Raw genomic sequence first — 140,357 nt, 5'->3', positions numbered from 1 at the left:
TTTTTATAAGTAAGCTGTCAGTAAAAGCCCTTTTACTTTCGCGTGCTACCAAACATTTGAAAGATGATAAACACTATAGTCTCTATTTAAAGCAAAATTAGGCTCTCAAACTTGCCTTGGAAATCATATTACTGTTTCTTAAATCTCAAAGTTTCCTTAAACCTCGCCCAACGGCAAATTGTTTTCTCCATCCCGCAGATGATTACCTGTGAATTTTTTTCGCAACAATAAAATAAAGGCAGTTTTTCGATAAACGTGGTTATCCTGTTTCTGTCGTTCAAGTGGGCCACCACCGTGCCCAACAAATTGATCGACAGTCAGCACTACAAACGGCTGAGAAGGAAAACACTGACCGCATTCCATTTACTCTTACAACTTACTCTTACACCCTCACAACCACGCAGTTAAATCTATCATTCTTAAAATTTTTAAATTACTCCAAAACGATTCAGAGACTGGCACTATCTTTCCGCAACCCCCACTTATTTAATTCAAACGTAACAAAAACATAGGCAACTTTTTAGTCAGGAGTTCATTTCAAACCAATGACCAATCTGGAACTTTTAAATGTGCTCGCTCACGATGCAAAACTTGTCCTATCATTCATAACGTAGAGAAAATATCGGGACCCAAGAGATCCATTAAGATCATTGATCACTTTACGTGTACTTCCGCCAATGTTATTTACTGTACAACTTGCACTTATTGCAATAAGTTATACATCGGCGAAACAGGAAGACGACTAGGTGACCGATTCCGAGAACACCTTCGCGACGTGGAAAGAAATGACAAGGACGCATCCAAACCAGTCGCTAGACACTTTAATCTTCCTAATCATTCTAAACAGCATATCGCAGTTTGCGGCCTTTCCTTACATCTAGGCAGTTCGGAAAGCCGTAAAACACTAGAACAAAAATTTATCTTCCAAATCGGCACCCTTAAACCCCACGGAATCAACGAGCGCTTTTCATTCAACTAATTTATTCCTGTTTTCTCGTCACCATATTCCCACCAATGGCGTAGCTCCACTTTCTGCATATAAACCCAAACACAACCCACAATTCCTCCAATCGCTCTGACGAAGGGCTAACGCTCGAAACGTCAGCTTTTTTACCCTTTACGGTGGCTAATTTAAGTTTTCAACTCAGTTGTTAATACTAAATTACCTGCATCACTTATTCTCCCACCTTTCAACTAAAAATTTGTTTCTTCCGGTTTTATGTCTAATTCCTGGAACAAGTTCGTGCTAGATGAAAATTAAACGAAGTGGCTGTCTAGTATATGATAATCATTTACTTTAAATTTTGCATCTCAACTTTAACAGTCTCATTTCAGAACCAATCAATTTTCTCATACGCTTGCTGAGAAAGGCTATAGAGACAGATTACCATAGATATCTGGGACTTTCTGCCCGAGAACTTGCTGAAGGACTGACGCAAATTGCAATCAACGATAACAACAAGAAAACGGTAACTGTTAGCAGTTGATCATTTATTTCTTTGATATCGTAATTTTTTGGAATTTTCGTCATCAAAATGAGTCGTACATCTTTGACTAGAGGAATTTTCAGAGTTCAGCCTCTCTGTGGCTTCTTAGTGGTAATATTTTCGATTTTTCCTTTGTGACTACTTCAACGTTGGTTTTACCACGCTCAATCGAAAAGAGCTTATGAGTAGTTTAAAGGAGTGAGAAATTTTAAGGCAATTCACGTGTGTCATTGAAATGGCCTTGAACTCCTCTTGGTCGCTTTACAAGCAAAAACTCCTTAACCCTTTAACCCCTCACTATGATTTTTCCGATTAAGATCATGAGAATAAAGGAAATGATCACCAACCTAAAAGCTTTGATTGTTAAACAAATTCTCCTTGCCAGCACCAAAGGGAATGTATAGACAACAGTATGAAGAATATGAATACTGATTTTGCCCGATGTTAGGGTGTAAAGGGTTGAAAAAAAAAAATTAATAAAACAATTAAATACCTCAGAGACCAATTGCATTTTCCATCCCCTCGGGAAGAGGAGTAGGCTTTTTCCTGAGTCCTAATTGGCTTCTTTTACACGACTCTCTACGACGTTAAATCGAAATGGGAAAGGATAAATCAAATTCTGGAAATCTGGAAATCATTACTAGGTTTTCTTTGATCAGATCTTGAGGTTTTAACTTGGCCGAGTTTGACCAGTTCATTTCCCTAAGAATCTTTTAACTTGGCCTTGTACGTGACTGAGATGAGCTGGTGTATATGAAAACTTTAGACATTCTATGAATTTCAGCTTGTTCAAACTTTTAAGTATTGAATATGATAAATATCACTTTATTGTTAGATTGTTAGATCTGGAGCCATTCCAATTCTAGTCAAGATGCTTGAAAACGCCAAAGATGACGAGGAGAGAGTGAATGCCTGTAACACTTTGTGGACATTGGCGTTCGACGAGGAAAACAAGAAAGAAATCAAAAAGGACGCGCATGCCTCAGCAGAATTACAGAAACTTCTGACATCGACTAACAATGAAGTGAAAAAAGCTGCTGCTGGCGCATTGTGGGAAATCGAAGGAAAAGAAAAACATGCAGAGGATAAACAACAGTCAGTTAAAGAGTCAGGTGAGTATGCGCAGCTTGGGATGACAATTCGACTACAATGATGGTGTTCATAGACTCAGAAATAACCTTGTATAACGAAATTTCTCCCTAACAAAACTAGCTTGCGAGTAGGTCCTCATTATCAGCACTGATGGACGCGCCGCGCCGGCGAGGAGATTTGAGGTTAGCCAGAAGTCTGGCTCTAATATAAAGAGGCGCTTGACCCCTTGCAGACCCACACTCTCGCCGGCTGCGTTGCTCACATTTTATTACGGGTGAAAAAACATTTATGCTGAAGTTCTAATAATGAAGCCTGCTCGCAGGTTATAATTAAACGAAATTTCCCCCTGATTATGTGTGAAATGCTTATGTAATAGAAATAACTGTAGGATCGAAGAGGTGAAATCAGAACACAATTAAGGTATTATATAATTCATTACTGTTGTTATTCTTTAATGTGCACTCTAGACGCCAAGCACGTAATGATCAGTTACCAATGGGATGTACAAAAGCTCGTGATTCAGATCAAAAACAAACTTCAGGCGGACGGCTTCAAGGTTTGGATGGACATCGATGAAATGGGTGGCTCCACTCTGGAAAGTATGGCCAAGGCTGTGGAAAATGCAAGTGTGATATTGGTCTGTGTGTCTCAAAAATACAAGGAGAGTCCTAACTGTCGATCAGGTAATGATGAAAACTGCTTCGCAACGTTCGCAGGATCTTTTTAGATAGCATTATTGATAATAGAAATCTTAGCATTTTTCCGGCTTTTTAGAATTGTGGTTAGCCTGTACTTGCAAAACAATTCCTACAACGATTACGATATTATCGGGCACAAATCCTGCGTGCATTTCTCGAAGGTGATTAAGAAAGGATATTCGGAGGTCGAGTAGCCAATCAGAGTACGTCTTCAACGCTTTCCACCACAGCCTCAACTCTTTGTTAGAAACGAAAATAGCCCAGACCCACCAGGCTTCATGGCAATGTTATATTTTCTCAAAAACGCATAAATTAGACCAGAGGGACTACTCAGAGAGGCAAAGGAAGCTAATGGAAGGAACTCGGTATCACATTTATAAGTTTGAGCTGATTTCAATATTCGAAGCTGAATGCGAGTCTTCAAAAAAATTCGTAGAGGATTTTTTAGATAGTCCAAACGATGAAAGCAAGTTGGGGAATGCGAGGTGGATACACTACTCCCCTTGAATACTCCTTGTTAAGCTGTGATTGTTCGAAACAAGTTTAAAAGACTGATATTAGGGCATTGAAAAAATCTGGAGTTCAAATGATAGAAGGAAGGGTGCAATGCAGCATAGAAAATCCTGTTTCCATGCTAACAATATAAGACCTGACGTCTCGTTAAAAAAGACTTACCCAGCCCTAGTTTGTAGTCTCACCCCTTTGTCTTCCTCCATTGGTTCCAACTTGACCAATCCTTTGGAGGTATTTGAACACGTTGAATACATTCTCTAGAGATAACTAGACAATAATTATACTGGAGTTTTTGACGAAGTTGTATTTCGTTTAATAATGTATGTAGAGGCAGAATACACATATCAGCTTCACAAAGACATCATCCCTTTGATGATGGATGGTAAATACAGACCTGATGGTTGGCTCGGCTTCATTGTGGGATCCAAATTCTGGATTGACTTCAGCGAAAAACATAAACTAGACTCTAATGTGAGCAAACTTGTGAAAGAATTGGGGACCAGGGGAAAAATTGAACTTCAAGAAAATAATGTGAAAGGTATGATTAAACCAAAACTGCTTTACTTGGTCGTTTGAGTTATTATCGTAACCAGGGCTGACTGTCTACCATCTTCACTCGATTCGAAGGCTGAGGAGAGCAAATATGTCTCTAATGTCCAGAAGGCGAATCGCTATACGAAACCTTTTCTCCGTAACTGCCAAAAATCAGTTACAACTAGTAGCACTCCTGATGAAAGGGAACCAGCGACTGGTTTTGCAGTTATTCCTTGCATTCAGGGTGTTACGGAACCCATCCAGATAATTTTGAATAGCCACAACGTTAAAGTTACTCAAAAACCTTTTCAGACTTTGGGGCACATTTTTGCCAAACCTAACGAAATAACAACGAACCGTCGCCATTTATTCTATTCCCTACAATGACTGCGATAACGAGTATATCGGACGGACCAAACGTCAGTTCGGTACACGTTTGAAAGAGCATCAAAAAGCGGTTTTCTTTTGCAAACAAGAAAATTCAGCTTTATTCGAGCACACATGCTTAACTAACCAAACAATTGGGTGGGACAAGTCTAAAATTATTGCCACTAATCGGCGTTACCACCACAGCGCCTTTGTTTAGAGGCCTGGAATATGAAGGCACTAGACAAGAGTGTCGAAACGTTGGGTCTATGAATTATAACTTCACGGTTACATTCATTAAATTTTCAGATCAGAGTAGCATCAGACTATGTCTGAAGGAACTACTTTTTATGATTACTCGTTATAGTTGGTAATTATCCGTCAGATGCCCAGACAATTCCAACTCCTAGAGACGATGATTGATTTACTCTCTTTTCTGTTTTATTTATTTATTTATTTTTTTTTATGTAGCCACAGTTCTGGATGTTGTTGACGCCTCGCCACAGTCTACTATCAGATCGTGGACGTGTAGTGATGTGAAAACCTGGCTCAAGAATGTTGGACTGAAAGACAGGTAAATAGTACAGTGTTTTTTATTCTTATCCCGGTTCCCAAAGCGTTAAGAGATGTTGAGCATTGTTACTCTTCCCTGGGAAATGAAATGGGGTGGCATACCCCCAGCTATTGCGTCAGCTTTCGACAACTTCCTTCCTGAGCTCTTTCCTCTTGGTTCTTTGGAGCTTGGAACTAGGCTGAGGTTTCGCTAATATTTGCTTTTCACTTTTGCCAATTTTTGCTACAGGTGACAAAGGGGCACTATAAAGCAAATCAACGATTTTAGCTTCTGAAAAAATTTGCTTTTTAGGTTGGATGCCAACACTTTAAAAAGGCTAAATGGTCAGATTTTGTTGCGTCTGCAAGATCTTAGAAGAGAGGTAGGTGTTGTGTGTTCCTAAGCAGGCAGAAAAGTGCATATTTTTTATAAAGGCTTCCCTTCGCGCATGACTCTCACATACATACGCTGATTTAAAATATCCTGATGAAAAATTGTGTCCATATTCTGCGACGTTCGAGCTCGTTTGAAACGATTCAGTTTCAAGGTCATGTACCTGTTGCCATTATCGCTGTTCTATCACTGTTCTAACGTTGTTTCGGATCGACCGCCATTTGTCGTCAAAAAACTAGTTTTTGAAATTTTCCATTAAAATTATGCGCAAAATGCCTTTTTTGGATGGGAATTAACATTTTTTCTGATAAATGTTGCTTTCAGATCATCATTCAGGAGATCAAAGAATTTTTTTTAATCTTACTTTATTAATTATATGCATTTTTGCCCTTAATATTGATTCTAGAACATTGATTTTCAAGACAAACTCCATTTAGTTCTTGTTCATTGCTCATGTTCAGATTTGTCTTGTTCAGTTCAAAAGCTCAATGGGTCTGACAAGTCATGTTGTTTTAATTTTAGAGTCCAGAATTCTTCTATTCATCAGTGAGGACAGATTTTAAACTGGACACTGTGTTTGATGTTCTGGAATTTGTAGACGCGTTGGATAAATTAGTGGAGTAGTTTCAGCTTGGAGAGCAAACGACACATATTGTGATGTTACGAGCAGTAACCTAGGATAAGAGCACGTTAGACTAAGATTAGGCTCTCAAGCGTTCAGCACGTGCGTCTAGCATGTGCACTGCTGGACGCAGGTTTTTACGCCTGTGACAGCATAAAAGGAACATTTTAAATTCATGATCAATTTTTTTCCATCAATTTTGTTCAATAGCAATGTAGAGTTTTTACCGATAATATATTTGTTTTTTTGGTAATGAGAGTTTTGTTTTTCTACTCTCGTTGACTGGTAAACAAAAAGTAGAAAAGCATAAATATACTCCTTTGAATCTATGTCATGTAGCACACACCGGCAGTAACAGAGCAACAACAATGACTGAAAATGATATGAACCGCAAGGGTTAGAGGTTCCTATGCCCTTCGTAAATGACACCAGTTTCAAAATTCTAACAAATTCCACTCTTCATAAATATATATCTTCACATATATTATATATTTTACATTTTTATGTTTCTGAGTGGATTAAGACTCTAAAGTGAACTTTCCTGTTGAACGTTGGATGGTGAAAAGGTCGCATTATCAAACGTTATCAAGGAGACAATTGACCCGGTCCCGGTTTATGCAGATACCTCATTTCTAGATCTTTCAAAAGGAATTACACAGAAATTGAATATCTGGAATAACGTGCGCTTAAATTGTGGGATTCTGAACGGATAAATTATCACGTTCACAAACGAATTGCTAAACTGTAAAAATTTGATAATAAATGTTGTTAATTCAATAAGGTGAAAATTTTGTGTGAGTTTCAATGCAAACAAAATATTTAGAATTTGAAAAGGAAGCCAGGTAAAAAGCGATGTTCCCGTTATGAGAGCTAGTGTCTTCGCCAATTTCACTTCTCTTTTGATATGATTCTGGTTGTGAAATGGCATTTTCTGCTTCTTCCAAATAACAAAGTTTGCTACACATATAGCTATCAGAGGGATTCCAGAAATTAAAACAATATAATATAAGGAATTCTCCCTCCCTATTATATTAAGCATCGGTAACACCACTGAAGTAGTAAATATTGCCGCTATGATCCACGGTATACTAATAGCGCAGACGTACACACGACAGTTCAAAGTTCTGTGACGAACAGGCCAACCGACGGCGAGCATTCTCTCCAAGGAAATGACTGCAAGAGTGTAGATGGACGTTGTGCCAGTAAAAACGTCAGCACCGATGGAAATAACGTACCATGTATATCCCTGTGATACAACTACTTTTATATAAAAAGGGACAGCAAAAATTCCCACCAGCAAATCGGCAACAGCTAAGCTTATGAGAAGTGAGTAAGAGCGTTTTTGGCGTCTGTGTTTGAAGAATATCCAGATGGTGAGAATATTTCCTACAATGATCAAAGTCACCAATACACCAAAACATATATCCCAGAAAGTGTTCCAAGAGTTAAAATCCATTTTGCTGGGCACCGTTTTTCTTTTGACCTGCCATGAAAACAAACGTTTACACTTAAATCTGAACTGAAGAAGCTTGTAGAAAATTTGGGGAGCAAAAATACTTTAGCAAACGAACATTTAGTATTTTTAAACGATATTCTTTTGTGTAATTTAGAATCAAGTTAGAGAAGCATTTTAGATCAGCAATAAAAGAAATCAAAAAGTCCTGAAACACGAAACGTTAAGTTGAGTCGAGTAACGGTCCCCGTAGGGCTGAAAGCGTACGGATCAGACTGCTGTGACATGTCTCCTAGCTCTGATGAAGGGGTAATGTTAGGAAAGTCAGCTTTAGAAACATGTCTCCTAGCTCTGATGAAGGGGTAATGTTAGAAAAGTCAGCTTTAGAAACATTTTACAGTGAACAATTTACATCATCAATACAGCGGTTAACTGTAAATTATCTTACTAGAACATGATAATGTTTACAGCTCAGCAAATCAAATCTTGGAGGAGGTTCGACATAGAAAAAAAATCGGAAGCCTTAGATCTTTATTTCCAGTTATACGATCGGTCATCCAAGGTTAGTGATTGGATCTTTGTTCGTTTCTAATCGTCTAGTTAAGAGTTAAGAGTTCAGACCTTTATCCTTTTTTGTAACATTTAAAACACAATGTGAAAAGAAAACCTGCATGTAATTAAATAAACTTTATGCTCGAAGAGTCTCTAGTTTTCATTTTTACATCAGAATTTTTTTCAATGTGACAGTGGTAGTTTATTATAATTTTCCATTGGGCTTTTGCTCCGGAAAGTGGAGCGCGGTTGGCGCCAAAAACTGACCTCATTTGCGCGTGCCTTAGTTTCGGCCGCTGTGTTCGACAGCCTGTCGTTGCGTACCATACTGCGAAGTTAAGTTGAGGCCAGTAGCTCATATTCGCCCAGCAAGCCATCCCTGCGCCTGGCCTGTAGAGTGCTGAATTTTCGTTCTTGTAAATATTCTTCTGAATTTTGCATTGAAGTACTGATTTGGGGCAACAAAGAATGAAATGGAACTGCCGGCACCTCCTTCTTCACTACTCGGCTCCGAGTGAGTTCAAGGGGGAAATCTCCAACTCCAAGTGCCTTCTTCACGTCATCATCCCTATATCTTCTGTCTGATCTTGAGACACTCGTCTGAACTCCACTGATGTGATCGATTGAAGTATACTTCAGCTGTTATCTGCCTTTGTAATCAAACAACACTTGCCAGCGCACTGAACTTACTCAGGTCTACATTTGGATATCGTGCTCTGAAATCATTCTAAACTTTTCTCCTTGCTTTATCTTCAATTTTACTCGCTTCATCTAATCTTGACCACGCAAACCCCAAACGGGATCGGAACTCAAAGAGTTAAACATTTCTATTGCTTTTATAATCAAAATGGTTCTTTTGACAGTTATTGCAAATTTAAATGGTTACACAGTTCACTTCAAAGAGCCGCTACGCAACGAAAAATATCAGCATATCAGACCAGTAAGCTGTTCTTTTTTCAACACTTGATATAATTTAAGTCGTCCTGGTGAAGTCTCCGTAATCAATGCGCAAGGCACTCCAACAAAAAAGAAAATTCCTGAAGGCAATTATTCACTCAAAAGCCTTGGCCAAGCTCTTTAATATACATGGAGGAGTGACTAGAGTGAAGGTTGAAATGATTACTCCGAAAAGAGTATTGGAAATCCACAATCCTCAAAATAAGCATATCCTTCTTGCCAATGACCTGGTTGATCTTCTTGGAATTAAACGACGTTGCAAATCCAAAAGGTTTAAATCAACAACCAACCACTTTCTCTGCTGTGATCTTTTGGATAAGAATGAAAAAATATTCAAAGGAAAATCTTCGAGCGTTCTTGGATGCTTCGGGCAACCCTGTGACAGGGTTAGTATTATTCTGAGGTCCCAACTCAACGAAAAATATCACCGAGGAATTACATCTAATCTATGCGAATTTTCGTGACCGAAGGGAATCAATGGCCTCCCTTTGAGGTTTGAGTTAGAGATAATTTATGGGTGCTCCCTCAATAATCCCACTCCACTCAGAGAGACCGCTGTACCGCTTGAAGACAATACAGCCGATGTTACTCCTGTCACAGCCTTTGTGTGACAAACGGATCTAATTTTCTTTTATTTGCCAAGGCCACGTTGGTAATGAGAAACTTCATTTCAACCTAAATGCATTTGGTATTATTGGATGAATAAGCAGTCTGCTTGGAACGTTTAGGCCACTTCGCGGTTCCTGGCATACCGCTAACCCGAAGAGTTTACCGCTCCACGGCCTGCCCCTTCAGGACTTGGGTCCCTTTGCGGCCCTCGGCTCAAAAAGCTTAATGCTCCGCGGCCTGCCCCTTCGAGGCTTCGCAAAATTACTTCAGTGGACATTTTTAAATCGGCTGGCTCAGCCGGCTTTTTGGGATTTACATCAACATTGAGCGTTGGGAGCAAAACTCTTGACAAAAAAATCACAAAACATGAAAAACTATTTTAATCCCTGAGACAAAGTACCTGTCAGTCAGCAGGTTGTTTTCAAAGGCGATTGCAAATAATTCTATCTCTGACGTTGAGTTCAACTCAATTTTGCGCGAGATTTAGCAGTATATTTCCTGAAAAAATGGTTGAGAAATAAAGCAAGAAGCTCATCTGAGACTGACGTTGAGGTAATAAGAGAACAGATCAGAGATGATTTCCGAAAAAAACTTGGATCACTCGTAAAGATAACGAAATAAGATTCGAGTTTGAAAAGACATGTTTTTACAAAGGATATGCAAATATAAAAAGAGAACTAAACTTGTCTGTTGCAGAAACAAATTAAAGAAAAGAAATTTGAAAAATTTCCGACCGAAATAAGAAAACAAATTTGAAAGAAACAGGTTGACGAAAATATAAATTTGAAAAATTTCTAACGCGTCAGGAGCAGTTTGAAGAACATAAATTTAAAAATTTTCTGACGCTCAGAAACAAGCTGTTTCTGATGAGGAAGATAAATTTGAAACATCAATGTTTCTGACGCTTCAGAAACGAGTTGAAGAAAATAAATTTGAAAAATTTTTAACGCGTCAAAAACAAGAAAATAAATTTAAAACAACGTTTCTGACGTCAGAAGCAGTTTGAAGAAAATAAATTTGAAAATTTTCTTTCGCTCTGAAACAAACTGCTTCTAATAAAGAAAATGAATTTGAAACATTAATGTTTCTGACGCGTCACAAACAGCTTAAAGAAACTAAATTTGAAAAAAATTCTGACGCTTCAGAAACTGTTTAATATTTCCATTTTTCTCTTAAGAACTCACGAGTGAGACATTGTGAATATTATTCACCTGCTTAAATTTATGAGTTGCCTTGAAATCAATTTTGTTTTCAAAATGTGTCGGCGTCCCCCTTTAATATCTACTTAACTATTGTAGAAAGGTTGAAATGCATAATGTTCTGGATGCGTTCTTGACTCTAGTGCAGCAGGGAATTGTTGAAATGAGCTGGTTGTAAAACGAAACTGAGAGAAGCAAATTAAAACGGGCTCAAAAAGTCGTTCGAATAGATTCACATAATCGAAACGATCTTTAAATTCTTTGTACGGGTTTTATACCTTTTTAACGTGGAAAAACAGCTACTCTAGAGAATTTAAAATCGGAAGAAAAATATGGCCTTTATATGCTGCATGCCCTGTTGCCTTTATATCTCACCTGTAAACAAGCTCTTCTTCAAGAACAGCCACTGTAAGTAGTTCTGAGGAATAGTAGTGGGACTTCACTTAAAGGGCGAATAGCTTTCTGCTATGGATAGCGGAAGTAGAAAGAAAACATCCATACTAATTGCGAGCTCATTTATATTTTGGCAGTATTCTCAAAGGTTGACAGCTCTATTTACTTTCTGTGGAAGCTGGTCAGGTACAAAAATAGTTCCAACTTCTCAATGTAGTCTGGGAGCATATGTCAAGAATCAGAGAAAAACTTTGCGAAAACCAGAAACATAAAAACAGAGACAGCGTATCTAGTTATGTTATAAGACTCTGTAACTTGAATCTATAGCCGCTACAGTACAAACAGTACGCGCAAAATCCAGCATGGTAACGAGGCTAGGCCTTAAAATAACACAGCTGTCAAACGTCAGTCGTGCGTGACGGGATCAATCCTGGCAGGCCGCACCCTAATTTCCTAGCGCAAAATTTCGAAGGACAACACAAGAAACAACCGCTGTAAAAGGAAACAAAAACATGGAAAAGGAAAACTCGAGACTTCTCGAACATGTAGCTTATTCAGGTACGGTCAACCCTGTTGACTTACCATTCTATTTTTGAGCTCACCGAAAAAGGTTATACGCTTTTAAAACACCGTGAATTATTGACCTGTGTGGTTGTTTGTAACTCGTTTGAGACCGCTTGGTTCCTAAGAGAGTGTCAACCGTGATTGCTAATCGACACACCAACACAGCGGCAGAATGGGTTCACTCGCTCGGTGGATCTGGTGCATTCATACCATTTCGTTGCTAATGAACACTACAACGTTGCACATGCGCAAACGTCTGACCGCTGTGTCGAAAACGCCAGCAAACTGTACACAGGCTTTAGGCTTGGTTGCTCAGCGAGAGCGAAGCCAAACAATATGGCGGCTACAATACGTAAATAATAATTCGTGTGAATCATCGGTGGCTAGTGTTATCAATGATAGGTAATAACCCTATTTTATTGACTTAAATTTTGCATAAATTACCAGATCCTGGTAATTTATCCATGTACAGTGCGAAAGCTCAGTGGGTCTAACAAGTCACGTTGTTTTAATTTCAGAGTCCAGAGTTCTATACACTGCCTGAGGAGTGAATTCCACGTTAAATTTCACGCGAAAAACCGATACTGAAACGTACGTGACCAATATTTGCTAAAACCATAATAAATTACTCACTGGAGTTCAGAATCAAAATCTTTTGTTTACGTTCCTAACAAATGATTATGAAGCAAAATTTAGACAAATAGCTTTCTCTAAATTAGTAAGAATTAGTCAGAATCCACTAGCCCGATCGCAAAATCCACGAGCCTCGGGCTATCGGACACGACTTTATTTGCAAGCTGCATTTGCTAGATATTGACACCCGACTTTGGAAGGGTTTCCATTTGAACGAGAAGCAAACTAATGAAAGCCATCAAATTTTTATCCCTTTAATAATATAAATATCTCCCCTATCAGTTGCTAAGAAATACTCTGGCGGGAAATTTTTTTGGCGGCAAATTGGAGAATGAAGCGCTTTCACTGGCAGCTTTTTGCGTTGTCGACGTTGTCATTTAGTGTGTCCATTGACAACTTTGGTTTCACGGTTTCAACGTCGTTTTTTCCGTTTTTTTTTTTTGTTATAAAATATGTTTCTAAATTCTAAAAAGTCTAAAATGCATGTTAACAATTCATGTTTTGTGGTGACCTGGTGAAAATTCTACAGTGTGGCAGCACTAAGAGCAAAACAGCTCTTTTTTTTTTCTGCTAGCGAAAAAATTTTTTCGGGCTGGTAAAAATGACTTTCGGGCTAGTAAATGTTAGTTACAGCTTGCCCTACGGTAAAACTGACTTTCTTTGCACCCTGAAATGGGAAACAAGATATATTTAGAATGAAAACCACTTTTATTTCAACCTCTTGAACCTCTTGGAGTAAGCAGTCCCTCACATTTTACAATCTTCAGCAAAAGAACTGAAAGTACAAAATACAGAGTTATATAAGTCCAAGATTTGATGGAAAAATTCTTTCGTTCAAAGAATATCTTGGATTTGCCTGCTACTATACAACTTGGCAAAATATGGTGCTTAGAATCAACAACTGAAATGCTCAAGCGAAAGGAAAATTTCAAGCGTTCCGGTATTGAAACAAGATCCACAAAAACCCGGTAAGTGCATTACGGTTATTCAAAACATATTATAACTAAGCTAGTAAATTTGTCAAATCAAATTCAATTCCGTGAGCGTGCTTCATATTCCATATTGTGCATACTCATGATGTCAGCAAACAAATCCCTCGAGAAAAAAATCTTTCCATCGGGTTGAAAATGTTATGAAACAATTGGTTCATAAGTCAGATGTGCGTTCATCGAGATATGAATCACTTGGGAAGTTTGCCTGGAGCAACTCATACGCATCTTTCGTGATCTCGATGCTTCTTTGGTTTTCCTCGACAAGAATTGTCGTTTGGCTTTCTTCCCTCTTCACTGACTTTTTGTTTTTTCTTCAATGCGTATTCTCGTACTTTTGAGTGTGGGGGGTTTCCTCAAATTTTCTAAAAATTTAAATTTTAATTAAAAATTTGGCACACATTCATTTTCAGCATATTTGCTTATTTTTGTAAAATACATTTTATATTCCTCATCCATTGAAGCAATGTCTATGTGCCTGAGTGGATTTAGACTCTAAAGCGAACTTTCCTGGTGAACGTTTGATTGCGAAAATGACCCGGTCCCAGCTGATAGAGATACCGCAATGCTCAATCTTCCAAAGGGAATTACACAGAAATTAAGTATCTGGAATAAAGTGCGCCTAAATTCTGGCATCCTGAACGGATAAATTATCACGTTCACAAGTGAATTGCTAAACTGTAAAAATTTGATGATAAATACAGTTAATTCAAAAAGGTGAAAATTTTGTGTGACTTTCAATTCAAACAAAATATTCATAATTTGAAAAGGAAGCCAGGTAAAAAGCGATGTTCCTGTTATGAGAACTAGTGTCTTCGCCAATTTCACTTCTCTTTTGATATGATTCTGGTCGCGAAATGGCGTTTTCTGCTTCTTCCAAATAACAAAGTTTGCTACACATATAGTTATTAGAGGGATTCCAGGAATTAAAACAAGACAATAAAAGAAATGTTCCCTCCCTATCATATTAAGTATCCGTAACACCACTAAAGTAGTAAATATTGCCGCTATGATCCACGGTATGCTAATAGCGCAGACGTAAACACGATAGTTCACAGTTCTGTGACGAAGAGGCCAACCGACGGCGTACATTCTTTCCAAGGAAATGACCGCAAGAGTGTAGATGGACGTTTTGCCAGTGAAAACGTCAACACCCATGGAAATAACGTACCATGTATATCCCTGTGATACAACTGTTTTTATATAAAAAGGGACAGCAAAAATTCCCACCAGCAAATCAGCAACTGCCAAGCTTATGAGAAGTGAGTAAGAGCGTTTTTGGCGTCTGTGTTTGAAGAATATCCAGATGATGAGAACATTTCCTACAATGATCAAAGCCCCCAATACACCAAAACATATATCCCAGAAGATGTTCCATGAGTTTAAATCCATTTTACTGGGCACTGTTTTTCTTTTGACCTGCCATGAAAACAAACCTTTGCCTGTAAACCTGAACGGTAGAAAATTTTTGGGAGCAAAAATACCTTAGTAAACGAGCATTTAGTATTTTTTTAAACCATATTCTTTTGTGTAATTTAGTAACAAGTTAGAAATACTTTTTACATCGTTAAACAAATAAATCAAACAGCGGAACGCGGTTGGCGCCGAAAACTGACCCCATTTGCACGGGCCTTAGCTTTGGCCTCTGTGTTGTTCCAAATAGCAATATGTATAACGTCTAGTTCCTTTAAGCATCACGCAAGTTTTATTATACAAATACACCAGCTTGCTTTTCTAGAACATACACATTCTGTAGCAAGAAAGTACTTTGAATTTTGATGACTCATTCTTCATCTGCTTACCTTTTGTAGAATGGTTAAAATGTAAAATCTTCTGGATGTATTCTTGACTCTGGTGCAGCAGGGAACTGTTGAACTGAGCTGACTGTAAAATAAAACTGAGAAAAGCAAATTTTCAACTAAGAAAAATTGATGTTCGCTTTGAGAAAATTCAAGGAGGACGTCAATAAGATTGATTGCTATGCTTACAGATGTGAGCAAGCTGTCACTTCTCTACAATAGCACGCTCAAATATTGATTAAATGCAGTGGTCATTACAACATCATGCTGAATACAGGCTCTTTTAACTTGTTCAGCAATGAGCTAAAGCTTGGTGTAGCTGTTTTCTGTCGGCTTATATGGTTTTTGGGCGGGTAGTTCAATCAATTGTCTGAGGCTTATCAACAGCGGCATCAGAAAAAAAAAAATTTCGGAATTTAACAATGGACGAAAATTAACGAACTGATGCTAATATCCAGCATTATGAAGACACATTTTCCCAGTGACTAATTTGAATGGTGCCATCTTTGCTTCATTTCTAGAAATAAATTAAAAGAATTTGTTTGAAAGAATGAGCTAGTCGTTCAAATAAAACGGGCTGAAAGAGTCGCCTGAATGGATCGAAATTTTTTAAAATTTTCTTTTCTCCCAAGTACGCAGAATTCTTAACTCGTACAAACAGATAATCGAAGCGTTCGAAACGATCCTTAAAACTCTTCGTACGGGTTTCATTTCTTTTTGAACGTGGAAAAAATAGCTACTCTAGACAATTCACAAGCCTTTTCAGACCAAAATTTGACGGGACAAAATCGGAAGAAAAAGATCTAGAACAAATTAACTATTCCAGTCTTCTGGCAAGGCTTATATCGCTAGAAAAGGGCATATCTGGAGTGGAAGTGGAAAAAAAAATCCATAATTAAAGTGAGCTCATTTACTTTAATTTTAAACAGTATGCTCGAAGGCTGACAGCTGGTCAGGTACAAAAATAGTCCTACCTTCTCGATGAAATCTGGGAGCATATGTCAAGAATCAGTGAAAAACTTTGCGAAAAACTAAAACCACGTATCTAGTTAAATTGAATCTATAGCCGCTACAGTATGAACAGTAAGCACAAAATCCAACCTGGTAACGAGGCTGGGCCTTAAAATGACGCAGCTATCAAACGTTTGTCGTGCGTAAGGGGATTAGTACTGGCTGGCCACATCCCAATTTCCCCGCGCAGAATTTCAAGGGATAACAAGAAACAGCCGTTCACACAATCTTTAAAAGGAAACAAAAATAGGGAAAAGGATTCTAGAGACTTTTCAAACATGTAGTTTATTCAAGCACGGGCAACGCTGTTGATTTACCATTCTGTTTTGAGCTCACCGAAAAAGGTTATACGCTTTTAAAACACCGTTAATTATTGGCTTGTGTGGTTCTTTGCAACTCGTTTGAGACCGCTTGGTTCCTAAAAGAGCGTCAACCGTGATTGCTAATCGACACACCAACACAGCAGCAAAATGGGTTCACGTGCTCGGTGGATAAGGCGCGTTCGTTCCATTTCGTTGCTAGTGATCATTACATCGTTGCACATGCGCAAACGTTTGACCGCTGTGTCCTCGCTGTCGCCGCTGTGTCGAAAACGCCAGCAAACTGTTCATAGGCTTTGGGGTTGGTTGCTCAGTGCGACCGAAGCCAAACAATATGGTGGCTACGATACCTAAATAATAATTCGCGCGAATCATCGGTGGTTAGTGTTATCAATGATAAATAATAACCCTATTTTTTATTGACCGATGGGAAGTGCAGCCTTTACAACAAAAGGAATACTTTTTAATACTATGAAAAGTATGATTTGACCAAAACTGCTTTACCAGGTCGTTTAAGTTAGGATCGTAACCACACTGTACATGTTTTCCTGTGCTCTGGTGAGTGCGGTTTTCATACCTAATTGTGGGTTTATTTACTGATCATCCGCTCTTTATCGACATTTCCCCATCTCCTGTAGTGATTTTAGTTAGTGACCTTCCTCCTCTGAGTGCTCCACTCCTAATGTGTGGTATTGCAAAAAAGGCACTCCATCTCTTCCTCAATTTACAAGGCTCCTTCTTTTACCCTATTTCATCTTCCTTGTCTCGATTGCTACTTTCATGCAAACCACAAAAGGAAAGAATGAATAAGAAAGATTACCATAAGAAGAATGTATCCAGGAACATGGAACTACTTTTTCAGACTAAATCTATGTTTTATGATTACTCGTTATCCTTGGTAATCATCCCTCAGATGTCCAGACAATTCCAACTCCTAAAGATGAAAACTGATTTACTCTATTTTTTATTTATTAATTTTTTTTTCATGTAGCCACAGTTATGGATATTGTTGACGCCTCACCGCAGTCTACCATCAGATCGTGGACGTGTAGTGATGTGAAAACCTGGCCCAAGAATGAAAGACAGGTGATTAGTACAGTATATATCATTCTTAACCCGATTCCTAAAGCATTGATGTGATGTTAAGTATTGCCACTCTCCCCTGGGAAAATGAAATGGTTTGGCAGACCACAACAGCCTGCACCCAGGTCTTACGTCCGGTTTCAACAAGCTCCTTCCCAGGCTCTCTCCTCTTGGTTCTTTGGAGCTTGGAACGAGGCTTTTTGCTATTGGTGACAAAGGGGCACTATACAGCAAAACAGTGTTTTAGCTTTTGAAACAATTTGCTTTTTAGGTTGGATTCCAACACTTTAAGGTTAAAAGGTTAAATGATCAGATTTTGTTACGTCTGCAAGATCTTAGAAGAGAGGTAGGGGTTGTGTGTTCCTAAGCAGGTAGAAGAGTGCATATTATAAATAAAGTCACCGCGAAATGACGACCCTTCTCCCCTCCCCTGACTTTCACATACATCCGCTTATTTAAAAAAATTGTGTCCCTTTTCTGCAACGCTCGAGCCCGTTTGAAACGATTTAGTTTTAACTTAAAGTACCTGGTACCATTATCCCTGTTAGATCACTGTTCTAGCGTTATTAGAGACACTAGGCAACGTTGGAACATGTTAGCCGTGTCTGTTTGGGACCGCCATTTCGTCGTCGAAATACTAGTTTTTGAAATTTTCAATTAAAATTATGTGCACTATGCCTTTTTTGGATGGGAATTAACCTTTTTTTCTAATAAATGTTGTTTTTAGGTCATTATTTTGGGGATCAAAGGATTTTATTTTATATATTTCATATATTATATTCATTGTCGCTCTAAAAGTTGTATAAATTACCTGATCCTAGAGCACTGATTTTCAACCTAAACTCCATTTAGTTCTTGTTCATTGCCCTTGTTCAGATTTGCCTTGTTCAGTGCGCAAGCTCAATGGGTCTAACAAGTCATGTTGTTTTAATTTCAGAGTCCAGAATTCTTCTATTCATCAGTGAGGACAGATTTTAAACTGGACACTGTGTTTGATCGATGTTCTGGAATTTGCAGACGCGTTGGATAAATTAGTGGAGTAGTTTCAGCCTGGGCAGCAAACGATACATATTGTGATGTAACAAGCAGAAACTTGGGATAAAAGCACGTTAGACTAGGAGCAGGCCCTCAGGCGTTCAGATTTACGATTACGTTTGACGTAGGCGTTTGACTTACGATTACGTTTGGATTACGAGCGGCCACGTTTCCAATGGCTCTGATAAACCTTCTAATTCTTCTTGTCTTTTTTGTCACAAGGCCACTGTCAAAGACTTGCCTGGACCATACTTGTCATCCTGGGAACACCTTAACAGTATTAGTGTAATCCCTTTTGGAATGTCTGATCACCTTCCTATTCTTGCTACGATAAAATATAATCGCACAAGATCTAAAAATAACAGGTTTAATACCATAAGCTACACGGACATAAAAAACCAAGACAAAGACGCGTTTGTCGAGTCCTTGAAAACGGCACCATGGGATTGCGCTTCTGTTGACGACAAAAACGAGTAAAACGCAGAAATCAACCCAAGTGGTTCAATGTCAATATTTTGAAGGAAATCAGAACAAGAGATAATTCACTAAAGAAAGCAAAAAAAAAAAGGAATTTTGAAAGAGACTGGGACATGCACAAACGAGCAAAAAACAGTGTCTCCAGTTTGATCAGGAGGACAAAGCAAGCTTATTTTAAGAATACATAAGCGAAAACAAAAACAACAATAGGAATCGAGTATTGAAAAGTTGATTGATAGCGGCTATGTCATTACAGACAAAACCAGTATGGCTAAACTGTTATATGCCTTCTTTATTGATTATTCAAAGAATTTGATTTCTATCCAAAGCACATATGTGGCTCAGCGCCCAAATGCCATGAATCAAGTTGAACATGCATTTGCGATCCCGAGCATAACTATGAAACGAGTCTCTGAACTGCTTTTATCCATTCCAAGTCACAAAGCAACGGGTGATGATGGCATCAGCGCCAAGATTTAAAAAGATTGCCGCTCCTGCCATACAACCATCTCTGACTAGACTTTTAGACTTTTAAATCTATGTATATCAAATAAGGTCTTTCCATCTGCCTGGAAAGTAGCTAAAGTAACACCTGTGTTTAAAGGAAATGGAAGCAGATCAGACCGTAACAACTACGGGCAAATCTCAGTCCTACCAGTCCTGCCTAAGCTACTTGAAAGACACATTTGCGAACATCTGTGTGACTTCTTTACATCAAACGGGATATTTTACAAACTCCAATCTGGGTTTGGAAAGTCGTTCTCCACTGAGACAGCTTTGATACGACTTATTGACGAGCTTTTACACAATCTGGACATGGACAATGTAACTGGCCTGGTGATGATTGAATACAAAAAGGCTTTCGATTTTATCGATCATGCGCTTCGTTTACAGAAGCTCCGGGCTACTGGCATCGATAATGATTATTTCATTTGTTTCACTCTTTGAAAGATATATGAGTGATCGTACGCAATATGTAAACATCGATGGGTGTCATTCAACTCTCAGAGATGCAAACCTTGGAGTGCCTCAAGGGAGTATACTAGGACCAGTTTTGTTTCTTATATTGGTAAACGATCTACCAAAGATACTGGAACATTCAGCAGCAGACATATAGACGGATGATACTACTATCAGTGTTACTGTTGATTATAGATCAGCACCCGGAGCCTTAAATCCAGTTCTTCAAGCTGATGTTGGTAAAGTTGCACAATGGACCGCAGACAATAAAATGGTACTGAACAGGTCCAAAGCTAAAACTATGTTAGTAGCTGGCAAATGTCTACATAAGAAGATGAGCAGCACCTCACTCACTGTCAATGTCAATTCAGTCGAGTGTAAACTGTTAGGTGTAATTATTGGCACTTAATGCTTAATTCTAATAAGCATATTGATAATCTATGCAAGAAGCTAACACAGCGAATTGCTGTTTTTAAGAAAAATCGGGCGTCATTTACCTTTAGATTAACGAATTCTTTATTACAATGCCATGATAAAACAAACTATAGTGTATGGCTCTAGTGTGTGGGTTTCTACATCTGTTGATAATCTTCAGGCTACAGAGGCGTACCGCACGCGTTATTCTCAATGCTGATTCTAGAGCAAATAGTGTAGATCTGTTTAGAGAACTTAATTGACTACCTTTTTTTCATGAAACTAAGATTAATCAGCGCGTTAGTTTATAAACGTTTGTCCAGATTATATGTTAGAATTACTCAAACGAAACATCGACATAGGTTCTACTGAAAGAGAGAGTAGATATGGGTCTTTGAATCTTATTTGTCCAAAGTATAAAAGGGAGTCAGAAGGTGTAAGACTTTTCAAGTATCAGCAATTAGGTTTTGGAATTCACTTCCCAAAGAAATTATGAGTAGATCTAGTTTAGAAATTTTAAAGAAGTCTTTATATAAGTATTTTTTGGAGTTCTATAAAGATGTTCCTCACTGTACTATAGCTTAGCTTATTTTAATTCTTAGATAATTCATATTTTAATTGTTTAATTATCTCGTTTTAATTACTTCATTATTTATATTTGTGTTTATTTCTAATTTTTTTTTTTGAGGGCCACGAGTTTATCAGTATTTTATACCGTCATGTGCCACCCTAGACAAATAAAGTTGAATATTATTATTATTATTATTACTATTATTATTATTATTATCAGCACCTACGTCAAGCATGCGCATTGCTGGACGCACGTTTTTACGCCCGTGACAACATAAAAGGAACATTTTGAATTCATGATCAATTCTTTTCCATCACTTCTGTTCAATAGCAACGTAGTGTTTTTACCGATGGTAGGTTTGGTTTTTGTGGTAATGAGAGTTTTGTTTTTCTACTCTCGTCGACTGGTAAACAATAAGTAGAAAAGCATAAATATACTCCTTTGAAACTGTCATGTAACACACACCGGCAGTAACAGAGCAAAAGACTGAGTGACTGAAAATTATATGGACCGCAACGGTTAGAGGTTTCTATGCTCTTCGTAAATGATACCAGTTAATAAAATCCAACAGATTCCACTCTTCATAAATATATATCCTCACATATATTTTATATTCTACATGTCTATGTTCCTGAATGGATTAAGACTCTAAAGCGAACTTTCCTGGTGAAAGTTGAATGGTGAAAATGTCGAATTTGTAAACGTTATCAAGGACACAACTGAACTGGGCTCGGCTGATGGAGATAACTCAGTGCTGGATCTTCTAAAGGGAATTACACAGAAATTAAGTATCTGGAATAAAGTGCGCCTAAATTCTGGGATTCTGAACGGATAAATTATCACGTTCACAAATGAATTACTAAACTGTAAAGTTTTGATAACAAAAAATGCGAATTCAATACGGTGAACATTTTCCAGGACTTTCAATTGAAACAAAATATTCATAATTTGAAAAGGAAGCCAGGTAAAAAGTGATGTTCCAGTTATGAGAGCTAGTGTCTTCGCCAATTTCACTTCTCTTTTGATATGATTCTGGTTGCGAAATGGCGATTTCTGTTTCTTCCAAACAACAAAGTTTGCTACACATAAAGTTATTAGAGGGATTCCAGGAATTAAAACAAGACAATAAAAGAAATGCTCCCTCCCTATCATATTAAGTATCCGTAACACCACTAAAGTAGTAAATATTGCCGCTATGATCCACGGTATGCTAATAGCGCAGACGTAAACACGATAGTTCACAGTTCTGTGACGAAGAGGCCAACCGACGGCGCACATTCTTTCCAAGGAAATGACAGCAAGAGTATAGATGGACGTTATCCCAGTGAAAACGTCAGCAACCATGGAGATAAGGAACCATGCATATCCTTGTGATACAACTGCTTTTATATAAAAAGGGACAGCGAAAATCCCAACCAACAAGTCGGCAACAGCCAAGCTTATTAGAAGAGAATAAGAGCGTTTTTGGCGTCTCTGTTTGAAGAATATCCAGATGGTGAGAACATTTCCTGCAATGATCAAAGTCACCAATACACCAAAACATATATCCCAGAATATGTTCCATGAGTTAAAATCCATTTTGCTGGGCGCTGTTTTTCTTTTGACCTGCCATGGAAACAAACCTTTGCCATTAAATCTGAACAGTAGAAAATTTTTGGGAGCAAAAATACTTTTGCAAATGAGCATTTAGTATTTTTTAAACGATACTCTTTTGTGTCATTTAGAATCAAGTTAGTAATACTTTTTACATCGTCAAACAAAGAAATCAGACAGTCCTAAAACAAGAAACAGAAAGTGTACATTATCAAAATATAATTCAGCGGTTTATTACAAATTATTTTACTGGAACATGATAATGTTTACAGCTCAGCAAATCGAATCTTGGAGGAGGTTCGACATAAAAAAAAAACAAAAAACAAAAAAAAAACATGGGAAGCCCTCTTTATTTCTATTTATACGAGTCATCGGTCAGAACTAATTTGTCTCACAAAAGTTATACAAAGACACAAACCGATAAGTCACGATGTTCAACACGACTTTGTAGGCTCTTAACTAAGTTAAGAAGCTGAAGCTGTTAACTTCAAGGCTTCCCTTGAGGTGGATCTCATTAACGTCTAGCTCCTTTAAGCATCACGCAAGTTTTATCATACAAATACACCAGCTTGCTTTTCCAGAACATACACATTCTGTAGCAAGAAAGTACTTTGAATTTGATTACTCATTATCCATTTGCTTACCTTTGGTAGAATGGGTAAAATATAAAACGTCCTGGATGTATTCTTGACTCTGGTGCAACAGGGAACTGTTGAACTGGGCTGAATGCAAAACGAAACTGAGAAAAGCAAATGATCACGATAATGTTCGCTTTAGAAAAATTAAAAGGGGATGTCAATAAGGTTGATTGCTATGCTTACAGATGTGAGCAAGCTGTCACTTCTTAACGATAGTGTGCTCAAATATTGTCTAAATGCAGTGGCTATTAAAACGTTTTGTTAAATATAGGCTCTTTTAATTTGTCCAGGAATGGTGTAGCTGTTTTCTGTTGGCTTATATGGTTTTTGGGTGGGTAGTTCAATCAATTGTCTGAAGCTTATCAACAGCGACCTCAGAAAAAATTTAACAATGGAAGAAAATTAAGAAATTGATGCTAATATCCAGCATTTTGAAGAGACATTTTCCTTGTGACTAATTTGAATGGTGCCATCTTTGCTTCATTTCTAAAAATAAAATCAAAGAATTTGCCTGAAAGAATGATCTAGTCGTTCAAATAAAACGAGCTGAAAGAGTCGTTTGAATGGATCGAAATTTGTTTAAATTTTCTTTTCTCACAAGTACGCAGAATTCTTAACTCGTACAAACAGATAATCGAAGCGTTCGAAGCGATCCTTAAAATTCTTCGTACGGGTTTCATTTCTTTTTGAACGTGAGAAAAACAGCTACTCTAGACAATTCACAAACATTTTCAGACCAAAATTTGACGAGACAAAACCGGAAGAAAAAGATCAAGAAAAACACTTTACTGTTCCAGTCTTCTTGCAGGGCTTTTTTTGTCGCTAGAATAGGGCACATCTGGAGCGGAGGTGGAAAAAAATCCATAATTAATGCGAGCTTATTTATATTTTGGCGGTATGCTCGAAGATTGACAGCTCTTTTTACTTTCTGCGAAAGCTGGTCGGATACAAAAATAGTCCCACCTTCTCGATGTAGTAAATAAATTTTTGCTAAATTTATTTTGTTTTTGCAAAAAAGTGGGGGGGGGGGGGGCCTCCCGTCCCTCCTTCTGCGCGGTCCCTGAGTCTGGGAGCATATGTCAAGAATCAGTGAAAAATTCTGCGAAAAACTAAAACCACGTATCTAGTTATGTTGAGAAGACTCTGTAGCTTGAATCTATAGCCGCTACGGTACAAACAGTAGGCATAAAATCCGACATGGTAACATGGTAACAAAGCTGGGCCTGTAAATAACACAGCGGCTAAACGTCAGTCGTGCGTGAGGGGATCAATTCTGGCTGGCCGCACCCCAATTTCTCCGCGAAAAATTTCAATGGAAGACATAAAAGCAACCACTGTCTCGCAAAAAAAGCGAAAACAGTTGAAACTTTCAGGGAATCTCTAAAAGAAAACAAACAAAACTCGAGACTTTTCGAACATGAATGTTATTCAAGTACGAGCAACCCTGTTGATTTACCATTCTGTTTTGAGCTCACCGGAAAAGGTTATACGCTTTTAAAACACCGTGAATTATTGGCTTGCGTGGTTGATTGTAACTCGTTTGAGACCGCTTGCTTCCTAAAATCGACACACCGACACAGCGGCAAAATGGATGCACTTGCTCGGTGGATAAGGCACGTTCGTTCCATTTCGTTGCTAATGATCATTACGACGTTGCACATGCGCAGACGTCTGACGCTGTGTCTACGCTGTCGCCGCTGCGTCGAAACGCCAGTAAACATATTGCAAACATATTGAAAACATATGCCACTCTGAAGAGCGTCACAATAAACTTTCTCAAGATGAAAAATCCTCCGACGGAAATGTGAAAGATGAATCTAACGCGAACACCATAGAAGGAAAACCCGTGACTGATCGTTTTCCTGCAGACAATGAAAAAATTGCCAAAGATGTTGGTGACAAAAAGGTACTTACATCTCTGCTCTGTGAAAATGATCCTGAACTTGAAACACGATTGAGTTCCACGAATAAGCATTAACAGTCCTTGAATAAAGCTTTTCACGATGGCAATCTTTGATAGAAGGGTCCCTTGAAGATGCTAAAGCTTTAACTGATGTTCTCTTAAAGTGTTGGAAAAGATATAACAAATCTGTTGAGACAGATTTTGCTTTGGCTATGGTAATAGCATAAAGTTGTTTACGATATAATTGTTGATCGTAGAAGTAATTACCCAGAGATAACAACTTGGGACAGGAATGTTCGCAAGGATACGGAGAAAGAAGAACAAGGCAATCAGGAGGAGGCAAATGACGACACTCTTGTCGGTGATGAGAACGTGGTGAATTGAGAACTATTAATAATAGCTAAGAAGTTGACAACTTAGTTCTATTAATGATTCATGTGGAGGCAGAGTACACATACCAGCTTCACAAAGACGTCATCCCTTTGATGATGAATGGTAAATACAGACCTGATGGTTAGTTCGGCTTCATTGTGGGATCCAAATTTTGGATTGACCTCAGTGAAAAACATAAACTGGACTCTAATGTGACCAAACTTGTGAAAAAACTAAATTGAATCGAACTTCAACACTGTGAAAGGTATGATTAAACCAAAACTGCTTTACCAGGTCGTTTGAGTTACCGCACTGCGCATGTTTTCTGTGCTCTAATGAGTGCGGTTTTCATACCAGACTGTGGGTTTATCTACCGATCATCCGCTCTTTATTGACATTTCCTATGTTTCTGCAGTGATTTTAGTCGGTGACCTTCCTCCTATGAGTGCTTCGCTTTTAATGTGTGGTATTGCAAAAAAGGTACTCCATCTCTTTATCTAATAATAATGAGATAGACCATGCATATTTAACCTTCCTTGTCTCAATTGCTATTTTCGTGCAAACCACGAAAGGAAAGAATGAAAATGAAGATTACAACAAGAATCCAGCAGAAAGGAACCATTTTTTAAGACTAAATCTGCGATTTTATGATTACTCGTTATCTTTGGTAATTATTCGTCAGATGCCCTGACATTTTAAACTCCTAAAGATGAAAACTGATGAACTCTCTTTTCTATCCTTTTTTATGTAGCCATAGTTATGGATGTTGTTGACGTCTCGCCGCAGTCTACCATCAGATCATTACATGTAATGATGTGAAAACCTGGCCCAAGAATGTTGAACTGAAAGACAGGTTAGTAGTAGAATATTTTTTATTGTTATTCTTATCCAGATTCCAAAGCGTAAACTGATGTTAAGTATTGCTACTCTCCCCTGGAAAAATGAAATAGAATGGCATACCACAACAGCCTGCCCCCAGGTATTACGTCAGGTTTCGACAACCTCCTTCCCAGGCTCTTTCCTCTTTCCTGGAACATTGATTTTCAACATAGACTTTATTTTGTTCTTGTTCAATGCTTTTGTTCAGATTCGTCTTGCACAATGCGCAAGCGCAATGGGTCTAACAAGTATATATAAATACAGTAAATGGTTTGAACCCGGGGGTAACATGTAATAGTGTAGTTTGATCGTCCGGGTGAGTGTAGTCCTGAGAAGGACTGTTGTCGGTAGTGGTGACTGACGTTTCGACAACCTGAGCGGAAGTCATCATCAGAGTCAAGTGAAAGGTTGTTGTCAGTCGAATGTACTTAGTCCGGTTTGTGTACACTGATTGGTCAGTTTTGCCGTGATGTTATTGGCTGTAAGACTCAAGTGGCGTAGGTCAGTCGTGATTGGTCGGTTTGGATCTGTTAGTGAAGTTAGGTCGTTCTGTTCGGTCCGTTTGTAATGTTAATGTCGTGGATGAGTCGTTTGTATGGTGCCGGTATTGGCTTACACCTGTTGAGGGGAGTCTGTTCCAAGTTAGTAAACCAGCTTTCCAGGGTCAGTCGTTGAAAGTAGTTGGTGCTGTAGGTTAGGCATTGCGCAGAGTCCCAGTCAATACTATGGTTCGTAAGTCGGTGATGTTCAGCAATGTGATTGTTGACATCGCCTTTCCTCGTCGCTCGTTTGTGTTCGGTCAGTCTAGTTGCGAGGTTTCTGCCAGTCTCACCGATGTAGGAGGCGTGGCATTCGGAGCAATTGATCTTATATACTGCTCTTTGTCTGTTCCTCGGTTCGTCTCTGTCTTTGATGTTAGTCAGTTACTGACGTGGTGTGGTAGTAGGTTTGTGAGCGACGCGGATATTGAATGTTTTTAGGATGCGTGAAATGGTCTCAGATACATTGTAGTGCCAGTTGAAGTGGAATACTTGTAAAAAGCGATTTCACATCAAATGACACTAGTTTGTAGACGTCAGGTATCTGTACAGTCTTCGTGGCGTTAATGAAGTCCTCGGTGGATTGTAGTTTTCGTCTGGATTTGTCAGTGAGCGGTTGTAGTATTGTCGTTAGGTACTCACACAAAATATATATACACTTTTTTATATATTCCACATCCATTGTAGCAGTGTCTAGAAAACAGAAACTCTCTGAATGACAGCCGTACGTGATGGTTCGATTTGCAGCTGTCTTAAGGAAAAGGAACACCAGAAAGTTAATAGGTGAAAGCGAACTTTCCTGGTGAACGTTAGATGGTGAAAATGACCCGGTGATGATGGAGATACCTCATTCCTGAATCTTCCAAAGGGAATTACACAAAAATCAAGTATCTGGAATAAAGTGTGCTTAAATTCTGGGATTCTGAACGGATTAATTATCACGTTCACAAATGAGGGTCTGAATGGGGGTACTTCGATAGCACTAAACACTTATTTTTTAACTGTATAACATTAACAGTTAATTTTCAGCCATTTGAACACCAACATTAAAAAATTCGTTGTAACATTATTTTTTTTGCCATAAACAAACAAACCACACCCTAAAAGGGGAAATATCTATGTTGGGTCTATGTTTATGGTTTCAAAGAGGTTTTTTTGGCCATTTTTCAACAATTCGGGATTATTTCAAGACTTCCGAAGAGTGAGAAAGATATCCGAAAGCTGCCGAAGATTTCCGAAAGCTGACGAAGATGTCTGAAGGCTGCCGAAGATGTCCGAACACTGCTGAAGATGTCCAAAGACCGCCGGATATGTCTACTGAGACTGCCAAAGATGTCCACAGACTTATGACCGACGATATTTGAAGACTACCGCAGATTTGGCTTGTATAAGTCATAACAATTCTATTCTTAAAGCGCTTTTACAGCGAGGATTCACCAACTGTGACAACTTAGAGAGAATATATTAGTAACAAATCAGATTACGATATTCAAATCAAACAGCCAATGGGTTAGAACATCGAAATGAACACTAAAATTAAGCAAATTTACGGACTGCCATCCGTTGTATGAATACCTCAGTATGATTGGTTGGCTTTGTGAGATGGTCCCAGTTGGTGTATCTGCACTGTAAACAAAAAGAGATAAATACGAAAGTTACAAGGAAAATGAAAGTTAACATATATGAGTGTTTAAATTTGACTGGTAATGAATGCAATAACAGAATATTCTTTTACCAATAAGATCGGCTACAGTGCTCACAATGTATAATGGTCAACAAAAATGACAGACATGTCACTCCATCCTGGCCAAAAACATTTCATCATATTCCATACCTGAATAGTCGCGATTGTCCTGACTGTCTCTAGAGATCAAGGCGGATATGAGCGCGGGTGGTGCAACCAAATCTGCTGAACGTTAACGTTATGTCTGTATCATTATCCGCATCGCTCTCCGAGTCGGTGTCGAATTCATCCTATTGCTCGGGGAGGTCTGTCACGTCACCAACTGCGACAACTCCGAGCATGCTTTCGTCAACAAAGGTGATTCTCGGTACTTCGTTTGTAGCTCGTGGAATATTTGTATCCTGGTCGACTCGTTCTTCATTGTCTGTCCCTAGATCATCTTAAACATCCTCTTGGAATGTTACTCTAGTACACGATGGCGTACTGGAATATACAGCTGGCGGCAGGGCTCCCGCTTTGTCTTTTGTTGATTCGCTTCTTACTGTCCTTGACAGGTCGATACCTGTCAACCAATTCCTTCATGGCTGCCTCAATGTTGGGGTCAACGTTATCAGCTGGAGGAGGTTTCACCAAATCTACGTCCCGTAACTCCACACTGGGTTTAGGCACTGGATAATAAGACTTCTCAAGTGTGAAGTACTTCGCACCCCACTTCGTTGTTCTCTTTAAAGATTCCTTTAAAATTGTTCCAAAGTCTTGAGCATACTGAAGAGCAGTGAAAGTCTCGTTTTTGAAGTGGGAGACTGCATGAAGGTTCTCCACCTGAGTTGTTAGCAGCGTACGCAGGTCAATGTCACCGAGATAGTCCTCGTTTACATTCTTAACGTTATCTCGTAGCTGTTCCATACCTCTTTCGAGAAGCACCAATGACTCCTGTGTTTAGCTGGAAACAGTTCCTTCAGGGCCATTTATTGTTGCCGTTTCTTTCATTTTATAGTGCTACCTTACTTCAGCGACTGTGTTTTTAATATAAGTATTTACAGATGAAACATTGCACACAGCATCTTGAAGAGATAATTGGACCGCGTCGATCATATGTGCACCAATTCCAAAACTATCATAAAGACATTCGAGGTTACGAAGAAAGGACACTTTGCCAGTAAGCCCCGAAGCTAGTTTGATTGTTTCAGCAGCTATATCGGAAACAAAAAAATTTTCTACAAGGAAAAGATTGCATGAAATTGTGTAAATGAGCAGCTTTCTTCAGTTCTATCAACGGTTCCTTCATGGCCAGTACCCAATAAGGTCTCGACTGTTGCACTAAAGGGATTGAAGGTCTTAACCTTTTGATCTTTGTAGTCGGTGAAAACAATGTTGCCCTCATAACCATACAGCCTCCTGATTTCCTTACAAGAATCTGAAGAATTCCGTAAGAGTCGCTCAATCGAGGTTACAACCATATAACCCTCCAATCATATAAACTGTAAAATTTTGATAATAGACAAAGAGGGCAACCGACGGCGAACATTCTTTCAAAGGAAATGACCGCAAGAGGGTGGATGGATATTATGCCAGTGAAAACGTCAGCACCCTTGGAAATAACGTACCATGCTTGCCTTTTGGGCAGCTTACCCTTTCGCAAGCAGAAAAAAAAGAGCTGTTTTGCTCTTTGCACTGCCACATTGTAGAGTTTTTGCTAGGTCACCGCAGCAAGTGAATGATTAACGTGCATCTTAGAATTTAGAAACAAATTTTTTAAGAAAAAAACGGCGTTGAAACTTTGAAACCAAAGTTCTCAGTGGACACACTAAACGACAACGTCGACAACGCGAAAAGCTGCCAATGAAAGCGCTTCATTCTCGAACTTGCCGCCAAAAAAATTTCCCGCCGGAATATTTCTTAGCAGCTGACAGGGTAGATATTCATATTATTAAAGGGGATAAAAATTTGATAGCTTTCATTAGTTTGCTTCTCATAAGAAATTGCTGCATTCAGAAGTTCATTTTTCAGAAGAAGGTTTGTCTGGGGGTCGGTTTTCCAAGTCAAGTTTCTTGTTCACAGGAAAGTGCCGAGTCGCGTATCAGTGTACAAATTTTGCAAACAATCAAAGTTCTCTGTGAGCAAACTCGTGAATTGACACATGATTTTTTAGACTGTGTTTAATGTTATCTGGTTTAGGGAATTTTGTGGTTGATTGTCTTTCGTTGTAAATATTAGAAAATCAAGGCAATACGGTCTTAATGAAAACATTAACGATTCCCTCTTTATCAAATGAGACAAACGGGAACGAGTTTTGAGTGATATAACTGAGTCAAGCCTGCCACCGTCATTTTGGATCTCCGCCTCTGTAGATTTAAGTCACGTGCTAGGTAACGTATAATCAATAACAAGATAGAATTTCATTTCAGGCCTATTTATCTATTTTGTGGTGTGTAACTTTCGCATTTTAGTACGTTGTATGTATGTTGAATCTTCAAATTGTCTCGAAACTGAAAAAGAAAATTGTTCTTTAAAAATTCACTGAAAATCGGTAGCTAAAATTGTTTGTTTAGGTGTTATTTGATTTTCGTGTTAACTTGTTATTTCGTCAGTCGCCGGCACATTTGTTGCTTCACACAGGAAAAACACACGCGACGAAACGTAATGATCAATTTTGTCCTCAATCTCACGCCATAACAGAAAAAGCTTTTGAACATCTGTAAACTCCGAGCGCTTCGCAGTAAGTGATATTTTCAATGAATCTTCGGATTGTTTTCAAGTTCAAGGATTGTAAATTACAATTTTATGAAAAACGAAGGTTGTTCTGTTATTTCAGTGTGAATCCTTGCATGCCTGCCAGTCGCTGGCGCCGCTTGTTGAAACTAAAACGAAAAAGAAAAACTCTTTTAAGATTATCATTGGCTTCTTTTTCACCCCACCACTATTCTTAGCAACAAAGGTCGCCATTTCGTCTGTTTATTGCTCGCCAAAAACTATAAAATGCACTCAAAAGCCTAAAATCTAAAAAAAGTTTACAGGAATCGACCAATCGAGCGAGCGAATGGCATTCCCCACATCGTATCTATATCTCGCTCTTGCGCATGCGCGCAATTCACGAGTAAAAAATTAGGTAAATTTATGGTTCACCTTGTTACAAGTAACCAAAGGTTTTAGGTTTCGAAAGAACAGAAATTTTCCTTTCATTTCTGGCAACTTTTCATCTAAAAGATTTTCGTGAAAAGTGAAAACAATACGATGTGGCCTATAAAATTTCATCAACAAACACTTATGGTATCGGTGTTTAGAATTAACCATATTGAAACATATGAGACCAATATTTGGTAAAACCATAATAAATTACTCACTGGAGTTCACGATCAAAATCTTTTGTTTACGTTCCTCGCAAATGATTATGAAGCAAAATTTAGAAAAAACATTTACCTCAAAAATTTTTTCAGTATGTGCTTTTACTGTATGCACGGGATCTCATCTCGTCTGACATGTAATGCGATACTTTGTCTTGTTTATGCAGATTTCACTTCGTGGGAGCCACTTTCGGTCCGCATGAATTGATTAGGAATATAAAACATTTGTCTTCCAGTACTTCTGTAATTTTAATTCTCCGAAAACTCTTCACCTGCCCTTCGGGTCAGTTAACCACAGAATCCACTAGCCCGATCGCAAAATCCACTAGCCCCGGGCTATCGGACACGACTTTCTTTGCACGTTGCATCAGATCGTGGACATGTAGTGATGTGAAAACCTGGCCCAAGAATGTTGGACCGAAAGACGGGTTAGTAGTAGAGTATTTTTTATTCTTATCCCGATTCCCAAAGCGTAAAGTGACGTTAAGTATTGCAACTCTACCCTGGGAAATATGAAATGGGATGGAATACCACAACAGCCTGCCCCGGTAGTACGTCAGGTTTCAACAACCTCCTTCCAAAGCTCTTTCCTCTAAATTCTTTGGAGCTTGGAATAGGCTGGGGTTTCGCTTTTATTTCTCGCTTTTGCCAAATTTTCCACTGGCGATAGAGGGACACTAGGAAGCAAATCAGCGCTTTAGCTTCTGAAATAATTTTGCTTTTTAGGTTGGATTCCAACACTTTACAAACTGTTAAATAGTCAGATTTTGTTGCGTCTGCAAGATCTTAAAAGAGAGGTAGGGGTTGTGTGTTCTTGAGCACGTGGAAGACTGCATATTTTTGATAAAGGCGCGGGCGCAAGTCATTGCAAAATAACGACCCTTCTCTCCTCACGCGTGACTTTCACATACTGATCTAAAATACCCTGATCAAAAATAGTCCCTATTCTGCAAAGCTTGAGCCTGTTTGAAACGATTTAGTTTTAATTTAAAGTACCTGGTACCATTTTCCCTGTTGTATCACTAAAGTTATATAAATTACTTGATCCTGAAACATTGATTTTCAACATAGAGTTTATTTAGTTTTTGTTGTCAGATGCGTCTCGCACAGTACGCAAGCGCAATGGGTCCAACAAGTAGAAATATTTATATATATATATATATATATATATATATATATATATATATATATTTTTTTTTTTTTTTTTTTTTTTTTTTTTTTTTTTTTTTTACATTCCACACCTATTGTAGCAAAGTCTATGTGCCTGAGCGGTTTAAGACCCTAAAGCGAACTTTCCCGGTGAACGTTTGATAGCGAAAATGTCGAATTTGTAAACGTTAACAAAGTCACAACTAACCCAGTCCTGGCTGATGGATATGTTTCAGTGTTGGTTCTTCTAAAGGGAATTACACGGAAATTAAGTATCTGGAATAAGGCGCGCTTAAATTCTGGGATTCTGAACGGATAAATTATCACGTTCACAAATGAATTGCTAAACTGTAAAAATTTGATAATAAATAGTGTTAATTGAAATAGGTGAAATTTTCCCGTGACATTCAATTCATCCAAAGTATTTAGAATTTGAAAAGGAAGCCAGGTAAAAAGCGATGTTCCCGTCAGGAGAGCTAGTGTCTTCGCCAATTTGACTTCTCTTTTGATATGATTCTGGTCGCGAAATAGCGATTTCTGCTTCTTCCAAACAACAAAGTTTGCTACACATATAGTTATCAGAGGGATTCCAGGAATTAAAACAAGACAATAAAAGAAATACTCCCTCCCTGTCATATTAAATATCTGTAACACCGCTAAAGTAGTAAATATTGCCGCTATGATCCACGGTATGCTAATAGCGCAGACGTAAACACGATAGTTCACAGTTCTGTGACGAAGAGGCCAACCGACGGCGAACATTCTTTCCAAGGAAATGACCGCAAGAGTGTAGATGGACGTTATGCCAGTGAAAACGTCAACACTGATAGAAATAATATGCCACGCAAGGCATTGTGATACAACTACTTTTATATAAAAAGGGACAGCAAAAATTCCCACCAGCAAATCAGCAACTGCCAAGCTTATGAGAAGAGGGTAAGTGCGTTTTTGGCGTCTCTGTTTGAAGAATATCCAGATGGTGAGAATATTTCCTGCAATGATCAAAGTCACCAATACACCGAAACATATACCCCAGAAGATGTTCCATGAGTTAAAATCCATTTTGCTGGGCACTGTTTTTCTTTTGACCTGCCATGAAAACAAACCTTTGCTATTAAATCTGAACGGTAAAAAATTTTTGGGAGCAAAAATACCTTGGTAAAAGAGCAATTGGTATTTTTTTAAACGATACTCTTTTATGTAATTTAGAATCAAGTTAGAAATATTTTTTACATCTTTAAAAAAAGAAATTAAACAGTCCTGAAACACGAAACGTTAAGTTGAGTCGAATGACGGTCCCAGTTGGGCTGAAAGCGTACGGATCCGGTAGAAAAAAATTTAAGTAAAAAAACCTTTCGAAATTTAACGACAGGAGAAAATTAACAAGTTGATACCAATACCAGCATTATAAAGAGGTGCCATCTTTGACCTGATTTCTAGAAATAAAGTCAAAGAATTTGCTTAAAAGAATGATGTAGTCGTTCAAATAAAACGGGCTGAAAAAGTCGTTCGAATGGATCCAGATAATCGAAGCAGTCGAAACGATCTTTAAATTCTTCGTACGGGTTTTATTTCTTTTTGAACGTGGGAAAAATAGCTACTCTAAACAATTCACAAGCATTGTCAGACCAAAATTTGACGAGACAAAATCGCAAGAAAAAGATCAAGAAGAACATTTTACTGTTCCAGTCTTCATATGCTACACATTTTGTTCTCTTTATATCTCACCTGTAAACAAGCTCTTTTTCAACAACAGCTACTGTAAGGTTGAGGAACAGCAGTGGTTCTTCAATTAAAGGGCGAATAGCTTTCTACTATGGATGATGCCCGACACTTATTTTAATGCTAAGCAGAAGAAGAAGAAGAAAAAATCCATAATTAATGCAAGCTCATTTTTATTTTGGCAGTAGGATCGAAGATTGACATCTTTATTTCCTCCCGCTTAGGCTGGTTGGATACGAAAATAGTTCCACCTTCTAGGTGTAGTCAGGGAGCATATGTCAAGCAAGAATCAGAGAAAAATTTGGCGAAAAACTGAAACCACGTATCTAGTTATGTTGAGAAGACTCTGTAGCTTGAATCTATAGCCGCTAAGGCATGAACAGAGGAAATAATATCCAACATGATAACGAGTCTGGCCTTAAAATAACACAGTGTTCAAACGTCAGCCGTGCGTGAGGGGATCAATTCTGGCCGGCTGCAACCCGGTTTCCCGCGAAGATTTTCAATGGAAAACAGAAGAAGCAACCGCTCTCTCGCAAAATAAAGTAGGCGAAAACAGTTGAAACTTTCAGAGAATCTCTTTAAAGAAAACAAATCCAGGGAAAGGAAAAGCTCCAGACTTTTTGGACATGAAGCTTGTTCAAGTACGGGTAACCCTGTTGATTTACCATTCTGTTTTGAGCTCACCGACAAAGGTTATACGCTTTTAAAACACCGTGAATTATTGGCTTGTGTGGTTGATGGTAATTCGTTTGAGACCGCTTGTTTCCGAAAAGAGCGTCAACCATGATGGCTAATCGACACACCAACATAGCGGCAAAATGAGTTCACTTGCTCGGTGGATAAGGTGCGTTCGTTCCATTTCGTTGCTAATGATCATTACAACATTGCACATGCACAAACGTCTGACCGCTATGTCTCCGCTGTCGCAGCTATGTCGATAGCGCAGCAAACTGTACATTTTAGGATTGGTTGCTCAGGGTGACTAAAGCCAAACAATATGGCGGCTACAACACGCAAACGACAATTCACGCGAGTCATCAGTGGCTAGTGTTGTCAATGATAGATAATAACCTTAGTTTTTATGACCAATGGGAAGTGAAGCCTCTAAAACAACGGGAGAGGCAATAAAAACTCAGACACTAAACAAACAGCAATTGAAAACAAACACCACTCTGAAGAGCGTCGCAATAAACTTTCCCAAGACACAAAATCCTCTGACGGTAATGCGAAAGATAACTGTAACGTGACCACCAGAGAAGGAAAACCCGTGACTGATCGTTTTTCTCGAGAAAGTGAACAGATGGCCAAAGATGTTGGTGACGAAAAGATACTAGTATCTTCGTTCTGCTATAATGATCCTCAACTTGAAACACGATCGAGTTCCGAGAACCAGCATTACCAATCCTTGAATAAAGCTTTCCACGACTGAAACCTATTTGACAGAAGCGTCACTTGAACATGCTAAAGCTTTAATTGATATGTACTGAAAATGTAGGAAAAGATCAAAAAAAACTTTTGTGACAGATTTTGCTTTGGCTGTGGGAATACATAAACTTGTTCACGATATAATTGTTGATCGTAGAAGTAATTACCCAGAGATGACAACATGGGACAGGAATTTCGTAGAAAAGGTTGTGGTTATTCATCGTGGTGAATAACAATAAAAGCTAAGTTTTTTTTTTTTCGTTTGTCTCACAATGTAGTCACGTGTGATGTAGATCGCGACGTTTCAACTGCATACTGCTAGTCTTCTTCAGGCGATGAGGTCGATCTCCATCTTGATCTTATAAAGCATGATGCTCACAGCAGAGCGCGGGCGCAAGTTCTTGCAAAATTACGACCCTTCTCTCCTCGCACGTGACTTTTACATACATCCGCTGATCTAAAATACTCTGATCAAAAATCGTGTGCCTATTATGCAAAGCTTGAGCCCGTTTGAAATGATTTAGTTTTAATTTGGAGTACCAGGTACCATTATCGCTGTTCTATCACTGTTCTAGCGTTTTTAGAGACACCAGGCAACGTTGGAACATGGTGGCCGTGTATGTTTTGGACCGTCATTTCGTCGTCGAAATAGTAGTTTTTTAAATTTTCCATTAAAATTCTTTCGGATGGGAATTATCACTTATAAGTTAAGAGCCCAGACTTTTTTGTTGTTGCTGTTGTTGTTGTAAAATTAAAACACAATGTGAAAAGAGAACCTGTAATTAAATGAACTTTGTGCTCGAAGGGTCTCTAGTTTTCATTTTTTCAATATAATTTGTTTCAGCGTGACAGTGGTAGTTTATTATAATTTTCCCTGGGGCTTTTGGCTCGGAAAGTGGAGCGGAGTTGGCGCCAGAAACTGACCCTATTTGTTTTGGTCGCTGTGTTCCCAACAGCAATTGATGTTTTTACACTTTTTCTCTAGAAAACACGAAAAGGAGTATGTTGAAGCTATTATCTTCAAGGTTTCTCTTGAAGTGGAGCTCATTAACTATTGGGGCCAAAATCACTCGTATGTGTCCAACGCACAAACGAAATTTACTAAAGTATTGAAGCGAAATTAACATTTGAGGCGGTTGAAACGTTGTACGAGGTACGGGCCAAATGGCAAATTAAAGACGATGTAAAGCGACGTAAAGTGATTGATAAAGGCAGTATAAACAGTTAGGCGGTTCAAGCAGTTAAACGGTAGATCTGAATGAATACAATTTACGGTAAAGAACTTTATGAATGACACAAACAAAGAAAAATTATGGAGTAAAAGGTAACAAAATATCGATGAAAGTAAGGTCCGTGAAAACAAAAGAACTCCTTTAATTGCTTTTCCACCTTCATCGCTGAATTTTTTTCTTCCAGGATAAGCTGCTGAATGATCTGCTTCCGGACCAACATATGAGACGTAAACGAAAACAGATCCAAGACCGTGATTATCACCTTCTTTGAATCGGAAGTCCGCGCTTGGTGAAATGTCGGGCAACTCCTTGATAGGGTTAAATATTATTCTGGAGTCCCAACTCAACGAAAAATGTCACTTAGGAATTGTATCTAATGTATGCGAATTTTCGTGACCGACGAGAATCAATGACCTTCCTTTGAGGTTTGAGCTATTATCCCAAATTCCACTCTGCGAAACCGCCTTACCGCTTGTTCATAATATAGCCGATGTTACTCCTGTCACAGTGTATGTTGTGTGCCAAACGGATCTAATTTTCTCTAATTTGCCAAGGACACGTCAGTTATGAGAAACCTCATTTCAACCTAAATTCATTTGGTATTATTGGACAAATCAATAAAAAAATTACAAAACAAGAAAAAACTATTTCAATTCCAGAGAAAAAGCATCTGTAAGTCAGCAGGTTGTTTTTAAAGGCGATTGCAAATAATTCTCTCTGACGTTGAGTTCAACTCAATTTTGCGCGAGAGCAATGATGAGCAGCATTATTTCCTGAATAAAGAAATGGAGAAATAAAGCAAGAAGCTCATCTGAGATTGACGTTGAGGTAATAAGAGAAAAGTTTAAAGACTTTTACTAAAAATAAAACTCGGATCACTCGTAAACAGAACGAAATAAGATTTGAGTTTGAAAAGACATGTTTTTACAAAGGATATGCAAATTCACCACAACTAGACTTGTTTGTCGCAGAAACAAATTAAAAAAAAAATTCCGGCTCGTCAGAAATAAGAAAATGAATTCGAAAGAAACAGGTTGACGAAAAAATAAAGTAGAAAAATCTCTGACGCTTCAGAAGCAGTTTGAAGAACGTAAATTTGAACAAATTTCTGACGCTCAGAAACAAACTGTTTCTGATAAAGAAGATAAATTCGAAACATCGATGTTTCTGAAGCGTCAGAAACAAGTTGAAGAAAATACATTTGAAAAATTTCTAACGTGTCAAAAACAAGAAAATAAATTTAAAACATGAATGTTTCTGACACCAGAAGCAGTTTGAAGAAAGTGCAGTTTGAAGAAAGTAAATTTGATAATTTTCTGAAGCGTCACAAGATGATGAAGAAAATCAACTTGGAAAATAAATATTTCTAACGCGTCAGAAACAGTTTAAAGAAAATAATTTGAAAAAAATATGACGCGTCAGAAACTGTTTGATAATATTCATACCCCTCCTCAGAACTCACGAGTAAGACATTGTGAATATTATTCACCCGTGTAAATTTATGAGTTGCCTTGAAATCAACTTTGTTTTCAAAATGTGTCAGAGTTCCCCTTTCACATCTACTTAACTTTTGTAGAAAGGTTAAAATGTATAATTTTGTGGATGTATTCTTGACTCTGGTGCAGCAGGGAACTGTTGAACTGAGCTGACTGTACAACGAAACCGAGATAAGCAAATTAAAATGGGCTGAAAAAGTCGTTCGAATGGATTCAGATAATAGAAGCATTTGAAACGGTCCTTAAATTCTTCGCACGGGTTTCATGTCTTTTTGAACGTGGAAAAAACAGCTACTCTAGACCATTCAAAAAACCTCCAAAGTTTTTTTCAGTACCTGCTTCTACGTTATGCACGGGATCTCATTATGTCTCGTCTGACATGTAATGCGACACTTCGTCTTGTTTCTGCAGATTTCACTTCGTGAGAGCTACTTTCGGTCCGCATGAATTGATTAGAAATTTAAAACATTTGTCTTACAGTACTTCTGTAATTTCAATTCTCCGAAAACTCTTCACTTGCCACGGGCAAGTTAACCACAGAATCCATTAGCCCGATCGCAAAATCTACTAGCCCCGGGCTATCGGACACGACTTTCTTTGCAAGCTGCATTTGCTAGATATTGACACCAAACTTTGGAAGGGTTTCCATTTGAATTAGAAGCAAACTAATGAAAACCATCAAATTTTTATCCCTTTAATAATATAAATATCTCCCCTGACAGTTGCTAAGAAATACTCTGGCGGCAAATTTTTTTTGGCGGCAAATTGGAGAATGAAGCGCTTTCACTGGCAGCTTTTTGCGTTGTCGACGTTGTCATTTAGTGTGTCCATTGAGAACTTTGGTTTCACGGTTTCAACGCCGTTTTTTCCGTTTTTTTTTTGTTATAAAATGTATTTCTAAATTCTAAAATGTCTAAAATGCATGTTAACCATTTATATTTTGCGGTGACCCGGTGAAAATTCTGCAGCGTGGCAGCACTAAGAGCAAAACAGCTCTTTTTTTCTGCTAGCGAAAAAATTTTTTCGGGCTGGTAAAAATGACTTTCGGGCTAGTAGATGTTAGCTACAGCTTGCCCTACGGTAAAACTGACTTTTTTTGCACCCTGAAATGGGAAACAAGATATATTTAGAATGGAAACCACTTTTATTTCAACCTCTTGAACCTCTTGGAGAAAGCAGTCCCTCCGCATTTTACAATCTTCAGCAAAAGAACTGAAAGTACAAAATACAGAGTTATTTAAGTCAAATATTTTAAGGAAAAGTTCTTTCGTTCAAAGAATATCTTGGATTAACCTGCTACCATATAACTTGGCAAACTATGGCGCCGACAATCAACGACTGAAATGCTCGAGCGAAAGGAAAATTTCAAGCGTTCCGGTATTTAAACAAGATCTACAAAAACCCAGTAAGTGCTTTACGGTTATTCAAAACATATTATAACCTAGCTAGTAAATTTGTCGAATCAAATTCAATTGCATAAGCGTGCTTCATATTCTATATTGTGCACACTCATGACGTCAGCAAACAAATCCCTCGAGAAAAAAATTTTTCCATCGGGTTGAAAATGTTATGAAACAATTGGTTCATAAGTCAGCTGTGCGTTCATCAAGATATGAAACACTTAGGAAGTTTGCCTGGAGCAACTCTTACGCATCTTTCGTGCTCTCGAAACTTCCCGCGTACCTCATATCTCGATGAACGCACGCTGACGTATGAACCAATTGTTAAATGATTAAGACTGCATTTTTTCTCAGTAAAGACTAAAGAAAAATAGCTCAAAAAAGCTCAAAAGTCACCATTTTAACTGGTTTTCCGGAATAGATGCTTTACTTTTTTCGGCATTGATACATGTTTGGTTTTCCTTCGCGATGCTTCTTTGGTTTTCCTCGATAAGAATTGTCGTTTGGCTTTCTTCCCTCTTCACTGACTTTTTTATTTTTTCTTCAATGCGTATTCTCGTACTTTTGAGAGTGGGGGGTTTCCTCAAATTTTCTAAAAATTTAATTTTTAATTAAAAATTTGGCACACATTCATTTTCAGCATATTTGCATATTTTTGTAAAATACATTTTATATTCCTTATCCATTGTAGCAATGTCTATGTGCCTGAGTGGATTTAGACTCTAAAGTGAACTTTCCTGGTGAACGTTTGATTGCGAAAATGACCCGGTCCCAGCTGATGGAGATACCGCAATGCTTAATCTTCCAAAGGGAATTACACAGAAATTAAGTATCTGGAATAGAGTGCGCTTAAATTCTGGGATCCTGAACGGAAAAATCATCACGTTCACAAATGAATTGCTAAACTGTAAAAATTTGATAATAAATACAGTCAATTCAATAAGGTGAAAATTTTGTGTGAGTTTCAATGCAAACAAAATATTTAGAATTTGAAAAGGAAGCCAGGTAAAAAGCGATGTTCCTGTTATGAGAACTAGTGTCTTCGCCAATTTCAATTCTCTTTTGATGTGATTCTGGTCGCGAAATGGCGTTTTCTGCTTCTTCCAAATAACAAAGTTTGCTACACATATAGTTATTAGAGGGATTCCAGGAATTAAAACAAGACAATAAAAGAAATGCTCCCTCCCTATCATATTAAGTATCCGTAACACCACTAAAGTAGTAAATATTGCCGCTATGATCCACGGTATGCTAATAGCGCAGACGTAAACACGATAGTTCACAGTTCTGTGACGAAGAGGCCAACCGACGGCGTACATTCTTTCCAAGGAAATGACCGCAAGAGTGTAGATGGACGTTGTGCCCGTGAAAACGTCGGCACCGATGGAAATAACGTACCATGTATATCCCTGTGACACAACTACTTTTATATAAAGAGGGACAGCAAAAATTCCCACCAGCAAATCGGCAACTGATAAGCTTATGAGAAGTGAGTAAGAGCGTTTTTGGCTTCTCTGTTTGAAGAATATCCAGATGGTGAGAATATTTCCTACAATGATCAAAGTCACCAATACACCAAAACATATACCCCAGAAGATGTTCCATGAGTTAAAATCCATTTTACTGGGCACTGTTTTTCTTTTGACCTGCCATGAAAACAAACCTTTGCCAGTAAATCTGAACGGTAGAAAATTTTTAGGAGCAAAAATACCTTAGTAAACGAGCATTTAGTATTTTTTTAAACTATATTCTTTTGTGTAATTTAGAAACAAGTTAGAAATACTTTTTACATCGTTAAACGAATAAATCAAACAGTGGAACGCGGTTGGCGCCAGAAACTGACCCCATTTGCACGGGCCTTAGTTTTGGCCTCTGTGTTGTTCCAAATAGCAATATGTATGTTTATATTTTTTTGAAACACGAAAAGGATGATATTGAAGCTGTCAACTTCAAGGCTTCTCTCGAAGTGGATCTCATTAACGTCTAGTTCCTTTAATTATCACGCAAGTTTTATTATACAAATACGCCAGCTTGCTTTTCTAGAATATACACATTCTGTAGCAAGAAAGTACTTTGGATTTTGATGACTCATTCTTAATCTGCTTACCTTTGGTAGAATGGTTAAAATGTAAAATCTTCTGGATGTATTCTTGACTCTGGTGCAGCAGGGAACTGTTAAACTGAGCTGACTGTAAAACAAAACTGAGAAAAGCAAATTGTCAATTAAGAAAAATTGACGTTCGCTTTGAGAAAATTCAAGGGGGACGTCAATAAGGTTGATTGCTATGCTTACAGATGTGAGCAAGCTGTCACTTCTCTACAATAGCATGCTCAAATATTGATTAAATGCAGTGGTCATTAAAATATCATGCTGATTACAGGCTCTTTTAATTTGTCCAGCAATGAGCTAAAGCAATGGTTTTTGGGCGGGTAGTTCAATCAATTGTTTGAGGCTTATCAACAGCGGCCTCAGAAAAAAAAAAAACTTTCGGAATTTAACAATGGAAGTAAATTAACAAAAAATTCAACGGAAGACATAAAAATCAACTGCTGTCTCGCAAAAAAAGCGAAAACAGTTGAAACTTTCAGGGAAGCTATAAAAAAATAATAAATAAAACTAGGGTAAGAGAAAACTCGAGACTTTTCGAACATGAATATTATTCAAGTACTGGCAACCCTTTTAACTTACCATTCTGTTTTGAGCTCACCGACAAAGGTTATACGCTTTTAAAACACCGTGAATTATTGGCTTGCGTGGTTGATTGTAACTCGTTTGAGACCGCTTGCTTCCTAAAAGATCTTCAACTATTGCTAATCGACACACCGACACAGCGGCAAAATGAATCAGCACTTGCTCGGTGGATAAGGCACGTTCGTTCCACTTCGTTGCTAATGATCATTACGACGTTGTACATGCGCAGACGTCTGACGCTGTGTCTACGCTGTCGCTGCTGTGTCGAAAACGCCAGCAAACTTTACACTTTAGGCTCAGGGTGACTGAAGCCAAACAATATGGCGGCTACAACACACAAATAATAATTCGCGCGAATCATCGGTGGCTAGCGTTGTCAATGATCGATGATAACTTTATTATTTAGGACCGATGGGAAGTGGAGCCTCTATAACAACAGGAAAGGTAAAAAACCCATGTAAGGTCAAACAGTAAACAAACAGTGATTGAAAACAAATCTCACTCTGAAGAGCGTCACAATAAACTTTCCCGAGATGAAAAGTCCTCCGACGGAAATGTGAAAGATGTATCTAACACGACCACCATAGAAGGAAAACCCGTGACTAATCGTTTTCCTGCAGAAAATGAAAAAATTGCTAAAGATGTTGGTGAAAAAAATATACTTATATCTCTGTTCTGCAAGAATAAGCCTCAATTGAAACACGATTGAGTTCCACAAATATGCATTACCAGTCCTTGAATAAAGCTTTTCACGATGGAAATCTTTGACAGAAGCGGCACTTGAACATGCTAAAGCTTTAACTGATATTTTCTTAAAGTGTTGGAAAAGATCTAACAAATCTGTTGAGACAGATTTTGCTTTGGCTGTGGGAATACATAAACTTGTTTACGATATAATTGTTGATCGTAGAAGTAATTACCCAGAGATAACAACTTGGGACAGGAATGTTCGCAAGGATACGGAGAAAGAAGAACAAGGCAATCAGGAGGAGGCAAATGACAACACTCTTGCCAGTGATGAGAACATGGTGAATTTAGAACTATTAATAATAGCCAAGAAGTTGACAACTTAGTTCTATTAATGATCCATTTAGAGGCAGAGTACACATATCAGCTTAAAAAAGACGTCATCCCTATGATGATGGATGGTAAATACAGACCTGATGGTTGGCTCAGCTTCATTGTGGGATCCAAATTCTGGATTGACCTCAGTGAAAAACATAAACTGGACTCTAATGTGACCAAACTTGTGAAAAAACTAAATTGAGTCTAACTTCAGTAAAGTGAAACGTATGGTTAAACCAAAATTGCTTTACCAGGTCGTTTGAGTTACCGCACTGCGCATGTTTTCCTGTGCTCTAATGAGTGCGGTCTTCATACCTGATAGTGGGTTTATCTACCGATCATCCGCTCTTTATCAACATTTCTCATGTTTCTGTAGGGATTTTAGTTGGTGACCTTCCTCCTATGAGTGCTCCGCTTCTAATGTGTGGTATTGCAAAAAAAGTTTCCAACTCTTTCTCAATTTACAGGGCTCATCTAATAACAATGAGATAGACCATGTGTATTTAACCTTCCTTGTATCGATTGCTATTTTCATACAAACCACAAAAGGAAAGAATGAAAAAGAAAGACTACAACAACAAGAATGTATCCAGCAAAGACTAAATCTGCAACTTCATGATCACTCGTTATCTTTGGTAATTATCCGTCAGATGCCCTGACATTTTAAACTCCTAAAGATGAAAATTGATTTACTTTGTTTTCTATATCTTTTTTTATGTAGCCACAGTTATGGATGTTGTTTACGCCTCGCCGCAGTCTACCATCCGATCGCGGACGTGTAGTGAAAACTTGGTCTAAGGATGTTGAACTGAATGACAGGTTAGTAGTACAATGTTTTTTGTTTCTTATCCAGATTCCCAAGGCGAAAAGTGATGTTAAGTATTGCTACTCTCCCCTGGGAAAATGAAATGGGTTGGCATACCACAACAGCCTGCCCCCAGGTATCACGTCAGGTTTCGACAAGCTCCTTCCTTTAAAAATACCTTAGTAAACGAGCATTTAGTATTTTTTTTAACGATACTCTTTCGTGAAATGTAGAATCAAGTTAGAAATACTTTTTACATCGTTAAACAAATGAATCAAACAGTCCTAAAACAAGAAACGTTTAGTTCAGTTGGGAGAGGGTCCCCGTGGGACTGAAAGTGTACGGATTAGACTGCTGTTACATGTCTCCAGCTCTGACGAAGGGCTAACTTTAGAAAATCAGATTTCGAAACTTTTTTACGATAGCCAGTTTCCATGATCAATTTAATTCAGCGGTTAATCACGGAGGGTCGTGGGTTCAAATCCCATCTGGGGCTCGGAGTTCTCCAAAAAATTTAATTTATCAACTGTAAATTATCTCACTAAAATATGTAGTTTCCTCATATTCAAAAGTTAAAACAACCAGGGGACGAGACATCTGTTAGAACCAATTTGTCTCACTAAAGTTATACAAAAACACACAAACCAATAAGTCACAATGTTCAACACGACTTCTATGCTCTTAACTAAGTTAAGAGCCTACACAATTTTTGTTTTTGATAAAATTTAAAACACAAAGTTTTCACTTTTACAGTGTAACTTGTTTCAACATGACAGCGGTAGTTTCTTATAACTTCCATTAGGCTTTTTCCCCGGAAAGTGGAACGCGGTTTGCGCCAGAAACTGACCCCATTCGCACGTGCCTTAGTTTCGACCTCTGTGTTGTTCCAAATAGCAATATATACTTTTATATTTTTTCTCTATGAAACACAAAAAGGAGTGTAATGAAGCTTTCAACTTCAAGGCTTCTCTCGAAGTGGATCTCATTAACGTCTAGTTCCTTTAAGCATCACACAAGTTTTATTATACAAATACACCAGATTGCTTTTCTAGAATATACACATTCTGTAGCAAGAAAGTACTTTGAATTTTAATGACTCATTCTTCATCTGCTTACCTTTGGTAGAATGGTTAAAATGTAAGATCTTCTGGATGAATTCTTGACTCTGGTGCAGCAGGGAACTGTTGAACTGAGCTGACTGCAAAACAAAACTGATAAAAGCAAATTGTCAGGATAAAGTTCGCTTTGAGAAAATTTAAGGGAAGCGTCAATAAAATTGATTGCTATGCTTACAGATGTGAACGAGCTGTCACTTCTTTACAATAGCGTGCTCAATTATTGACTAAAGGAAGAGTCTATTAAAACGTCATGTTAAATATAGGCCCTTTTAATTCGTCCAGCTGTTTTTGTCAGCTACTATGGTTTTTTTTTTGGGGGGGGGGGCGGGTAGAAAAAAAATTCTTGGAATCCCTCTGGTAACAATATGTGTAGCAAACGTTGTTGTCTGGAAGAAGCAGAAAACACCATTTTGCAGAATCATATCAAAAGGGAAGTGAAATCGGCGAAGACGCTAGCTCTCTTAACAGTAATATTGCTTTTTACCTGGCTTCCTTTTCAAATTCTAAATATTTTGGTTAAATTGAAAGTCACGGAAAATTTTCACCTTCTTCAATTAACAATATTCATAATAAAAATTTTACAGTGAAGCAATTCACTTGTGAACGTGATAACTTATCCGTTCAGAATCCCAGAATTTAAGCGCTTTTTATTATAGATGCATAATTTCTGTGTAATTCCCTTTGGACGATCCAGCAATGAGGTATCTCCATCAGCTGGGACCGGGTCATTTCACCATCCAACGTTCACCAGGAAAGTTTGCTTTAGAGTCTTAATCCAGTCAGGCACATAGACATTGCTTCAATGGATGAGGAATATAAAATGTATTTGAACAAATTTACTGAAAATGAATATCTGCCAAATCTTTAATTGAAATTGAAATTTTGAGAAAATTTGAGGAAACCCCTCACACTCAAAAGTACGAGAAGACCCATTGAAGAAAAAAACAAAATGGCAGAGAAGAGGTAGGGAAGCCAAACGACTGTTCTAGCCGAGGAAAACCAAACAAGCATCGCGAAAAAAAACAAACAGGCATCAATGCCGAAAAAAGTCAAGCATCTATTCCGGAAAACCAATTAAAATGGCAAGAATTTACTGAGAAAAAATCCAGTCTTAATCATTGTGTTTGGAATACAATTTTTTATAACCGTAAAGCACTTACCGGGTTTTGGAGATCTTGTTTAAATACCGGAACGCTTGAATTTTCCTTTCGCTTGAGCATTTCAGTTGTTGATTGTCGGCGCCATATTTTGCCAAGTTGTATGGTAGCAGGCAAATCCAAGATATTCATTGAATGATGGAATTTTTCCATAAAATCTTCGACTTAAATAACACGATATTTTGTACTTCAGTCGTTTTGCTGAAGATTGTAAAATGTGAGTCACTGCTTTCCCCACGCGGTTCAAGAGGTTGAAATAAAAGTGGTTTTTATTCTAAATATATCTTGTTTCCCATTTCAGGGTGCAAAGAAAGTCAGTTTTACAGCTTGCCCTTAGGTCCGTGTGTCATTCGTCCATTCAATTCTCGTTTAAAATCAAAAATTGAATATTAATGTCAATTTTTTATTTTGACTACTCAAGAAGGAGGGGGAGGGGTCCATTCGCACGGTAATTTTTTTGCTCCTAGCACGCCTTCTCCCCAGTCCCCTTCCCTAAATGCGAACTTTTTCACCCCTGCCCCCCTCCCTCCCTCCCATGCCACACCTCTCTGGAAGGGAGGAAGCGGGAAATTCGTATTTACCCCGCAGTCACTTTTCCAAACATGAACGACTTCAGTGCTGAGTACTTAAAGGATCTTGTAATAACACAAAGAAAAACACACTCCGAGGTGAGTTTATCGCTAAAAGAAAGATTTCTCGACAAGAAAGGCTTTAGTTCGGGGTCAGTTTGGAGGTTTTGTTTTAGGAATGGGATAAATTTACACAGCTTTACCGCCTGTCAAATGATGAGCTTGAGCGGTGCACGTGGGACGTCGTTGCTCGGGTAGGTATAAGTTTATTAGACTTAAGTGCTTGTTGTTCGCTATTTTCTTCTTTTTTTCTATCTTCATTTCCTTGTTTGTATAGCTGTCTATACGAGCACCCTTCAGAGTTTAAAATAATTTTTCAGCTTTTACCGTGAATTTGTAGGCTTTTGTCAAGGCTCATTTTTTCCGGCTGTCAATAATAAATGAGCAGTCAGCACATGTCTTCAACACTCAACATAATTTATTAACAGTACTGAAAGGAATTAAACATTGAATGCGTTCGTAACAGCATCAGAATCTTTATTTTGGTCAACATGTTTTATTGCGGTAGTTTCCTTTTTAACAAAGCGTATTGAACGGCTAAATCAGTTTTCGGTGGTTTTTCAAGCGGTTTCTTCCAAAATATATCTGCCACTAGTTCTTGGAACGTAGGAGGTCCCTTCACATTCTTGTGTGTTATATTTCCGCAGGAATAATCGTTGCAAGAGCGCCACCTTTTCGTCTTGCATTACCGAAAAGTGGTTGCCTTGAAGAACTTGCTTGAGAGCCAGTAAGAGAGCCACCATAAGTTAACAATTGACTTAATTGACTTGCAAAACTCCAAATGTAAATACAATGTGTATTGCCTGAAAAGCTCGAGAAAGCCTCGAAACTGTCATATCCCCCTCTGCTATTCGTAATTTAAACACTTTTCCGTCCCTGGTCAAATCAAAGGTTGTATTGCTTGCCATGATGTCAGCGAACGGACAGTCCAAAAGTGCGCGAAACTCTCACTTCCTTCGCAGACTCCAGGCGGGCCATTGGGGAGGGGGTGGTATCAGAAATCTACCCCCTCCCTCTCCCTCACCATCATTCCAGCCATGTTTTACAGTATGGCGTCTGAAAAGTCAATATGGCTACATCACCCGCTCCAATACGAAGTCTAAGATCTTTTTAACTTCTTAGCTAAAGGCTGCTCGCTGTAATGGACAGAACTGAGGAAGACGCTCCAAAACGTCGTGAAAGACCGCGAAGAGACAGTTAAACTCTCACTTCCTTCCCAGACTCCTTAAGCAAGGAAGCGGACCTGGCCATGCGGAGAGGGTGCTGAGGGCAAAAATTACCGCGCGAGTGGACCCCTCCCCCTCCCTCTTGGGAGCCTAAGCCTAGCACAGACTGCAACATTGTCGGAAAAGCAACATTGCCGCTCAGTTTCATTTTTCTCTTTATTGATGACAAGATTAAAGTAAAAATATAAGTTATGTTTCAATATTCTATCAAAAGGTAAAAAAGTCCAACATTTTCGATTTGGCACTTCCGTATTTTTTATGATAAAAACTAACAAAAATCAAAAATTGACATCAGTTTTCAATTTTTGATTTTAAATGAAAATTGAATGGACGAATGACACACGGACCACGGTATCGGTGTTTGGAGTTTACCATCTTGAAACGTACGTGACCAATATTTGGTAAAACCACAATAAATTACTCGCTGGAGTTCAGGATCAAAATATTACGTTCCTCACAAATGACTATGAAGCAAAATTTAGACAAATAGCTGTCTCTGAATCAGTAAGAATTAGTCACGGGCAGCATTTACCTCCAAAGTTTTTTCAGTATGTGCTTTTACTGTATGCACGGGATCTCAATATGTCTCGTCTGACATGTAATGCGTTATTTGTCTCGTTTTTGCAGATTTCACTTCGTGGGAGCCACTTTCGGTCCGCATGAATTGATTAGGAATTTAAAAAATTTGTCTACCAGTACTGTAATTTTAATTCTCCGAAAACTCTTCACTTGCCCTTCAGGCAAGTTAACCACAGAATCCACTAGCCCGATCGCAAAATCCACTAGCCCCGGGCTATCGGACACGACTTTCTTTGCACGCTGCATCAGATCGTGGACTTGAAGTGATGTGAAAACCTGGCGCAAGAATATTGGACTGAAAGACAGTTTAGTAGTACAGTATTTTTTATTCTTATCCCGATTCCCAAAGCGTAAAGTGATGTTAAGTATTGCAACTCTACCCAGAGAAATCTGAAATGAGATGGCATATCACAACAGCCTGCCCCTAGGTGTTACGTCAGATTTCAACAACCTCCTTCCCAGGCTCTTTTCTCTTAATTCTTCGGAGCTTGGAACAGGCTGAGTTTCCGCTTTTATTTCTCGTTTTTGCCAATTTTCCACTGGTGATAAAGGGACACTATGAAGCAAATCAGCGGTTTAGCTTTCAAAATAATTTATATTTTTGGTTGGATTCCAACACTTTAAAAATGCTAAATGGTCACATTTTGTTGCGTCTGCAAGATCTTAGAAGAGAGGTAGGGGTTGTGTGTTCCTGAGCACGTAGAAGACTGCATATTTTTAATAAAGGCGCGAGCGCAAGTCATTGCAAAATTACGACCCTTCTCTTCTCACCCGTTACTTTCACATACATCCGCTGATCTAAAATACCCTGATCAAAAATAGTCCCTATTCTGCAAAGCTTGAGCCCGTTTGAAACGATTTAGTTTTAATTTAAAGTGCCTGGTACCATCATCCCTGTTGTATCACTAAAGTTATATAAATTACCTGATCCTGAAACATTGATTTTCAACATAGAGTTTATTTAGTTTTTGTTGTTCAGATGCGTCTCGTACAGTACGCAAGCGCAATGGGTCTAACAAGTAGAAAAATATATATATATATGTATATATATATTTTTTACATTCCACACCTATTGTAGCAATGTCTATGTGCCTGAGCGGTTTAAGACCCTAAATCTAACTTTCCCGGTGAACGTTTGATAGAAAAAATGTCGAATTTGTAAACGTTGACAAAGACACAACTGACCCAGTCCTGGCTGATGGATATGTCTCAGTATTTGTTCTTCTAAAGGGAATTACACAGAAATTAAGTATCTGGAATAAGGTGCGCTTAAATTCTGGGATTCTGAAGGGATAAAGTATCATGTTCACAAATGAATTGCTAAACTGCAAAAATTTGATAATAAATAGTGTTAATGGAAATGGGTGAAAATTTTCCGTGACTTTCAATGCAAACAAAATATTTAGAATTTGAAAAGGAAGCCAGGTAAAAAGCGATATTCCTGTTAAGAGAGCTAGCGTTTTCGCCAATTTGACTTCTCTTTTGATATGATTCTGGGTGCGAAATGGCGATTTCTGCTTCTTCCAAACAACAAAGTTTGCTACACATATAGTTATCAGAGGGATTCCGGGAATTAAAACATGATAATAAAAGAAATACTCCTTCCCTATTATATTAGATATCCGTAACACCACTAAAGTAGTAAATATTGCCGCTATGATCCACGGTATGCTAATAGCGCAGACGTAAACACGATAGTTCACAGTTCTGTGACGAAGAGGCCAACCGACGGCGAACATTCTCTCCAAGGAAATGACTGCAAGAGTGTACATGGACGTTGTGCCTGTGAAAACGTCAGCACCGATGGAAATAACGGACCATGTATATCCCTGTGATACAACTACTTTTATATAAAAAGGGACAGCAAAAATTCCCACCAGCAAATCAGCAACTGCCAAGCTTATTAGAAGTGAGTAAGAGCGTTTTTGGCGTCTCTGTTTGAAGAATATCCAGATGGTGAGAATATTTCCTGCAATAATCAAAGTCACCAATACACCAAAACATATACCCCAGAAGATGTTCCATGAGTTAAAATCCATTCTGCTGGGCACTGTTTTTCTTTTGACCTGTTATGAAAACAAACCTTTGCCATTAAATCTGAACGGTAGAAAATTTGTGGGAGCAAAAATACCTTGGTAAACGAGCATTTAGTATTTTTTTAAACGACACTCTTTTCTTTCTGTAATTTAGAATCAAGTTTGAAATGCTTTTTATATCGTTAAACAGAGAAATCAAACTGTCCTAAAACAAGAAACGTTAAGTTCAGTCGGGTGACGGTCCCCGTAGGGGTGAAAGTGTTCAAATCAAACTACTGTAACATGTCTCCAGCTCTGACGAAGGGCTAACGTTAGAAAAGTCAGATTTAGAAACTTTTTACTGACGCCAGTTTCCATGATCAATTTAATTGAGCGGTTAACTGTAAATTATCTTACTAGAACATGATAATGTTTACAGCTCAGGAAATCCAATCTTAGCGGAGGTTCGACATAAAAAAAAAACAACAACAAAAAAAAACATCGGAAGCCCTCTTTATTCCTATTTATACAAATGGTTATCCATGGTAAGTGGTTGGATCGTTGTTCGTTTCCAATCGCTTTTAAGGACCCACTAACTCACTGGTGACGGTAGTTTCCTTATTTTCAAATGTTGAAACGACCAGGGGACGAGACATCTGTCAGAACCAATTTGTCTCACAAAAGTTATACAAAAACACACAAACCAGTAAGTCACAATGTTCAACACGACTTCTTCGCTCTTAACTAAGTTAAGAGCCTACACAATTTTGATTTCTGATAAAATTTAAAACACAAAGTTTTCATTTTTACAGTGTAATTTGTTTCAACATGACACCGGTAGTTTCTTATAATTTCCACTGGGCTTTTTCCCCGGAAAGTAGAACGCGGTTGGCGCCAGAAACTGACCCCATTTGCACGTGCCTTAGTTTTGACCTCTGTGTTGTTCCAAATAGCACTATATACTTTTACATTTTTTCTCTGTGAGGAAAAAAAGGAGTATAATGAAGCTGTCAACTTCAAGGCTTCTCTCGAAGTGGATCTCATTAACGTCTAATTCCTTTAAGCATCACGCAAGTTTTATTATTAATACAAATACACCAGCTTGCTTTTCTAGAACATACACAATCTGTAGCAAGAAAGTACTTTGAATTTTGATGACTCATTCTTAATCTGCTTACCTTTGGTAGAATGGTTAAAATGTAAGATCTTCTGGATGTATTCTTGACTCTGGTGCAGCAGGGAACTGTCGAACTGAGCCGACTGTAAAACGAAACTGAGAAAGGTAAACTGTGTGGATAATGTTCGCTTTGGGAAAATTCAAGGGGGCGTCAATAGAATTGATTGCTATGCTTATAGATGTGAACAAGCTGTCACTTCTTTACAATAGCGTGCTCAATTATTGACTTAATGCGGAGGCTATTAAAACGTCATGTTAAATTTAGGCTCTTTTAATTTGTCCAGCTGTTTTTTGTCAGCTACTATGGTTTTTAGAGGGGGGGGGGGGGGAGGGGAATGGGGGTAGAAAAAATTTAAAAGAAAACAAATTTTCGTCGGAATTTCACAATAGGAGAAAATTAACAAGTTGATGCCAATATCCAGTGTTATAAAGAGATGCCATCTTTGACCTGATTTCTAGAAATAAAGTCAAAGGATTTGCTTAAAAGAATGATGTAGTCGTTCAAATAAAACGGGCTGAAAAAGTCGTGCGAATGGATCCAGATAATCGAAGCATTCGAAACGATTCTTAAATTCTTCGTACGGGTTCCATTTCTTTTTGAACGTGGGAAAAACAGCTACTCTAAACAATTCACAATTTGACGAGACAAAGTCGGAAGAAAAAGATCAAGAAGAACGTTCCAGAACGTTCCAGAACTGTTCCAGTCTTCACATGCTATACGCTTTGTTGCCTCTGTACCTCACCTGTAAACAAGCTATTTTTCAACAACACCTACTGTAAAGTTGAGGAACAGCAGTGGGTCTTCAATTATAAAGGGCGAATAGCTTTCTTCTATGGATGATGCCCGACTCTTATTTTATTGCTAAGCAGAAGAAGAAAATAATTCCATAATTAATGCGAGCTCATTTTTATTTTGGCAGTACAGTCGAAGATTGACAACTTTGTTTCCTCCTGCTAAAGCTCAGTGGTCGGATACGAAAACAGTCCCACCTTCTAGATGTATCTGGGAGCATATGTCAAGCAAGAATCACAGAAAAATTTGGCAAAAAACTGAAACCACGTTTCTAGTTATGTTGAGAAGGCTCTGTAGCTTGAATCTATAGCCGCTACGGTACGAACGGAGAGCAAAAAATCCAACATGGTAACAAAGTAACGAAGCATTGAAAAAGGTTATACGCTTTTAAAACACCGTGAATTATTGGCTTGTGTGGTTGTTTGTAACTCGTTTGAGACCGCTTGGTTCCTTACAAAAGGGTACACTTGTTTCCATTTCGTTGCTTGTGATCATTACAACGTTAAACATGCGCAAACGTCTGACCTCGGTGTCTCCGCTGTTGCAGCTGTGTCGATTACAATTTAGGCTTGGTTGCTCAGGGTGACTGAAGCCAAACAATATGGCGGCTACAATACGCAAATAATAATTCGCGCGAATCATCGGTGGCTAGTGTTCTCAATGATAGATAATAACCTTATGTTTTATGACCGATGGGAAGTGGAGCCTCTAAGACAACAGGAAAGGCAATAGAAACCCATGCAAGGTCAACTGAGATTATATACCACTCTGAAGAGCGTCACAATAAACTTTCCCAAGATGCAAAATCCGCCAACGGAAATGTGAAAGATGAATGTGACGCGACCACCAGAGAAGGAAAACCCGTGACTGATCGTTTTTCTGCAGAAAATGAACAGATGACCAAAGATGATGGCGACGAAAAGATACTCATATCTTCGCTCTGCGAAAATGATCCTCAACTTGAAACACGATTGAGTTCCACGAACAGGCATTACCAGTCCTTGAATAAAGCTTTTTACGATGGAAATCTTTTGACAGAACCGTCACTTGAACATGCTAAAGCTTTAATTGGTATTTACTCAAAGTGCAGGAAAAGATCAAACAAAACTGTTGTGACAGATTTTGCTTTGGCTGTGGGAATACATAAACTTGTTTACGATATAATTGTTGATCGTAGAAGTAATTACCCAGAGATAACAACTTGGGATAGGAATGTTCGCAAGGATACGGAGAAAGAAGAACAAGGCAATCAGGAGGAGGCAAATGACGACACTCTTGTCGGTGATGAAAACAAGGTGAATTAAGAACTATTAAATAAATAATGGCTAAGAAGTTGACAACCTAGTTCAGGGAATTTATTTAATATAGTAACAATGTTATTTTAAGAAAGGGCAAAACAGTCAGGTTACTAATATGTGCTTGATCAAAGTTACCCCTTACACATGCCATAAGGGTGATCTTCCATTTGTGTAGAAGACAACAATCTAAAAACTAGAGTTGCTTAATTTATTTTCACTACTACAAGTAAGGTTTGTAAATTCTATGCTCTGAACTATAGTTTTGTATTCTCCATTTTTCACCTTTTTTATATATGACATGCTTTTTTTTATGTCTTTTGGCAAATTAAATGACTTAATTATTTAACCAAGAAATTGAAGTTATGTACAGTTTATTGGCATATTTTTATTCCTGCCTACAAATTATTCATGTTGGATTGGTCAGCTCAGTTTTGCAGGACAGACTCATACATATATGTAAATATGTTTCTCTGGTGTTATCAAATTACTTTCTAGAACCTTGACAGAACCTTGCCAGATGTTCAACCAGTTAAAGAAGGAGGGATCCAAGGGAAAACTCATGGGACAGGGAATAGTGACCCCCCAGCAAGTACCAAGGATGAGGTCAGCTTATCACCTCCTCTACTGCTATGTGATGTTTTGATCAAAATTCACTTGAGTACTGTCATTAATGACTAAAAATATCCCTGTAAGCATGGTTTGCTGTAATACAGAGGTCCAGTGTAAGTTGTAGGCTGATCTGGCTGATGTTACTCTCAATCAGGATCAGGAAGCAAATGATGTAAATGATCAGAAACCACCAGGAGGAGATGAAATCCCAAAGGCAGTTCAAGAGGGTGAAAATGAGGAGGAGAAAGCTGTGAGTACCGATAGAAAGTACAGGGAGGATTTTTAACATTATCATTTATTATTAAAATGCATGTAATAATAATTGATATGCTGATCGATATACAGCTGTTAGTAGTAGATATAGAATTCTTGTGTTGACTGTCACTGAGTAATAATTAATTCTAGAACAATTGTTTAATTATCATAGAGTATAAATTAAAATATTGAAATGTTTCAAAGAAAGATATATAATGAAAGATTTCCCTGTAGGCAGGCAATGCAGCAAAATGCAAACAAGGAAACAAAATATCACTGTCAGGACTCAGTTTTCTGGTGCAATTTTATGTCAGTAAAAATTCTCACAATGATTTAGAAGTGATCAAACTGTTTCCGTTATACATTTTTTTTAGCCTTTTTAATGTTGATAAATTCCATGGGACTTTGTGCCTTTTGGGATATGATGTGATGTGTAATTTTATGATATTCAATCTAAAATTACATTATTGTATAGTATATTGTATAATATATATTATATTATATTATATTATATTGTATAATATAGTATAAAAAATGCCTTTGGCTAAAATAACATAATACCTAACACTGAAGAAATGTGTATCTTAATTAAGTTTTTTTCCCAGTGCATCATCATATCATACTTTATCTGATTCATGAACCTAATTTTTACTCATCAATTGCAAAAATTATTAACAGTCAGAAGAGGATGAAGAAAAGGTGGCAGCACTGAGGATGTCACAGGACATTATAAACCATCTGCTAGCAGTAATAATGAACTTTACTGACCTCCATGATTCATTCTGCCTGGCATGCAGTGATCTGGGGATGGTTCAAATTCTCATTGACATGACAAAAGATCTACAAGATACAATAAGTTATCATGTAAAATATGTGGTAAGTCTCATCAACTCATGTATGTGTTTTAAATCTCTTTAAGACTTATTGTATGAGTACTTTTGTTTTTCCTTTTTTATTCCATGCAATATGAACCTTTAACACTCAAAAGTGATCAACATGTAACTTCTTCCTATATTATACATACAGTAACCAACAAGCAGGCAATTATAATACTCAAACTTATCAGATAGAAGTTGTTATCTTGATCTAACACCAATATCTTGTAACTAATTACAGCAAGAGGTGAAAATTAGCCATCAGATCTCTAGAATTGTAGGGGTTAAGGTGTTGAGCATTCCCAGAAAGTATAGACATGGCAGAGCTGTTTGTAAATGCTGGCAGCAAGGAAATCTGTAAGACAGGTATTTTTTTGAGTATGTCTGTCTGGCAAGTGAAGACATGTATGATAAATGAAAGGGGTAAGACTTGTCCTTTGCATTCACCGCACACTTATGTTGAAATCTCTCACCTGAAAAATGACAAAAAGAAAAAAATTCAAACTCCTTGTGCTTGTTAGCAGCCTGGAATACCCACCTGTTGCTTACACTTTATCAGCCAACTGTCTATTTGTTCACTTTTTGGTTTATTTGTGTGTTTGTTTATTTTATCTTGAAATCAACAGAATCCCAAAACCCAGTACTTATCTAAGTACTCATCACGAGGAAAAATGCTAAACAGGACCTTGGGAGTCCTACATAACTTGTCTAAACGTGTGCCAACCAGGATAAACTTTGCTGCTTGTCAGGCATTGGATATACTTATTCCTCTTCTCAAGGCAGAGGTGGCACTTTTTGGTGCTAAGGGCCTACTTGTATTGGCCTGTTTGATTGATGAAGATAACAATCATTTGATCATGGCTGACGAAGGTATATATATATGCGTGGGATTAAGAGTTGATTCATTTTTTGCCTTAAAATGCAGACTCTTTTTCCACATTCCTTTTCCTGTGCCGCTGACTGGGTGTCAAATGACACTTCAGTTTACGCATCCAGGTACCTCGATTATCCGGACTCGTGGGGACTGGGCTGAATTGTCCTGATAAACGAGAGTCCGGATAATCGAAAATTTTAAAATAAATCAACCAAAAATTGAACAAAATAGATATTACTTAATCAACATTACGCAAGAATTATGGAGACTCTCAAATCTTTTATGCATCATTACCAAAATTTGCCAAAGTATTTACAAAAAGCTGCACTAATGGAATAGCGTTAACATTGATTCAGTACATATGCTTTGTATGGTGGGAAAAAGTTGTTACGGATCTCGATTGTGACTAATTTATATTCATAAAAATGGGACCACAGAAACGAATCCCGTTAATTGAAAAATCCGGATAATCGAGGCCTGGATGATCGAATTTCAGCCAGGTAATAGCATATTCTATGTTGAAGAAAAAAATAGAAATCATGATCAGACTTTTTACACCACTATCCTCTGACCATTTTTTGTCTTGTGTCCACTTGGTTGATCCTGTGATGGAAAGAAAAAGCAAAGTCATTATTAAATGAAACAAGCCGTATTTTGGCCTGCAGGTGACTTTTTCTCTTTTTTGTGAAGGATTTAGACTACGAACAATCCTTCCTTTTGGGACAAGTCCTTCGCGCGAAAAATCAATGACTTATGCGACGGACTTCGCCGAAAAGCAGGGACTGCAGGTGGTCTGTAAACGAGTAGTATTAGACTAGGCCTCCTTCCCTGATATTTTAACAAGCTTGATTTGTTCTAAATTTAAGATTCAACACCATGGTATGGCAAGAACTTTTCCTTTGCTCCGAAAGGCTACGAAACAACTTCATTCACAAAACGATCATACCTTGTCTTTTCTTTCAGGACCAATCAAATTCCTTACAACTATACTGAAGAAAGCCATCGGATCAACCACTCACAGATATTTGGGACTCTCAGCATCGGAGCTAGCAGAGGGACTGGCGCAAATTGCTGTTAACGATAATAACAAGAAAACGGTATTGATTTTGACGTTCAATTGCAAAATAATCACGGGTCAGTTACCCTAGTTTTATGTAAGGGAAATTCAGCTAAATTCATAATGATCAATTTAAGGAAAGTCACGAATTGATAATTCTATAATGGAAGAAAATTCCCCCATTTTCTAATTATCGATATTGAGTGTTATAATTTTACAGTTATTAAATCAAATAGCCACATTTATGTAACGCCGTATCTAAACGACGCAGGATGTTTTGCCTTTTTTTCTACTTTTTTGTTTGGGCTCGATTGTTTTGCCAGCTTTTTGTGCAGTACATTGTAGACTCCCACGAAACATCTTTTCTATCAATCATGAAAACTCTAGACAACATATACCTCAGCAGTGGTTCCAATAACAACCGTTTAGCAGCGGTCCACCGCGGCCCATAAGACTTCTTGCTGCCTTCTATTTACTCAGTTTCGTCTTAAAGCCCCTTTTCGGGCACAGACGTCATCGGTATATACAACACCATCGGTAGCCGCTTAGGGAAAAAGTTATTTCAACTCTTGCCTCGGTATGGCTTAACTTGAAAACATTCGGGGAAAGCATGCGCACGCCTTTAAATTCGAGTTAGTGTTAATTCCTAATAAGATAAACTGTACATCTCACTTCATCCGTGCTCTAGATTGGCCAATGCGAAGCTGTTCCAATCCTGGTTAAAATGCTTCAAAATGCAAAGGGGAATGAGGAGAGACTGAATGCTTGTAATACACTTTGGACGTTAGCTTTTGACGAGGAAAATAGGCAGATGATTAGGAGTGATGATTACGCACTTTTTGAGCTGCGCAAACTTCTGACCACAAGTGAGGATAGTGAGATAAAGAGGGCTGCCGCTGGTGCATTGTGGGAATGCGAAGGCAAAGAAAAACACGCTGAAGAGAAACAGCAAACAGTCACATTGGAGAAAATATCAGGTTCGTATTCGCCCAAACAGTCAGTCTCTACTATAGCTTCACAAATGATATAAGTTTCACCAGCCTTTCTCACGCTGAAACAAAAAAGTCCTGAACCTATACCATAGCATGTGTATACCTATACTAACAGCATTTTTTTTATGTAACTGTCATTTTATGAGCGCACTTAAAGATTCTAACTTTTCTTTGTCACATTAAACTGGGTGTTGTTGTGTGGCTAAGCCAATCAATACTCTTAGGTCTACTGAAAACAATAGTCCTGCCCATTTAGGAAACCTCAGTAATATCTGAATGATAAGAGTACCTATTTGTGGTAAATTATGACTTTTTTGTAATTTCGTTTTAAATTTTCTAGAAGCGAAGCACGTGATGATCAGTTACCAATGGGATGTACAAAAACTCGTGATTCAGATCAAAAACAAACTTCAGGCGGACGGCTTCAAGGTTTGGATGGACATCGATGAAATGGGTGGTTCTACTCTGGAAAGTATGGCCAAGGCTGTGGAAAATGCAAGTGTGATATTAGTCTGTGTGTCTCAGAAATACAAGGAGAGTCCAAACTGTAGATCAGGTAATGAAATTTTGGAAGTCAACTCATGATTCTTCTTGTGAGGCTGTCATCAGAAACTATAATCTAGAATAATAACCTACTTCTTAAATTATGAAAAAGAGAATTGTCATCTCGCCCCCGGAATGCCAAAGCATCACGGTATCATGGTAAATAGATTGATGTGTTGGATCAAACTTTCCACTCAGCTGTTGTTTCTTTGCTCATTCTTTAATACGATACGTTACCTTAGTAATATTTTGATAACATATGAATATTTTATTTTGTCGAACTTATTTAGAGGCAGAATACACATATCAGCTACACAAGGATGTCATCCCTCTGATGATGGATGGTAAATACAGACCTGATGGTTGGCTCGGCTTCATTGTGGGATCCAAATTCTGGATTGACTTTAGTGAGAAACATAAACTGGACTCTAGCCTGGACACACTCATAAGGGAACTGGGGAATAGAGGAAAATTTGAGCCGCAGGAACCTATTGGTCAAGGCACAGGAATTAAACCAGGTATAGTGGTGTGGGCGTTAATCTGGAAGACAGGGACTGGAAACGAGAGGGAATAACTCCAAACTAGTGTACATGTATTGTCAAAACTGCTTTGGAAAAGCGGACTGATGAAATAGGGAAAGTATCACAAAACCAATTAGTGGTGGCTAAAAAATTAACGTTTATCAAGGAAGGGGAGGGGGGGGGAAAGGAAGGGGAGGGGGGGAAAGGAAGGGGGATGCGAGGAAAGGTGAGGGAGGCTGACAATGTAGCCGACATTTTTCTCAAATTTTAATAAATTAAATAATTTATTTTCAAGTATATCATTTTCAATATAGACCTTTTGTATCCTTTTTCCTTTGGATTGATTAGGACCCTTATTATGGTTATCTATGCTCACAAACAATCATTTGATTGCTAGTCGTAATGATTTAACTCTTATTTTATGACAGTCGCGATTGCGGATAGTGTTGATGCCTCGCCCCAGACCTCCATCAAATCGTGGACATGTGGCGATGTTAAAAAGTGGCTCAATGATGTTGGACTGGAAAACAGGTCAGCTTCTGAATTACAAAATAGTTTTTTTTTCCACTTACAGCTCTGGGGCTGATGAGTTTGTCGCCTGCTTGTTAGTGCGACTTCAAAGTAAAAAACTTTCGAGCTTCATTGAATGAATCTTGGAATGAATGGAATCCCGGCTTTTTGTATTCAAGAATTTGCACTAAGGAATTAGGACTGCATGTTTTGTCAAAGGCCAACTATGAAAAAAGCGATAAATAAAAGCAAAAATATAAAAATGAAACCACTAGCGCACTATCGACCTCCTGCCGACCGTCGAAATCCCAAATCTAATGTACTCTTGTCGATAGGCAATTTAAGTGCGTCAGCTGTTAGGGTTGTTTAGAAGTTTTCTGCTGAGTTAGAGAGAAGTGAAGCGTGCTTCTGATTAATACTTCGTTTCTGAATCTTCTTTCAATTTTAATTTCTTTCTTTCAATTAATCTCGCAGATTGGATCCAAAGGCTGTCCAGCGACTAGATGGTCAGATGTTGCTTCGTCTTCAAGGTCTCAGAAAAGAGGTGTGTCCTTTTATCTGTTCTTCTGGTCTGAATATACGCCATCTAGTGATAAGATAATGAAAGCCTCAGTAAACGAGGTAAAGAACTAATAAAACGCAACCTCTCCTGCAACTGATGAAAATAAGTTATGTCCACACAACGCACTTCTCTCTAAAGAAACTTGAGTAACCAAGGGAAAATGTACATGTATGAAGGGGATAAGTTTCTAAATAAACTGTGGTAATTTGGTATTAATTGAGTTGACAACGTAAATTGGCCACCGTAAAGAGTTGGAAGATGACGTTTCGAGCGTTAGCCCTTCGTCAGAGTGAACGGACATGTTCCTGAGTTCACTCGTGGCAAATCCACTGCGGATTTCCTTTTCGTAAGCAAACACGTCGCACTGAAAAGAGTCGCGTCCGGATTTTTTGTTGTGCCATCATACGTTTAAATTTCGTAGGATTCAGTAAAGAGCCATATCGAAAGTAATCGGGGACAGCGTTGGTTTCTGCCTCATTATGCTTCCTGATTGGTCCAGAACACTTGAACACGGGTGCAGAACACTTAACCAATCAGATGCAAAACTGAACCAACTACCCCTTGGTTACTTCTGTTCATTAGGTATACTTTCTTTCAGTTCTCTCAAGCTTTGAAGGTCATCTTCGAGCTTGATCAGCCGTTGTGATAAATCCAGTTTTAATTTACGATACTAAATCGAAAAGCGCTTCTTAAGGGAATGTCTTCCCTTGTTTGACAACAAGTTCTGATATTGTAATGCAAACTTTCTTTTTGGATTAGTTTCATTTCTTTTCTCTTGCTCTGTAGAGTACATTTTCGATTTGTATGCAGCCTACCGCAACGCAGTTGCACAAGATAGGACTCTAATTCTATTTTCTTTAGATCTCACTGCGAAGTTTTCTCTTTGTTGCAGACAAGCCCGGATTTCTTTTACGCATCAGTTAAAGCAGAGTTCAAACTGGAAAGTTTATTTGATTTGTTAAAGTTCACAGATGCACTGGAAAAACTGGATGCATAGATTTGCTGTCGACATGCTTCTGTTTACAGGAGATTTACCCATGGAGTAATGTGTCTGCGACTAATACATCATAGATCGTCATAAATACCTTTTCTGACTGATAGTTGATGTTGTGCAAGAAGTCTGAACCCTGACTATGTTTCGGTCGCACAGTTTAGCTATGGGACCTCTCCAATCGAGTGCACCGCGCCATAAATGTTGACCCGATAATTTGGGGCGGTGATTGGTCGTTAAACTCGCGGGAAAACCCTAATCAAACAATCACATAAAGTATGAAATGTTTCGTGTCTTGTCCAACCAAGCAAGCACTTATTCAAGAGAAAAATGTCACGGGTGCAGAAGTTGACTAAAGATGCGGAATTGCCAAAATATAAGTATAGTTATGATACTGAATAAATGGATAAATACAGAAAGAGAGAAAACAAAACGAGGACACTTCTTTTGTCAAAACTGACACTCAAATTTCTGCACTCCGTAAATTTGATGAATTCTGCAAACATCACGCCATGAAGCCTTTAGAAGGAAGCAACCGTAGCTCGAGTTACGCTGAGGCAAACGTGTTGTTTCTGCTATAACATTTTTGGGCAATAGGGATAAGGTTACACAATTGCAGAAGCAATTGAGAGGGTAAGTGAAAAAAGCGGCGTGTGCAGCTGTGAAGGAAACAATTGCAGAACGTCGATTTTTTTTTCTTTGCCTGACCCGTCGCCTTAGCGCACTCAGCACAAGCCAGAATTCTCTTATTTTTAATTTATTTTTTCACTGAATTTTCTGGGAAAAAGAAAAAATATATGTATTAACGTCGTTATGATAGGTGGACTAGGCTGCTTTTCAGTGATATGTATTTATTATTTACAATTGTCAATTAATTATCCCAGTGTTATTTTTTAGTCAAATTTACTATTTAAGCAACCTGTGCGTTTTTGACATACAAACAGGTTATTTTTTAAGTTACAAGTTTTGCTACAAATCTCCAAAACTAAATTGTTGAGTTTAAAAATAAGTACGTCCTTTCATACTGAGTGTACAATAGAGAGAGGCGATGTGTTTTTTCTTGATGAACCATTAGAAAAGTTATAGAAGATGCAAGAATTTTGCTCTCTGCATTTAGGGAGAAAATCTTATTCGTTTGTTTGTTTTATTTGTCCTTGAGCAGCTTTTGTCAGTCCGTGGGCATGTATTTTTTTCCATAATCTACGAGAAACCCACCCACCGGCGGTCTGCGGGGCCCAAAACCGCAGACCGCCAGCAACGCAGGCTACATTAAGACCCATTTTCTTGCCTTCCCCCTCCCCTCCCCTCCCACCATACCCTTTTCTTGATAGGTCTTTCATAGGCCTTTCCTCCCTCCCCTCCCTCTGAATCTATCAAGATGAGTGCTTGTTGCCCTCGCCTGAGCAAGTTTGTTGCTAAGATCAGGAGCCTATTACTTGGTGATGTGATAGGCTCCTGCTATGATGTGATATTGTGCTCATCTGACATTTTGTTGGTTTACTATGTAAACCTCGCGTGGTTATTGATTGATGGGGTCAGGAAGCTCTACAAAATCACACCAATATGGCTGAAGTTGGAACGGGAAACTCCGTTGACGTCAATTTTCGCGTTCAACAAACTTCATTCGATGCAAAAGGTGAAGCCGGAGCGAACATAAACACGCAAACTGCAGATGCGCACGATAATCTCGATCCGAGCTTGACATTGGCTTTGTTCAGCGAGAAACATCCAGAGATGTGTCCGATTTTCACAGTAACTACGGAAAATTTTCAGGCCTTGCAGGCAGCTCAAAATGATGGAATATTTATCTCTCCAACCACGTTAACACTTGCACAAGGCTTGCACGAAAGCTACGTCCAAATCAAGAATCCAAGCGATAGGGTGTTAATATCTGATTTTGTTACGGCTTTGGGATTTCCCGAATTTGCCTATGAAATAATTGTTCAATGCAGAATAAATTACGAAGAGCTTACCTCTTGGGACAGGGAGAGGCAAAATGTTATCACTGTGCAGGGGACAGTAAATAAGATGACAAGTGCTGACAAGCAAGTTAAGGTACGTAGTTTGCAAATACTCATAAGCCTCGTTCGTTTGATATCTGTACCTATTGCTACACACAGCTTAGTGTGATGGAAAGTATGTGTCTTGCTTACTACAGAGGTAGAACTATTTCAGGGGTCTCTTGAACAAAATTAACCAATCGAAGTATGGGAAACAAACGATGATTTGAACTAAATCAAGGAAAACATAGCTAAGAATTTAGATGAGATTTTATTCTTGCGTCTTGCAACTGGATTACAACTGATTTATATCGTCACCCTAACTGAGAAAGTTTATCAAAAGTAATTTTTATTGATTTTATATTTTTAAGGAGGCTAAAGATGATGACAACCAGAAAGAACCACTGAGCTTGTGCCAAGATATCATTACCAAGCTAGTGGGAGTGCTTTTGAATTTCTCAGACCTTCATGATCAATTCTGTGTAGCTTGCAGCAATGTTGGCATGGTCCAAATTTTTGTTGAGATGACAAAAGAACTCAAAGATGCAATTTCTCACAATGTAAAATTTGTGGTACGTAGATCCTTACTTCATACTTCATTTTCTTTGGATACCCTCTCCTCCCCCCTGCCTCTTTGTAACGAATTTGATTTTAAACCTCAAATGGCCAATTTTTAAAAAATGAAAAAAGGCCACTCTTGAACAGCTTGTCATTAAATGCTCTATGATATTTTTAAAGATTATAACTACAGCTTCACTGAAAGTTGTTTGTTTGAGGTTTAATTGAGTGTCCACACACAATCCTTCTCTAGGGACTGTTTTCCATGCCCCTAATATGAATGGAACGTTACACCAGTTCAGACTTGATCTCCACATTTACTTGGTCTCTCTCTCAGGGTTCTGATGTTTATTTACACTTTTTTCTTCATTTTCTTTGACAGTTGTGTTACTATAATTATTATTGTTATTATAATCATTAATGATTTCTTTAGTTTTTTTCTTTTTTATTATCATACTGTAAAACCCTTGAACTTGAATTTGGTTAATTCAAATACCTTGAAAACTTGAACAAGATCTGATTTCCCTTGACCCCATTTTTCCATTCATTAACTATCAGTTGACTTAAACCCCTACTGATGTTAACCATTTCTTGGGAGTTCAAGTTAGCGATGTTCTACTGTATCTAATATTCAGTGATGTTTATTGCTGTTAATGTTTTATAATCTTGAATTAACAGAATCCCCAAACACAGCATATAAAAAATTTCACAGTACGAGGCAGAATGCTTTCAAGGATCTTAGGAGTGCTTCATAACTTGTCTAAACGTGTACCTACCAGGGTGAACTTTGCTGCTTGTCAGGCATTAGATACACTCATTCCTCTTCTTAAAGCTGAAGTGTCTCTTTTTGGTGCCAAATGTCTGCTTATTTTGGCTTATTTAATTGATGAAAGTAACAATCACATGATCATGGCAGATGAAGGTAAAATTCACAGAAATATTTTGGCATCAGCTTTAATGGGAGCTGAGACTTTAAATGAATTTCACTCTTTGAAAACCAAATTTGTTGAACAGCTATAGGCAGCTAATTATTAAATTTATGCTTAAAGTGATATCATTTTGTTTTGAAAGTGATTTAAAGTGTTAAATTAAATTATTATGTAGCTTCCATTATAATTATATTTGTTAAAAGTAGATTAGTTTCAATGTTATGATTTATGATCATGGTAACACCTCAAAATCTCACTGCACTCACTTTATTATTTTATAATTTCATCTTTTGAATTTCACCTTTCAGGTCCTATCAAACTTCTTACAAACTTGCTAAAGATGTCTTTGTCGTATTCAAATCATAGATGTATAGGCTTCTCTTCATCAGAGCTTGCCGAAGGATTGACACAAATTGCAGTCAATGATAACAACAAGAAAATGGTAATAAGATGGGATTATTATCTTGTTTTGATTGTTTATTGCTCACCAAAAATGCAGACAGGGAAGGAAAGATCAACTTCATTTGCTAGCAAGTGCAATGCTAGCAATGCATACAAAACTATGACCTGACATCTTTTGGGGATGGGAGCTGTAATATGACTGCATGATTGTAAAATGATACCATTTCAGGCCAGCAGTATGTATAAGAGTCCAACTAGGGCCTAAGCACATCTGGCCTCTTGCAGATTTGTACCTGTCTTATAGGCCAGGGGTACAGTTTCCACTGTGTGAAATTCTCTGTTTGTTTTTGAGCTAGTCAGATGTTTATGAAAGGATAGGAATTTTGCAATGAAGGTGTAGAAAGTGTGTATTACCTTTAGAAGATTGAATAGAGTTAATTATGGGTCAGAGGCAGTGTAAGGTATAAAAGTGTTAATTAGCTTGGTTATAGAGCATGATCTTCATGGTCAAAGCATCCCAAAGAGGAACCTCTGGGCACCATATGTTTGTGGGGTTGAATCTCTTTATCTATTTCAGATTGCTAAATGTGGTGCCATTCAAATTCTTGTAAGGATGCTCCAAACTGCAAAAGGTAATGAGGAGAAACTCAATGCATGCAATGCGTTTTGGACCTTGGCATTTGATGAGGAAAATCAGATGGAAATTAAAGCCAATGAACAGGCCATAAGAGAACTTGAGAAACTTCTTACTGATAAGAACATTGAAATACAGCGAGCTGCTGCTGGTGCACTATGGGAATGCAACGGGAAAGAAAGATATGCGGAGGAAAAAAAGCAGAAAGTTGGATTGCAACAGATAACAGGTACATGTGCACAATGTGCATGCTAAGTATTTTGCAGGATTGCTTAGTGAAAGTTCTTTGTAAGTCAGTTTTTTTTCAGTTACTGACAGCACTACTTCACTATCAAGTTACTAAAAAATGTATAAATTGGACAAAAACTGGGACACAATAAGCTTGAAGGCGAAGCATGCCCTTGAAGGAAATTTTTTCCCTCTAGCCTCAGAGTAAGCATGTTTGCAAGTTCCAGCTGGGAAAGAGTACTGTGTAAAGTCAGTCAGCAGTTCCCAGAGCACAAATAAGAATATGGACTTGTAATCATGACAACGACAGCCCCTTGAGTAGCAGGATAGAGGGCTATAACTTGTGTCTAGCACCCAAGGTACTGGATCACATTGCCTCTCTCGCCTTCATATTGTCCATCTCCTAACTCAATTGTGCAAGGATCCATTCTTTATCTTTCAAGGGTGTTCATGATCTGCTGAAACTGATAAGCTACGGACCGCCCCCGCGAAAGTTCCGTTATATAAAAAGTAAGCAATAAAAGTAAAAAATAAACACTAGGCATACACGGTCTTCGTCTTGCGTGCGACTCACCCATTGCGCTCCTCTAGCTCTTGCCTTCCACCTTCTCCACTCGCCCGAAAAGGGCAAAAAGTATGTCACCTGTATTGTGGTCTGCCTTAGTCGTACCTGTTTCTGCATAATTTAGTCTTTATTGTATAAATTCTGCAGACGTCAAGCACGTTATGATCAGTTACCAATGGGATGTACAAGAACTCGTGGTTCAGATCAAAAACAAACTTGAAGCGGGTGGCTTCAAGGTTTGGATGGACATCGATGAGATGGGTGGCTCTACTCTAGAAAGTATGGCCAAGGCTGTGGAAAATGCAAGTGTGGTGTTGGTCTGTGTGTCTCAGAAATACAAGGAGAGTCCTAACTGTAGATCAGGTGATGAAATTTTGGAAGTAAATTTCTAACTTCGTTTAAGGATATTGACAAAAACAAGAAACCTTGGGCTTAAATGATCTGTACCTGAAAATTCGCATGGTAGCATAAATCTAGTTCCAAATATAAATCCTAAGATGTCCATCAACAAAACTGTAAAGTCCTGGAAGAAGTATTGGTAGTTAAATAGTTTTAAGTGTTGATATGACTTACAGCTCGACAGAAAAATGACTCGTAAGACTAATGTATTGGATCAAATTTTCCACTCAGCTGTTGTTTCTCTGCACATTCTTCAATACGATACGTTACCTTAATTAGATTCTGATAGCATTTGAATATTTTATTTTGTCGAACTTATTTAGAGGCAGAGTACACATATCAGCTACGCAAAGACGTCATCCCTTTGATGGTGGATGGTAAATACAGACCTGATGGTTGGCTCGGCTTCATTGTAGGATCCAAATTCTGGATTGACTTCAGTGAGAAACATAAACTGGACTCTAATGTGACCAAACTAGTGAAAGAACTTGGAACCCGTGGAAAAATTGAGGTGGTGGAATCCATTGTTCAAGGTACAGATAATCACAAACCGAGCACATATGATTCTTTTTATTCGTTTCGGCATAAAGCTCACTTTTATTCTGTCTTCTTGTTTTTTATCATTTAAAATAGATTTAACGAATCAGTAAAGTTGCAACTGATTTGTGACAAATGTCTTCGAGGAACATTAAAGTGGTAGCAATGCTATCAATCAATTATACGTAAGCAAAAATATGGTCGGAATATTTTTTGCTCTATGTGACAGATTATAGTTCTGCAGTTTGTAGGATAAGGTGATGTGTATTGTACATAGTAGGGTGGAGGGGGGAGAATGTTTGCTTTTCGAGAATAATACAATAACCGTCAAAATTTGGATTTCTGTTATCAAGGGCGCAGGTAGAATTGGTAGTAGGAGAGGGAGGAGATCCAACGCCGCCTATTTGGGGCTTGACTGTTATGTACTTATTGACTGAGCGGGAGGGCCGGATGGAAAAATATTTGGTTCGAGGTATAAGAGCCGTGTGAGTGCAGGACCGGACAGCTTTTCCTAGACCGGATCATGACAACACGTCCGGCCCCACACAATGTAGTTTCACTTTTTCTTCCCCTTTTCGCAGCCACGCCCCTGGTTTTCAAACCTGATTTAATCTTGTTTATATCTCTAAATTGATCTATTTTTACTATCTGAATTGTAGCCGCGGTTGAGGATGTTGTGGACGCCTCGCCTCATCCCTCCATCAGATCGTGGACATGTAGTGATGTGAAAACCTGGCTTAAGGCTATAGGACTAGAGAATAGGTGACTGCAGAATGACAACTGAGTAATTGAGTTTTTCATCGCAGGGGAATTCTAGTTCACTGATGGTTTTTAATCTACTTTAAATCCCAGGTTAGATTCAAAAGCCCTGCAAAGACTTGATGGTCGGAGATTACAACGCCTGCACGATCTTAGAAAGGAGGTAGTCACCCTTTTTGTCGTAATTTTATAGTAATAGGTCATTATTGGCACTAGAGTGCAGCACAGAGAAAATCTGGGATCTCCATTGAGTGTTCCACGCCCAGACCTTAAAACATTTCGCTCGATTGCTCTCATCTCTATGACCTGAATTGCAGAGGACAAGTTATTGAGCCAGATCATACATGTGTACTTCCATACATGTAAACTAATTTTTAGAGAACGTTTTGAAATCGGCTTTTTTTTAAAATGAGGAAGAAGTACAGTAGATTTGTATGAACGCATCGTATCATTTGATCAAGTAAAACATCAAATCACGCAAATCGTGAGGGAATTTACTTGTGATCACTTTTGAACTTTAACACTCGACACTAAAAGAATACATTTTTAATTTCCTTAATCTCTTGCTAGTATTCATTTTTTAAGTGAACATTAATCACAGGGGTTTTGTATAACCATTCAATGATTTTTGGGACAATGTATTATTATATCAAGACAATTCCCTTAAGAAAACTGACTGCGAAGTGCTTTACAAGCAGAGGTAGTGAGGTCAGACTATATTCAATAATGGTCCATTTTGTTTTACTCTGATTGCAGAGTCCGGAATTCTTTTACTCTTCCATCAAGACAGATTTGAAGCTTGGTAATGTGTTTGATGTTCTAGACTTTGTCGATGAGTTGGAAAATTTAATGGAATAAACTCCGCAAGATTCCGTGATCACACGAAGAAACAGTAGTGCGCATTCTGCTAAGCCCAATTATATGCTACTCACGCATAATGCACAGGCTTCGAAGGACTCAATTCCCAGCCCAGGTTAAGTAGAGAACGACAGTTCCAACCCATGGAAAGACCGTACGGTTAAGAAGTCGAAAAACAGCGGGAATAGACAAAAGTGTAAGACCGGCGATGATGTCCTGACAAGAAGCGTCAGGAAAACAACCAGAGTAATGATAAATAAATCTCTAGCTGAAAAGTAGAGGTTTTTCCCTAATAAAAGAACAAGATTGTCTGATATCATGAATTTTAAATCATGGAACATCTTTGGGAACGTATTTGATGGTGTATTGGCGACTTCGATCAGTTTTGAAATGTTCTCACCATCTGGATGTTCTTTCAACAGAGACGCCAAAAACGCGCTTTCTCTCTTCCATTAGCCTAGCTGTTGCCGATTTGCTGATTGGGATTTTAACGCATTATTTATATCGATTCTGACGTTTGTACAGACATAACTTCCACCTACACTCATGCTGTCATTTCCTTGGAGAGAATGTTTTCCGTCGGTTCGACTCGTGATTAACAAACCGGACTCCTGCTTCGCGGTCGTTCAATTTGTCTAGTCACTCGTATGATTATAGACCAAACTGGACTCCACTCGGTCCTATTACCTTTATTAATCGTCCAAGTATCGTTTTTGATATTGCCTTTTTTTCTTACTATGACAAAAATGCCTCCAAATATTTTAAAAACCCCAATCATATGTTATTGTTTGTCTTTTTTAATGAATCGATTCTGAAATCCCTTGGGCTACAAGCTCATTAATGAGAATTAAAAAATGCAAGGCCTCAAGAAATCCTTCGGGTTAGTGGGGGAGCAGTAACAGAAGAGAAACAACAAAGCACGGGTGAAATAAGATTTTATTTTGCAAAAGCATTCTTCATTGTTGAAAGTTCACTAACATATTTTTGCTGCTTCCTAAGGTGAAAGAAAGTTCTCCAGTAGTTTTAGCTCTCTCACTGTCGCACTGAAGAGGTCTGTTACTCGGCAGTCTATTACCAGTTGTAAAGTTTATTTACAAACGTGCCACCCATGTCTCGGCAATTTAGCTCTCTGCCTTTTCGTATTCTGGATTCTTTTTCAAGATGACAAAACCCTCCATTATCGGCGCGAGCGAAATGTCTGATCCATGGTTAAGCAAAATATAAGCAGTTTAACTCACAATTTCGCCAAACATTTCAATAACACGTATCTAGACAGAAAGAGTAACGCCCGAGCGGACAAAAATGAAAGCGGTATTGCGTCATTTCGTCTCATAGTATGCGAGCTGGCCCCTTAATAGTATGCGCTGCAGGACGCGCCTTTTTCCGCCCGCGTGAAGATTTGAGACAAATTGGGGGAGCGTTTGCCGGAGTTCTGGCACTAATAATCAGTTCCAGACCCCTTGCAGACCTCCCGTGGGCCAAGAAATACTCGTACCGAAGAGCTGATTATGACGGCATGCGCACAGGCTATTCGTCCAGAGTCAGGGACAAAAACAAATTAGTTGTTGAAAGTGTAAAGGATACATTCTTCTGTGGCTAACTCTGCTCGTTCTCCATACGCAAGCAGCACAGGAGTGGTGTGAGTTTGAAATCCTGTTATTGTCTTGGGCTTTCCTGCTTGGCCAACCACATCAACCGCCTTTTGAAAGAAGAAATAGAAATGGTCTTTGACGCCCAATAACTCAAGTCAAGATCTGCAATTTACGACTGTAATTCTCATATGCGTTGCATTTTATTTTCGCAAATAATCGCTGAAGGTGGTTTTTACCACTTTCAATAGATAAAGAAGAAACGAGACATGGCTAGGATGAAACAATTCAAAGGAACAGTAAGGAGCAACAAGCTAGATATCAAAATCAGTAATCCTCTTCATTAGAAAGTCTATTGATCAATCTCACCTGGCCAACTCGGACAGAGACTGGCAAAGGACGTAGGTCCGTGTCAAACGTGACAAGCATTCTAGGCTGCATCGCAGATACCAGGTTAAACAGCACATAGTGCGATTTACCAAGAATTACTGAAGAGAAACAACATAGAGTAATGATAGAGACAAATGATGCTACACTTAAGAAAAAAAAAAAGACTTATCACCTGCCAAACATTACACCAAGCAATGCAACTTGCTTGATGCGAAAATTCGAACCCAGTTTATGGCGTAGTTTATCATAGAGTTCTTCTAAGCATAATTCGTTAAGTAACCGATCGCGAAATCGGAATTGGTTGGGGAGCGTACTCTTATCAGGAAACCATACTTTTTTCTTCGCCCCACACCCGCGAGAAATGTCAAAAATCTTCTTGAGTGAAAAAAGAAATATTTCCATACCGTTCTTCACATCCAAGAACGACAAGAGGACAGACAGCAAGCCACCGACAGCAACGGGCATCATCAAGGAGCGATCACAGTGATACGGTCCGAGTGTAAGTGTACCTTTACCAAGGTGGACTAATCCCTAAAGGCAACACCAATGACAAAAAAAAAATCTACAAAATTGAATTGGTAAAAATTGTACAACTCTCATCAAGTAAAAAAAGGCCATCTCTAACTCCACGAGTTGTGGCAACCAAAGATATAGTATCATCAGAACCAAGAAACATTAACATCGCGTCTCAAACAGCGAGATTTTAGAAACTCTTTAGTTTGGCCGTTGCTATGGAATTTTGTTAATGAGGACACTCCTAAGACGGCTAATATAACGAGGGTGAATAACATTAAAGGAAAAATCCTGAATACTCCGTTCATCGATTGTCCAGGAAAAAACGGAAGCGCAAGAAAACACGTCTTCTCGTTTTAGACCCCTTCCTTCCACTTCAGCTCAGAATTTAATCAGACGTCGGTGACCTTAAGGTGAAGCCTGTACTACAGACTGCTATCAAGTTGGTAGCCAAGCTCGTTTGCCGAAGAGCTCTGCATTACAGCCTTACACTCACCTGTGCGAGTCGCACCATAAACAGATTGTTTGCATCCTTGTGGTAATACATGGCCAACTGACGGAGCATTCCCGCGAGTCGTGCATTGTTGGTACCTGTAGGTGAAAAATACAAGGCAATACTAACATGCTTCAAAGGGAGGCAAATTTGAGAGCAAAACCTGAGAGGCCTCCTTTTAAATTGCGTGTGAAAACCAATCTCGCGAAAAACATTTCTCTTCTGCACAAAACACATTTTGCTGTTAATTTAGAGAAACGTGCAGTTCAAAATAGGGAATCTACAGCGATACTTATTGTACAGATGAATAACAAAAATTAATGAAACTTGTGCAGACTTTGAAAAAAATAACGTTGCCAAACAACGTGACATCAGACCGTGACGTTTTCTTTTAAATGTTTTTATTTTTAGCTTACCTGCACCGACAACTCCCATGGCGAAAATGGAGTTATGTGACACTTCAGCGTCATTGTCATGTGACAACTTGCTAAGAGTGTCGATTATACTCAGTTGTGGATTGGAAGCTGATAGGATAGCAAGAGCCAATGGCACCGCACGGCGTATCACGGGTTCACCATACTGTAGCTGTAAGAAAACAAACACATTCAGTACTTCACTATTGGATGACCGATAATTAAACTTGTGATCTTCTTTACTTTTCTTTCCAAACAGGAGGCCCTCGACCCTAACCGTTTACTAAAATTAGCAAATGGACCATTTCAAAGTTAAGTAGGCCTAGCCGTTGAAAAATTGAAAGGTCACTTTTTCTGAAGCACATCCCTATAACCGTAGCAAAGAGAAATGAATGCCAGGATGTATCTTAAACACGACGAATAACAGCATAACATTACCTACGAAAAAGTAACGGAGGCACTAATTAGCGTCCAAAAAGGTGTAAACATTCTAAACATACCAGATGATTCATGGTTCTGAGCGCCATCTGAGAGCCAACTTCCTCCCCCATAGCAACTAAAGCGATGCCCAATACAGCCACGCCCTGGTGGCTGCCATCATCTGGCTTCTCTGCCTCTTTTTTATCCTTATCTTTGTCCTTTGAATCTTTGTCTTTGGAATCCTTTTCTTTTTCTTCGTCGTCTTTCTGTTCAAAATGCTCACTACAGATGTGCAACATCTCCTGAATTTTGAGAACATTTCCGGTTCCTGATGCAAGCCAAACGAAAGTTTGTGTCAGGCAAGATGAAAGGTAAGATCAGGTCTTGATAAGATTAGGAGCTGCACACAACAGTATAAAAGCGTCTAACAACGTACGTATGTACTGTACAACTGTGCGTCAGTTTGTGCGCCTTGAAAACTTTAAATTTAAATTAATATTTTATTTTTTATCATCGTCATCGTCATCCTTATCGAAACAACAACTTTAGGTACAGTGAAGCTGTTCCTTCTTCGTTCCCCTGAACTACCACCTTCTCAGTTGAATGGACACCTCTCCATAGAGCATCATCCACAACAATACCACCCCTACCACCTCGTACTCTTTCGAATTATAAAACTCATAACTTTCCATGACATTTTCCACATCGTTTTGGATGTTTTCCAAATCCTTTGATTAAATGAGCCCTCGCTAAAATAATTTGCACAAAGAAAATTCTGTTCTACTTAACACCAACATCCACGCCTGTAAATACACAACTCACCAGCATATGCACAGATTTCAACAAGGATTGTTGCCCACTTCGCAAGAGGTTCTGGGATGACTTTAAGCGCTTCAAGGGTAGCCTCCGCAGCCTCTTGTTTACCTGGAAGTGAAAAAAAGCCAATAGTACAAAATTAGACCCTAAAAGTACCTACAAAAAGAAACGATGACCGAAAATACCGGTACTTCTCTGCTCCTAAAAACTGGAAAACGAAAAATTGTAAATTCCCTTCTTATGCTGGCAACGGATGCAAATGCTTTTTCCCCAGTGAAAATACACAAACTTAAAACAGCGACCTGTAACAGAGCCAGCAGAAAGTCAAAGGCGGTCGCAACTACTTTGTTGACGTGAGAACCAAGTTCTTGCCACGACAACTTACTGTAACAAAAGTGAGGCAAACGTTGGGAGAATCTGCCTTCTGAAATTACTGCCTTACCTAAAAATGTCAAACCGAGACCCAGGGCTAAATTCCGAGCATTTGTGTCCTTGGCGTCGGTTTCAGAGCGCTCCATCATTGTTTGAAGTATGGTTGACGTAACTTCCCCATTACATGTTCCAATAGCAACAAGGCCACAAGCTATACTCGCCATACCAATCACCTATGCAACGAAAAAAACAAATTGTAATTAAGTAAAAGAGGCTTAGAGTAGATGTACAAATAACCGGTAGTTAAACATCTCACCTCTAGGTTCGACTTTGGGTCACCAAGAACGGGAAGAATCAGGGACAAAACTTCTTGTCTGTTTGAACCAGCATACGCAAGACCAAGCCTGGGAGAGACATACATGTAGTGGTTACACAGCAAATTCTAATGATTCAACTGTTCCAAAGACCAGAGTAAAAACAAACCCAGGTAGGATTACCCAGGGAAGAAAAACATCCCTCTTCAAGGAGGAAATTGACCGTATACTGTCGCTGAACATGCAACCACGATATTTCAACTTTTTTTTAATAACATAAAGCTAAATTGAAGAAATAGAAGTGGTAACTGCATGGAGCACATAGTTTTCTGCAGACTTAATGATTGTGATCCAGTGATCCAATCCAATCCAATGATCCAATCAGTGTTGACAGGTGCATAAGTTGCAAGGATTTGTTGTCCATGGGTGTAGAATTTGATAGTTGGTTGGATGCAGTAGAACCCTATGCACACCACAGGCATCCACCATCCATCTTTTTACATGTGAGGAAATAGTACATTCACATGACTACACGCACCCTTTCAAGAGTGCATTTAAAATTAAAAATTACACAAATTACCAAACCCTCAGCTTACCCAACAACCGATCCAAGTCTCATGATGTTATTGTTATGCAGAACATAATCTGATAGCAGAGCCAGGGCTGGATCACATTCATTCCTCACACCAGAGTTAACTATGCCACAAGCCAAAAGAGCACCAGCCTACAAGCAATAACATGAATGTATCTTCAAAAACTACACGAACAATTATTACAGAAGACAACCTTATTTGCAAGTTAAGTTTTAAAAGGCTGGTGGCACAATAATGATAGTGCGTATTTCAAGTTCCATAATAGAGAGCAACAAGGAAAATTACAGCTATTCCTCCTAAACAAGATATGAGTCCTTTGTAGGTAACCCTGTTACTTATGTCTCTGGTAGATGGTGGTACCCATTTATACTACTGGGTGCAGAAAGGGACTGTGGGTGGTGCCAGCTATTGACTAACATCTATGAGCACTTTTAAACTATGCAGTCCTGCACTTTCTAGACTCCAAGACTATTACATCTACATACGACCTGTCTAGCTTCACCATGCAGTGATCAATACAAAGTTTTTTTGACACTGATGACTTAACAGTGGGAAGCCAACAGAGGCACAGGAATGTAAGATGATACACAGGACAGAATTAGCAGAATAAGCTACAGTTATTGTGGCAATGTAAAATCCTTGTGCATGTACCTTGATATAGTCCTCAGTGGAATATAAATACTTGTCAATCTGAGTGAGTCCTGCATCAACATCCCATAACAAAATCAGGCCAAGTGATGCTGTTGTGCTCATCATACCTGAAAATAATAAAAGGAATCAAGGTATTTGTTTCATTACAAGTATGACACAAAAAAAATGATCGCTGCCCCCTCACCAACAGTAAGTTTGAGTACCAGTACCTAAAATTCCTGCTGAGTGTCAACAAGACCTCAAAATAATTCTAGTAAACTTTCTGAAATATACAGTGTAGGAAAATGAAAGCACCAAGTCCAACAGAATTGGTTTTAATTTTGAATCATCTTCATTGAGAAGCAGACTCATGTTTTCTTGATAAATCGTAGAGCTTAATGAAGAAAACTTAATGCAATTATGGATCATTTGTGACACACAATTTAAAAAAGTAGCTTTTCTAGCTATAAATTCATACCATGCTCCTTGTTTTTATAAATCCACTTGTTACCATCCTCTGTTAACAACTTGTCAGCACCAAATGCAGCATTCACAAAAGAGTTCACAAATGAGGAAGCTAAATTTTGTCTTGCAGAGTCCAATGCAACACCACTTGAAACTCCTGGAAGCAAAGAAAAAAACATTTTAACACTTATTTGCGTAAATTTAAGATAAATGTATAGGAAAGACAGCCTTTGCTGAATAACACTCTATGATAAAACAATCTATAAAATGAAGGATGCCAAACATCTGTCTTGAGTTACCAGTGTAAGTGAAATGACAATCTATGTATGTTTTATAGGCTATAAAGCAATAATTAAATTTCTGTTAAAAGATATGAACAGAATAGAGTTCATACCTTTATTTTCTAGATGTGTTTTATAAATATCCTCAGGAACTTTAGGCTCCATGATATCCAACTGCACCACAAAATGTATGAACAATCAAATTATTAGTAATCAAAGTATTTGTGTTATGCACTGCAGGGTATAGGCAATCTGAAGTTAACAATATCCTTGCACATGTAGTTTCTGTCTTAAACATGTACCCTCTCAAGTACATCACAGTTGATTAAGTATGATTTCAGGGAGATGGAAGTCAAGTTAAATGTATAATCTTCTCTTGCATACAGAAGGATTATATTTCTTGGGAATAGATAGAGGAAGTCTTCAGACCCCTTCTTAAAAATTCCTGACATAAAGTACACTGTTCATTAATCCTTTATATTCTAAGATGCAGTTTTGTAACATTTATTTAAAACCTCTTTGAATGTTGGAAAATTTCCAACAAAAATTCAATTACAACTGTAATGAGTTCATCACCTCTCTTGCAAGACTGAGAAAATTGTTGTTTAAATGTGCATTGGACATGATCTCCACCAACTCATCATAGTCATCCATGTTTTCATCAAGCTCCAGATAGACTTGTTGTCTTGCCAACATGAATGCCATCTGTCTCTGGATTAATTTTTTCTCATCACTGTTAGGAGAAAAACAATCTTTGTTCACTTTGTAACTGAGTCAACCCTTCAACCTCTACGAGTGACAACCATCTAATTTCTCCTCAAAATATCACCCTTGCATTACTAATTAAGGACATCAGAATAAAGGAAGTGATCATCAACTAAAGAAATTCTTGATTGCTAACCCAATTTCCCTTGTCAGCAACATAGGAAAGGCACGGAGAACAGTATAGAGCTGGATTGTGCCATAAGTCTGGTCAAAAATTGTCTACTGGATGACCAATTGTACCATGCATAGCATTTACCCTTCATACAAATGGGCCCAAAATGTAACTAAAGCATGATGTAGAACTTACCTTCCACTACATGAAAGAAAAATGTCCTTGATGAGATCTACATCATTCAGTTGGATGGCTAACTTCATAGCCTCTGGCTGGCGGTCAAACTCTCTAAAAATTTTCAATGCAGTTTTCAACAAAGTACTATCTTCTGGCTCAGGAACATAACTCACACAGCTGCAAGAAAAAAAAAAAAAAAACAAGAAATGTCAATCTTTTTTTTCAACTAGACAGAAGGCCATTTGCACAGTCATGCAATTTACAGTGGATGTAAAGCTTGTTTAAGGTCAGTTCATTTCTCTAGCAATTTCTCTTGTTACTTAACACAATTCTCTGCCATACAGTTACCTAGTTTTAACCCTGAAAAACATAATTATCTGCCTGTCACTTCTGTCTATTATCTGTTTATAAAGCTTCTGACCTTGTGAGATAAAGACAGACTCTTTGAAAGCTGTTTTGATCAACATATTGCTCCAGTAAATCCAGTCTTTCAATCTCCATCAGTAAGTCACAGGCCTCAGTTTCTGCATTGTGCTGCATGTTGTATGGTATAATTTCTTTAGCAAGGGCGACAAGATCTTCCACTCCCCCTCCTTTGTCTGATCTGTCACTGTACTCGCCACGAATTTCCTCAGCCAAATGTCTGTGGATTGATAATCAGATACTGAGGAAATGACTGAACAGTTCCAAAAATACAGTACTGCTTATAAACAAAAGCTGACAGTCTTTAAACTAAATCCTCCCATCCTCAACAAATTAAAAGGCCAACACCAAGTTTGGAGTTTCAATTTTTTTAAATACAATTTTTTTTATTTTTATTTTTTTGACATATATTACTAACACTAAATAAACTCTATTTTCTAAATTTTGGAGAATCAAGTTTATAGAATTAAGAATTGAGAATTAAGAATCAACGAAATAAATGTTTGACCCAATTTTCCCTTCTGATGTGTGTGATCCTGTGAGTGTTCTGCCTCAATATTCCGAAAGAAAAAAGAAACAAGGAAAATTTAAGAAAGAACCATTTTCAAACAGGAGTGTTGAGAAAACCATGAATATTGACCACAGTCACCCTGGTGTACACAAGATATTCTTAAAAATTTCTCTTAATCTTCTATTGTTAAATAAGACAGCTGAAAACCTGTATCCTATATATCTATGGAACAATCTGACAATAATGTTGAAAGATTTGACTTGGAACAATCTGATCAAGGTACAAAGTGACCATGAATCATTTTTTTAAATGTTTACCTTTCAACTGTTAACTGCTTTGGGAATATTTATATGAACAGCCTGTACAGATATATACACATGCTACTGATACAGCACATATAATTATACATAGCTGAATCCAAGCAAAGTGTGGACCTGCTATGACAGCAGTCTACTGACCTGACATATTCATGTCCCCATGACTCCAGTTCCTCTTTTGATCCCAACATTCTAAATTTCAGACACTCCCGGCCTTCGCTGATCGTCATGCCAAGTACTGAGATAATGTCTGCCAGGAATCTCTAAAATTCATTACAAAGTAAGGAATCAGGTAAAGAATTATAAACTTCAAAGTAATAATTTCCTGGCTCAGGTATTCATCACAAAATTGCATTCTAAATATTAACCAGACCTACACTAAAAACCTGAACCTCTACACAGGCATACAGGGAGTCCCTAGTGCCAATTACAACTGCCCTGACAGAGAGGAACAATATATCCTGCATAACTGCTAAGTCTCCAATCAGTTGTAAACAGATGTATATTTAATGGTTCTTGTTTTCTTGAAAAAAAAGTTTTATTCTCCTTTGACGTTTGACTATGCCAATCTTAACTATTTTTAAAAACCAAAATTGATTCTCACAACTTCTAATCATCTTAGATTTGCCTGATTATTTGTCTTTTTGTATTTTAATATAGCTATTTAGATTTTACCTTTGGTATGTGTAACCACTTGCCTTTTGTGGAAAACAGCTTCATTAACAGGGCAGGCATGTTTTAAGTTAAGTCTAACTTACTTACCTTATTTTCACCATCACCCCATTTCTCATATATTTCTTTCAATGTAGAGAAGTGTGGTCTGAGGTATTTTAAGGGTTTAGGAACAGATGTCATCGAGCTTGTGCTGGCTCTGATTTGAGACCTCAGTGCTTCCAGTGCTGGTTTGTGTAATGATGCATTGGATTCCTAATGTTTCAAAAATTGAATAATTAATTCACATCAAGCAGAATTTTCATCAAAACTAAACAAGCAGAAGATTAGACTTGAGTAACACTTGAATAACTACATATCAGTTCTTAATAAAAAAAAAAATTCTGTGTGGTAGCCTGATAATTTTTCAATCTCCAATGCTACATAATATCCTAACAACCCCTCAACTCCCAAGATCTCATTTGCAATTCTCCTTACTATCTGTCATACAATTCTTTGTTTGGAGAATTTGGGATAGGTCACAGACTAATACCCTAGCTGATATATTTCTTAAATCTCTGTATTTGTATGTTTGATATTGTATTTGATATTTTTTGGAGAAATTCTGTCTTTGACACTCAAAGGAGTTGAAGGGTTTAAGTGAACCAAAACTTTTGATATAACTTGTAGCAAACTAGAGAGGAACGATAACAGAATGTACCAGCTGATTAAACAGGTAAAATGCAACAGCGATGAGCTGATCTATTAAAAGAAAAACAACGATCTAGTTTCTGTTGGCCTTTTTTTTTCGATACGATCACCGGGAATTGTAGCCCAAAAGCCGCGTACGTTGAATGGCAGTGGCAGATGTCAACTCGACAATTCGTCATTCAGGCCTCCTAGATGGTGTCCAAAAAAAGGTTTACTTTTAAGAATTTAAAGTTCCATTTATTGTCACATATTACAACATTGCATGCTGTCTTTCCATGTTCGTTCGTGTAATTGAAAGGCATGTTTGAAGATCGATCCTTTTGCGAGGGCACTTTTATTGTTAAATGAGAGCTTTAAACGACTTACCGACAGTCTTTCCACAAGCATTGTCAACTCTTCTTGCAACAGTCTATCCTCTTCGCTCTGTTAAAAATCCCAGAATTATTCGTTTATTATATATATATATATATATATATATATATATATATATATATATATATATATATATATATATATATATATATATATATATATATATATATATATATATAAAAGAAGAAATCGCTGTCACGAGTCAGAAAAGTTGATGAGTCACGTTGGTTTGTTTCATTCATTTTCCTCAAAAGAACCCCAAGAACAATCAGACAAAACAGAAAGAGAGTTACCAGTTCAGGCTCTTCTTCTTTTTTGGTCTCATCCTTCGATTTTTTGTCGTCTTTTTTGTCTGCAGTTGCCTCTTTCTCTTTCTTCTTCTCGGCAGCCGGCGCCATGTTGAAATCTATGGTGTCTGAGGTTCGCGCAGACTCCTGGGATTTCCTCCCCAATCTTTTACCAGTGTTCCCTGCCAAGTAGAGCCCAGCTGAACCTTTCCACTTGGGATAAATGTGAAATTACAGTAATTGAGGGCAACACTGTTCGGAACTTTGACAATCGACCGCTAAGTACAGGGTGACCGGTAAATAGATGTCACTTTATACAGGTACGACTGTAGTTGTATACACAATCAAGTATGGGGTTATTGGGAAATCTTGAGTAGAATGCGCGCTTTAAAGCACTTTTCGCGTAAAATGCTCTAATTGAATTCCGAAGGAGCGTTCGATTGTACACCAAATTCTTCTGACGCAAAATGCTCTGGCAGTCCTCTGGGAGATCCTGTTATAGTAGTATTAAAATTTCATCATCTGTGTGGTGTAACTCGCTGAACTAGAATACCTTAGTGGGTCCACTTTACACATGCTAAGTACTTTGTTCCTCAGTTTTCCCATTTTTGCTTTCATGCACCTACCGCACTTTTATGCACCTACCGCGCTTTTATACACCCTGACTGCGGTTCTAGACTTCTACCGCGCTGTTATGCACCCACCGCGCTTTTATACACCCTGACCGCGGTTCCAGACTCCTACCGCACTTTTATGCACCAACCGCGCTTTTATACACCCTGACCACGGTTCTAGTCCTACCGCGCTTTTATACACCCACCGCGTTTTATACACTTACCGCGCTTTTATATACCTACCGCAATTTTATGCACCTACTGCGCTTTTATGAACCTACATGTACCGCAGTTTTATGCTCCAACGGTGCTTTTATGCACCCACCGCACTTATCGCGCCTGAAGTCTAGTACTCTTGGTATTCAAGCTATGTGCTCCAGCATGAACATTGATTTGAAACAATAGAATCAGGCCGCACCCACACGCACCTATCGCGCTTGAAGTCTAGTACTGCTTGGCATTCAAGCTATGTGCTCCAGCATGAACACTGATTTGAAACGACGATTCTTTAAAGGTAAGATGATTAAATAGAAGTCAACGTTGAGAAAAAAGCAAATAAATATCGATAAACTTGGTCGAAAAGCTTCTGTTGTTGAATTATGCGTTCTAAGCCACTGACGCCGTCACGCAAGGGTAATAAATTTTGCGAAGCCAATTTCCGCGAGTTAAAATTTCGCGAATGTCGAAAAAAATCACCAAATTTTGGTCCCGAAAAATTTAGAAATGATGAGGTAGATTGCTCTCTCTTTATCCCTGAAACAACAAACAAACTTGCATCGTTAGAAGGAGCTCTCGTCGAAGTCGATTAAATAGTAATTTTTTCCTCTGGAAGAGAGGGGGGGGGGGGGGGAAGGCAAAGTAGCAGAGCTGTTTCGGAGTTCCACCTCATTTCCGGCTCTGCAGCCAAATTGTTTCTCTACTTCCAAAAAAACTGCTACACCCAGAATCCGAGCCTAAGAAACCTTTTAGAGCCGTTCTGATGGAGGGTAAGCACTTTCCACACTAATTATTTCATAGAGAAAGGTTTTTTATTTCACCGCCGAAGCTAGTCAAATTATTTCAGGACAATTTAATAACGTAATCTTTTTCATTCAATGGCCTGCGTGGGAGGCGTGTTGAGGGAAAGGAAAGAGAGTGGGTGAAGAGAGAGGGAAAAATTTAAGGCGAATGGGGCGAAATTTAAGTATTTCTTTCCTGTTCACCGTTCCTCTCGCGCATTCCCCTCGAGCGTTTTCTCGCGCCTCTCGCGCAGGCCACTGATTTGCTGGATGACACTTTGAACTACATCTCTTACGGTAGGTAAATCCTATGATCAAAAACTTTTTTTAAGTAAATCTGCTAACTGATTTCAAACATGCACGAAAAATATTGTGCCAGTTGCTGATGGGCAAAGCACATCTTTCCAAAGTTCTTGTTATTTTTTACATAACAGAATCATGGCAAAAAAAAAAGAGTAAAAAAATGTGAAGTCAAAGGAGACTTACAGTTATTCATTAAAGCACAACACCATGAACAGAATACAGTCAAAATGATCATAAACACAAGGATAAGACACGTAAACCTGTCTAAACGTACTGGGTATGTACAATATATGTTGGCCATTTATACACTAGCTGCAAACGGTATTATTGAGAATGTTAATGATTTCAGAGTAAGTTTAAAGACCTTGTAATGAGTCAAAATTTTTACTAATAAAAGTCTCTTTCTTGTTGCATTCTATACAGTTATATCATTAAATCATCACGAAACCTTGCATAAGATTGGAGTAAAACTCAACAAATGTACAACTATAGTTACTAAACATTTTCATTAAGCTGTAACAGCAATTTAATCCCTAATATACATACAAACATTGTTTTACTCTCATAAAAATCAATCTACACAAAGTAAACATGCCAATGATTACAAAAAAGTAAACTTTACAGTAACTAATGCAACAACTAACAAACCAAAATAATCAGAAAGTAAGAATCAAAGTAAGAGAAAACAAGTAAAGAGAGCTACAATATTCACTTGTCTAGTTTCATGACAATCAACCAATTCAGTGTACAGTTGCACCATTAATTCTTATCGAAGGCATTTTGCGTTTGTGCATGTGATCAGGAAAAGAATGTCCATGTTAATCTAATCTTGCTATGCTACTGCTCCAGCTATTGTTCCATATGGATGTGCAAATTTTTCATCCATTAACAGGTTCAGCAGTACTGTCACATCATGTTTAAATTGTTTTAGGGTGCTAACAGCGGTTGACTCACCACTTGGCACTTCACTTCCTTCACTATCTGAATAATGGCTGTTAGGTGGTTGCAGTTGACTGTTCTTGCCGCTGTCAGAGGGGGGATAACCAATCCCTTTTGCATCCTCTAGAGGACCTGCATTCTGAAAACTGTCGCAGTTTTCAGTAGTTAAGGCCATTCCCCATGCGCCCCCTTGATTTTCTACATCAGAGCTGTTTGATAAGGTTTGGTAGACAGGTACATCAAGTGACTGCCAAAAGGTACTTGTGCTCTCAGCAAATTCAAAATCTTGCATTCCAGAGCTCCTTTTCCAAAAACTGGCTTCTTTTTCTTCTTCTTCTTCTTCTTCTCCTAAAAACTGTGGATGCATTCCTGAAAACCAAAGCTGATCTTCAAGGTCATCAGAATCAACCTCACTACCTGCTGAGCTGACACTGCTCCTCTCTTCATCAGAATGTGTTGGTGTCACACAATAGAAATCCTCTGCTTCTTGGCCATCAAGATCATCATCGCTTTCTTCATCACTGGCAACATACTCACTGATGTTGTCAGGAGCTGGTACAGGGGTAGAGACCTCACACCACTGCACTGTTTCTAACTCTGTGTTTCTGTCTGAGGCTTCCCTGAGCTGGTTTTGCATATCTTCGGTTAAGGTGACTGAAGCATCAAACCAGCCTAAAATTAAATGAAAGAAAAAAAAATCAGACTCTGGATTGTCTTCTTAAGAACACAGTAAGTATATGATTCAAATTAAACCTACGTTTGTTGTGAGGTAACCATTTTTGAACAAGGAAATAATGTCTTTATTTTGAATCTAAGATCAGTTGGAATATCTTTCTATCTCAAAAAGTTATTTTTTTAATGGAAAACTGGGCAGCCTCGTGTATACAATTGACAATGTTTTTTTTTTTTTAAACAAAGACAAAAACCTTGTCTTAAAGCACAGTAACCCTTTTGATTAAAACAAAACTAATGAGCCATCCCATCAACACATTTCCCACAATCTTTTTGGTTATTCACCTCAGAAAAAAGTTTTTTTTTTAAAATTAAATGCAAATCTCTAAAAGTCTGTTGTTATCAGAAGATTTAATTATGATTTACATAATCATTAATTACAAATTAAATAAATATATAACAAAAATACAATAATTATCAACATGTTAATTCTATTTGTTCAACAACAAGGAGATAAGATTTAATCATCATATCAGTTAGGAGGTGGTATCTTCATTTATAGAAAGAAGAAAAAATTATAATTTAAAAACAATTCACAAATCAATAAAACATGTGATGACAGCTAAAAGGAAGAGTAACAGAATTGAGCTTAGGGGTATAGTGATATTGATGTAAATTGTACAAATTTAAATCATGAATTTGTACCAACTTCAAACTAACTTGTAAAATTACACCTCAAATTTCATTTATTTTATAAAGTAGTCACCCTCTAAAAGTAAAGATAGAAAGAGGTTGTAGAAACTTAAGGTATTACTACATGTAACTGAGGGAATTCAGGTCTTTACAGTGGGTTATTTCTAAGAATTTTGTGTTAGGAATGTAGTATCAAATTGAATATAAAACATGTATATCACTGCTTATTTCAAATTAAGCTTTGTTATTCTCTTGCCCTGAGTGGTTTAAAAAGTGTTGATATGCTCACAGTAGGAGAAAATGCAATTGTTGCATGCCAAAATAATGGGGACATAGCATTTTTGAAACAAAGCCAAGCATTGCATGACAAGCAGATTATTGGTAAACACATTAAAAACTGCCCTAAGCCCTATTTTCACATTTTACAAATATTTTACAAAATAACAAGATTGTGTTACTCCACCACTCCTGTGACATGCATTTTCAATAAAGTTATATCCACCAGACTGATATTCCAAATAGTAACAAATTGGTATCATCAAATTATTTAAAGTTAATTTGTTATGTATTAAGCTGTTACATGTGAATGAATAAAAGTAATATTACTTTAGTTTCAGTTTTAAGATCAGCATTTGGCTTTTGTACAAGTATGTACTTTGAAATCTAATTCTTAGAGTTTCAGTAGTACTAAACTACTTAAGCAATCTTTGGTTAAAATTGTAAGGGAGATCAGAGCACATACAAATCCACAACAAAAACAGAATTAGGCAGTTCTTTTCAAGGTTTATAGTAACAAACTTTAAGGCTGTGCTTAACTTAAGCTTGGTAATCTAGAAAAGCCCAGTTCTTTTTTAATTTGATAACCTAACTGGAATCTATGAAATATTTTTTTCTACACTGTGACCCCAATTCCTGCATGAACATTAACTTAAAGGCTTCAATTGATTCACCTGGGGCCAGTGAGCTTGCCTGATGACACACGCATTGAAGGCAACACATGGCTTTAGTAAAAAAAAAAAAAACAAAAACATTTTTATATCCTGTTAAATACTCAGTTGGAAACCACAAAGGAAATGTGAGCCCCTGCAGAAGCATGTATTAATATCACATTGCATTTTTGAGGTTCTAATTGATCAGATTCTTTTATATTTAGCACCTTGTGTTGATCATATGATAACAAAATGCTCACCACATGTCGCCCACAGCCAAAATGGTGAAACAACCTTTGATCATAATTTCATTCTAGAGGGCAAATCATTCATGCAGAAAACCTTCTACATCTTTTTTTAATTTAAACCAAATATAAGGATATTACTTGTCAAACAAAAGAGATTTAATGATGCAAGCAAGAAATAATCTGTAAGTAATTGTTTTAAAATCTAAGGCACAGCGCATTCTTCCTAAAATGACTTTATCCCCTTATCTTCAGCAATCTCATGTCCTATTCAAGTATTTAATCCAGAGATGTTAATTATTCCCACATCCTCTTATGCCAAAATTAGAAAAAGAAAATAGATTCAGCAGATTTGTAAGGAAAGATATGGAAATTACAGCTAACATTCCCACCAAATAATTATGTTCTCTAGAGACTTCAATGGCTAGGTTTTTCACAAAACGGCAAATTACAGCTTATTATTTCATGAAAGTGGTCATGCTTGAAGGAATAAGTTTCTTTGTGGTATTATGGAAATTACTTTTAATCATGTCTGATACTTCAATCAGATTTAAGATGGGAGACATGTTTCATGCAAAGATTGACAAGCAAAATATTTGGATTCTCCTTTCCGACGAGAGATTTAACTAAAACCAGAAGTAAATTTGACTCGCCTCAATTTTCTAGCGATATTAAATCCTATTAAAATTGATCTTCCTTTTTTTTCCAAGACAAAACATTTAATAAAACAAATATAAAAACAATGGAATCAAGAAAGCTAAATAATAGGAAACATCTGCTAAAGGAGTTAAGAATGATCAAATAAATCTTTAATCACACCAATAGTCAAATTGGCAATATTTATATTTCATGCATATCAGATCTACACAATTTTCTAAAAATACAAAGAATTGAAATCTTACCATTGAGATCTTTGAGATGAAGCACGGCTCTTGTGGTGTTATGGATTAAGTGAAGTGCCCAGATTGATGCATCCTCCATACTGACATAAACACGAGCATTTATATTCATCAGGCAAACCAAACGATACAAGGCAAGACAGCTTGGAATGGGTTCAACTCCAAATCCGTGACCATGTAGTGAGTCATAATTTGCATCAAATGTGACACCCCCCTGAATCCAGAGTTCGGGGAAGGTAGGCATACAGTCATGAAACACCCACATAATATTGTTTACATCATAGTTTACAAACAAATGGGGGACATAATTGTTATTTACTACTGTCCACATCCCAGCCACTTCTGCTTGAATTTTGTGCTGTTCCTCAATATCCCAGTGATTGCTGCTAATGAAGTATTCACAGTTACTGACATAACCAGTGTCAAAGCCTCCTTCTGATTCATCATCACTGTCAGTGGTGCTACTTGCAATTATACGTCTAGCCTTAGTGTCCTTTCTCTCAAAAGAAAATTGATTACTGATGCTTCTCAATGGCGATCTTGGGCTAGATAACCCACAGCTAGATAGTGATGATGTTGCAGAGTTACATCTACTACTGAGAAGTTTCGGAGGGGACAGGAACAACTCCTTGAACGTACTCACCCCCATAGGATGCATCAGAAAATGAGGGTGGGTGAGTAAGGTAAGAAGTTCGAGAGCATCTTCTCTGAAGGCTACTGATGTTGGACTGCCGTTGGACAAGGTACACGACATAGCAGCTTTCCAATCGAAAACTTCGAAATGAACCCCTGTCTCCCTGTGCTTCAGCCGGTATCTCCATATGCGATAAAAAGTTAACCCGGTCTCCTCCGTCGCATAGGCACGAAATAGACAAAGCCAACGAAACATAACCATGCAACTAGGGATAACTTGATACGGTCGGATGTAGCGTGCTGGTTTTGTCGAAGCTTTCATTTTGCCACTAAACCAGTCCTCGTTGTATCCCCTTCGCTTGTCGATGAAAGTCCACTTGAGATCGTGAGTGTCAAAGAATAATTCAAAGTTCTTATTGAAACCTGACGTGTTGAACTCGTCCTCCTGCTCAAAAACATCCGGAACTTCCCACTTCATCATGGTTCCCGCCATGTGCAAGAACATACTTTCACGCAATTCAATCTCGGTCAACTCATCACCGCTAACACAACAGCAGATGAAATATTTCATATAATCGGCTGTATAGTTTCCCCTTAGAGACAACTCTTGATAAGTGTTCATCCAATTGACGCACGATAGAGACACTTTCTCGTACAGAAACTTCTGCGATGGCCACCGCAATAGTACAAGTCTTCGCCAAAGCGACGGAGTTTTAGCGATGCTCCTCCACTGCTTACAAACCCACGAGCACTTCGTCAGAGTCGGTCCATTAAGATATCCAAATATATGAAGAAGAATTTCGTCTAAAAACACAGCCATAACTTTCTCACGATGTTGACATAGGAAAAATAAAATTGCGCGCCACCTACGATTTCGTCTCGACAAGTTTTTGTTCTCGTCACGAGGTAATGGTTTTGTTTACTTCGCCACCACCGGAAGTCGACCTCGTCTCAAGGAAAGTACCGGAGATGACGTTTCCGAAGTCTCGACGAATTTACTATCGTGACTTCCGGCCAGCTCGCGACTAATTTTCGGAAGTCGAAGCTCGTAAGCAGGCTCAGAAAGTTATGGCATAGAAGTCGGCTGGGGATGGAACAACGACTGTCGGCGAACGTTATAATTGCACAAGTTTTCAACGTGGCATAGATCCTTTGCTCTTTAAAAGTATTTCCTAACCCTACAGCAATTTTCTAAAACAACACAGCCAAGGCAAAGGTACACTCGTTCTTTTGATTCTTTTATCTATACATTGTTGTTGTTCTGGCTGTAAGCTTGACGTGGCATGTGGCCTGAAGAGAAATCAATTTTTAACCGTTTTTTTTTGTACATGACAGAAATTTCATTTCCTCTGTCCCTTCGGTCAACTAAGCTGAGCTACTGAGAAGCAATTTTGTAAAGAAAGATACTCAATCACTCAGAGTTCGGCAACGCAAACATCCTTTCAAAATCAATGTTCGATCGAATACATAACTCTCATTACAGTGTAGCATAATTATCTAAAATGATACGTGTACTTTTCGATTCAGGGAATCAATCACGACAATATAGCATCGATCTGATCAATGTTAAAAATGTAACATACCGATGATCTCCACCAACCTCCCCTCTACAAAGCTCCTTGTTTAGATTTTCAAGTTTCTAATAAGCTCCTTTCCCCATACATCATTAGATATTTATCAAATCTAGGCTACTGTTCATCCTTGGAGACCCAGGGGCTGTGAGTCGATTTTGAGTCAGGGTGGAAGAGCTCGACTTGACCTGAAATCGACTCACAGCCCCTGGGTCTCCGAGGATGGGCTACTGTTTAGAAAGTTATTATAAATTGCATCAAAGCCCCAATGGCAAGTATTCTGTTCCTCTCCACTTCTCTCTGATTTTAGCTCTGTCTGCCCTCATTATTCTATGCCAAGGTTCTTTTCCAGACATTTCACTTTTACTGATGTAAAGAATACCTTAAATGATATTGCAAGGTCTTTGCTCAGGAAAGGTCTGTTGTTTCACCGAATTTAACTCACAATCAGTTGCAAAATTTAAATTGTTTCCTTTGCTTTAGCACAGAGTTCATGATTTTTAGATGCATTCATACTGATATAATTTCTTCAGGTCTGGTCCAGTTAAATTTTTAGGGCATCTTTGCTTGCTTGATTTTCTCCTCTTACTTTGCTATTAGTCTGTCCCTTACTTGATATTTTTATGAGAGACTTTTGAGTGTTCAAGTTTATTTAAAAATGCATTGTTAGACCTATATATGTTCTTTTTCTTTGTAGAAACCTTCAAGAAAGAAATTTGTGATCCACAGAAATATGCTTGTGATTGCATACATCTCGTTTGGTGTTCTTTCCGCACTTTGTGGTATTTTCCACTTTTGGTGCAAAACAGGTCAAAGGGATGACACGATGATAGTGAACCCCAACTTTGTCTCATTCCAAAACAGCTACTTCAGAGTTTACTTCCTAGCACTAATGGCTGAATGGCTCCAGGGACCATACCTTTACAAACTCTACAGTCACTACGGCTTCATTGACACGCAAATTGCCATAATTTATGTGTGTGGCTTTGCCTCAAGTGTTGTGTTTGGAACTTCTAGTGGATACTTTGCAAGTGTGTTTGGCCGTAAAAAGGCTTGTGTAGTTTTCACATTACTGTACTCATTGTGCTGCCTGACGAAGCTGTCAAGAAACTATGGTATTCTAATCCTTGGAAGAATTTTGGGTGGAATCTCTACTTCCTTGTTATTCACAGCTTTTGATGCATGGTATTTGTATGAACACACACAGACCCATAATTTTCCTAGTGAGTGGGTTTCTGCAACATTTGCCAAAGCAACACTCTACAACAGCATCATCTCTGTAGTAGCTGGGATTTTAGCCAACACTGTAGCTGAATGGATGCCTTTTGGACCAGTGGCCCCATTTGTCCTTGCCATACCATTTCTTATCGCAACTGGGATTTTGATCCAATTTACTTGGGATGAAAACTATGGAGGAAAAAATAACAAAGTCATTCAACCATGTATTGAGAGCCTACGACATATTGTAACAAACAACAAAGTCATGTCTATTGGCATTGTTACCTCACTTTTTGAGAGTGCCATGTACATATTTGTTTTTTTGTGGACTCCTGTTTTGGACAGAGGGCATTTGTATCCTCCTCTGGGAATCATCTTTTCATGTTTCATGCTGTGTGTTACTCTAGGAGGCTTTCTGTTCAATTTTACCGTCAAACTAGGTATAAACCCAGCCAATGTTGTGATTTTAACTGTTATTGTAGCATCTGGGGCAAATATTGGTGCAGTTTTTTCCAATGCCTTGCATCCGAGTACATCATTTATTCTGTTTATTATCTTGGAACTAGCTTGTGGACTGTACTTCCCAGCAATGGGTTGGTTGAGACAAAGGATTCTACCTGAGGCCCATCATGCTGGTATTATAAACTGGTTCAGAGTACCGCTGAATGCTATTGCCGCAATTGTTTTGATGGTACTTCATGACACTCATAGCAGTCATGGTATATCTGCAATATTTGCCCTTTGTTCATTATTGTTGGCTGTGGCAGGTATTGCTGCTGTAAGACTCTCCGTCCTGTCAAGAAATGATGAAAATTTGAAACTTGCCCATGACATGGAAGAAGGACTTTGAAGAACTACATCTAATCAGATATATCTTGCCTTTGGAAGATGTGATCTTCATTTTTAGGTCACAACATGAAGGAAAGGGGTTGACTAAGAAAATTGTGTGGCTGTAAGTCACTAACCTCACTTCAGTTTGATGTAGAAACATTTTACACGCTTAAGTGGCCATATTTATTTTCATTGAACTTGAAGAATTTTTTTTAACACATGACAGTATGTGTAAGATTCAGGACAAGGTAGTGTTCGTTACTGTAAGTTCCCCCTCTTAACTATGGCCTTTCTCAAGAGAGGTCCCCCTCCCTAAGAAGTTCCCCCAACCATAGCTTTCCCCCCCTAAAGAAAAACAATTAAAGCATAACATGTGGTGATTAGATATCATCATCAGAACTTGACTTGAGCTAAAACTTGAAAGGTGATCAATCAAAAATTGTTATGGCAGTGTATGATATGTTATAGTGACCAAGAAAGCCAAGAAAGCTAAGTAATTGATCTTAGTTAATTCCTTTCTTTTGTATGTAATGATCTTTTCCTCTCTTTTTGTATTAATTTTCTAGCAGATATACATGTTCATGTTTTCCCATATTTATTATAATTTGAAGTTGTATATATATATATATATATATAAACTCTACACTGCCTAGATTAGTTATGCTAGTTGCGGTGTACAGTTACCTGTCATTAATTAACTTTCATTATTTAATTAAAATAAATCAGTTGGAAAAATCTGTTGCAATTTTTCTATCAAACATACAAATAACAGTTTCATCTGTTGTTTCCCCACACATCAGACTTTTAACATTCCAACAAAATCTGACCTTTCTGATCGACACTCACTTAACCCTTTACACTCTAACATCAGTACTTAAATTCTCCATACTGTTCTTCATACATTTCCCAAAGACATGACAAAGAGAAATAGTTTTAAAATCAAGGGCTTCTTTGATGATCATTTCCTTTAATCTCGTGACATTGATGTTTGATTCAGAAAGTAGATGCTAGTCACTCAAAGGGGTTAAATGGTTGAAGCGTCTTGTATAGAATTTGATTAAGAACTACTTGTATTCCTCTAGTTTAAGATTCAAGAACTTCTTTAGTTGGTGATCATTTCCTTTATTCTCATAACCAATATACGATTCAGGGGTGATATTGTAAGGAGAAATTAGATGCTGGTCACTCTTAAGGGTTAATGGGTTTTGCTTCAGTATGGGGCATTGAGAGCATTCTTAAAACTGTAGATTTCCCAGGGTGGGGCAAAGGAATGAATGGGCTTGGAGTTGAGGGGGTGATGGGCAACATTCTTGTTTCAAAACGAAAGTAGGTCTGAGCAGCAATCAAAACATTGCATTGCATGCTTATTCTTTCTTAGAAATTAATTTTTATTTTGTCTAAATTGTATTACAAAACTCTTGTCTTTGACTGAATTCGTTTTCATCTGATTCAAATTACTATAATCTTATCCACGCCGTACTCAAGAAAGGGAGTGTTGAGCAATAGCATCTCGAAGCTTTGACAAAGGTTCTTACAAGTGGATGTCAACACCGTGTATAGCTGAGAGCTTAGTTCAAAAGCACCAACCAGCTGGGGTACGATTTCTCGCGCTGCCATGTCTTTATTTCACACAATATGTCAGCCAAGCAAATGTGATAACAGCGGGTAAGGAGGTTGGATGAAATAAATTCTGCTCTTAAAGAAGATATGCCATAAATAATTCTATGGTTAAAAATCACTGCCAGCTTTCCAATACACTTTCATATTCGTCTGGTGAGATAAAGGGTTGATCCACAGATCTGATGAAGACAATAAGAGAATGAAAGTCAGTGTTGTAGGAGTTTCAATGGAGGTAAGCATAAGCGACATTATCACAAGAACCAATCAGAACAAAGGTTACCGTCGTCATCAGCCAGTAAAAATTCAAATAAAAAACCTCAAAAAGCGCGGGAAAACGCGGCTGACCAATTCACAAATGGTTTTCGTTTTGCATCTAATTGGCCGAAAGGATGGCGTGGGTTTTCTAAACCAATCACAGATGGACGTAACGCAAAATCAAAGTAGTCCCGAAAAATTCGACACTCAATTGAAAATGACTGCATTTGCTGTCGCGAAGGTCAAACAGTAACGTGAACTCCGCTTTTAGATATGCGCGGTTTTTAAACCTTGAGATACCTTTATAACTAGGTTGTTTGAAGAAAATAATGGTTTTTATAACGTGTTAAACCTGGCTTACTACAATAAACGTTCAAATGAAACGTTTAGCTGAATTGAAGAAAGTCTAGAAGGTGATTCTGTCGAACATCAACTTAGCTTCGTTTAAATAATCAGACCCTGTATTTCTTGCTGTGGCACATTACCTGCGTGGTTTGATTTCTCGCTAAACTGAATAAGTAGGTCTACCTCGCAACGAATTACTCAGTTAAGATACAGCATCACCAAAATCAAGCGCTATTAGGACTGCTTTGGATTTGCTTTAAATCGTTATATGATTGGTCCACATGACTCGCGCCACTAGGTCAACCAATCAAATTCAAAACTGAAACCAGTTGCGACTAGGTCACGCGTCTTCCCGCGCTTGGGAAATTTGCTTGCCATTAATCCGAGTTTTTAATTGCTCCTCGTGATATCTTCCATTGTTGTAATTGGGAGTTATATAATGTTCCTACCTGATCATAATTTCCCCACAGAAAGGACATTCTGATGCGATCAGTTCATCCAGCTCATTCTAAGAAAAATGAGTATATCAAACGGCAATTTTCTACGATTTCAAGCCTTCGAGGTACCAGAGCAAGTATAATCTATTACGTTCTCCTGAAACACAAAGTTTTGTTGGTCTGTTTTGTTCGGTTTAGTTGATTTGTCTGTTTTTTCTTTTTCTTTTGCTTTTAATTTTAGTATTTGGTGGTACTTGCACTACTAACAACGATATCACATTAACGCCACAACCAGCAACGAGTTTTCCAACGCCATGCAGCGGTAACTTGCTGTGTTTCAGTGAGTTTCGTACTACTGGTTAACACTTGAGTCAACATTTTATCCCGAGAGAGACCAACAAGTTATTTCCTTTTAAACCATTACCAATGTCATGCAGAACAGCTAAGGGAATTGAGGGGAGATGTAGCCTAGCCTAACAGGGTGTTACTTTATTTTATAGGAAAGACTCCCCTCCCCACCCCATCGCCAAAAAGAAAGGAAAATACTAAAGAGTAATTAAGAGTATTCTGATTTATAGAAAGGCAAAATGTAAATTTCCTTTGAGATCTTGTAAGCGAAAGGGTAAGCGCCCTTGCTGGACTATATAACTCACTGATTGCAAGGCGTTCTAATGATAGTGCACGCACTTTCCTCGATGACCTGACAGTAGCAAACCGGACCAAGTTCTTTACAATGACTCTCACAATTTCAAAATACCTTGAGAGTTTCTCGTGAGGTCGATGAAACCGAGGATGAATCAGTTCTTGACGTCGCGTAGAGCTGGTTAAATAGGTCTTGAACCTTAGCCCTGAAAGACAAGTAAACATTTATCTTTAACTTAACGATAAAGTCCTGGATTAGGTGGCGACAAATATACTTGCTCTCTGATAACATTTTAAGGTTACCTCGATCATTCTCTAATCTGAATATATCAGTAAATTTATCATTTATTCTCCAGTTTGGCCTGCTCTCCATATCAAACAGGCTTTTCCCAAAGAGGAGAAATTTCAAAACACCTTCTTTGAGGTATTCTGTGAATAACTCAAAAACAGTGCATTTTGAAAATACTGACGTCAATTGATGCCTGCTATAATCCCCTTGCGACCATTCTGTGCGCATGTGCTTCTTATCAAGGAGCTCCAGGGGAAGAAAGAGAACCCTCAACACGTTACTGAGCGTTTTAGAATCGGCAGGGGGTTAGGAACTAATTATGGGACGAACTATAATTTAGTTTTACATATGTCTTGTGAGCTAAAATTGTCGTACCTCTGTTTTTCTTTAAGATGTGGTAAAATCTGCAACAAGAGGTGAAAGTCAGATAGAATCATTAACACAAAATAAATGATAATATCAAAGGGCAAGTAATGTGGATTGCTATATTTATGTTGTGTCAAATTGTTGCATCTACAAATCTGGTCAATTCCCTAACATAGGGTGAATGTCTGGTTAGCCACACGATGAATTAGTCAACAACGTTTCCTCAGAATTAACAGGGACAAATTTATATTAACAATAAATGTGCAATACTGAAAAACGAAACCCAAAGTAATCACAATAGTCAATCAAATATTTAAGTTATCATTGGCCAATGAAGACTCAAGGTAAAAACAAAAAAACAACCAAAAGTGCGGGAAAACGCGGGCGACCAAATCACGATCGGTTTTCGTTTGGCATCTGATTGGTTTAGAGCATCGCGCTGGTTTTCTGAACCAATCGTTGAACGGAGTAAAGCAAAGCCAAGGCAATCCGGACTACATTCGACACTCAATTGAAAATTGCCCTAAAGTAAGCATTGTAATATCAAGTGCACACCTCATTCTTGAGACAATCTGAATGGAAGGAATGATGACAGGGAAACACATAGAAGCCTCTTGTAAGCAGTGGATATAGGCATATCGAACACTTCTCTTGAGCTGGTACAACCCTGTATCTGAAATGTCCAGCGAAAAAGAATGAAAAAAATGGGTTAGAAACTACATCAATGGCAATACGACCTTGAAGCTGCAGTGAGTACGGATTATTAACAGAACAAAGCCCCGGAACATTGACGTAATACAGACATCAATTTAAGGAAATGCAGTTTACACGGAGGAAAAAATTAAATTCACGAGTGATTTCAGAACAATGGTGGCCCAACGAAATGAAACTGCACGCCTTGAAGACAGCAGAAACAGGACGAATTTCCCGGCAAGAAATCCAAATCCTTGGGTGTAGCGATTTGGTATAAAGAAAACAGCTCTCCGATTAAGCTTGCTTGGTTACTTAATTTCTTAGCCCATGACAATGATCACCAAATAACTAACTTCTTTCCTAAATAGAGGTTTCGACACAGGTCGGTTACCAGCAGTCTATTGCCGCCTTTAACCCTTTACATCCTAACATCAGTATGCATATTCTCCATACTTTCTCGATACCTTTCTTAAGGTTCTGAAAAGAAGAATTTGTTTAACAATCAAGAGCTTCTTAAGTTGTTGATCATTTCCCTTATTCTCATGACCTTAATGCTTTATTCAGGGGCGATCTTGTAAGGAGAAATTAGATGCCAATCACTCTTAAGGGTTAAAGGGTTAAGACCTCTTACTACCATCGAGCAGGCTCTCGTGCTTGGGTTTCGCCTTATGGCCACTTTTTGGACACAGCCGCCCATTTTACCAGCGGCATCCGCTAATGGCAAAGTTAATAGATTAAAAACCCCTGTAACATTTTTAGGGCTACTTAATGCACTACGTTAATTTAACTCACTTATTTCTCATTTCATGGATGTCTCCTCGTATCGTTTTGGCACTTTCCGTAGCTTCCTAATAAAAGAAATTAAATATGAAACCTTTTCACTGAGAAGTGCGCATTCAGAATAACATAAATAACTCCCATTGTCCCGGCATGCTATTCTGGGAAGATAAAAGGTTTAGATGAACGAAAGGCAGAAGATGTGCTGCATCGTGCTTTGTTGTGGTTGAAACAGTTACATGAGACTTTGAGAGTAGGCGCTTAACCAGTTAACAAGAATAATTCTCTCACTTACTTGCATTTCGCTTTTTAGTTCTTCAATGTGTTGATTGTATTCATGAAGTGACGAGCAAATAGCATCCTAAAATGAAAAACAAATTTCAAGTATGTGAACTACATTACCATTGTTTGACCAAAGAAAATCGAAGAAAGGGAAAATGTTTTTGCCAAGTGTTATTTTGCGCATTTTAAGTAAAATAAAGAAATATTACCTTGAAATGATCAATGGTAACAAAATCCTGGAAAAATGGAAGGATATCTTCAATTTTTAGAAGTTCACTTTGGTTCAAAAACTCCATTGCCCTGCAAAAACAAAACAACAACAACATTGATGTGGGAATGGCAATCACAGATAAAACATCAGTTTTTACGATTCAAACAACTTAAATACTTCATCACATTGCTGAGGTAGTAATATACAGTACTTGATTACGTTCGATGCTCAGTTGAGAACAGCTCTATGCCATCAAGAGTAATCGATATTTCTCTTTAGAAGTATGAAAATTTAACAAAAAAACATGATGTATGTTATTTTCCTTCAAGCAGGATTCAAGCGCGAACAGAAAAAAAAATAGAAAAGTATAGGTGCTTTTCCCCTCGTAAAAATTCGAACGTTGGATCATTGAAGTTTGGTAGAAGATGTTAACATTTAAGCCATCTAGCAGTACTCAGTTGACAGGTGATGCGCTGTATATTTACTTTTTCACATCTCCTTCTTCTTCCACCACATGTCGCGCAATTCTAAGCCAGAGTTTTTTCCTCAACACTTCGTCGTCCTCCGGGGGCTTCTGGGCTTGAATCTTGGCAAGATCTACATCGACCTTTAAAAAATACATTTAGCATAACAGTGTGAGCCCAAAAACGGTCGTCATACACCAAGTTCGTTCACAAAGTACACAACATCAATTCGTATATTCTCCTTACTCATCTCTAAACAATTCCTCTGGTGCTTACAAGGAGAAGTTGTTTAACAATCAAGGGCTTCTAAACTTGGTAGTCATTTCCTTTATTCTCGTGACCATTGATGTTTGATTCAGGAGGTAAATATTGTATTTAAGGAGAAATTAGATGCTAGATGCTAGTCACTCATGGGGGCAAAGGGTTTAACAAGCGTCTTGTATAGAGTTAGAGTAAAATATGGTTGGATTCTAATTACCTTTAAAGACAAATCAACCGCTTCTTCAAAGAGTCCCATGGTACTGTAGATGTGAACACAGGCTTTCTGTTTGTCATGTTCTGAACACAGTCTCAAGGCGTACTTCATGTCATAACAAACTTCTTCTGGATCCTAAAGAGACAGGGATCGTTACACATGGGTTTGGTGGGATCGAAGAAAAACAAAGGCAACAACAAACAAGGGAAGAAAAGACGATAGTAATTGTTACAAAATCTCGGCGATAAAAGACTCCTTGGTTTTTCAGGTCATTAATTCATGGAATATGGCTTACATTTACAAGGAAACAGTGAAAATTCTCAAGTCTCATTTGTCTACTAATAAATTTGTTTATCCTTTGATTCATTTCGTTTTCTGCAGATAACCTCGGAAAAAATGGAGTTTCCTCAGGAAGTCGCGTTCCTCACTGTAATTAGTGGTACTAGCTTGTCCTTAGGTTTTGGCATATACGATGCATTTGTTTGAAAAAAAAAAGAAATTAAATCTGCATCATGAAACAACGCCTAAGCATCAGCTAAAAAACATATCCTTTCAGCACATTTGGTTGCACAAAGCATAAAAACCAACAAAACATAACCAAAATCAATGAACTAGTTTGCAAAACGAACAGTGTTGGCTCAGAGTACACTGCTATATGAAAGCGTTCAATTAGTATTTCACAGAGATGGTGAGGGGTAAAATGCATGTGGAAGAAACTTAATTAAAGACTTCAGCTAATTCTGAGCAGGTGTAAAATGAGCAGAAAAACCGTAAGGAATTTTCTTGCCGAGCCTTTTAGTATCAAACCTGTCCTTGCATTTGCAGGTATCGTAATAATGACTCATCATCTTCTTGTTCAATGTATAACGACAGCAGATAATTGTGAATGGCCTGGTCTCTGTTTCCGAGTCTCTCTATGCAGAACTCCAAGTAGCGGATGGCCTCCTCGGTCTGTGTCAAAATCGACGGGGTGAACAAACATCATAAATCTAGACAGGGTAAGTTTCTAAAGGAGCTGTGGTGCTGCGTCGATAAATAATATGGTTTTATCAGCTGAGATAATGATGTAAGTTGGCCCCCGTGAAAACTATCTAAAGCTGACGTTAGCCCTTCGTCAGAGCGAATCATTCGCTTTGACGAAAGGCTGACACTCGTAACGCTCCTTGGACTTGGGGTCAGCCGCGGTGAAATCGTGGTTGTGGTGCTTCACCGAGTGTGGTGGGCTTCAATAATGTATTAAATTCATACCTGAGTTGACTTCCCTTGTTGGTGATAGTGAACCAGCGCAGGAATCAGTCGGCGTGGATCCAGCTTCTTCTTTTTCTGTTCAGTCCAGGCATTTACCGTTTGCCGCGGAATGTGCTGCATTAGCACAGGAGAGAACTTGTAATAAAGCTCCGTATCTGTCTAAAGAAACAAAAAAGTATCAAAAATGTCTGTCTGTTTACGAATACATACAACTCGTAAAGTTGCATGTGCAGTAAAATATAACATACGAGTAGCTTAAGGAGTATGTGTGTATAAATTTTCGCGAAGAAATTCAGTTTTTTTTTCGCCATATTTGTGCGGTCACATCTCATATTCTATAACGGGGAGGTAGCGATTGGAGAAAGAAAACATGTTCTCTTCTAATGAGCTAAGCGCGAGACCAAACATGGCGGCTAATCGATCTGACACCAACTCGCGCTCCCTTCTAAGACGTCTACAATGCATGTTTAGGATAGCATCTTTTTAAACAAAGGATCCAGTTAAAATTCTTGTGGACCACAGAGCAGTTTTCCAACCTGTTTAGTGAGGACATCCAATGCAGCCATAAAGTCATCATGCTGAATATGATGACTGATAACATGCTCAAAATCTACAACAAAAACAAAAAATTTACAATTGATGAAAACTTTTAATCAACATTTTATTGCTTTCTTGTAAAATTTCCCTATTAATGGGAATCGTTAAATATCGGTTGCAGCCGCCGTAACTTTTCAGTTTAAATCTAGAAAGACGTACCTTGCATAAACATGGCAAAAAATATTAAGTTCTCTACATCTCCATGACTAGAGATCAAATCATAGGCTGTCTTCCTGTTTTGATCGAGACATGTCTGAAATAAATCATTGAAATTGATTATAACTCGATTTACAAGTTTTAATGTATCTGTGTTTTGATTATTTCCCAGAGTGGCCACTGTAAAGGATACAGTAGAATTAGGATCAGCAGGTCCGCGGTTGAACTCTGGCCTGCCAGAATCATGATATCCTTAAGATTCTCTACTCTCACAGTGCCTTATTACACCCATTGGTACATACATGCATTGACCAATCAGAGGACTACCAGAGAAACCTGATCAAATACTTAGGAGGGGGATAGTCCACAATGAATTATCATTCATCTAAGAGAAGAATTACCGCTGGATTTCATAGCTTGACGGCCCAGCTTGTTTTTTTATTTTTGTTTTTTCTTTCGGGGGGGGGGGGGGGACATTCGCTTCGGTAGCCACCTAAAGCTTGTCGAATAAGATCGGTTTCAGTCGGTTTAGAACAAGGTGAGTTATTTTGATGAAGAGTCTCGTATGTGAGGCTTACCATACAAGCCACAGTTTGTTTTAATCGGCTCAGATGCTCTTTTCACCCACCTTTACTTTGGTTTGAGCAAGGAACTTCCTGAATTCTTCCTGTAAGCCTTCGTACTTTAGTTTAGCGTTTTCTTCCTTTAAACCTCCCAAGTCGTTCAAATACAATTCGATCAGCCACATTATCAGCATAGTCATTTGTGTCTTGTCCTTCAAAACAAAACCAAACACAAAATTAAAAAAAAAATGAAATACTGTTTAAAAGACAAAAAAGGAAAAACCTTTCTAATATCCACATCTCTCTCTTCTCGAAATATATTGCGGTTTCAACAGCATACTTTTTGCCGTAAGGGAACGAGTTGAAATTATGTGAGGGGCGAATGGTAAAAGCGGAACCTCCAGTTACACCTTGTACCCTTCATAAAATTATTACAGAGATGCATCTATACTCTGGTTCCACGTATCACAACAGTTAGTTTCATACTACCGTGTCTGTAGCTACAGTTCCTTTTCAATTTGTTAGCAAAAAGAGCATGTATCCTCTGTTAGTAGAAGCTTTTTAATTGATCAAAAGCACTACATCCATTCTGCTACCATACAAAACTCACTTCTCTTGAATTATCTACCAAGACCTGAAATGAACTCTGTCAGTAATTTGATTTAATTTACCTGGTATTTCATACTATCTAGCTTTTTTAAAAGAAACATCCTGAGTGCCTGGCTCTCCTCAACTTGAATAAACTTTAAGGCAACCTCCTCAAATGATACTTGAGTTTGGGCATAGCATCTGGCAGCATTGGCGTAACTAAATAAGACACAAGGGAAAGTGTAAAAATATATAATATGTCCATCAGTCACTCATATTTCCCGATTCAAATAAGAAAACAATAGCTTTACATTATTCGATCACTACACCACTCAACACATAAGACAGAGCAGGTCGTTGTTAGTGGCACCTCGGCAAGAACGCTTCTTAGCCCGCGGCGAGAGCTCTGCAAGGGGTCTGGCACCAATCATTATCAGTGCCAGACTTCTCGCAAACCTCTCTTTGACTCATATCAAATCTTTAGTTCCGCAGACGGAGAAATGCGCTTATCGAAATACACAGTGGATAGTTGATGCAGAGTCTGGAAAATACCATTTTATAGGGTAAAGTCAAGATTTTTCTTGATACGATTTGCATTTCGGAAATACACTTCAGAATACCCCGCAACTCATTTACATGTCATTGAATAAGAATAGCGTCTATTGTGTTATGCCTCGATCTTCAAAGCCTCCCGACACATGTAAGTGAGGCGGACCAAAGTTGCGGGGTATTCTGAAGTTTAGCCTGCATTTCCCTTGGTGAACTGTTACAGCTGAATAACAAGAAGGACAAGCAAGTTCCTTAAATTAACTGTGTATACCTCTTGCTTTCAAATAGTTCCTCAGCTTGTTTAGTTAACACTTTATCCAAATTTGCTGGATTATCCTGGTGGCGAAAGTAACTAATTACGTTTGTATTGTCTTTATAAGCTACATAAAAAATCTTTCACTTTTAATTTGTTATATAACAAAAATGAATCCAAGGTCAAAATTGTAAGCAGGTAATTTGTAATTTATTAAAAAAAAAAAAGTAACATAACATGTACCAAAAATTGGAGTAACTTCATCAAGTAACATACTTTCACATTTAATACAACACTGGGCAAAGTTTTAAACGTATTCTCCAGCCTGGATACATGACAAGATTGCTATCCTATCAGAATGTCCAATTACAAGTTGTCCCACATGGAACACTAATTTTCACAAAAAAAAAAGCATCAGCACTGAAGACAAAACCATTTTGAACCACCAATACAGTAACCATGTTTAACATTACCCTGCAATACTCCTTGGCCAACTCAAATTCTCCCCTTTCAAGGTACATTTTCCAGACATCCCTACAAAAAAAGATGAAGGTGTTTAGATTGTTGCATTAAAACTGTATTTACTCTAACATTGGTATGTATAATCTCCTTACTGGTCTCTATAGAATTCCTAAGGTGCTGACAGGGAGAATTAGTCTTAACATTCTTGGGTTTTTTAATTTGGTGAACATTTCCTTCATTCTTTTGACTTTCATGTGTGATTCAGGGGGTGATATTGTAAGGAGAAATTAGATACTGGTCACTCTTAAGAGTGAAGGGGTTAAAAATACTGCTGCTAAATGAGTGGTCTGAGTTTCATTTTATCCAATAATGGTTAAAAATGGTCACTGGGGAAAGTGATTGTTACCTGCTCTCTCTTGTAACATGATACTGAAAAATTGCTGAATCTGAGAATATCCACAAAGTCTTCTTCACTGTATCAATAAAGAGTCCTCTCATTGCACCATACTAAAAAAAAATAATGAACAGGCACAGTCACATTGCAGCTGTGTGCATTTCATGAATTTTTGTGCAGGTACAAGGTGCAGTGCTGTCAATAAGTTTGAAAGTAAAGAGGAAATAAGAAATAGTGTGCAGCCAGGTTATCATTTATGGATGCCGTGTTGTTTCAACAGATCAAAAGCAAGACTAGGAGCCATTTAGCCTGCAGAGCAGGCATCCTATAGGGGCAAGTTCACTTTAAGAAGCTTGCAATCTTTTACTCAACTGGTCATATTTGATTTAGGGTTAGAGTGGATGGTGGGGGGAAGGGGGTTGGCAAAAGTGAGATCTATCCATTGCCCCACCCCCTGATCCCTCTCCTTCTTTTTGACCCTTGCTCACCCCCTGATACAAATTTCTTTCCCTTCCTAGCATTCTGCTTCTGTAAAAATCAGATGGCAACTCTAATTTTCCCCAAGATAACACTGAGCACTCACTTGCCAAAATTAACCCTACTTTGCAGGCTAGCAATTGTTCACTCCAGTTAAAATGTGCATTGCACAAACCAGCAAATTTTGACCACGTAAATCGTGCATTCAATTCCACCAAAAATTTGGAAAATTTGGCTTCACTACAAATTTCTTTCAGGGTATTTCAATAATTATACGATTTTTCAACAGAAATGAGGCAAAAGTACTTGCCTGATAATAGCAGACAAGCCAATAGTTGAAGCCAGCTACCAGCTCTTACTGAGAGCTCTAAAAGTCACTTTAAAAACTGTTATTCATTTTGATATATCCTCTCACTTTCATTTTTGGTCCAAATTAAAAATCTAATACCAACCCGAGGTGGAAACTGATCTTCAAACACAACTTGTTCACTGAGAAGTGATACTGCCTGAAACCTAGTGAAAAAGCCAAACAGATTTCACCTAAGCATGACTATGGCATTGACAATTAAAGGTGCATCTGTCTTGCTAGTCAGAATGACAAATTGAGCTTCAAACACTAACTAAAGAAAAAAAAAAGAACAAGAAAATACATGAATTGTGCCATTTCATGCAATATTTAATGCACATATCTATCTAAATTTAATTTCAAAGACAGACCATAAACACAAGGAATTGTCGAAAAATGCAACAGGTTGCTCCATGACCAGTTTTTTACCACTGACACCGTCTATACTTGCTTTGACAACCAAAGTTTTAACAGCTTCAGGAGTATTGCCCAAAATATATAAAGTCAACAGTTTCTGATGACATTTCCTCTGCGACTATCTTCTAATTGAAGGCCACAACCCTTTGAGAGACATGTGGTTTTTCTGAAGTCAATTGAGTCATGAACAAAAGGACAACAAAAAATGCTTCTCCAAGTTACACCTACAAAATTGTTGTCCAAATACAAACTACATACTTGTCTTTATGCAGCATAAGAGCATGAAAACCTGTCAGTCCAATGGATAGAGGAGGCGTTGTCTCCTTTCCTTCCTCAAACCCATATCTTGTGCTGAGTTGAGAAAAATTGTTTTTTAAATTAACAAATGTATACTTTGAATGTTCATAATTACATTAAGTGTAACTATGTGAATTGATTTGTTCTAAAAGGATACTGTAATAGTCTTGTTTCTGCTGTGATATTATCACAAGACTCAGGGGGACCAAAGTCTAGTTTACCAAAGTAAACACCACTTCCTAGAAGATGGAGAGATAAGATAATCAGGGGTTTCAGTAAAAGTTGGTTGCAGGCAGTCAATAGCCATCTGTAAGATCTCATACTGCTGTCTGTTTGCCTGAAAGCAGGCCCTCCTGTTTGGGTTTCCTTTACACCACAGCTGCTTATAAGACCATTCACAGCTGTTTAACAAAAAAGTTCTTGATTTTCAGTGCCTATAACTCTCTCTTGCCAGCAAGCTGGCCAACAAGAGGACTGGCCAATTAGAAATTTACTGATTTGGTGTGTACATAAGTTGGGGAATAAATTCACTATGTCACTAAAATAATGGAAGTAAGGAGAACAGACCTGTGAGCCACGCAAAAGAACTTGGCAGACCCCTAATCTTGGGGTAAAACAGAGCTAATTCACCAGAATCCAAATGACCTGGCATCTCAAGGAAAGGTGCTAAAAAAATCAAACAATAAAAAAGGTGAATGAAGACCAGGGAGAAGAACAGATGATAGAAAATAAAGATGGTAGGACAAAAGAACAAACTAGCCACGTAAAAACAAAAGATAACTGACTACTGACTGAATGAACAAAACAAACAAGAGAAAGAAGAGAAATACGCAGAGCTAAAAAGAAATAAAACCTTGAGGTGAATGGCATTGTAGAAGGATGAAAGGAAAGGATCTTTACAGAAAGGACAGGAAAAGTTTTATTTAAAAGCCTCCCTTCTTCCCTCAAAACAGGAATATTAAAAAAGGTTAAAGGTTATCACAAGTAGTGAAGGGATCATGATTACCAGGGTTGCTCTCATATTCTGCAAACAATGGCTGTAAATCCAGGGAGTCTGTAACTGTTACATCACCAATAAACTGATAAAGGCGGCTGTATGCAAAGGAAAATGGAATATTATGAGGCATCACTAATGAAATCAAAGTGTTACTTAATATAGAACAGATATCAATTTTTTTTAAATATCATATGCAACTTGCTCAAGTCATTTAATAAAAAATAAACAGCTTCTCAAGTCTTTAAGTTGATGGAAATACTGTCATGAATTGATGTTTTAGCCTGTTCGTCTATGTGTTTTCCCAGAGAGCTAAGAAATAGCAAGCCAACTGTTTTGAACCCTGGAACTTGCTTGTGTCCATTTTCCAGTAAAAATTCCACATAAGGGCTAGTGAAAATCTGAAATCCCACCAATTTTAGTTGTCAGGAGCTGAGCACCATTGTTTAAGCCATGGAAAAATTTCAATTACTGTTTCCCTTTCTCCTTTAAATTTCCAAGCCCTGAAAATAGAGATACATCACAAGCCAAGCTTGTAAAAGTCTTAACAAAAAGATCTCATATAAAGGCTATGTCAGTAGTACCTCAGTGTTGATACCATAACGAAGTATTTCCTGTCAGATTTTGGAGACACAGGAAACTTCTCAAACATGATTCCATAAATTGACTCTTCTGGACAACCACTTGAATTCACATTGTACAACTGAAACACAACAAGATTGTTTTTGTGTTTTTAAAATATGATTTAAATCTCTTTCTTAATAATTATATAATATGTATGTATATGTTATGGTTCAATTTTATCCTTGGTTCAAATTTTATTTTCCTTTGTTTCAAACTCATAATCATACATTACAATACCCAAAAACATAAGAAAAGAAAATTTGAACCAAGGATAAAATTGAACCACAACATATGTATACAATATATGATTGTAAAAGAAACGTAAAACAGTTTCTGTGTTTACACAGTCTGATGTAAACACGTGAGAGGTTGGGAGAACACGAGATAAGCGTAGGAAACCACAACGCGAAGCGGAGTGGTTTCCAGCTTATCGAGTGTTCTCCCAACCTCCCGCATGTTTACATCAGGCTATGTAAACACAGAAACCATTTTACATTTCTTTTATAAAATAACTAATGAAAGAGGAACAAAAACCGTGTTTACATATGCTCATGTAAAATGGTTTTATGGCCAATCAGAGTGCGCGTACTATTTGAAATATTTTATGATGTATAATATACAATGAAATACAGCTTTTTTTCACAGTTTGACTCACTTGCTTCCAAAATTTCTCCAGACCACCTTGAAAGAACTTCTCCTCTGGCTCTAACTCTGTTTCAAATACCAGCCCTGACAAAATTGAAAAGAAAATGTAAAATGTACATGCAACAGACACATAGTGTTTCGTTACCGGTGGAGCCAGCAAAGTTTGCCAGTTAACCAGAGTGATTTTGTTCATTCAATTTGAAATGACTTTATTAAACTGAGTGGCTGCCATTTCACTCATGATAAAAAAAAAAAAAAAAAAAAAAAAAATTAATCTTAGCTCCAGGTGCTAATGAGAAAAGAAAACTCCTAGATTCTCTAAATACTCCACTCCTACAACATGTGACTCCCAAACTAACAGCACAATTTGCTGAGAGACTACACTTAGTTATTACAAGAATGCCATCAAAAAGAAACCTAGAGCACCTGGCCAAAAAATGGAAATCAGTAATTGATGAAATCAACTAAGACAATAAAAGAAAAGAAATGATAAAAAGTCTGGATCAATATTAGTATCTTAGCAACCGCCCACCTACCCCTCCCCTAACCCAATATTAACCCCAGCTTGTTATCAATTGACTGTTGTTGGGCTTGGGGAGGGGTAGGTGGGCAGTTGCCCAGATACTGATATTGATCCAAAAGTCTAATCTATGTACAACACACATAGGACCACCAAACAGTACTCACACATAATCCTACCACAGTCGATTATTTTTTCAATCATAGATACATTTTAAATACACTGCTGAAATTTGCTAGCAAAAACGTTCATCACGAAACAAACCTTTGGTTGTCCCCAGAAGAATTGTCTGTGTAGAACTCTCAGTCAGTTTTGATTTATTCCATGCAATGGCATTGATCAGATGTCCCTAAAGACCACATAAAAATATCAAGAACTTAAGAAACTGGTCTGAATTACATTATACTTAAAATATAGTGTATTTGAAGCCTGATGGATATCTCTAAGCAATGTTCTGCATTTACTTTTAATGTAACTACAAATGATTTTAATTCAACATTTCACCCACGATGGTGTCAGCCAGGTTGCATCACCTTGTAGAAAGTATTGAGATTTTAGCACTCTCAAGCCAATTTTATGCCACTTCATTTGAGTTTTCCAGGCTAACTACTGCCTTCAGATGCAGTTCTTACCAATTAGACCACACCTATGTTCATTCAAAGGTAATTACTAGTGGCATGAATTGTAGCCTGTCAAAAGGCGTCAGTCAGAAAGGCCATAAAGGGCCTGGCTTTGAGTGAGACCACCTGTAAGGAGAGAGGGTAGGGTAGGAGAATCTTCCAGCCCTTCTCACTTTTCCCCCCTGTTCACAAACTATCTCAGTCATTGTGGCTCATTTTATCATGGATTTTTTTCTTTGTATGGCTGTGGTAACTGAATTCCACAAAATGTGGGAAACATTATTACCTATTGATACTTAATAGGCATATTTACTACTTTGTAATAGTCAGGCATACAGTACCTTCATTTTTGCTAATGGTTTGGGCTTCTTGGAATTCCTGGCCAAATAGAATGACTCTTGAGACTTCATGCAGACAATAAGATGTCTGGCAGTTGGATCCATGAAGATTCTATGAACAGAGTCATCCATTCGTTTGGTGATATCAACGCCTGCGTAAATATTGATTTATAAAAGTTAATTCTGAGACTACCAGAGCTAAGAAGTACAACATACTTTTCTTTTTTCAGCTACTCATGAGAATTTAATGTTAGTTGTTTCAACTTCAGTTAATGCTTTAAAATTGTTACTCCATGATGATCAATGTTGCATGATTTTTTGGTGGTAAGTAGATCAATTGTAACCAAAGCCAAAAGTTTAATAACTTCGAGGCAAATAATACAGAACACTGTGCAGCATTCTGCAAGTCACTGACAAAACACGATATCTTCCCTTGACCTGGTTTAATTAATGGCTGTTTTATCATTTGATAAACAAGTTTAAATTGGTTGTCACCTAAGGTAAATTATCAGAAATAGCTATCTCACAACTCAAAAGAGCAATCAGCCATTTTTCACCATAGAGCACAACCATGTACAACCAGACACATGCAAAATGTTCATTGCTGCAAAACTAAGACACTGTTACTCATGAAAAAACAAAATTTGCAGAAAGTTAATTCCAGGCCATGCAATTTGCTCTCTGTGAAAGAAACAGAGAAAAAACAAATCATCAACTTTATTCTCATCTTCTGTCATCTTGACAGTCAATGAAAAGTGAATGTACATATGACCTTATGGTATATAAGCCTGAACTTAAATAAGTACATTTCTTCATTCATGGCACTTACTATCTATTTCACTAGGGTTTGTCAAATCCAGTCTCATCAGCACATTGTTACTCAGTGCTATAGCAACCATATTGTTGCACACAACAACATCAACGATATTGCTTGGTGGTCTGAAAACAATGCGTACAAGATATATAAATCAGTCACATAAAAATTACTCGCAGGGAAGGCTATGTTTGAGTTATTACAATAAAATTTATCTAAAACTAGCCCTAGCACACAACTGTTTAGTTGAAATTTAAAACTTTTGCTTGACTTACAGACCATAATGTCTTAGCTCATGTATCATTGAACAAATGTGTGACAAATTTCAAATTTGATGGGCACACATGCCCTTAGCTAGTTGGACAGTCTGAATGTGGGTACACGTATATGATGCAAAAAAACATTTGTTTTAATGAAGCCAAATAATGAAATTTTTTGATAGTGATCCACTTTATAAAATAATACTGTATCTGTGTGGCTGTAGGTAAAAACATGTAGAGTTGATGTCATCTTCTGTAGACAATTTTCGACAACCAGTTTTACTTCTTGTCTGATGAAAACTACTCAGTAGCTTGAGAAGTGACCAAGCTAGAGACGACAATTATTTGCAAGCTTGCATACACCTCAATTATTATCCAACTTCATTAAAAGAGTAGAATATTAACAAGCAAATGGAGTACAAATATTCCACAATATTTTAAAGTTAATTGGGTTGTTGCATTTAACAGGTTCCAGGCTAAGTTTGTGTGAGTTGTTCCAAAGGAAATTTGAGGACATTTGTGCAGTTGGATAATAAATAACTCATTAGATAATTTGGTGTATATTATAATTATAAGTTCTCTTACTTACTGATTGTATTTGAAACTTTTGGGGGGGGGGGAAGGGGAGCTGGGGTTGTTAGGGGGCTCTGCTCAGTAGACTGAATATCTAAATCATTGTGCATTAAAGGGGAGGGATTGGGGAAAAATTCAGCCTTCTAAAAGCCTTTTCAATTTTCTGTGAACTACATAGTACACCACAACATTTTGTTTTCATTTGTATGTTTATTCTCTCGTAATTGTTATCTAAGAGATCTGATGTCTATGGCCATTTACCTGAAGTTGATTTTCTGTCGCCGAAAAATGGGAACATCATCTTCACTCTTCACTTCTACGTATCCAGTTGATATCTGTTGTTTAAGCATGGAGATACCAAACATGATGAATACCATTTAAAGTTTATATCCAAAACGAAATTTATGATAACCTGAATTTCTTATGTTCTATAAAGGACATCAGTGACACACTTTGCTGCACCTTGTACCACATTTCAACATCATCTGTGATATATTACTGAAAAGATGTACGGCAACATGAAATCTATTTGTTGAGCAGACACCTATGGTACACAGTAATTTAATATTATATTAGCTAAATTAATTGGGCGCATTTTGATTGATTCTTACTCATGATCTATTGGAGGACAGACCCCATTTTTATGTCATCTGAAGTCTAATACTGAATAGGTGCAGGGCAACATGGAATCTATCAGTGCTTTGAAAATTTAATAGAGAGCAACTAACTTCAACGCTGTTAACTACCACTGAAGTTCAGATCTGCATGAATCAAAACTTGGTTCGAAATACCCATAAATGTGTGTTTATCTTACTTCTCCTGACACCTGAAATAAGAAAAAATTGTAAATTTGCTTACAGGTTCCGTAACGTCTGGCCCTAGAAACGGATTCAAGTTTTCTCCCGCTGAAGCTTGCATGTACTGATCGAGAATGGACGCCATCTTAGCGAAGGTTCCATACTACATCTACCGGGGAGGGGAGATACTGGAATTTTTTTTTTTTTTTCTCCTATTTAAAAATTTGCTTATGGCTTTGAGTCGTGTTCAGATATCTACTGAGTGATAGCGTTTAATTCCAATAAAAACTTTCAACCTGAACTTAAGTTTTTCTCATTTTATTGTTTTTTTTTTTTCGCTTTTTTCAGTAGTGTGAGGTACAATCATTGAGCTCCTACTACCTTAGTTAGGAAAAGTTTGTCACCTCATCCACCCGATCCCGAAACCGAGGCTTTCAATGTAAACAAGATGGCAACCTTTCATGGTTCGGGCTTCGCCAAGGATCTGTTAAGCAGTCTTAGTGCTGAAGTTCTTTATATTATTCTGTCATATCTTCCAGCAAAGTCTTTGTTAAATGTTAGCGAATGCAATCGCCGTTTACGGGATTTATGTCAGAACTGTAACTCGCTCTGGAAGCATCTTTGCAAGGTTCGTGCCTAAATCCTAAAAAAAATTTCATGTCATCTGCATGCATGTTTAGTTCCGTTTTGCGAGACAATAAGTTTTTTTTTAAATTTTGTACGTATATGAGAGTAAAAGCATAAGTTTTTGCCTTCAATTTCTTTTAAGAAGGATTGTTTCTTCATGCTAAGGAGGAAACTTGTGTATGGGCATGTTATTTCAGGATTACAATCGGCACAAAATAAGCCAGTGGAATATGAAGCACTCACGTGCCTCCTGTAGAGAGTTTTTTTTTTTTTTTAACTAGTCGTTTTTGGAAGGAATTTGTCGAATTTTTGCCGAAATTTGTAGCAATTGAACTTCTTGACTGCTCCCTCTCTCAATTTTTGCGAGTGTCTTTGTTTATTTCTCGAGTGGGATCTTTAACTTTGATGTTGTTATTGTTTTTCCTGGTTAGTGATCTGTTTATTTTAATCAGTTTCACCCAGAGTCTAAGCTTAGGTCTACTGTAGTGAATAGAGTCCTCTGGCTTGACAGAACGATTCGATGAAATAGAACTGAAAAATTATAGCCAAGGGAAACCTATTTATAAAATATGACGCTTTTGATGACTATTTGCGTAATATTTTGAATATGTTAAACTAGTCTCGATCTGACACCATATTGTTCGAGCTTTTTGCATGCAATCTTTTTAAGTTGCTTACCATTCGAAAATGTCAGTATATGAAGTGGAATGCAAGAAAGAAAATCATGATAGTTTTCATATTCGTAAGAGACGGTGAAAGAAAATACAACAGAGGGTAAATTTGATTAGCAACGTGATTTCATTTCTGTCGTATTGTGTTATGCAATCAGAAGAAAAATATGTGAGTGTGAAGATTTGAAATGACAAGCTAACTACTGGACATATCATGTGGTTTCCCTGGGAATTTACCACTACCCATGTTTACTCCTTGTTGGAGAGAAACTTTGTGAGAGAATGTTTTTGGCAGGATACAGGAAAAAGATTAAATTGTTCAGGATTTTGGGGGCTTATTTGGAAAGTCACGTGTGCTTGGCATGACACTTTATTGATTTTGAAACCACTACTTGTTGAAAGCGTGGGATATCTCTGCTTATGTTTGAAATAAGAATACTTTGGTTTTCTGAGGAATTTTTTAGGCTATTACATATTAATTGCATTATTCAGGGTTTATATTAGAAAATGTAATGGTTTTATGCTCTGAACTGAGTAGGGGGCTGAATCAAATTACGGCTACACTTAACCCTCTACACTCTAAGATCAGAATTCATATTCTTCATACTGTTCTCTACACATATCCAAAGGTTGCTGACAAGGAGAATTTGTTTAACAATCAAATGCCTCTTTAGTGGGTGATCATTTTCTTTATTCACATGACCTTAAAGTTGGATTCAGGGATGATATTTGTAAGGAGAAATTAGATGCTTACCACTCTAAGGGGTCAAAGGATTCAAATAACATGCTCTTTTAGGGGAGTTTGGGCATGCTCCCCTGTAAAGATTTGAAACTCTCTGACAATCCGGGACACTTGAGTGACAATTTTAGCCAGACACTTATGTTAAAATCAGTTTTAAAATATTTATGTCTTTGATCTCACTTCATAAAACGGTCTGACAACTTGCTGGTGTCTGCTGCCTTCCAGCTCCCTGTTGAAAACCATGATTGTTGTTCAGGTTTGGCAGAATTGTTTGATCATGCACCGACCTAGAAGCCTTTGGAAAGTGATCAAAAGTGTCTTGCTCAAAGAACATAACACATTGCTCTTAGTGCAAACCAGATTATTCTGATCACAACTCCAGAGAGCTTGATGTGAGGTGACGGAGTAAATCAATTTATGTAATAAATTTTTCTTTCAGATTGACTTTGATGCTGACTTGACTGTGAAAGGCTCTTTTCCGTCCTTCTTCATCTTGTATCAGCTGCTTTACAAATCCCGCATTATCCTTGAGGACACAGATTATAGCACATATAGTGGTTATTTACCAGATTGGTTGTATTATTGGAGTGCACTAAGTACCAAGCCCCCCCTCCCTGGCTTTTACAGCTTACCAGCAGGAAGGACAAAGAAAACTTGGGGTAGGAATCATGATGTCAATAATTCTGTGGTATGGGAGGAAGGGAAGGGGGGGAGGGGAGGGGAGGGGGTTGAATGTATAATTTACATAATTTGCACAAAGGTTTGCAAGGAAGGCACAGGACAATACAACTGAATAGTTCCCAGTCCTCTGCAATCTCTCAAAGCAACGTAAGACAGCCTTGCTGCCTACTACTCTGTACTTTCAAACTTATTGACAGCCCTTTTTGACATCACCTGCTAACCAACTGACAACTCAGAGGTTCAGGAGAGGGGGCTTAAAGTTTATGGTTCATATTGTCAAAGGCTACAAAGTCTAGCCATTTGCACATATCACTTGCTAAGGCAGCTTTAGATTTGTATTCTGTTATTACCCCCTGTTATTACCCCCTTGAAAATGTTTCAACTTTGGTTAATGTTGGATTGTCTTTCGATTTTTGGCACAAAAATTGCTTTGTAAAGATCTACTCATTGATCTGGGAACCAAGCCCTAACTGTCCCAAACTATGGTCTGGTGCTATCCTTTTGGAAGTAAATTTAGTATTTCTTGTAACTGTTATTGTATAATTTGAATTCATAATTTTCCACAAGGTCTTACAGAAGAGGATTTGACCAACTACCAGATCAAATGTAACAAATCTTGTGCAGTAAGAATAGAGCGGTATTACACTTGGACAGATGGGGTAGAAGCAGCACTCTGTAAACACAAGAGTAAACAACGATTCCATGAGGTGGCTCTGAAGCGGTGCATGCGAAGTCAAAAACAAATTCACAAGACCTTTCCAAAGGCCTCATGTTCTCAAAGAAAAAGAGCTTTTAACAAATTCCAGAATGAGCATCGCAGCCAAAGAAACATTCTGTCCAAGCAAAAGGAAGGTGCAAGTGAATACATGAGTCTACAGTCTCCCCACAAGATTGGCCAAGATTATATTGATGGTGAGTTTGCGCCTCGCTCTGGAGAGTAAAGAAAGCTCTCTATGGGTGCAAAAAGTGTACATTGTAATTATGTGAGGAATAGTTACTTATAGTTGAAAGGTAATTATCAACTTGAATTTGAGAATGGCACTGATAAACCATCTCAGTAAAATTTGGAAAGCTGAGCTTTGAGTTATATCATTTTTAACCCTCGAACTCCTTAGATAAAATTGTTATTTCCCCTCAAGGCGCTACACATTTCCTTTCCAATTTACTCACTGGTAAGCGTGTATCAATTTTTGTAAATTTACTTTTGACAAATGTCTCTCTTCAGAGGTTTAGAATCAGGATGCACTGCAAACAAAATTTCTGGAATTCTTTTCTTCCTTTTTTTTTTTCGTTATCGCAGGATATCTTCACAAGAGCGGCATCAAACAACTTGAAAGCTATGTTGAATTTGCTAAACGCCTTGAACAAGAAGTTGACGTAGCAGAGCTGTCTAAAGACATTCCAGTGTGTGTTCTTCTCGTTTATGATAAAATGTCCTCCTTAGCGCAGCAAAGGTTCATTTCGGCGGAGGAATTCCTTGATGTTGCGAAGGATTACTTCGAAAGAGTAAAGAGAGTTTGGAATTGGCAGAATGAAAATGGGCCTGAGGCAAGGCAGGCATTCCGGGATTGTTCAGTTGTAAAAACACATTCGTCTTATAGGTGAGTTTTACTTGTCATGTTTTTAAAGTTATTCGAATCACATTTCCCTGACTAATGTGATTGGACCTTAGCCTGCTCCATGTGTGCAGTTGCATGTAGTAAGACTTAGCACGACAATAGCCGAGGAGTGAAAACAAAAAAGGGGTTGGGTCGGGTCGGGGTGGACCCAGACCTCCCTCGTTTTCGCTCCGCTGCTGCTATCGCGCCGTGTATTATTTCGCTTGTTTTACTTACTGACCGCCAGAATGAATTAAAGAATGATTTCCTGGCATGTTATCGGGCACCAAGGAACAACTGGGCGAAGATATTTCAATTTACAAGCTCGTTAATTCGACAGCGGCCATGTTTGATTTAGAGTTAGAGGGGATATTTGGGAGTAGGGAAGGAAAGGCGTAATAATGGCTGTTTCTTTCTATTTTTTTCCAGCGCATTTGTTCAAACTGGGAATGAGTCACATTTTAGGAATCTTCGACTCAATTTTGAGGGACTAGAAAAGTTACAAACATGGCTTGATGAAAACCAGTGGATTACTAAGCTACTAGATCCAAACTTTGTTACAATTCTCCGTGGAGCTCCGTTGCAGAAATTACCGTCAAACGAACTCAGCACTCAGGCGTTTCATGCGTTGAGAAAGATGGTGAGAATCTTCCTCAAAACTGGACGGAGAATCGACTTCGATAGAATTCTAAGAAGACTGGCCGAATCTGCCAAAATATTTTTGCACACGAACTTGGAATACGTGGAAAACTTAGAGAGGACTCTTTCACGCGAGTAAATTGTGATTAGATTCCAGTTTCCCCTTTTTGGAGTTTTAACAAATTGCGACTGCGGGTATATGGAGAATTGATAATCTGAACTTCTCAACACTAAGAAAAAAAATCTGGGTAATACGTCGCTTCTCCTTAGCGATAATATACTCAGCGAAAACGAGTTTGTGAGAAATTTGCGATATGAAATGAGGCTTCTTCACAATTACAGTACGTAAAGAGTATCTCTTCGCTCTTCGTTCCTTTACCGTCAGAAGCTCTTTGAGTTAATTCCCTTGGATAAGTGTGGTATTGCAAGGCCATGTTCATCCTTTTCCGTTTCGTTCTATTCCATCCTATTTTCAAATCCTTGACCAATTTTTCTCATCAAATTCCCTTGATTTGACTTGGGGAACTCTGTGATCATGCATTATTTACCTCTACTGAGTAATTCATGGAGAAGCCCGTGAGACCCCTTGCAATGACTTTTCTGTGCGTTAAGCCCTGACTATTCCTATTATTTATTGGAATTCGATGTTACTAGATTAAAAATAGTGCTTTGGGATTAAAAAGCAATCGCTGTCAATTCTCTTAACTTTGTAAAACAAAACACGATTTTTTCCAAGATCTCTTAGTTTGCTATTTACGTGGACGGAGAGTTATTTTTTCCAGTTCTAATACAAAATTCCCTTCTCCGTTAGTTCGAGACAACCTAGTGTGCTCTTTTAGTGAGCTTTCTCGAAGTAATTATGTGTTTAATACACAATACCACAATAACTAAGCAATAGTAAAGTTAAAGAGAGAAAGTTTCTAAAGAAACTGTGGTTCTGCGTCGGTGGCAAAGAATAAAAGGGTTATTGAGAATTATCAACTGAGTTGCTAGCGTAAATTTGCCACAGTAAAGAATGTGAAAGCTGACGTTTCGAGCGTCAGCCCCTCGTCACAGTGAATGGTAAAGTTACTTAACCAAAGAAAGAGAATTGGACAAAAGACTTCGTTCTCTTGATCAAAGCTTTTTTCCCAAGCGACCCTAATTTCTAGGGAAAGCCTTCAGCAGACTCCTCACATCCTCTGTCTTTCCACTGAGAAGAATTGGAGGTTAAAGCAAAGCAAATCATCATTGTTAAAAAATGGTGCATCATATAACAGTTATTTAAGGGTAATAAGGGCCGAAATTGGTGTTCATCGTGGTTTGCTTCTTTGATTCTCATCTTCACCTTTTCTTAAGATAAAAAAAAAACTTTATTTTCAATATTAACCCTAAAACTTGCAGAAAGCTAGAGGAAAACTATGATGAAGAATCAATGCAGCAAACCTTATTGATCTATCGCACATGATCTGTTCTTGATGCAATGTGTAAGTGATATTCTCCAGGAGAAAAGTCTCTAAATAACTTAACAAAAAAACTTTACATTTAAACGAGGGTGATTCTTAAGACATGAGAGCCAATAAGAGAGAATACATATCCTTTGTTTGTAGCTAGAGCGTAAATCGCACCTTGATCATATTGCCACTTGAACACAGCGCAGAACACTGACAAGAACGATTGAAAAAAAGTTTGCGTAACGGTTCCTTGTTTAAGTCGGGCGTTTGTTTGAACCCATAGCGACATCGAAATTTTGGTCATGCCTTTTCACGCGCTTTTTCAAACCTGTGCTCCATGTTGAAACCCATTACGCCATCGACGTCCCCTCCAAGACTTCGCCAAAAAGAGGTAAGCGGAGAGCGTGCGCAGAAACTTGGTCACATATTTCTGGCGTAGCTAGTATACTACTGGCCAGTCAAAATTGATGAGAGGATTCCCAGTGCGTCCTGCTGAGCTATATCCACTATCCAATAACTCTTATGGCATCCTGATGTTTAACTGAATATCTTGACTTTCTGTCTGGTTTTCTGTTCCTTTGCAGAGTTGACTTAAAACTATTCTGAATTCCGCCATTCGAGCGGCGTACAAAATTGGATTAACTAAAGAGTTAGCTATTTCTAAGGTAGTGAGGACAAACCCAAGTCGAGCCGTAGTATGTACCGATATTTTTATGTAATCTTTAAAATAAGGTGTGCTTTTGATAAAAAAGAAAACTAACTCCGGCAGCCATGTCAGTAAAGACGCCAACGTCATCATAAGCAAGGTTGTTGTAAGCCTTTTCTCTCGGTTAGATCCTCCATCATGACGTGGGCGTGGACTACATCGGACTTTGGCTAAAATGGAGATATATGAAGCACAAATCACAAGGATGAAGAAGATATCTATGGAAAAATAAATGTAGTAATAGTATGTCAGTAACTTAAGACTCCGTGTGAACAGTTCGTGTAGTACAACCGGAATGGAGGATAACACCACGGAAATAAACCACATCCCGAAGATGATCACTCCGTAATGCCAGTTGCTGAGAAGACGGTGCTGTATTGGGCGAAAGGTGGCGTGCAGCCGTTCAAGTGAAATAGCTGCGAGATTCATTACTGAGATAAACTGAAACAGTAAAGTCACTGAGATGACTGAATGATATCTCCACTTGTCACATGATATCTTCTTCCCTGCGATATATACCGGTCCAGAGACTCCCCCGACCAACAGATCGACGATCGCTAAGTGGATGATCAAGTACGTGCTCCGGTGCTGTAGCTGGCGCTGCTTCACAAATACAATAATGGTGATGATATTGAGGATGACTATAGCCAGACATTCAATGATGAGCACAAAGAGCCATGGAATACATTCTGATGCAGCTGGTGCTTCTGAACTATCCTCGCTGTTGTTAATGCTGGTATTGCTACGGGTGTTGGTAGCCATGAAGTTTCACTCTGAGGGAAAAACTATGCTCTAAATTGTTTCGTTCTTTTTGTTTCCTCAGTTGATTTATTCTGAGAGTACAATTTTTTGCTGCTAAGTAAATAGTATGTAATAGCTATCTGAATGTAACCCCTTCCCAAGAAAACTGCCCAAAGAAAATCTGATCTGATGGGGTGCTAAAAATGATGTCTGGGCTTTTAGAGGATCTTTCTAAGTTGACTCCAGTCTGATTGAGTTGGTGCCTTCGAATTTCTCTTCTTTCCTTGTATAATAACTTGAAAGCCAACATGCGCGAACGACTGTGAGGCGCTTTGTAAAAAAAAACTGAAAACTATAGAAATATAACTGCTAATGGAGGAAATTTTCTCTTAATAAATAGAAGGCAGTCACAATACCAAGCTAAGTTTTGCTGGAAAATAGATGAAAAGTGAAGTAGAATCTGCAGCTGCAATCAACTGCAAGTTATCTTTGACCCCGATGTCTCGCCATGTAGAAGCGCGATCGGGTTCAATTTGGATAACAAAAGATCTTATTAACCGTTAGAGCGGCCTTGAAAATTTGTACTTTCAGCGAATTTTAAAGGAATTATCTTATCTAGTAGTGATATTTGCATGAAAACACTGACTTACCTTCCGAAAAATCTTTAATTCTATTTAATGTCGGTGGCCTTAGATTCCAAAAACCTCGTGAAATTAAGTTATTGCAAATAACAGTGGGGGCTATTTGATGAAATTAAAATAGAGTTTTAATTCCTATTGCAAGTCAAGTCAACATATGATTTATTGATTATTCACCCGCATATAAACTTCATTGTTATCTTTTGACAACAATTTAAAAAAAACTGCAAATTGTTTCTTGAAGGAAATTGAGTTTTAAGTGAACGTCAACAAGAGAGACGCACGTAATATTTAAATACCCATTTTCTTCGAATGGAGACATTGTACTCTATTAAAAGCCTCAATGAAAACAAAAAAAAAATCATTTGTAATTAATCAACTTTATTCAATATTCAGAGAGTTGATGATAAATAAGAAAAAAAGTACCTTGTAAGTTTTTCTTTAGGTGACAATTCTTTGGCGACATTGCTCTAAAAACGTGAAAGCTGAACTTTTGCAAATAATTAGGAGTTCACAACAGTCGTGTAAGAAATGTTTGGATCTGAGAAACGCGAGTGACTACAATGAAGAGGAACTCAATTTAACTTGAATAAATTGTGTTTGAACAAAAGATATCTTTACTATACCGTTCGTAGTCTTACACAAATATTATGACTACATAGGGGTAAAAGTTAATGAAAGGAAGACGAATGTGTGAACCCTAAAGACGAGAAAAACCAGACTAGAGAAACTTTCTAACGGATTATTTTTTATAATCAGCATGTCTACCGATTTTACATAGCTTGGATTTTGCTAGGTCAATAAACGACCACCACTCCCTATTTTGGACTGAAGAGCTCATTACCACGTAGTTATCTCAAATACAGGGATCTAGTTCCATTGAAAAAGCGAAATCACTCAACAAACCGTGGGTACGAGCAGGGCGGAGAGAGGCCCTGGTACGAGTCAGACGTGATTATATCTCTGAGCTGATAGCGAATGGTTTTTCTCTTATGAAAGATCTGATCTATAGTAACGTCTTTACTACAGTTTGTGCTTGATGGGAAGTACTTGACAAAATGTATAAGTTGTCAAATTTTGATCCAATCTCCTGAAAAAAACTTTCATGTTGCCTGGTGTTACAAAATGGTTGCACATTCTCGGAAACATTATTTTTGGGGGAAGGGACGGACTTGCAAGTAACCTTTATAGAGATAAATTACATGAGTTATGTTTATTACGTTGAGTGGATGATCACCAAGAATGGGGAGGCGTTCAAACTACTTTTGCCCCTCATTCTAGCTATCGAGATAACTTTATGATTTGATTTGTTTTGTTTTGTTTTGTTAAAAAGAAATAAAGAAAAAAAGAAAAAAAAAATATATATATATATAGGAAGTCTGTGTTTCGATTTTTCCGTAACACAGTGCTCGATACGTAGAAGTAGAGTGCGATATATATTGAGATAGAGAAAACACATGATTAATTTTATATATTTTATTGATGTAAAACTAATATAAAAGTAAAAATCTCGAACTGATCTCGTACAGAATAGCAACTCTTTTCCAGGTATCCTAAGCCTCCAAGATCAGAGTATAGTTTGTTAGAATATCGCTTCTATTGTTTATCAGAGTGAAAGCAAGTTTAATCGCCTTTTTAACACCAAAGCTATCAAGACATCTGTTCAAAGAGGAACGAACACATCGATGCGAATTTTTCTTTTTAAGGGTTGTTTTTTTAGGACCTTTGTTGTCATTTCAGTGGGCAATGAAATTGGTTTTTTTGGAAATTGTAATGGTTATGATTAATTGGCGACAAGACTTCGTGTTGTTCAATTCTGTCTGTAATCATACTCGTGATTGACATATCGGACTCGAATTAGACTCCACTCAATCCTTTTACCATTATTTTGATAGTAGTGTTTTAAATATTAATTAGAATTATTATTAGAATTATTATTATCATTTAACATTAGTACTATCATCATCACTTTCTTTATTACTACCCGTTTCCTTTTGCCAAAATTAATGAAAAATTCCAAAACTAGTAAAATAAAAGGAAATGTTGCTTTTTAAAGAGGCGGCTTGCTTACTAAAATGCCATTGCAAAATGCAATTTGGAAGCCAATGGTTCTGCATTGAAACGCAGCTCTGGAGGATAAAATGTAACTATGCTCTCTCCATAAAACCTTTGCTATTTCAGCATCATTGCGCCCCTCTGCTAGCCTTCTGTTATCTCTAAGTATTCGAATCCAGTTTTAGATTGATTCCGTATGATTGTACATTTGTTAGTTTTAGATGTTTTCGCACGGAAGCTTCTAGGTCTGAAAACCACTTTGTGGAATATGTATTTTTGGGTACAAATTGTCAGTCTTGAAATTTCGTGTCGACATCTGGAGCAATAGAATACTTTGCCAGTGCAAATTGCTTAACTTCCCCCGCAGTGTTTTTAGTGAAAATAATAGAGGAATCAGCAAAAACAGCTGGGATTTTCAATTTGACATTTCAGCAAGAGTTCAAATTAAGGCAAGAGGCACGATATTTTGATCAACCTTAATGTATTTCTGTTTAAATTTTTAATCGAGATGTGATCAGAGTTACATCTTTGCGCTCTTCCCTTTGAAATGATAATTTTCTCAATGGGTAATGCCTAATTTGTTGCAGATAAAAATTCTCTGAAGTGAAAAATTAAAGTGCAAGAAATACTAATTCCAACTGAATAAAAAGGGTTGTTCGTGCTTTAAACCAAAAATAAAACAGCTGCATCAATACAGAGCTTTCCGGCTAAAATCGTAATAACGCTTCTAACACTAAAAATTGCTTAATTAGTTTGACGGTGCAGGGAAATGGATGCGCGTCGCTCAGCAAATTGCTTCATGTTGACACAGTCTCCGACTATTAGTATTAAATGATTGCAAGTCGAAATCCTGGAAGGATCGGCTTTACTTTGCTTCAAACTGCGCTCCCCGTTGCTTCAAGGTAGATTGCCGGAAAAAAGCGTGTTGACGTTCTCCATTTAAGGTAGGATCGTGAATTAGATAAAACCAACTTTCTTACCAAATCTTAGAAGCAACGTTGGCAATACCTATACAAAAACTAATCTCGGCGCTATCATTTTGCGTAATGAAAAATCTTGCTTTTCACTTCTTACAAGTTTTCCTCTCGAACCGTTGTATGCTTTTTTTGTGCAGTGAGCTTAGAAATTATAGAAATTTTTTAGAAAGACGAATTACCGATATGGATCATAAGAGGATAGTAACCATTTTCTTGTTCTTTATCATTATTCTCATTGTTATCATTTATTACCGTTTCTTGTATCACTGCTTTCACTGATGTAAGATCTAAGCTCTTGCCGATTATTTTTCGTGTCATTCGTATTTATTTATTTCGTTCTCTATTTTTTTTCAAACCTCCTCGTTAGTGTTTTTTGTTAAGTTATTAGCGTTTTTCCTCTTTAGTTACACCTTCTCGCTCGTTTCACATAGCGCACGTTATTTCGCAGTCCTCTTGTATTTGAAGCCAGTTTCTTTTACGTATAATGGCTTTTCAAGTCAGTTTACCTAAAGTCGCACTTGGTGCAGATCTCTGTTTTAGAAGTCGGTTTTGCAGTTATATATTACACTATTATATTACATATTATCCGTTTCGCTTCGCTTGTATTTTTTTTTTTTGTAGCTTGTTTACCTAAGTTAAGTTAGCTCTTATGTTTTTAGTTTCAACTTACCACAACTGTTCCTCTCTTAAATAAAATATTTTATTGTTTTTAAGAGGGCACGGTAACGAATCTTGCAATCTGATTGGTTCTTTACCCGGTCAGTATTTTCCTATCTCTGCCCACGGGCCACGGTAACGCTTTCGTGAGTCGCCGAGTACATCCCAACTTTCGTTGTCATTTTTCATAAATATACCTCGTTTTCCGGCTGGGCAGTATTTTTAAGCAAACACGTCGTTCACTACCTCAAGCCGATAAATAACTTATGAATCCTCTCTTTTCTCTCTATCAAATCACTTTGGTTGACAGAAAAATATTGGTTTCAGAATGAATTTGTATAAACAATAGTGTCATTACGTTGGTTGACAAGCGGCCTAAAAACCGTCTGCAATTAATTTTAATCGTTCACAAAAAGTACCCAGAAAGTTGAAACGTGAGGTATTTGGTTACAGTTAAACTGAACGATGGAACTTTCATTCATTTAATATCTGAATTTTCTCGAGCAATTTGTTCATAGTGAAAGAGCGAGCGAAGTTTTAATTTAAGTTCTACAACAAATATCATGAGAGGACGGATATGGCTTTTACTGCAAGTATCATCTCCCGCAGCGTTATTTCCCCGGGTCTGTTGGGAATGTGTGAAAACATGTCAAACTGTAGGGGATCAACTTATCATCGCTAGTTATTGGGGTCCTGGTTAGTGTTGTAATGCGACTCCATAACCTTTCAAACTATAGAGATCAATGTGTCATCGCTCGTGAATGGAGTCCTGGTTAATTTTATGAATGTCGTAATATGATTCTTTAATCTTAACAAAAGACTCCATTCTTTTGCATGTTGTCCTGTTGTCTTAACCGGCTTTTCTACGACATATTTGTGGGTATGCAGCCATACCGTATGGTGAATAACTAAAAGCGCTTTCCAGTAGCCTGTTGGTAAACGGCTTTCTCTCAGATCTTCACGGTCAATTGATTTCGTGGGCGTATCGAAATATCGAGCCAGACACCCTTAATGCATGCGTACTTGTCTTCAATTATTCTGTCAAAAATACCATTTACATTTCGACCATGTCTAATCAGCACGACTTATTTAATATGAGAGGAACTAGCACTGTGAGAAATGTTAACTTGTAGAGGTGAGTCAGTGGAGTTACGGTTATCCTCCCACCTTTAGATTTTTAGCGCGAACATAGCTTACATACACGGATACACAGGATAGGTACGAGATGAGAGATGAATATACAAAAATGTTTCAGGGATGAGGCCTTCTGTGCCACTTGGCGCGAAGAAGTTAGGTGAAGGTGAAGTTGCCACAATGAAACTTAATAATTGAAAGAAAATGTTAACTAACATACCTTGGTTTTTCAATCATTAATTTTAAGAGAAGGCTTTGGCTTTGGCTTGTGAAAATGCTTGCAAATAGATCATAAATTTTAGAAAAAGGGAAAAGTCTCTGCTTAAACTCAAAGCCTAAATGCTGACTCCTAGGTTCAAGCTGTCAGTGTCCTAATACAAAGTTTTTCGAGCCACAGCATCCTTGTTTTATTCCTAAGTTAATTTTTGGCCTTTGCCAGTGGACTGCAAGAGTTATTGTTACAATAGCAAACAGAAACTGGCCAAAAGATGAGTCATCTTGGCAGTCCTGTTGATAAAAGATGTGACATCTTCACAACAGGAATACTGTTGTGCTAAAGTAACAATGGAAACAGAATGTTATCTTGCATATGCCTAATTCTATATTCTTGATTATTTTCTTCTTCCTTTCTTTCCCAATATTTCAACTACAAGAAGGCTTAGGCTCAAATAATTTATTATACCATTTTAGCCCACATTTATGTCATTCTAGATCTCACAGTGAACACTAATGTAATAGGGAACACAATTGTGTGGCAGATGATAATGATCAAATGAACAAGTCTACTGAATTCATTTAAAAGTACTATGTTTATACACTAGATGGACAGTACCATTGACACGGATAAGTCTCAAAACAGGTCAAAGCCTATCATTTGGTCAGATAGAAACACACCCAAACTACTGTGTCATGCACCAGGTCTTTTAGTAAGAGCTATTCTTCAGGGTTCTGATATTCAAAATTACACCAGAGTTAAGATAGTGTGCACTTATTTCTAAGAACTCAGAAAACAACACACCAGAACAGATGGGTTCTCAAGGCAACCCACCCAGTTTTAACTTTGTTTATTAACTTTTAGATATGTAAACAAGTTATACTTGGTTTTACTTCCAATTGGTCAAGAAATTGGCATTAATGTCTAACAATGGAAAGCCAATATGATGATAATTAGTTATTATTACAGAAAACTATACCATAAAATTTGACACTGAGTTACTGAAAACAACTCATACTTCATAATATGGGATTAACACAAACATGCTGGTACACATTTTGCAATTTATTTTCCAATTGTATACCTGGCCATCCATCCAACATTGTGGCCTTTCTGTGCTGCTGGAACTGTTTTTGTGATAAATTTTTTTTGTTTTTAATTTACTGTGGTGTGACTTTCCCTAATCCCACTGCTAACTGTGGAAGAGGGCAGACTAATACAGAGGGTTTCCACCAGCAGCCTACATGCAGTTTTCTTTTTGTTTGATATAAATAGCATAATAATAACATAATTCGTCATAAATAGCTCCTTATATAACTGAAAGAATATTGCCAATTTCAGCAGTTCATAGCATTTGGGTATTACACATAATCTGTAAAAATCATGTTCTTTGTTTCACTCTGCCTGTCTCATATAAAACCAAACTTCAGAAGTTAGGTTCTGGGACCCAGAGCCACCATCTTGGATTACATATTAACATTGTTTGATTTGAGACCACAATGAAGAAAGCCTTTGGAGTGAATGTGAGCTAGAGCATCTGTGATATCATGACAAATGATCAGCCAGTCTTTGCTTGTCAGTGAACTGTTAACTTTCTCTAATATACCATTGGATTCTTTGCAATACAATAGTTTACTGACTGTTGCGGATGTATTTTCTTCCGCTTTGAACTCCATCACTAGAGATATAGGCTCTCTTTCAAGCTGGATTCCTATTATTGCAGGAATGTTTTTGTGTGTGAGAGTCTACATGATTTGTGCCTCCTTTACCATCTCTTTAGTGCTTTGCATCAGACATTGTTTTTCTACCACAAGAACGTTTAATCTTTTGAAAGATTTTAAAATGCACCGGCCATATGAACCCTGTCCTAGTATTAATTCCTTTTCACTGATTGGTTGAAGCTCAGATGGATCAATTAAATTAACAGTGGCAAATTTGCTACTGGGTGGTCCTGATTTTGTATTCCTGTCTCTAATCTGGAATAAAGTAATAAACAGAGGAAAAGTGAAGCTGGTCAGCTTAATAAGCTTCACATGCTAGATTGTGTAATAAGTGGTAATAGGACTGAGTAGTCTTTGGTCTGTAATCATATGAGTGATAACAAAATCAGACGACTGCATAGTGGAAGTACAATTTGTCTATCACGAGTGTGATTACAGACCGAAACGAATGACACAAAGTCCTTTTACCAATTAATCATAAAAATTACAATTTCCAAATTAAAAAGAACACTTAAATATTGTCATTGCTCAAGGGAAACCAATTCTCTGTTTCAAAGAAAGCCCCAATTTAGGAATCTGTACACTGTTTCTATGGTGATTGAAACCAAGGTTGTGATTGATTGATTTAAACCACAACTTTGAATGTGACTGGTTGACTTAAACTACAACTTTGAATGTATTTGGCTTATTGAACTGTCCAACAACAACTTGGCAAGTGAATTAGTGGAAAATAGGAGTTTTTAAAACTAATCACAATCGAGGAAATTGTAATTCCTATGTTAATAGATTTATTGATAAACTTTATCCCTTTCATATAATACAAACAGAACTTTCCAAGATTCCCTGACTATAAGGTACTGACCTATCCATGATAAAAATAAAATTTCCCTGATGAAATGGATACAAAATGTCCAGTCTCCTCTTCTTCATTAAAACATTGCTGAGATCATCTGAAATATTTCTTCCAGCATGGTATGAAACTCAGTGGTGTAAAAACTTTAATTTCCCTGACTTTTCCCTGACCTTGAAATTTCTATCCCTGGCCATTTTTTGATCCGTGGTAACCTTGGTAGGGCAAGATCAACACTACATGGCAAGATGGAAGGGAAAATGCTCAAAGCTCAATGACTGACCTTTTCAGACGAAAGTTTAGCCTGTCTGCTTGGCAAACAGAAATGAATGAATTCCCGCTAAATCATTTCAGAATGAGGCAATTTCGGATTCCTTGCCTTATTTTACGAAAATGATTGTAGTTTTTTTTTTCATTTCATCATAAAAAGGAGAAGAATTTTGAGGGCTACACTCTCCCCTCCCCCTATGAGTTTATGTTGAAGTCAACCCCAGGACGTTTTGTACAATGCAAGACAATGCTAGTTTGATTACGTTCAGCGTCAGTTCGGTGATATCGTTTTTTGTAACCAACTGCTCATTTTCTGATATCTATTTTATTCTATTTTGACGCTAACCGAGTACCTACCTTGGTTTTGTCCAGGGTCTTTTTATTCTGTTCGACTAATGCTTTCCATTTGCTATAATACATTCGCGCCAAGAATATGCATCTCTTTCCTTTTGTGTTCTCATTTCTCTGTTCTCCCTTTCCCTAGCTGTCCTTGACAATCGTTCACGTTTCCTCCTTTGATTTCGCATGCTGCGTTTTTTTTCGATTGTACTTTCCCGAGATCGTCGTGGCATGATTACTTTGCCAAGCACGCGCCAAGCGCGCGCTTTTTGTTGGCGATCGTCTTCGGTACTCGATTCCCTGTGGCTGAGTTTGTGCCCGCGTTTCCATACTGATATAATGTTGTAGAAAATTCTAGTGGACAGCGGCCTATCTCAACGGGATAAAACGATAAAAATTAACCGGAAAGCTTTGTTCGCGGTGAATGTACAACTACGAAGAATTAATGTGGATGAAACAGGGTACAAGGTTTATGCAAGGACTACCAGAAAAAAAAAAAGCAGTTGAAATCCTCCAAGTATAAAGTTTTTTTAAATGTAAAATGCATTTTCCACGCGTTTCAATATCACCCGACCTACCACAGACTTCTGATCAGATTTATTTATTATTCCCTCATCGGTAGTAGTATATCCTGTGCCAATTACGTAAGTGAAAGTCATGTTTACTGACAAAGTTTGACAAGCGATGACGTGTCATTGATGCCTAACATTCCCTCATCGGAAAATTGAGACATGTATAGGTCTGTTGGTGTTCTGGTTCACTTTCAGTTAAACGACATTTCTGTCACAAAGTGACGAGATTATGACGCCTTGCGGTAAGCATATTGAAGCAACCTGGAGCGCTACCAGATACTCCAGAAAAAAAGCCCATACAAAGCCTTAGAAAAGTTTTCTAAGGCTTTGTATGGGACAACGGGAGGTACTTACAGTGCACGCGTTTTCCGTCCTGTCATGGCTCCTGGTGAGTCTTTCCAATTCCGTTCAATTTGGACATTTGTACCTTAAATTGCACAACAGAAATTGAAGGAATTTTTTGAGAAAAGGCCGCATTACATTCCCTTGTGTCTCGTTGGAGTGTGCCGTTCGAATTTAGTTTTTGTGAAGGAAAGATCAGAGTTAAACACGCCATTACAGCAAACAAACGAGCCAACTCTCACAACTTCAAAATAAAAAAATTGAATTTACTCACAATTACTTTCCTCGCCGTTTACTTAATGAACAGAGGTAAATCTTCGTACATGAATGAATGGTCGATGAGAGTGAATAATACTTTCCGTTAGATCATTAACTGGTTTTGAAGAAAACATTGTCGTGACAGTCCTTGCCAAACTAGTTCTGTTTGTTTTCAAATGTTCCTACGCTTTTTTTTTTCTTGCGCGCTCTCTAATTGACAGGTGTCAGATTGTGACAGATACTTGTAAAAATAATGTTTCAAAGTTTGTTTGGAAGTCTTTTAAATCACCTTTATCGTTACGGAAATGAAAATGTTTCGCTGAGGCATCTCTCTTAAATTTGCATCACCTCTATTTTAACTACCATTTACCCACTCAAAAATTGTTCAGTTTATGGAAGATCTTGCCGTATTTACGTCCATAAATCATTCGGGTTCTTTCGGAAAGAATTTCGTCAAGTTTAAAAACAATAAATATGTTATTTACCGACTAAGGGTCGGTCCGTATGGTGAAAAACTGTGACCACGGTCTTGAAAATGCTGCCCTCGGCCTACGGCCTCGGGCAGTTTCAAGACCTCGGTCACAGTTTTTCACCATACGGACCTCCCAGCCGGCAAATAACATATATTTATTCATCATTATCTTTATAATTGTTATTGTTATTGTTACTACTTATATTAAACTAATGGATATCATGAAAAAATATGTAATTTTCGAATCATGTTCCAAAAGAGAGTAAGAAACTTGACATCTATTTGGCTAAACCTCAAAGTAAACCAATGGAAAAAATTTTGTCTGTGTGGTAGATTGCAGTTATCTCGCACCGTTCATAACCATAGGTGACCCAACCTGCCTTTGAAAGTCGGCTTGTGCACCTGCGCCATGCTTCTTGTCAAATATCACCGAAAACAATTGCTTTTGATAAACTAGAGAACCCAAAGCACATCCTCGCTGCATGACCATGAGCACTCTGCGGCGAGAAGTGATTTTTCTTGCGACGACTTAATGATGCACCTGCGTCATTACCTCAACAACAGGCGAATTTCTTAGAAACGCCATGACGCTTTTAGTGGCATCAATTGTCTGGCGACTTTGTGGGAGTAAAAAAAGATATTTTTTCTATCCCGCAAATTTCTTTATAAATTTTGTTGTCTCAAGGTCCGGACCATTATTTTTCAATCAGCCAAATCAGTGGAAGCCCTTACTTCGTCTTTAAAGTAATCGTAATTCGTGATTCTCTACTCTGGCAAGGATTGTTGAAAAAACTACAAGTTTTGGTTCTTGCGTAACTACCATAAGTTTCGACTATGCGCATCGGCTAAATGTTGTATCAAGTTGTGATTTATCGCTAGAAAAGAACTTTTCAGGTTCAGGCGGGTGCAAAAACTTTAATTTTCGACATTTTCTTCTGTAGCATCACTCCCACACGAAAAACGTCTGCAATGTTCTTTCGCCTCTCACCTCCTTCCAATATTGTTAATTACCGATGCGCCCATGCCACATAGCAAACCAACTCTTAGAGGAACAGGGGAGGCGGTAAGTGTCTTATCAAATGTGTCTGGGAGTCTCCCAAACATGATTAGTTGGGACACTCCTCTTAAACGAAGTTCAGATGTTCGTTCACTGACCTCTCACCCCCTCCTATATTGTCAATTGTAGATGTGTCCCTGCCATCTTGCAAATCAACATTGACTGGAGCAGGGGAGGCAGTAAGTGTCCCAACAAATCTGTCTTGGAGTTTAGGTAAGACTCGACCAACGTTACCCTTAACACAGAAGTCTCGCAAATACGCCACACCGCAGGAGACTGTCCATAAATGACCTTCATGAAATTCAGATATGTCAAGGCCCGAATTGGAAGACTCCCTAATCATTCTCTTATTTTCTCTTGATCTTTACTTATCTATATAATTAGCTATCTATTTCCGATTCATTTTTCAGAAAAGAGAGTAAAACAAGTTACTTGGGGTTTTAATGATAAAAAAAAAGTCAAGAGAAAATGATGGGACAGAGAGGGAGAGGGAGGCTATTGTTCTAAGCATTCGGAAAAGGTCACTTTCGTTAGAGTTATTTGTTAACAGTCTAGTGCGAAATTCGAATTTGATACACATTACTTCAATTCTGATAAATGAGTAAAAAAAAAATCAAAATTAGCAAAAATTTATTTTTGGCAAAGTGTTCAAGTCAAACCGAAGTAGTTTGGAAACGTAGGAATAAAAACATACTCATCGACTTTAATTTTACGGTTAAACCTGTCGGATTCTTTATTCTGAATTCTGAGTTAATTTCTACAGAGGTAGAATTTCAAAATTTCAGTGATTTTAATCACTGATTTTTTAATCACCGACAACTGAGAACAATAATTATCTCTATTCTGGAAGTAATACAATATTACCAAAGGCAGAAAATTCTAGAGACCCCAAGCTGCTCGTTGTAAATCACTTTTGAGAGGATAATTGATTTTTGTTTTATACCACAAATAAAACATCTGCAAGAGACGTTTTTAACCAGAAAAGCCTTTTAAAACCCTTATAATGCTCTCAGCATCAAGAAATGCCCAATTTCCCCGACGGCAGCTATTAACACACGTTTCGATATCAACTTGATTCATGAATTTTCTAAGCAAAGTCCTTATGAACATTATCATTCAGGGATTGAAGCCAAGAATTTAGATTGGAGAATCTATTTCATCGCGGTACAGACTGTCTTCTGCTCTTCTTTTCGTTAAGGAACCTGCAGGCTTCTCTATTGGCTCCATTGGGGTAAGTTTTATAAAAGGCTAGCTCAGTATCATGACAAAATCTTAGCATCAAAGGTGGCAAGTACAATCTTAGAATGAACACTTAAATGTCAGATTTCTTTAGCCGTTGACACTTACAGTACTCCTTAATTCAAGCCTGTCAATTCAGACCATTCCTCATTACTCCGAGGCCTTGACATGTTTTATGTTTGCATCAAAATATGAATTTAATCAGGAACACCTTGAACATTCTTGCCAAAAGCTTACAAACAAACAATAATAAAACGAAAAGCAAAAATTTTACGATAAAACGCGCGGCCATGGGGTCTTATTCGAACAAACGAACATGCTAAGCTGAGCGAGAATATAACTTTTTTCCGTCTTTGTTGTTGTTGTCATGTTTATGTCACTGCACCTTTCTGTCATCAACTGAAAAAGCTACGTGAAATAAGAAGAATCTCGTGAATATGTAGTTTGGTAGGATTATCAATAAATAAAAAAATTGAAGAAGTTAGTAATTCGCAAGACCTTTCAGGATTTGCCTTCAAACTAAAATTTCAAACGCATAATAAGGGCATTAATACGACCTTTGTACCTTTTATGTAATATTCAACCTTTTTCAACCTTTTTCAACAGAGAGACGAGTAATTCATTTTACCAAGAGTGTAAAGGAAAAGGAATCAGTTCTAGATGCTTCCAAGAGCTGATTGCATAATCTGGCTTACTGTGACATTAGCATTGGCAATTGCCACAGTAACTCTCAATTTTATTACAATTAGTGTTTTTACAAAGCACCGTAATTTTCGTAACCGTAGCGCTTACTTGCTTATAAATTTGGCCGTTGCAGATATGCTCGTGGGAGGATTCTGCATAGTGAACGAGTTTTATTATTATGGATGGTTTTGTAACATTTGGAGGTCTGACTGGCCCCGCTACGTATCATTTATGCAATTAGCTGTTTTTTATATCTTCCTTGTCAGTTCCTTAACAAATATCACTGTCATTTCCTTAGAGAGGCTGCATGCAGCGCTTTGGCCGTTCAAACATCGTGTTTTGAAGTTGTGGATTTACAAAATCATTGTCACTTTTGTTTGGATCTTAGCTGGGTTTATCTCATTTGTCAATGTCGCTCTTATAAATTTTGGAAAATGGTCAGATTACGTTTTTTTCTGGAACTCGTACAACGCATTTTGCTTGCTTGTAATTTGGTTTTCGTACGCTCTAATTTTTTTCAAGGTTCATTTAGGATCGCAGGTCTTGCACCATGGTGCTGCTGCTAGGGAGAGAAGACTTACAGTGACTTTGTTTATCGTTACAATTCTGTCTCTAGCCTTGTGGCTTCCTTACATTGTAAACATTTTTGTCAATTATTCCACTGATTACGCTACGTTGTTACCCGGACTTATGTATTTTCACCTAGAATCCTCTTTCATCCTTTTTTTTCATACAAACTCCCTTGTTAATCCTATTTTATATCTGATTAGAATACCAGGCTTTAGGAGAGCTGCTATCGCCTTATTTAAATCACGATGTCGACAGCAAAGACAGATTCAAGTTTTTCCTCTCCGTGAAGTCTAACATAAACAATGATGATAAAGTTTAATTTGCTCTCACTTATTTTTCAATGTGATGCTTTAGTTGAAGATAATCTACATGTATTGTCCTCACGTTTTCGCGCTGACAGGAATTATATCTGATTAATTAAGTTATGGGTTAAAAAGGCTTGAGACTGATGATAATGAAACACCTTTCCCCGCTTACTTCCGATGACGACATCCATATTAGTTTTCTAATTAGTTGTCAAATTCCCTCGGCTTATTCTAACTGTCCTTTTCATCGCACAGTTGCCAAGATAGAACGACCTTTTAATCATAAATTAAGCGAGAAATGCTTAAGAATGTGATTTTTACCTATTTTGCCACTGCTAAAGTAGTCTTGTCGTATTGCACTAAGTTGTTATCCATATTAATTATTAACTCGCAGTCCGACTCAAAGTCCAACTCTATATCCTACACGAAGTCCAATCCCAGTTCTGACTTAAATACAAACTAAACATGTGTTACTCCCTTTTCGATAACAGGAACCCGACCTTTGAGGAGCATCTGAGGATGTTATTTTTAATCAGGTGGAAGGCAAATTTTTTAAGCTACGGCTAACACCGGTACTGACGCAGTTAAAATATTTACCTTTCATTTGTGTCTCCCATTTAGGCATAAAAACTCACTTTGTCAGGTCTTTCTCATTGATATTGAAGAAAAAGCGGCAACACTGAAGGAAGAAGTACACAGAAAGTTCCTGTTATATGAAGCCAAATTAGGAATTATTCCCCCGGGTTTATGCAGAGGTTTACTTTCATCATTTAAAGGGAATGTAAACCCTAAAATACATATATGTTATTTGCCGGCTGGGAGGTCCGTATGGTGAAAAACTGTGACCGAGGTCTTGAAAATACTGCCCGAGGCCGTAGGCCGAGGGCAGCATTTTCAAGACCGAGGTCACAGTTTTTCACCATATGGACCGACCCTTAGCCGGTAAATAACATATTTATTGTTTTTAAACTTGACGAAATTCTTTCCGAAAGAACCCGAATGATTTAGGGCTGTAAATACGGCAAGATCTTCCATAAACTGAACAATTTTTGAGTGAGGAAATGGTATTTAAAATAGAGGTGATGCAAATTAAAGAGAGATGCCTCAGCGAAACATTTTCATTTCCGTAACGATAAAGGTGATTTAAAAGGCTTCGAAACAAACTTTGAAACATTATTTTTACAAGTATCTGTCACAATCTGACACCTGTCAATTAGAGAGCGCGCAAGAAAAAAAAAGCGTAGGAACATTTGAAAAACATCAGAACTAGTTTGGCAAGGGCTGTCACGACAATGTTTTCTTCAATGATGTCAATGATCTAACGGAAAGTATTATTCACTCTCATCGACCATTCATTCATGTACGAAGATTTACCTCTGTTCATTAAGTAAACGGCGAGGAAAGTAATTGTGAGTAAATTCAATTTTTTTACTTTGAAGTTGTGAGAGTTTGCTGGTTTGTTTGCTACAATGGCGTGTGTGACTCTGGTCTTTCCTTCACAAAAACTAAATTCGAACGGCACACTCCAACGAGGCACAAGGGAATTTAATGCGGCCTTTTCTCAAAAAATTCCTTCAATTTCTGTTGTGCAATTTACGGTACAAATGTCTAAATTGAAGGGAATTGGAAAGACTTACCGGGAGCGTATATTTGTTGTAGAACTTAAATTAAAACTTCGCTCGCTCTTTCACCACGAACAAATTGCTCGAGAAAATTCAGATATTAAATGAATGAAAGTTCCATCGTTCAGTTTAACTGTAACCAAATACTTCACGTGTCAACTTTCTGGGTACTTTTTGTGAACGATTAAAATTAATTGCAGACGGTTTTTAGGCCGCTTGTCAACTTCGTAATGACACTATTGTTTATTCAAATTCATTCTGAAACCAATATTTTTCTGTCAACCAAATTGATTTGATAGAGAGAAAAGAGGAGAGGATTCATAAGTTATTTATCGGCTTGAGGTAGTGACCGACGTGTTTGCTTAAAAATACTGCCCAGCCGGAAAACGAGGTATATTTATGAAAAAAATGACAACGAAAGTTGGGATGCACTCGGCGACTCAAGAAAGCGTTACCGTGGCCCGTGGGCAGAGATAGGAAAATACTGACCGGGTAAAGAACCAATCAGATTGCAGGATTCGTTACCGTGCCCTCTAAAAAAACAATAAATGTTTTTATTGTTTTTTTAGAGGGCACGGTAACGAATCTTGCAATCTGATTGGTTCTTTACCCGGTCAGTATTTTCCTATCTCTGCCCACGGGCCACGGTAACGCTTTCGTGAGTCGCCGAGTACATCCCAACTTTCGTTGTCATTTTTCATAAATATACCTCGTTTTCCGGCTGGGCAGTATTTTTAAGCAAACACGTCGGTCACTACCTCAAGCCGATAAATAACTTATGAATCCTCTCCTCTTTTCTCTCTATCAAATCACTTTGGTTGACAGAAAAATATTGGTTTCAGAATGAATTTGTATAAACAATAGTGTCATTACGTTGGTTGACAAGCGGCCTAAAAACCGTCTGCAATTAATTTTAATCGTTCACAAAAAGTACCCAGAAAGTTGAAACGTGAGGTATTTAGTTACAGTTAAACTGAACGATGGAACTTTCATTCATTTAATATCTGAATTTTCTCGAGCAATTTGTTCATAGTGAAAGAGCGAGCGAAGTTTTAATTTAAGTTCTACAACAAATATACGCTCCTGGTGAGTCTTTCCAATTCCGTTCAATTTGGACATTTGTACCTTAAATTGCACAACAGAAATTGAAGGAATTTTTTGAGAAAAGGCCGCATTATATTCCCTTGTGTCTCGTTGGAATGTGCCGTTCGAATTTAGTTTTTGTGAAGGAATGATCAGAGTTAAACACGCCATTACAGCAAACAAACGAGCAAACTCTCACAACTTCAAAATAAAAAAATTGAATTTACTCACAATTACTTTCCTCGCCGTTTACTTAATGAACAGAGGTAAATCTTCGTACATGAATGAATGGTCGATGAGAGTGAATAATACTTTCCGTTAGATCATTAACTGATTTTGAAGAAAACATTGTCGTGACAGTCCTTGCCAAACTAGTTCTGTTTGTTTTCAAATGTTCCTACGATTTTTTTTTTCTTGCGCGCTCTCTAATTGACAGGTGTCAGATTGTGACAGATACTTGTAAAAATAATGTTTCAAAGTTTGTTTGGAAGCCTTTTAAATCACCTTTATCATTACGGAAATGAAAATGTTTCGCTGAGGAATCTCTCTTAAATTTGCATCACCTCTATTTTAACTACCATTTACCCACTCAAAAATTGTTCAGTTTATGGAAGATCTTGCCGTATTTACGTCCATAAATCATTCGGGTTCTTCCGGAAAGAATTTCGTCAAGTTTAAAAACAATAAATATGTTATTTACCGGCTAAGGGTCGGTCCGTATGGTGAAAAACTGTGACCTCGGTCTTGAAAATGCTGCCCTCGGCCTACGGCCTCGGGCAGTATTTTCAAGACCTCGGTCACAGTTTTTCACCATACGGACCTCCCAGCCGGCAAATAACATATATTTCTTACACTATGTAAAAAGTGCTGTAGAAAACGAGTTTGAAATTCGTTTTATTCAATTCGACTTGTTTAGGAGAAAATTGGCATTTTCAACTCAATTTCCACTTCCGGTTAAAACAAAAGCGAGAAGTCGGGACGTAACCGGTGGAACTAAAATATTGCGTAACACGTTCCCTACTAGAACTGGTGTGACAGCTCGTGTAAGTAGCAGTCGTTCGGAAGATGTTTTCTCAGAAGAGAGCGACTCGAATGCCTTAGGCTTAGTATATGACAGCGATGGGGATAATCCAGAATCTTTAGGAGAGTCTGGGCCACATCCGGGATCCTTAACAATATGTGCCGCTTAGGATTCGCTGAAGCGATCCGCACGTAGAAAGTACAAAACATGTTGACAGCGATGCGACCGTCTCAGAAACTGGTATTTAATTTACGGTGTGCTTTATTTGTACTTGACATGGAAATCCAATAAAGCAAGGGTACAACCTAAAAGAATGCAACAGAATTTTTTTTGACCTGAGCTTCTGAGGGTGTTTTATGTAAATTATCAAAGGAGGGAGTGTGGAACCAATGCCGACAACTCATGAAAGTGTTTGTTGTACGAAAATCGGGCAATTGTGGCAAAAAGTAGAGGAGCAATGGCCTGAAACCCAAATAAGTTGTATCACTGAGCATCCAGGTTTTCAGTCAATTTGCCCCGATGTCTGGGTGCTGGAGACGGCTTATTACGCGCACAGGCAGCAGCGAGGCACAGATAATTACATCACAGGCGGCCCAAGCTCCAGCTGTGAGATGATCATCTTGCGCAATAACAGTCACGGCGGAATTATGAGAGTTTGTATGGGCATGTTTACGACCGCCCTAAGGAATAAAGAAAATACGTCAAATTCTCAAAAACAAATACCTCACCTTACTTCCACAGTGTATCATTTGTTATCAGACCGCTTACTTCGATGAAAAGAGCCCATTTTAGCGAGTTGTTCATTTCGAGGTTTTCAACGTATGTAAGAAAAGCCGTTGAAAACCTCGAAATGAACAACTCGCTAAAATTCGTCCTTTTAATCAAAGTGAGCGGTCAGATAACAAGCGATACGCTGTAGAAGTAAGGTGAGAATTTGACGTATTGTTTTATTCCTTGGAGCGGTCGTAAATATTCCCATACAAACTCTTATAATTCCGCCATGATTGTTATTGCGCAAGATGATCATCTCACAGCTGGAGCTTGGGCTGCCTGTGATTACACCGGAAACGAGTAAGCTAAATGTTTTTTGTTTCATCTGTTTTGTTACATTTTGAGATCGATTTCCTTGAGTTGTTTCTGCCATTGATTTAATAATACAGTGCTACAGCTAGTTGTTTTTCGCTTCTTCCATGGCTGGAAATTTCGCTACATTGCCTACAGATAGCTTCTTCGTTGGTGTTGGGGTTATCTCGGCAAACATTTCGGGGTCGCTGTGCCATCTTGTGCGGTAAACAATATCTGGAACACTTTTCCAACGGATTTTGGATCGCCTTACACTGGATTAAAACCGCCAAACCTTTGAGAGAAACGTGTTAAGAGAGTTCATAACAATTATGCTTTTGTGAACGTTGGAAATTAGCATACGAGAAAAACATTCATAAGTCACGTGCAGTGTCTTTATATCTGATAAAACACCGCATACTAATAAGGATGAGGTTTATCGATATAAAGTCACTGTACGTGATGTATTATCTACCATTTGATAGGTTAATGGGCTTATGAATTATTAATGAGTTTTTGAAGAAATATTTATGTATTGTTTCCCTTCATCTCCGAAGCATTTTCATCGATAAACAAGTTGTAACGTGTACATTTTTTTGCGTGGCCTTCATAATTATTCAACCCTGTTTGTGTTTGCTTCGATTTGAAATACTGAAAAGATAGTTTTGCAAGCTGAAATCGGGATCTTTTGAGTTGTAATCAAAATGATGAATATTGTCCTATTGACCTTTGAATGTACTTTCATTGCTGTGAAAACCGTGACAGAAATTCTTCTGCTGTTTCTCTGCAGGGTTTCTCAAAGGAAGCACCAAGTGGGGCTGGTATGGATTTTCTTATAGAACATGAGGGTTGATTATGGGATCCTGTATAGAATTCTTCATATCGAACCAACAAAATTCCAGATCACATTACACACCGACATCAGCGAATTCTCTTTTGATACGTGTTTCGAATTCAGGCA

General features: G+C 37.9%; 16 protein-coding genes, 1 long non-coding RNA gene and 1 pseudogene across 21 annotated transcripts in view; 6 read left to right on the top strand and 12 right to left on the bottom strand.

Annotated features, from left to right (window-relative positions):
• Positions 1-6,530, top strand: part of LOC149049316 (uncharacterized) — an 8,642-nt gene extending 2,112 nt beyond the window's left edge. The window contains exons 4-10 of the mRNA XM_089200705.1: positions 1,336-1,469; positions 2,323-2,599; positions 3,047-3,262; positions 4,119-4,328; positions 5,162-5,264; positions 5,556-5,625; positions 6,159-6,530. Coding sequence (XP_089056831.1) covers positions 1,336-1,469; positions 2,323-2,599; positions 3,047-3,262; positions 4,119-4,328; positions 5,162-5,264; positions 5,556-5,625; positions 6,159-6,260 — 1,112 coding nt within the window. The 3' untranslated portion in view covers positions 6,261-6,530. The remainder of the gene's footprint in view (positions 1-1,335; positions 1,470-2,322; positions 2,600-3,046; positions 3,263-4,118; positions 4,329-5,161; positions 5,265-5,555; positions 5,626-6,158) is intronic.
• LOC149049315 (adenosine receptor A1-like) lies at positions 6,286-7,714 on the bottom strand. The gene has a single exon (XM_089200718.1). The coding sequence runs from the start codon at positions 7,712-7,714 to the stop codon at positions 6,872-6,874; it is 843 nt and encodes a 280-aa protein (XP_089056844.1). The 3' UTR covers positions 6,286-6,871.
• A 5,591-nt stretch (positions 7,715-13,305) lies between these two features.
• LOC113680727 (adenosine receptor A2b) lies at positions 13,306-35,223 on the bottom strand. 2 transcript variants are annotated; one of them, XM_089200715.1, is made up of 2 exons: positions 15,410-15,498; positions 13,306-15,026 (listed from the first exon to the last, which is right to left on the bottom strand). In XM_089200715.1, the coding sequence occupies exon 2, from the start codon at positions 14,997-14,999 to the stop codon at positions 14,103-14,105; it is 897 nt and encodes a 298-aa protein (XP_089056841.1). In that variant the 5' UTR covers positions 15,000-15,026; positions 15,410-15,498; the 3' UTR covers positions 13,306-14,102. The 2 variants fall into 2 exon arrangements, with proteins under 2 accessions (XP_089056841.1, XP_089056840.1); XM_089200714.1 differs by lacking the exon at positions 15,410-15,498 and adding an exon at positions 35,107-35,223 and having other exon boundaries at positions 13,969-15,026.
• LOC149049314 (adenosine receptor A2b-like) lies at positions 21,926-23,652 on the bottom strand. The gene is made up of 2 exons (XM_089199400.1): positions 23,515-23,652; positions 21,926-22,882 (listed from the first exon to the last, which is right to left on the bottom strand). Exon 2 carries the CDS (start codon positions 22,853-22,855, stop codon positions 21,926-21,928), a length of 930 nt encoding a protein of 309 aa, XP_089055526.1. The 5' UTR covers positions 22,856-22,882; positions 23,515-23,652.
• On the bottom strand, positions 29,136-29,875 carry LOC149049313 (uncharacterized; annotated as a pseudogene).
• Positions 33,511-35,223, bottom strand: LOC149049312 (adenosine receptor A2b-like). The gene is made up of 2 exons (XM_089199608.1): positions 35,107-35,223; positions 33,511-34,467 (listed from the first exon to the last, which is right to left on the bottom strand). The coding sequence occupies exon 2, from the start codon at positions 34,438-34,440 to the stop codon at positions 33,511-33,513; it is 930 nt and encodes a 309-aa protein (XP_089055734.1). The 5' UTR covers positions 34,441-34,467; positions 35,107-35,223.
• Positions 35,224-41,289: 6,066 nt separating this feature from the next.
• On the bottom strand, positions 41,290-43,484 carry LOC149049311 (adenosine receptor A1-like). Of its 2 annotated transcripts, XM_089200716.1 has the most exons (3): positions 43,346-43,484; positions 42,764-42,858; positions 41,290-42,302 (listed from the first exon to the last, which is right to left on the bottom strand). In XM_089200716.1, exon 3 carries the CDS (start codon positions 42,273-42,275, stop codon positions 41,379-41,381), a length of 897 nt encoding a protein of 298 aa, XP_089056842.1. In that variant the 5' UTR covers positions 42,276-42,302; positions 42,764-42,858; positions 43,346-43,484; the 3' UTR covers positions 41,290-41,378. The 2 variants fall into 2 exon arrangements, with proteins under 2 accessions (XP_089056842.1, XP_089056843.1); XM_089200717.1 differs by lacking the exon at positions 43,346-43,484 and having other exon boundaries at positions 42,764-42,949.
• Positions 43,485-51,042: 7,558 nt separating this feature from the next.
• On the bottom strand, positions 51,043-52,089 carry LOC149049310 (adenosine receptor A1-like). Its single transcript, XM_089199607.1, has one exon. It carries the CDS (start codon positions 51,964-51,966, stop codon positions 51,043-51,045), a length of 924 nt encoding a protein of 307 aa, XP_089055733.1. The 5' UTR covers positions 51,967-52,089.
• A 1,942-nt stretch (positions 52,090-54,031) lies between these two features.
• On the top strand, positions 54,032-64,129 carry LOC113680724 (uncharacterized). 2 transcript variants are annotated; one of them, XM_089200702.1, is made up of 12 exons: positions 54,032-55,207; positions 55,706-55,813; positions 55,974-56,069; positions 56,753-56,950; positions 57,576-57,819; positions 58,787-58,920; positions 59,569-59,857; positions 60,216-60,428; positions 60,706-60,933; positions 61,365-61,467; positions 61,921-61,990; positions 62,901-64,129. In XM_089200702.1, the coding sequence occupies exons 1-12, from the start codon at positions 54,605-54,607 to the stop codon at positions 63,003-63,005; spliced, it is 2,391 nt and encodes a 796-aa protein (XP_089056828.1). In that variant the 5' UTR covers positions 54,032-54,604; the 3' UTR covers positions 63,006-64,129. The 2 variants fall into 2 exon arrangements, with proteins under 2 accessions (XP_089056828.1, XP_089056827.1); XM_089200701.1 differs by having other exon boundaries at positions 60,213-60,428.
• Positions 64,130-64,272: 143 nt separating this feature from the next.
• On the top strand, positions 64,273-71,650 carry LOC113680728 (uncharacterized). The gene is made up of 10 exons (XM_089200694.1): positions 64,273-65,054; positions 65,371-65,571; positions 66,236-66,479; positions 66,795-66,928; positions 67,466-67,751; positions 68,463-68,678; positions 69,038-69,247; positions 69,911-70,013; positions 70,104-70,173; positions 70,767-71,650. Exons 1-10 carry the CDS (start codon positions 64,563-64,565, stop codon positions 70,866-70,868), a joined length of 2,058 nt encoding a protein of 685 aa, XP_089056820.1. The 5' UTR covers positions 64,273-64,562; the 3' UTR covers positions 70,869-71,650.
• A 136-nt stretch (positions 71,651-71,786) lies between these two features.
• Positions 71,787-82,628, bottom strand: LOC113680725 (26S proteasome non-ATPase regulatory subunit 2). Its single transcript, XM_027197761.2, has 21 exons — positions 82,490-82,628; positions 82,191-82,247; positions 81,225-81,389; positions 80,604-80,725; positions 79,633-79,854; positions 79,230-79,388; positions 78,734-78,890; positions 78,271-78,331; positions 77,890-78,033; positions 77,433-77,539; positions 76,785-76,912; positions 76,191-76,278; positions 75,945-76,107; positions 75,509-75,610; positions 74,767-75,014; positions 74,270-74,438; positions 73,857-73,951; positions 73,252-73,378; positions 72,827-72,945; positions 72,453-72,567; positions 71,787-72,066 (listed from the first exon to the last, which is right to left on the bottom strand). The coding sequence occupies exons 1-21, from the start codon at positions 82,592-82,594 to the stop codon at positions 71,990-71,992; spliced, it is 2,730 nt and encodes a 909-aa protein (XP_027053562.2). The 5' UTR covers positions 82,595-82,628; the 3' UTR covers positions 71,787-71,989.
• Positions 82,629-84,106: 1,478 nt separating this feature from the next.
• On the bottom strand, positions 84,107-90,323 carry LOC113680729 (uncharacterized). The gene is made up of 2 exons (XM_027197767.2): positions 88,779-90,323; positions 84,107-86,009 (listed from the first exon to the last, which is right to left on the bottom strand). Exons 1-2 carry the CDS (start codon positions 90,226-90,228, stop codon positions 85,231-85,233), a joined length of 2,229 nt encoding a protein of 742 aa, XP_027053568.2. The 5' UTR covers positions 90,229-90,323; the 3' UTR covers positions 84,107-85,230.
• A 108-nt stretch (positions 90,324-90,431) lies between these two features.
• On the top strand, positions 90,432-93,763 carry LOC113680731 (solute carrier family 61 member 1). Of its 2 annotated transcripts, XM_027197769.2 has the most exons (2): positions 90,432-90,624; positions 91,677-93,763. In XM_027197769.2, exon 2 carries the CDS (start codon positions 91,713-91,715, stop codon positions 93,045-93,047), a length of 1,335 nt encoding a protein of 444 aa, XP_027053570.2. In that variant the 5' UTR covers positions 90,432-90,624; positions 91,677-91,712; the 3' UTR covers positions 93,048-93,763. The 2 variants fall into 2 exon arrangements, with proteins under 2 accessions (XP_027053570.2, XP_089056822.1); XM_089200696.1 differs by lacking the exon at positions 90,432-90,624 and having other exon boundaries at positions 91,327-93,763.
• A 635-nt stretch (positions 93,764-94,398) lies between these two features.
• Positions 94,399-112,600, bottom strand: LOC113680730 (vacuolar protein sorting-associated protein 18 homolog). The gene is made up of 31 exons (XM_027197768.2): positions 112,478-112,600; positions 111,881-111,954; positions 110,802-110,911; positions 109,976-110,124; positions 109,279-109,363; positions 108,505-108,578; positions 107,810-107,928; positions 107,238-107,323; positions 106,799-106,897; positions 106,389-106,470; positions 106,193-106,279; positions 105,624-105,684; positions 104,707-104,807; positions 104,312-104,372; positions 103,857-103,921; positions 103,120-103,255; positions 102,514-102,660; positions 101,889-101,982; positions 101,669-101,742; positions 101,133-101,291; positions 100,692-100,835; positions 99,888-100,019; positions 99,431-99,552; positions 98,944-99,034; positions 98,748-98,813; positions 98,468-98,523; positions 97,538-97,655; positions 96,992-97,020; positions 96,443-96,533; positions 95,698-95,756; positions 94,399-94,827 (listed from the first exon to the last, which is right to left on the bottom strand). Exons 1-31 carry the CDS (start codon positions 112,559-112,561, stop codon positions 94,764-94,766), a joined length of 2,919 nt encoding a protein of 972 aa, XP_027053569.2. The 5' UTR covers positions 112,562-112,600; the 3' UTR covers positions 94,399-94,763.
• Positions 112,601-112,812: 212 nt separating this feature from the next.
• Positions 112,813-118,056, top strand: LOC113680735 (uncharacterized). The gene is made up of 5 exons (XM_027197772.2): positions 112,813-113,044; positions 114,896-115,115; positions 115,705-116,049; positions 116,438-116,738; positions 117,165-118,056. Exons 1-5 carry the CDS (start codon positions 112,865-112,867, stop codon positions 117,511-117,513), a joined length of 1,395 nt encoding a protein of 464 aa, XP_027053573.1. The 5' UTR covers positions 112,813-112,864; the 3' UTR covers positions 117,514-118,056.
• Positions 118,057-118,258: 202 nt separating this feature from the next.
• On the bottom strand, positions 118,259-121,017 carry LOC149049309 (histamine H2 receptor-like). Its single transcript, XM_089200697.1, has 2 exons — positions 120,905-121,017; positions 118,259-120,286 (listed from the first exon to the last, which is right to left on the bottom strand). The coding sequence occupies exon 2, from the start codon at positions 120,273-120,275 to the stop codon at positions 119,328-119,330; it is 948 nt and encodes a 315-aa protein (XP_089056823.1). The 5' UTR covers positions 120,276-120,286; positions 120,905-121,017; the 3' UTR covers positions 118,259-119,327.
• A 2,734-nt stretch (positions 121,018-123,751) lies between these two features.
• LOC149049307 (uncharacterized) lies at positions 123,752-134,632 on the top strand. Its single transcript, XM_089200699.1, has 4 exons — positions 123,752-123,891; positions 131,940-132,023; positions 133,009-133,041; positions 133,656-134,632. The coding sequence occupies exon 4, from the start codon at positions 133,710-133,712 to the stop codon at positions 134,595-134,597; it is 888 nt and encodes a 295-aa protein (XP_089056825.1). The 5' UTR covers positions 123,752-123,891; positions 131,940-132,023; positions 133,009-133,041; positions 133,656-133,709; the 3' UTR covers positions 134,598-134,632.
• LOC149049308 (uncharacterized) lies at positions 126,982-129,478 on the bottom strand. The gene is made up of 2 exons (XR_016185045.1): positions 129,128-129,478; positions 126,982-127,905 (listed from the first exon to the last, which is right to left on the bottom strand). It is a non-coding gene; the product is annotated as an uncharacterized LOC149049308 (long non-coding RNA).
• Positions 134,633-140,357: the final 5,725 nt, after the last annotated feature.

This window comes from Pocillopora damicornis, chromosome 3 (assembly GCF_964200805.1).
Source record: "Pocillopora damicornis chromosome 3, jaPocDami1.2, whole genome shotgun sequence".
NCBI lineage: Eukaryota > Metazoa > Cnidaria > Anthozoa > Scleractinia > Pocilloporidae > Pocillopora > Pocillopora damicornis.
This window is presented reverse-complemented; position numbering and strand designations above follow the sequence as displayed.

What these genes read in the sequence shown, in the direction of transcription:
- LOC149049307 (XM_089200699.1), top strand. Translation starts at nt 133,710, where the DNA reads ATGCTTCCAAGAGCTGATTGCATAATCTGGCTTACTGTGACATTAGCA.
- LOC113680724 (XM_089200701.1), top strand. Translation starts at nt 54,605, where the DNA reads ATGGGAAGTGGAGCCTCTAAGACAACAGGAAAGGCAATAGAAACCCAT. An exon ending in TTTGATCATGGCTGACGAAG is followed by an intron (nt 57,820 to 58,786) that starts GTATATATATAT and finishes CTTTTCTTTCAG; the next exon opens with GACCAATCAAATTCCTTACA. An exon ending in CACATTGGAGAAAATATCAG is followed by an intron (nt 59,858 to 60,212) that starts GTTCGTATTCGC and finishes TAAATTTTCTAG; the next exon opens with AAGCGAAGCACGTGATGATC.
- LOC113680729 (XM_027197767.2), bottom strand. Translation starts at nt 90,228, where the DNA reads ATGGCTGTGTTTTTAGACGAAATTCTTCTTCATATATTTGGATATCTT. An exon ending in TCATCTCAAAGATCTCAATG is followed by an intron (nt 86,010 to 88,778) that starts GTAAGATTTCAA and finishes ATTTAATTTTAG; the next exon opens with GCTGGTTTGATGCTTCAGTC.
- LOC149049314 (XM_089199400.1), bottom strand. Translation starts at nt 22,855, where the DNA reads ATGGATTTTAACTCATGGAACATATTCTGGGATATATGTTTTGGTGTA.
- LOC149049311 (XM_089200716.1), bottom strand. Translation starts at nt 42,275, where the DNA reads ATGGATTTTAACTCATGGAACATCTTCTGGGGTATATGTTTTGGTGTA.
- LOC113680731 (XM_027197769.2), top strand. Translation starts at nt 91,713, where the DNA reads ATGCTTGTGATTGCATACATCTCGTTTGGTGTTCTTTCCGCACTTTGT.
- LOC113680725 (XM_027197761.2), bottom strand. Translation starts at nt 82,594, where the DNA reads ATGGCGCCGGCTGCCGAGAAGAAGAAAGAGAAAGAGGCAACTGCAGAC. An exon ending in AACACATCTAGAAAATAAAG is followed by an intron (nt 78,034 to 78,270) that starts GTATGAACTCTA and finishes CTTTGCTTCCAG; the next exon opens with GAGTTTCAAGTGGTGTTGCA. An exon ending in GTTCTTGGATGTGAAGAACG is followed by an intron (nt 72,946 to 73,251) that starts GTATGGAAATAT and finishes GTTTCTCTTCAG; the next exon opens with TAATTCTTGGTAAATCGCAC.
- LOC113680735 (XM_027197772.2), top strand. Translation starts at nt 112,865, where the DNA reads ATGGCAACCTTTCATGGTTCGGGCTTCGCCAAGGATCTGTTAAGCAGT. An exon ending in AAGGACAAAGAAAACTTGGG is followed by an intron (nt 115,116 to 115,704) that starts GTAGGAATCATG and finishes ATTTTCCACAAG; the next exon opens with GTCTTACAGAAGAGGATTTG. An exon ending in TGGCCAAGATTATATTGATG is followed by an intron (nt 116,050 to 116,437) that starts GTGAGTTTGCGC and finishes TCGTTATCGCAG; the next exon opens with GATATCTTCACAAGAGCGGC.
- LOC149049310 (XM_089199607.1), bottom strand. Translation starts at nt 51,966, where the DNA reads ATGGATTTTAACTCATGGAACATCTTCTGGGGTATATGTTTTGGTGTA.
- LOC149049309 (XM_089200697.1), bottom strand. Translation starts at nt 120,275, where the DNA reads ATGGCTACCAACACCCGTAGCAATACCAGCATTAACAACAGCGAGGAT.
- LOC113680728 (XM_089200694.1), top strand. Translation starts at nt 64,563, where the DNA reads ATGGCTGAAGTTGGAACGGGAAACTCCGTTGACGTCAATTTTCGCGTT. An exon ending in ATGATAACAACAAGAAAATG is followed by an intron (nt 66,929 to 67,465) that starts GTAATAAGATGG and finishes TATCTATTTCAG; the next exon opens with ATTGCTAAATGTGGTGCCAT. An exon ending in GGTGGAATCCATTGTTCAAG is followed by an intron (nt 69,248 to 69,910) that starts GTACAGATAATC and finishes TCTGAATTGTAG; the next exon opens with CCGCGGTTGAGGATGTTGTG.
- LOC113680727 (XM_089200714.1), bottom strand. Translation starts at nt 14,999, where the DNA reads ATGGATTTAAACTCATGGAACATCTTCTGGGATATATGTTTTGGTGTA.
- LOC149049312 (XM_089199608.1), bottom strand. Translation starts at nt 34,440, where the DNA reads ATGGATTTTAACTCATGGAACATCTTCTGGGGTATATGTTTCGGTGTA.
- LOC149049315 (XM_089200718.1), bottom strand. Translation starts at nt 7,714, where the DNA reads ATGGATTTTAACTCTTGGAACACTTTCTGGGATATATGTTTTGGTGTA.
- LOC113680730 (XM_027197768.2), bottom strand. Translation starts at nt 112,561, where the DNA reads ATGGCGTCCATTCTCGATCAGTACATGCAAGCTTCAGCGGGAGAAAAC. An exon ending in TTCTTTTGCGTGGCTCACAG is followed by an intron (nt 106,471 to 106,798) that starts GTCTGTTCTCCT and finishes TCCATCTTCTAG; the next exon opens with GAAGTGGTGTTTACTTTGGT. An exon ending in CATGTTACAAGAGAGAGCAG is followed by an intron (nt 104,373 to 104,706) that starts GTAACAATCACT and finishes CTTTTTTTGTAG; the next exon opens with GGATGTCTGGAAAATGTACC.